The sequence below is a fragment of the Dipodomys merriami genome, unplaced genomic scaffold (genome assembly GCF_024711535.1).
Source record: "Dipodomys merriami isolate MVZ:Mamm:240054 unplaced genomic scaffold, mDipMer1.0.p SCAF_29, whole genome shotgun sequence".
In the NCBI taxonomy this organism is placed as follows: Eukaryota; Metazoa; Chordata; class Mammalia; order Rodentia; family Heteromyidae; genus Dipodomys; species Dipodomys merriami.
In genome coordinates, this window is record NW_027204381.1 from 5,355,472 (window position 1) to 5,499,650 (window position 144,179).

At 41.6% G+C, this 144,179-nt stretch overlaps 1 protein-coding gene across 4 annotated transcripts; it reads right to left on the minus strand.

Annotated features, from left to right (window-relative positions):
- Positions 1-2,360: 2,360 nt before the first annotated feature.
- Positions 2,361-84,267, minus strand: LOC138838870 (cell adhesion molecule-related/down-regulated by oncogenes-like). 4 transcript variants are annotated; one of them, XM_070038284.1, is made up of 20 exons: positions 84,215-84,267; positions 48,589-48,724; positions 46,932-47,204; positions 45,043-45,189; positions 43,837-43,980; positions 43,030-43,317; positions 42,261-42,530; positions 36,548-36,901; positions 31,908-32,203; positions 31,380-31,554; positions 29,735-29,866; positions 27,290-27,493; positions 25,114-25,295; positions 24,417-24,522; positions 19,148-19,270; positions 17,313-17,534; positions 14,681-14,961; positions 11,961-12,040; positions 5,085-5,362; positions 2,361-3,925 (listed from the first exon to the last, which is right to left on the minus strand). In XM_070038284.1, the coding sequence occupies exons 2-20, from the start codon at positions 48,662-48,664 to the stop codon at positions 3,762-3,764; spliced, it is 3,795 nt and encodes a 1,264-aa protein (XP_069894385.1). In that variant the 5' UTR covers positions 48,665-48,724; positions 84,215-84,267; the 3' UTR covers positions 2,361-3,761. The 4 variants fall into 4 exon arrangements, with proteins under 4 accessions (XP_069894385.1, XP_069894384.1, XP_069894386.1 ...); XM_070038283.1 differs by lacking the exon at positions 84,215-84,267 and adding an exon at positions 83,985-84,127; XM_070038285.1 differs by lacking the exon at positions 84,215-84,267 and adding an exon at positions 64,089-64,150.
- Between the last annotated feature and the right edge of the window lie 59,912 nt (positions 84,268-144,179).

Consider the following 144,179-nt stretch of genomic DNA (forward strand, 5'->3'; position numbering starts at 1 on the left):
TGCATGGATGTGTTGCCTTTGTTCAAGTGCGGCTTAGAAGCATCCCTGACCTGCAAGTGGTCAGACTTGCCAGCCGGACACAAAGGTGTTCCAGAAACAGCATCCAGCCACCCAGCCTGGGGGAGCTGGCTGACTAGAGGGGAGAGGCTGTTCCAAAGTCACACTTCGTCAGCTGCCAACATGAGTCACTGGCTCCAAGTGTGTGTGTTATGTGTGTGTGTCTGAAAGCAGAGTGAAACACAAATGAGTGCTTGTTCAGCTGACTTCGAGGAGTCAGGACTCTCAGAGCTGCCTCCACAGGGGACTCAGATGAGAAGAAACAGCCAGCCAGCCAAGGGATGATGTGCCAGCAATAAGGAAAGTGGCGCCTGATGGGAGACAGAAAACGGAGAGGAACTTCAGAAGTGACTTGAGTTCTCACAGACTTAGACTTTATTAGAAGAGAGGTTTCAGCGTCTCCCAAAACTCTCAGGACTGGGGTTAAGATTTAAAGGAGGCTTATTTAAGTATGGGAAATAAAATACAAAAGGGCCACATCTGATACCAAAGATTATGTTGGCTTTCTGATGAAGAGAGGCCTAGAAAATTGCCCCCTGCCCCCTTTTAGGGCAGTAAAAAAAAACTTTTTTTTTTTTTTTTTGGTCAGTCATGGGGTTTGAACTCTGGGCCTAAACGCTGTCCCTCAGCTCTTCAGCTCAAAGCTACTTGAGCCACTGCACCACTTCTGGTTTTCTGAGTGGTTTATTGGAGATAAGAGTCTCATGGACTTTCCTGCCTGGGCTGGCTTTGAACCACAATCCTCAGATCTCAGCCTCCTGAGTAGCTAGGGTTACAGGCATGAGCCACCAGTACCTGGCAACAAAACTTCTCTTGAGGTGACTGTATTTCTACTCTGAAATTCCTGACACTGTGGCCCTGGGTAGGTGGCAAACATAGACAATGTGTGAGGAAGGTCTTCCTCTTTCTCTTACTTCCCTTCTCCTCCCTCCCAAGAAATGCTTGGTGACCCAAGGATCCCTTTACCTCCACACCAGAATTTCTTCAGCATTCCTATTCAACATTTGCCCAAGAGCCTGTTTGTTCCTTCGGGGCCTGGACCTCCAGAGTCAGAGCACACAGATAACTAACCTGGTTCTTGCATCTACATGGGAGAATCTTTTTTGGGGGGGGAGGGGAGAGGAAGATGAAGATGGAGCTCCAAGACATTACACCCACTCCATGCAAATAGTATGGTCACTGGGAACAGACAAGGCATGTCTGAGTCTCCCCGTCTTCACAGGAGACAACATGAAAAGCAGCATTCTCTTTTTAATATAAAATCATGTCAACTAAATAAAACCTGTCGAAAGCTACATCACTTAAAATATGTACAATTTCAAACATCATATTACAACTTTGAGAGGGGAAGAAAAAAAAGTACTTTTCAATATGGTACAAAGCATGCATCTCAGTCACTACGTTAAAGGAGAGTAACACAGGTGCAGTTCAGTCACAAAGGTGGCCTCTTGGCAGTGCTGCAGCTGAATGACATCTGTCATAAGGGATGCCTAAGTCTTCAGAGACTCAGTCATTACACAAAAGTAAACTCTAGCAAGGAATGCTTTTTGAAAAGACCATTTCAAAGGTGAAGAACATTGTAATATAACAGGTACTCTGTATAGCAACGATCACCAGATGATGGTCAGTATGTAATGCAGAGGAAAATCAGAGAGTTGGGGAAATGATCAAGTGGGGGGGTGGGGGGGAGGATTAGATTAGGTACAATAAGGAATCCATGGGACTCTAGGGTAAGAGGCACGTGAAGAAGCTCTAACTGATTTTGCCATCACTGAGCTGGGAAAATCAAATTCTCCAATGTGGGGTGGGGAGAGGAGGGGTTTCAAAGTTTGAACCATAGATTCCTGAAGACTAAATACCAGGCAAAGAGCTCTTCCCTGGTAGGCCAGAAGGTGCCTTTCCCTGGCTGCAGTCAGAGCCTTGGGGAAATTCCACAGCTGGGGCAGCTAGCAGCACACGTAATGGGACTGCTTCTGTCAAAAGAGTAAACCACACGCTTCTGGAAAGTGGTATGGAAAAATGGGAGGCGACTCCAGATAAACCAGGTTTCAAGTTAAGTCTCTGTGGCTCATCGCCTGACCTGGGAATTCCACAATTATTTTGTAGATTTGTTGTGATGATTGCGTGAGATATCAGTAATGAGCACTGACCACAGTAGTTCCTCTGCAAATGTTACCGCTGTTCTCCACATTGTCCTATGGCCTTTCATCTCCTGGGGGAATCGACATTAGGTAGGGCTGTGTCTGGTGACTGTGCAGGGCATGAAAGTTCAGAGCAACTCATACTAAGAGAGAACTCGTAACTCCTAAACATAAAGGCAATTATATATTTATATTTATATTCATATTCATATATCTCAATACATAAAGGCATTTTTATAAATAAAATACAATAAAAGGGATAACACTTAAAACAGCGTTACTAATAATATAAATAAAGCAGTCCACAATGAGATTGCCTAAAAGGTAATTTTTCTCTTCCTGTGGACAGTGTCCCATATACAACCTCATTCTTTAAAAGCAGTTTCTGACCTATGGCTTTCTTTGACCATACTTCTGTTTTGTGAGTCAGAATGACCACCTGAACACGGGACTCCCCCAAATTTTCTAAAAGTATCACTCTAACTTAATTGGCAAGACACACAGGGTAGGTTTTCGTATTCTGTGTGCTAGGCTTTTGTCCTGTGCTAGTCACAGAGCAAAGGGCTGCAGATTACTCCCTCCAAAACAAGGCAAACTGCAGTAAAGCAACATGGAAGATCAATCTTATACACGATAGGTACTAGCATCTACACCAACTTCTATACCAGCCTAACATTCAACTAGGGAATCATCTACTACATTCCCCTGGAAGTTAACCCTTGCATAGTGGCCCAGCTGAGACAATACATTTTCACTAACAGTTCTATATATAAGAGATATAGACATATGTTGGGGAAGATGGATGCAGTTATATAGAAAGTTGATTCATACACTCTCTTGTGATAGGAAACTAATGTTAGTTTCAAGCATGTATTTTGAAAAGCAGTGGGACATTAAGGCACTGATTTTTTTTTCTCTCTGGCCTTGGTTTCCTTTCTGCATAGGGCAATAATCCAACCAGACCTTGCACTCTTCCTGCTTCATAATACCGCTTAGTAATTAGTGCCTTGAGATTGAACATTACTTGTGCTCACGTGCAGACAGAAAGTGAGTCAGCAGGTCTTATTAGCACTGTGGTGAAAGGCACTCATACAATTCATCAGCCAATCCTGCTATTATAAACATTAGGTCACACTTGTGGTTGGTTTCAAAACATTCTTAGAACGTCTGATAACACAATATCAAATGACAGCTTTCTATCTGGAAATATGGCTAGTGGCAAACTTCAAATGGACTGGGCAATTCCCTTCTTACTGAATTGGTCAGCAACACTGGACCCCACGACATGAGTTCTTACTATCACAGAATGACCTCTCATTCTCCAAATGCTTGAAAACTAGGAAAGATGAGGCCATTTCCTATTGAAAGGAAAGGAAGAAATGGAGGAGGAAACTTCTACAGCATAAATAATATAAAAGGGCACACATTTTAAGATACATTCATGACATTACGACTACAAAAAAATAAATAATGCTTTCTCTGATTTGAATGCATGGCCTTCATACTGTCCATCCCCGGGCCGGTGTGTGCAGTTACTAGCTTGCAGTGGGAGCATGATCATCCTCAGGTTTCCTGAGGTTGCTGAAGGACCCCTGATGGGCTGTCTAAAGGAATGCCAGGAGGAGACCATGTTGTCTTCTCAGTACAGTCTTCTGAGACAGGTGACAAAATGAGAGGGTTCCAATTTAAAGTTTTGTTTTCTGTTTCTGAATGGAGATAGTTGTCTCCTGAAAAACAGAAAGGGTTGGGGAACACGATGAAACAACAAAGGATATATATATATATATATATATATATATATATACACACACACACATATACATATATATACATATATAAACACACATATATATATGTATATGTGTGTGTGTGTATATTTTTTTTTATTTATTTATTTATTTTTATTTTTATTTTTTGCCAGTCCTAGGGCTTGAACTCAGGGCCTGGGTACTGTCCCAGAAGCTCAAGACTAGAGCACTACCACTTTGAGTCACAGTTCCACTTCCGGTTTTCTGGTAGTTAATTGGAGATAAGAGTCTCATGGACTTTCCTGCCTGGGCTGGCTTTGAACCTCAATCCTCAGATTTTAGCCTCTAGAGTAGGATTACAGGCATGAACCACTGGCACCTGGCTATAAAGGCTGGTTTTTACCCAGGATTTTAAAAATAGTAATGTTGAGCAATAGAGAAGGAACAATGAGCCAAAGTAGAGTCCAATTATATTTGGTTTAAATTTGTGAGAGACAGTAGGTTTAAAAAGCCTAAAAGTCTTTAGGTTGAATACCTCTAAAAACTCTAAAGTAACTATCTTAAAGAAAGCTTAGTTGGGTATGGTGGCTCATACCTGTAACCATAGCTACTCAAGAGGCAGAGTTCCAGGCCAACTTTAGCAAAAAATTGACCAGATACCATCTCAAGCAATAAAATCTGGATGTGGTATACATGCCAGATATCTAGGAAGCATAAATAGGAGGACCATGGTGTAGGTTAAGGCAGGCATAAATCCAAGGCCCCATTTAAAAAAAAAAAAAAAAAAAACTATAGCCAAAAGGGCTCGAGTTGAGTGTCTGCCTGGTAAGTGCAAGGCCATAAATTCAAACCTCAGTACTTCCAAAATTAAAAAACAAACAAGCAAACTCACCTCATATCATAAAGGTGTCATTCTCTCAGCAGGTACAAAGAAAACCCAAGCCTATTTGGGTCTATTAATTATCTCAAATGTGATTAACAGCATGAGACGTGAGGAGGTCATAACAGGATTTCAAATAATCCTTTATCCAACCTATCTTTTCTTGAAGTTTCTTAAACCTTCACTCTGTCTTGTAGGAAATAGGTGAACCCATCAGAGACCATTGAGAAAGCCATAGTTTAAAACACCCTCCCGTACCTCTGTTAAACTCTGCTGGGTCATCTTCTGTGGACTCAGAGTTGACATCATTTGTGTTGTCCTGACAGCAGGAGTGTTGGGTAGGTGTTAGTACCACACTGTCCTTGAAGCTCTCCTCAGGAAACTGGCCACAGTCAGAGACAGTGGAAGCCAGACACACAGGCATCTTCATGGCTCGGAGGGGCTTCATTTCCAGGCTGTCTTGAGGGTAAGGGGCTCCCACGGGGACCACAGAGAGGGCACTGTTGCTCAATGTGCTGCTGGCCTTGGTAAAACACCTGCAGAGTTTAAACCAAAGAAACAGGAGTGTCTCAGGGGCATCAATAATTAGAATCTGAAATAGCATTTGGTATTGTATATACAGATTTTTTAAATGAACACTGGTACTTAAAAATGACTTTATGATTATTATGCCTTGAAATACCAAGAACTCAAAAATTACAGCTACGGTGGAATACTGCAGGAGAATGTATCAAAAGGCAAATCACAAGAACAGAACCTTGCTGGGTACTGCTTGCTCACACCTGTAATCCTAGCTACTTGGGAGGCTGAGCTAAATTGGAAGCCAGCCTGGGTTAGAAAAGTCCACAGACTCCACCTCTAATTAACCAGAAAACACCAGGTTTATCATACACAAAAGTCTGTGCTACTTTTTAAGAGTTCAGGTTGTCTGGGACCTATCAATTTATTAAGAAAATCTTTTGGCCTGTCTGACTAACCTATAAGATAGGAAAATGGCATCACACAAAAAATAGTAAAATATTATTTAACCATCTGAATAGTACAGATGCAGGATTGTATTTGGAAAACAAAGGTAGTTAGAAGTTGACTAAATATATTTTGGCTATTTCTGAAATATTTTCTAGAGAACTATTCCATTTCTGATTACATGGCTAAATATTTGTTAAACATGATTATGAAGAGTTGCTGCAATTAGGCTAAATCATTATGTAAGTTTTGCAGTGTGTATGTGTGTGTGTGTATTGTGTGTATGCATGTGCGTGTGCATGCACACATGCACGCATGGGAATGGAACCCATGTGATCCCACTAAACCGCAGTCTAGCCCACAGTCTCTCTTTTGATTATCCCTGAGGCAAGGACTAACTATGAATCTCTTGGATGCGTGATGCTTATTTTCATGCAGGTACTTGGGAGACTTCTGAAAGTTATATTTTGGTGATGGTTTAATATTCAGCTCATCTCTGCTGTTTCCTCATGCCATTGTGTCTCATGCAGGGAGCTAGTAGAATCCTGATGACATTCTTCCAAGGTCCCATCCTCCATTCTCACTGTCAAACTGCTAGAAGCTACAATGCCCAGTATCAGACTAGGAGTTTCCTTTGGGGACTTAATTTACCAGTGGCCACTGCATTGGAGGTGACTATAAATGCTGGGAAACAAGACTGGGGTGCATTAGTGAACTGACCCCCAAACAACTGACAAACAACCAAGTAAATAAACGACCCAAAGCACCACTCTCTGACAACAGAACCCTGGCCTTCATATAAGAAACAGAAAACAGATGAGGAAGATATATAACTTCTTCAAAAGGAAGATACTAAGTTTATACAAAACGATCAGCAATAACAAATTGATCTGCTAGAAGGAAGAGTGAAGGTATGCTGAGCAATTAACAAACCAACAAAGTAAATCAAATCCTTGGCCTGAAAGAACCCCTAAAGTACTCTCTGTTCATCTCTGTACCCAGTTTTCATTGGAGCACATGTGGCTTCAGTTGTGAAAGAGCTCCCAAATGTAAGAGCACACAGGCTTTTGAGGGTGTCACTGCAAAAACACTTGGAGATGGTTTGTATGATCTATATATTCCAGAGTGCTATCCCCAAGAGTTTTTGTTCTCTTCTTGACTATCAGCCACGTAGCTTGTACATTTCCCCCCACTAGATGAGTTATATACATTTCTTCAAGCTGAGTTTTGATTGGCTACTTCCTGTCCATTTCCAGTCTCACTAGGCCCCTTAATTTCTTGTTCTTTCCTGATGGGACCTTAGTTTGTTCATCTGTGAATTTCATCAGTGTCCTCTCTACTTTCTCTTAACAAACTATCAAGACGGATGGCAAACAGATCCCATTTAATGTCAATCCCTTCCCATTAAACTAGCCAAGCCAACTGACAAACCACACTGATTACATATCCAGAGCTGCAATACTGCATCTAAATGAGGAGAGAGGCAAACAGCTTTTGACGTATTTGATTAATAATTTTTTAATTTTTGCCAGTCATGGGGCTTGAACTTATTAGGGCCTGGGCACTGTCCTTGAGCTTCTTTGTGCTCAAGGCTCTACCGTTTGAGCCACAGTTCCACTTCCAGCTTTTTCTGAGTAGTTTATTGGAGGTAAGAGTCTCACGAACTTTCTTGCCTGGGCTGGCTTTGAACCATGATCCTCAGATCTCAATGTCTTGAGTAGCTAGGATTACAAGTGTGAGCCACCAGTGCCCAGCTTTGTTTAATTCTTGAAATGCCTGTCCCATAGAAAGATTTCTCAATTGAGAAAGAGGGAAACGTCATCTTGCAAAGTTCCACTAAATATGCTTCTTTCTAGATTCTCACAGTGAACTCTTTCTTACTGGGTTAAAAACCTGAAAAGGTTCCAGCTAAGGAAATCCAGTGAGGCAGGCAGGCAGGCAGGCAGGCATTCATAACATACCACAAAGTCTGTAGAGTAAAATCAAACTTCCCCACAGTGCCACCCTCTCCTCTTGCTCATCTTTCAATTATTATTCCAATCATGCTTCCTCCAGTTTATACATCAACTCAGGCAATGTTTCTCCCCAGACAGCTATTGCTAAGCTATAGTGATTAAAAAAAGGGACTAAAGGTGGGTAATGACTTGCTTCCTAAAAGTCCACTCAAGGAAATACATTCACGTCTAAACCTGAAGAGGTAGAGAGAAAGGAAACTGGAGCAACAGGACCCAGTACAGGTGAGGGTCCGTGTAGGAAGGACCGTAAGGGAGACCTGAAGAGTGTTTGGGCAGCAATGGGACATGAAACATGAGTTTGTTGGGGGCAACGTCACATCTAAGAGGGTGGGCCACACAAGACACTATTGGGTAAATCACTCATCACTGTAGTGTTTCCTAGCTCAGTGATTGCACCCAACTACCTAGATCCATCCTTGACTCTTCCTTCCACTACCCTCCCCTTCTAATTACTCTAATTTTTATTTTTGTTTCAATCTCCCAAACTTATCTACTGCTAAATTCTAAATCTCTCTAATTCTTCATGCTGTCTCCACATGTTCAACTACCCTAATTCACTATTTCTCATCTGGACGATTACAACTGCTATCCTAACTGTCCCCACACTGTTCCCCTCCTAGACTTCAACCCATTTATTCTTCGAATGGTATCCAGAGTGTTCTTAGAAACCAGCCTTCTCATGATGCTATCCTGAGGAAATCCTTCACTTACTCAACATGGTTCTGAGTGATGTGATTTCTCTCCCTTTTGACCTCTGCACCTTTCATTTCCTCAGTCCCTTCTACATCCACCTTCTTTAGATTCTCTGGGGCTTTACGCATTCTGCATTACTAGAGATTGGAATAAATAGAATTCTCTGCTGGGAAAGCTCCAAACCTATCCCTTCCTCTTTTACTTGATTTTACAAATTCTTCGGAGATTAGCAAAAAATGTCGTTGCCTAGAGAGGTCTTTCCTCTCTAACATACCCTCCTTGACTTTTCCTTTAAAGCATCTAACTTTAATTGTATATCCACAGTTCTGATTTATGTCATTTATGAGAAAGGTATGTCTTCTCCTAAACCAAACTCTAAGCGCCATGCAGGCAAGGGCATATCTCTCTGGCTCACTGCTATGTCTGCTGCATCCAGTTTAGCACTGGTAACTGTAGACCTTTGCCAACGTTTGCTGGGTGAATAAATAAATGAATTGTCTTTTTCCTTCTCACTCTCCTTATTTTACAGCTCTCTTTCTCTCCTCTTTTATTTTTTGGTGATATATCAAGGAAGTAAGTAAAAAAAATAGTAAGATATCTTATGAAAATGTATAATCACAGTAAAGATGCAGGAAATAAAAGTAAATTAAGTCTTAGATTAAATATATAAAAATAATCAGCCAGGTTATTGCCTCTAGATGATCTTATTTGTTTTTTAATCTGAACACTTGCATACAAATGTTCCTAAATCTCTATTTTAGTCTCCATCTACACCCTGACCCCAAGACCAGTGTGTATACAAAGGCCTTCCTTACAGTGATATCTACCTGGTCTCTTTCCTTCAATCTAAGCTGTACATGCCTACCATTCATTGAGCAAAAACACGACTTTCTTCTCAGAAAGCTTCACATGAATCAGGATGGATGTTACTAGGCCAGAGTTTCCTTTTGATTAATGTAAAAATCGCATACTCTTCTGCTGTTTATTACAAAAATAAGGTTTTTTCTGTTTTACATATAAAATTGTAAGATTCACCATGATTCTTTGAACTCTATTCATTATATTTCTCGCTCTGAGAACCATTACTAACTGTAGGCTTTCTGAAGGTAAATCCTAGTACATGATCATACTTATACTTCCATACATACAAATGGCCACAAATTCAAGATGACAAAGGTTGCTTAAATGCTTTTAAGGAAATGGAGAGTATTTTTAGTAATAAGATGGTATTTTATCATAAAGACACATCTTTACCAAAGTCTATAATTAGATTATGGTGGGTGCAATTTTATATTACTTGGGACAATCTTTTCATTTTTTTTTTTCTAGAAAGGAAAGAGCCTCAGAGATGCTATATAACTTCCCCAAATATCAGAGGTTTAAGAAGCAGCAAAGCCCAGTACTTCTTATTCTTAGACCAAAGGTCTTCTCATTATGCCATTCTAATATGTAGGGAGAGGCAACATCTGCTGATGGCCATGAGAACAATCTAGTTTAAATCCAGGGAAAACCATCTGTTATAAGGAATCCATCCGATCACTGACCAAGCATAGGAGCAGCTTGTGTTCATTAGCATGTTACCTAACCAAATGTGGTGATCTGTGACAAGCTCAGACATGGCTTCCATGTATGAACATTTTAAAATTGAAAGTCATTTGGAAATTAAATACCTAACAAGTAACTTTTTTTTTTTTTTTTTGTCAGTCATGGGGTCTAATCTCTGGGCGGGGGCGCTATCCCTCAGCTCTTCAGCTCAAGGCTAGAGCTCTACCACTAGAGCCACAGATCCATTTCCAGCTTTTTCTGCTTATGTGGTGCTTAAGAATTGAACCCAGGGCCTCATGCATGCAAGGCAAGCACTCTACCACTAAGCCACCTTCCCAGCCCCAACATGTAAATTTTAATACATAAAACAGGGAGATGGTTCTAAATAATATAGGAATTTTTCAACAGGTTAAGTAAGTGCTAACAAAAAGTCTCTATAATCTCAACTTTTTGTCCAGACTGGCCTCAAACTGTGATCATCTAACATGGGGCCTTAGCACAGTTGGGATTCAGACATATCCCACCAAGCCTGGCCTATTTGTTGGCAAAAAGTCTTGGTAACTTTTTGCTTAAACCTCTATCTTTCTGATCTCTACTTCTCAAGTTGCTGAGATTATGGGTGTGAGCCACAGTACCCAGCCAAAACAATGTACATTTAATTCTACAATTAACCAGATCTTTCTTGAAATTCTGGTGTGAATAACTCTCAGAGACAACTTGGTCTTTAAATTTATTTTTAAAATATAGTTCAAACCCTTTTTCAATCATGAAATATCCAAAGTGCAATCCATACTCTAAATATTTTCTGTACTAATGATGTCTTTTTAGGTATAGAATTAGAATCCAGTGTCATTATTATGCTGAGTAGTGAATCAAGATTTCTGACACAACTTTTAGAAGCTTAATAATCCTTTGGAATTCAAATAACAAGTGGTAGCATAAAAAGCTTTCTATGTGTTGAAGTTTATTTGTTTTTTGTTTTTATTTTGTCTGTTTTTTTAAATTTTTTTTGGGGGGGGTCTGGTCATGGGGCCTGAACTCTGGGCCTGGGTACTGTCCCTCAGCTCTTCAGTTCAAGGCTAGCGCTCTACCACTTGAGCCACAGTGCCACTTCCGGCTTTTTTCTTTTTGCTTATGTGGTGCTGAGGAATCGAACCCAGGGCCTCATGCATGCCAGGCAAGCGCTCTACCACTGAGCCACCTTCCCAGCCCATCTGTTTGTTCTTTTGAGATGGGTTCTCACTATGTAGTCCAGGCTGGCTTTAAACTCACCAAGTAGCCTGGGCTGGCCTCAAACTGGTGATCCTTTTGTGTCAGCCTCCTGGGTGCTAGGATGGTACCACTGTATCTAGTTTCTCCATGTGAAAATTGAAATACATACATTCCTCTATATAATTCTATCCTGTATCAAAGACTGGGTCTATATCACTTTAAAATTTAAAATAAATAATTAAAAATCAGCAAGGTTTTGCTACTTAACCCTAAGCTTTTAGCAATTAAAATGAATAATCTAGTTAAAAAAAATCAGTAATGTTACTATGAAAATATTATGTACACAGGAGTTGTGGAGTTTTTTTCCTTAGAGGTCAAACATAGGCTCATTTATTAATATCCCAACACATAGAGTGGAAAATAATAGGTAAGAAAAGATTATGGCAGTATGTAGAGAATGATTCTTCCTTTGAATATCATTTCCATGAGCAACAAAGCCTTAAATATTGTCAGGCTATGTGTAAAGAAAGCCAGGCAGAGAAAGAACAAAATTATAAAGCAGAAAGTAACAATGGCCCTGAATTTAAGACTGCAAGTATCTTATACCTTAGGCAGCATTTTAAGACTTTCCTTTGCCGCAGGAAAAGAACAGGAAGGAAAACATATGCCTTATGCCACTTTGTTCTGGTACATATTAACATACCTATTGTTGTTTCGACAATTTCGACAGTTAACACATTCCAGAGGGTCAATCTGAGGGACTGCTGTGTACACTCCTCCACCCTAGTCAGGAAGGAAATGTGAGAGAGAGAGAGAGAGAGAACACAAGCTGAATGTCATAGACCACTGGCCAATGAATCACAAATACATGTCCATAATCAATAAGTTCATGGTACATTTTAACCAACTCTCTGAGCAATGCTATACTTCTTATTTATTCTTCACAATATTAAACTGTACTCCAAACACTTTACTACCCTTTTTCATGCATTTCGGTCCTAGAGAAAGGCAAATAAACGAAGGGAGGAGGTTAGTCATTTCCCTTTAGAGGTTCAAATCTACTGGCTCCCAAAATACAGCACAGATCATAACCTCTTATTCATTTTTTTTCTTTCTCAGCAGTCATGGAAAAATGTGATGTGATGCTAGTTGGGAGTGACAGGGCGTGAAGTCTGTTAGTATGATGTCACAAACTCATCTCATCTTCATTTTCCTGTAATTATTTCGATTAGTTCTGTTCACTTGACTACACTAAGGTTTAAGACATGTCATATTTTTCCAGATGGAGTTGATTCTCAGCCAGCAGTGACTTGGAGGGCAGTATTAATATTTTGCTGTTGCTTTTGGCGGAAACTGCCTAGCCATTAAAGAAAATGCCCAGATTAACACATACCTCATTGTAAAGTGCTCACTTGATATACAGAATGGCAAATATGAAGTTAAAACCTGAACTGGCCTCAGAGTCAAAGTTCTGCTTGCTGGTGACAAAGAGCAGAAGTGAATTTGATAAGGGTGTGAGAGTTGTCCCACTGCACCCTGACCAGAGGCAGGCCTTCAAGGTTAGGAAAAGTTCAGGCGATTGTTTTCCCTGGAATACTTTCCATTTCCATTCATCTCCTAACAAGAGCCAGAATCGGAGCAAACCAAAAGACTGAAATTTGCTCTAGCATTTCTGATCCATGGAGAGAAAGAGTATTCCTATACTATATCAATCAGTGAGGGCAGGCTCTAAAGGCTCAGAGAATGAAGAATAAACCCATCTAGCAAGATGGTATATTTATTCCAGCCAGTGAAAGTTAATTCAATGATTTTAATGATCACTGGCACTTGAAAAAAAATGTCCTCATTTTCTCCCACCCAGGAGAGAAGAGTAAGAAAATGAATGGGTTAAAATCACAGATAAGTTCTAAAGTTATATACCTAATAGGGCAACGATTATTGAAATAGCAAGGCATTGTTCAGAAAACACAAAATTCTCTGTTCAAAACAAACATTAGTCTTACTTTGCCTTCTTATGAAACGGCATGTACTATTCAAACCTTAAAGTTTTCTCCCTGACCTTTTCCGATAAATGTTAGTAGTAGAATTGGTGACCAAAAAAAAAGATTAGAAAGTCTTCTCCACAAAATAATGAAACCATCATTCTCCTTTGGTGATGAGATACATTAAAGCAAATTAGATATTTTTTGTATAACATACAAAAACTCAGTCACATAAAAGCCATAGGTTTCTAGCTTTATGATATAAATCCTTGTATTACAGTTTTGTTTTCCTAAGGCAATATTTTCATAAAATTTATTTATTATCATAAATATTTATTATTATAAAATTACAAAATTTATTAAAATTGAGATTAAAAAATCAACTGTAAGCTTCTAATTGTGGGTGAAGGCAAGTTTCTCTGAAGTCAGAACAATGGCAGAAACTAAATGTTTAATTCAACCAACTAAACAAATTATCTATGGTAAAAAAAATAAAAAGAGTATAATTAACTTCCTAGTACAGAAAAACCTTAAACAGGTATAAACCTAAAATATATAGTTATTCTAGTCTCATTTCAAAATAAATAGTGAGTTATCTCTAAAATCAAGGAGTTTTTAAAGGGATTGCCTTTCCTTGTGGCAGCTAAAGAATACTAGCATTCTAAAATTGTACAAAACCACTACAACAAAACACACTGTGAAAAACAAACTCAACACGTCTAGACGTCACAATCTGGTAGTTTACAGGGATGTTTTGCATGGTCTACATAACACTGCCAAAACTCTGGGTTTTAGGGTTGTCGCTCAATGGTGTAACACTTGCCTACCATGTGGCCTGGCCTGGGTTTGACACTCAGTATAGGGAAAAACAAAAACAAAAACTGGGTTAGATCCCAGCATGTATACATCTGGTAATTTCACCTAGAATTATAGATGTTTTGAAGAATCAGAAAACATAATGATACTGGTCTTCTACCCTGCATGGCAACAGTAGGTACTGCATTCTAGCTGCTTCTTTCATAGGGTAACAATATAGCATGCTGCTCTCTTCCAATGCTTTTGTTCCCAGCTTGCTGTAATCAAGTTTCCCCATCAGCTAGACTTCTCAGCATTTGGGTTTTTAGAATGAAATCCACATAAATAAAATGTCAAGCATCTGGTCTGGGCTAGTGGTATTTCTTCTTCATCATGACAAGAACTCTGGACCTGTTTTTCAGTGGGATTCCATTTCGATGTTAAATAATTTAAAAAATAGATACCAGGCTAACAAATGTAACTATTACCTAATGAGAGCAGAATAATCAAGATTGCTCTGTTCAGGTGCTCGTAGTGCTAAATACCATTTGCATCCCTGTGAACCTGTAAGGTTTCTCCATTGAAGAAAGTCAAGTCTGCTGACCCTTAGCAGAGCAAAGCTATTATTTATAATCAAGTCTCTTACATTCACTAGATGATGAGAATGTTCAAACTCCATGTGCGTTCTTGTTAGCGAGTTTGTGTGTGCAGAATAAAGCCCTCCATTTAAATTCCCATTCAGGATTCCATTGACTCCATTAGGGACCTTGTGGTGGAGATGGGAGCAGCCATTACTGAGGTTGCCATTGCCTAGGAAGCCTCCATGGACATTCCCATTGATCCGATTTGTGGGTGAGAGAGTGGTATATTCCACCATCTGTCCATTGATATCTGACCCTTGGTAGAGATATCCTGGTGGGTCATATTCTGTTAAGAGAACAAAAGAAATACAAAGTCAAATACTGAAATAACCTCCTTGCTAAGGAAGTTCTATTAATGAAACCCCTAAGAAATTACAAATAGGATTACTTTTTTTAAAAGCATTCTAGGGCTGGGAAGGTGGCTCAGTGAAAGAGTGCTTGCCTGGTATGCATAAGGCCCTGGGTTCCATTCCTTAGTACCACATAAACAGAAAAAGCTGGAAGTGGTACTGTGGCTCAGGTGGTTAGCTCTTCTTAACTGAAGAGCTGAGGGACAGCGCCCAGGCCCAGAGTTCAAGCCCCATGACCAAAAAAAAAGAGAAGGCATTCTAAAAAATCTTCCAGCAGTTTTAATAAAGTTACTCTGGTGTTTTTTCTTGACAATGGGGAGGAACCTTGAGTCTGTTATGACTGTTAATAGAAGAAAAAATAACCATAGAAAAACAGTCAATAGGGGCTGGGAAAGTGGCTCAGTGGTAGAGCGCTTGCCTTGCATGCGTGAGGCCCTGGGTTCAATTCCTCAGCACCACATAAGCAAAAAGAAAAAAGCCGGAAGTGGTGCTGTGGCTCAAGTGGTAGAGTGCTAGCCTTGAGCTGAAGAGCTGAGGGACAGCGCCTAGGCCCAGAGTTCAGGCCTCACAACTGGACACCCCCCCCAAAAAAAAAAACAGTCAGTAGAGAACGAATAAACTGTAAGTAGACAATATCCAACTACTGGCAATGCTAAGAAAAAGTGCTTCAATTCCTACACACTTCAAAGAACTGACAAAAGACTCTGTTGAACAACTACAAAAGATTAGCTTTAGGTAGCATAGTTTGAGCAGCAATAAATGACACTCTTAAGTAAGAGGAGAGTGCCATGTTCATTCACTAATGATATGTTCAGGGAGCTCTTTAGTCATTACAACCCTCTGGAAGGTGGTGTGCTATCAAAGGCAAAGAACTAGTCTATTTCCTTATATTAAAAGCATTTAAATACATTCTGATTTCCAGAGGTACAACTATCAGATAGATAAGAAATCCTTTGGAAATTACAATATATAAAATGTACAGGATTTGTTGTCAGGGTTCTGATAAATTCTTCAAAGGTATTAGCAACCACCACGCCTGGCCCTTCTCTCTTCCTCCCATGCTTTTCTCAACAGGTGTGTAATTGTCAGAATATCTGCCTATCTTCTCCATTAGCTTATGTCCTTTGAGAGAGCAAGGCGCATTTTTACTTTATTTATCATCAAAGTCCAGCAAAGTGTCTGGACATACAGAAGAAAACCTTCCTGGAATGAGTGAACAATCTTACAGAAATTTTCCATTTAAAATCATATTTTCAGTGGGATTGGAGGTGTGGCTCAGGCAATACAACATCAGCCAATGAGTGAAAATATCAGAGACCAAGTTAGAGTCCCAGTCTCAAAAAACTTTTTAAAATCATTTATCAGATCTCTAAGAAGAACAACTTTAACTAGATTCATCTTGCTCAGGAAACAACATTAATACTTTTAATGATTCTCCTAATGATTCATTAAGCAATTATAAGCCTTTCAGCCTGACACCAACACCTCTCTTTCCATCGACCTTTTGGAAGCATCACCAAAGCACAACACATCACTATTTCTCTTGAACTATTAAACACATGTAGAACTGATAGAAGCCACTTCTGGCATTCTCTTGCATTTCTCTTATTCTTTATTCTGGGGTCAAAGGGAAACCAAATAACCTTCTCATTGAAGTAGGAAAAAAAAATCCCACCTTGATTTGACTATCCTACTATATAATAGTTGTAGTGACAGGAAAGGTAGATTATTAGTGTCAAAACAGTGCTACCATGCCCCCTGCAAGCACACCTGTGTAGATACACTTGTAGAGCATACAGTGGATACAAGGATGGAACTGTTTGTTTTTCTAGCCGTGTCACTCAGGGACAGTAGCTTAGCAACATCTTCATTACTTTACTGTGTTCCTTTCCATCAGGCAATTTCTATCCCCTGTTAACCTTGACCAGATTCCACCAGCATGGAGATGTTCCTAGGTGACTACAGAGCTCACACCTCAAGAACTCATCCACTTTGGTGGTCTGACAAAGCCAGACTGTCCCAGTACCTAGTCAGCTATTTACTTAGAGACCTGTTTAGTTGGGGCGTTTTAGTGTTTGTTTCTACTGGGCAATTTAATTCGATGCTCCACTTCCTTTGGCTGACAGAATTATTTTCAAGTTATTTCCTTGGAATGAAGAGTATCAGACAGGTTTCATACCATGGTCCCTAGTACAAGAAAGTGTTAGGGATCCATATTTATTCTGACAGTAAATTTTTTTTCTACTCCTCATTAGAAAATACAAGGTGATATTTATGAATGGCTCACTCTGTATGGCGTTCTGTTGGCGACTCTTCCACAAGCACATTGCAATGAAGACCATGAGAATGAGAACCATGACGCCCAGCACACAGCCAACAATCAGGTACAACATGTCACTGCTTCTGGCAGGGTTGGTTGCAGGCCCAATATTTCCTCCGCTTCCAGAGGAATTGGGAGGGGTACTCAAGTCCTTCACAGGATACTCAGAAGCTCCAGGAACACGTTTCACTAGTTAAGTATATAAAGAAAACCATGATGTCAGGATGAATAGAGTCTGTGAGACAGTTTCCTCTCAGAAGGAGGTCTGGCTTAGGAATGTGAACCAGTCTGTTTACACTCCTTCCTGAGACGATCTGATCAACAATGACTCACAAAGATGGCTCCAAAGCTTAAAACTGGAGGGTACCTTAGTTTTAGTCCACAGATTTTAGAGCAATAATAAAAGCAAAGAAACAATATACACTTGGTCTAACCCTAGTCTACTGCTTAATTGTATTTATAGAGACTCCCAAGCAGCTGAAATAAAATAAGCAGCGGAATGAAATCTCTCCATCTGATACATTTCGTAGCAAGCCCCAGCATTACATATTCTAGACTCCTACTGTGTATTAAAATAACAACCAATACCAGAAGATATGGCTGTAAACTATCAGTACAACTATATATGATTCCCAAAACTGCATGTATAATATTTGGCATATTCCTCAAAGCCAAGACTTTTGAAGGTCACATATTTGGGCAACTGGGCAATTCAAATTCCAAAATCTACTTAACAAGTGGAACTCAAATCCTATTCTCTCTCTTCCCCAAATACATGTTCCTACTGTTCTTCTACATGTTACTTGAAAGCTGCAGGGTGAGGTTCTAGCCTAGTCCCTGAAACCACACTGCTTAGATTTGAACTCAGCTCCATCTGCAACCAGCCAGCTACTTTTTACCTCCATAAACCCCAGTTTTGACATTTGGGAAATGAGGACAGTAAAAAGAATTCTATCAGCAGTTTGTCTTCTCCCAAACTCATGTTGCAATCTAACTGTTGTTATGAAAGCCTTAAGAAGGAGACCTCAGAGAGGTTGGTTAAGTCATAACCACTCTAGACGATATGTCAGATTATAAAATTCTAAGGTCAAACCTAAGGAAATCAAAAAGTTTCTGAGGCAAATGGGTCTTCTACATCCCACATGATTACTCGTGAGTAAATCCTTCGGAATGATTCACTATTTATTCTTCATTCTTCTTTAATACTCATGTTAAGTTTTGTTAGTATCATAATTCTCAAAATCTCAGCAAGTAGTCAACAAATATTTCTACTCCCTTCATGGAGACAAAGAGAAGGAAGATGATTTACTGAATCACAAAGAAATGAATGAAAAGGATTAGTTCTTTTTTTTTTTTTTGGTCGGTCGTGGGGCTTGAACTCTGGGCCTGGGCGTTGTCCCTCAGCTCTTCAGCTCAAGGCGAGCGCTCTACCACTTGAGCTACAGCGCCACTTCCGGTTTTCTGGTGGTTTATTGGAGATAGGAGTCTCACGGTCTTTCTTGCCCGGGCTGGCTTTGAACCGCGATCCTCAGATCTCAGCCTCCTGAGTAGCTAGGATTACAGGCGTGAGCCACCAGCGCCCGGCTAAGGATTAGTTCTTATGCAGACAATTTTTCAGACATGTTCTAGAGTCCACACATTAAACTTCTGTGGGTATAGTCTGAATGCACAAATCCAGCCAATGGTCCAAAGAAGAAATTTCCTTAGGGAGACACATCAACAGTCTGAAGAAGTAATGCAGAGATTAGAATTCCAGCTCTGGACTAGGAAGAAACCATAGATTCGCAACCTTCTGAAATTACCTTTTGTTTCACAGATCATCACGTTGCTGAACTCACTCTCTCCACCTTCATTAAAGCACTGCATTTTGATGTCATAAGAAGTTTCTGGCTGCAGATGACCAATCATGTGCCACTGCTTTGAACCTAGAAAAGAGAAATAAAACCCAGGCTTCACACATCACACAACGTAAATGACAAAGTCAAGGTAATTACTCCATAGGAACAACATCCATCATCATCTATGTAGTGTTGATGGGATAAAGACGTATTTCCTCTAAGCATTGTGTGTGTGTGTGTGTGTGTGTGTGTGTGTGTGTGTGTGTGTCTGTGTGTGTGTGTCTGTGTGTGTTGCTCAGAATCTACAAAAAAGCAAATTCCACTAGGAGACACTTAGCTTCTGCTCCCAGTGCTACAGAGCTCAGTGGGTCTTTGAGTCAGGGTCTCCCAGTCACATGAGTATATAACAGAACGATTCTGTTATCCGTGGCACACGGCCAACATTTCATTTAGAAACACTCCCAAACCGAGCACTCTCCATTTTCACTTCCATGGACTTGTGACCAACTTTCATAAACAGGGACAGTTTTTTTTTGTTTTTTTTTTGCCAGATTTAATTAACTCTTCAAGCACTCTTAATCCCTCTTCGAAAACAAGTCTTCAAACTGTTTCTACTGTTTCTTAGAAATTCAAGTATACCACCAGCTGATTTAAGAATTAATTAAAGAGGGAGAAAACAAAACAAAACCACACGCCTAAGTCAAATCTACTTGGCTGGCAGGACCAGTATCACAGGCTCCTTTCTAATCCAACACAGACAAAAACATTTCAACCCCCTTTCCACATCACCAGCACAAAACCCCTCACTTACACCAACTCCTATTTTATAAGGGAGAAAAAAAAATCTGCTTGTTTTAGGATCAAGGGTCTCTACAAGGCTCAAGAAGGGAGGAATTCTATGCCTCATTTATAAAATGTTAAAAGATCCTCCTCCCACCACCATTTTTTTTTAAATTAAAAAACTGGTTGAAACCAGTATAGGCCTATTTCTAAAAATCCTTCCCCCAAAGACTTCTATTTTTACTCTAGCCTTAGGTCTTTCCTAACCTGGTCCTACACTCACCTACTATAAACATGCTCTTGAATAATTACTCCACTAGACTTGAAATTTTCCTTTCATAGTACTAATAAAAATGAAATTTAAACTAGGCTTCTGATCTGTTACCAAGAGAAAATAGTTAAATAAATATATATATATGTATATATATATATATTGTCAGATTCATATTCCAGTATTATAACAATTCTTCTAGTGGGTAAAATTGCAGTATATATCAGCCAAGAGAAGACATCGATAAATAAAACAACTAAGTACATTACTAGGCTTAAAAGCAATTAATCCACATATAGCTTCTGCTAAACAAGCAATTATTTCCCCAAAGGACATTCTAGAAAAAGGTCTTACCACAGAAAGAACCAAAAGTACAGATGTAAAACAACATAATAAGCTTTCTTATTTTGACTCATTTGGAACCTTTTAACTTTATATGATAAAAGTATTCAACACAAAAGCATTGGTATGCTGGAAACATTTATTGTTTACCTAAACATAGGACTTAATTTAGAAGATGGAATAACTTAAATAACTGTTCTTTTACTGCATTCTTTTATAACTGTTTCATTTTTTGAAAGTTATAATTTGGAATCAATACATATAAGTATACTAAAAACTTTAAAAAATATTTTAGGTACAAAGAATGAATATTTTTGTTCCTAGGAATAGACCAATAGTTTCAACTGCCACAAAAAGAATTTCAAATGCATAAATGTGAAAATAAGGAATAAGCAAATTATACAGCACAGTGAAGCCCACTTAAACATCTTAACTACTCAGTGTATTGCATTTATAAACACATTCCCTGTGAATCATAGGCAAAATTCACATCTGTAGACACTACTACTAGATACAACAGGACTGTTACATGAATTTTCAAGTCCCAAGCTCAGTATTCAAATCACCGGTGTTAAAAGTTCAAAGATTTTCCTAGACAACATAGTTTAAAGACTGTTTATAAGTGGTAAACCCTAGAGTATAACTAGGAAGGGGTGGGGGGAGAGACAGACAAAGAGACAACAAATGAGACCCGTTATTTGTTTTATTTATATTCACCTCGTTTAGAACCATTTTATGACAAATGTTTAACTACTGTCAAAATTTAAAAAAAAATTCTGACACCTTCACTTCTTTTAAGTCAGGTAAACTAAAATGAAAACTTGCATAGGGCTAAAATGCAGCCCAGTCATAAAAATTACTTTTATATTTCCTTTTAATTTTATTTTTTCTATTTAAAAATATATTATTTATTTTATTATTAGTGTATGGATATTACTTGTACAAAGGGTTTTCATAGTGTTATTTCCATACATGTATATATAATGGGATTTCGCCGTGTTATTTCCATACATGTATATATAATGTACTTTGACCCAATTTACGGTGTTCCCATGTCCCTTTCATGTTCCTTCTAGTCATTTCTCTGGCTCAAGACCTTGATTTTTTTTTTAATTGTAAAAATACTGTACAGAGGGGTTACAATTACATGGGCAAGATAATGAGTACATTTCTTATCAAGAATTGTAGCCTCTTCCTTTGTTTCCCCTTCCCATCCCATTCTCCCCCCCTCCCCGCCCACCCCTCCACACAACCCTCCTCCCCCACCAAAGTTGTAAAGTTCATTTTCGACATAACAACTTGTACGTCTCATTGTTGCAATGGGTCCACCTGTATCCCTATTTAAATGATTTGTTTTTTCCCTTCCCCTCCACAAATTATAGCAACATCAAATACAGTGAAATCAGGGGTTATACCATGGGGGAGGGACATACAAAGCAACAAAGAAATAATCTTATAAATGTGTTAGAAACAATCACCTGAAAGAAAAAAACATTTGAATACATATCTTAGGGTTCATTTCCCTAACATCAACTTACCTGACCTTTTCTGCTTGACTCAGACATATACTAGTTATTGCAAATAAGGGAAACCATGGACCTTGATTTTTAAGAGCACAAAAGAGCTTACTCATTAAAAATTATGGCAGGAGAGAAGCAACCCTTACCCCATTCAAAACTATTTACTGAATACCTACTATGTCCCCAGTATAAAAACTCAGATCATAGACTCGTCACACTACAAAAATTATTCCATTGACTAAACATGAAAAAAATAACCTAAAATAAACAAAAAAACCCATAATACTTAGGAAAATATGGCACAGCATATTTAAGGTAAATTATTTTAACAAAAACCAAATGAGGTATGTGATGTCAACAAGTCATATGGAAACTTATCTTGGCCCACAGCAACTTTTTGACATGATCTATTACATTTTTTTTTCCCCAGCTGGAAATTAACCCAGGGCCTCCCACATGCTGAGCACTGCTCTACCACCGAGCTACACACCCAGCCAAGACATGGAATATTTCAAAGAAGCAGAATCTTGGAGTGAATAAAAGACCTTGGAAGGTATCTTTCTTTCAAAGCAAGAATCTCATCCAAACTATTACTAAGAATTACACATCTAGCTTCTACTGAATACTTCCAAAATTAGAATCTATTGCTCTATGAGGAAACCTAGATATCTATGTTAGAAATTTCTTCTTTCCATTATTTCCTTGTACCTTTCTCCAATGGATTTAGCTCCTCTTCCACATAACTGTCCTTAAATATTTGAAGACAGCTATCTTGTTTCTGTTGTCTTTTTTCCACCCTGATCATTACTAGACATTTACACTGCTCTTTGGGGACTCCAATCAGATTCATTCATTCATCCACTCATTCGTTCATTCAGTGCTGAACACCTCACCATTAAAGAGGATGGGGATGCAGTAATGGAAAAGAAAAAAGTTCCAGGCCCACAGGAAGTGAACACAAGAAGGAGAGACAATAGTTAGGTAAAGAATTTCAAGTATTCACTCTCATACATTTGATTCTACAAAGTAAACATAAAGGGCTCACTTTTGGGTGGAACTTCAGGGAAAATTTGTCTAAGGAAGTGACATTTAAGCCCTCAAAAGAACTAAATGGTCGTACCTACATAAAATGTTAGGACAGGGGTACAGTAAGTGCCAGGAACTACTATGTACCAAGGTCTTGAGGTAGAAAAGCAAAAACAAAAACAAAACAACAATGTAATCTTGGTGCAGGAGGAATCTGAAAGAAAACTGGTATAACCAGTCCCCAATGAGGAAGGTATAGGAGATGCAGCTGGGGGGTGGGGGGTGGGATAATAGGGGCCAGCTAGGATGCAGAGTCATTGGACCATATGCAAAACTCTGGATTATAAATGGGGATCATGTCTGTAATACTAGCAACTCAGGAGACTGAGATCTGAGGATCAAAATTTATAGCCAGCAGGAAATATATAGCCAGGACTTTTCTGGAAAGTCCATAAAACTCTTATCTCCAATTAAACATCAAAAAGCTAGAAGTGGAGCTGTGGGTTCAAATGGTAGAGCACTAGCCTGGAGGAGAAAAGTTCAGGAACAGTGCCCAGACCCCTGAGTTCAAGCCCATGTCCAGCATGAAAAAAAATAAAGAAAACAAAGAATAAATTCTGGATTCTATTTTAAATGCAGTAGAAATCACCTTTTGCTATCTTGAATGCTTTCTTTATTCTCTACAAGAGATTCCAATTTCTACCATAGATGTCAAGGAAAACAGTTTTAATGAGATATTACTGTTAATCATATCTAGAAGTTCAAATTAAGTTTTAAACTTAGTTCATTGGTCATTTAAAGATGACAGAAACCAGGAATGGTCGGTGAATGAAGTCATATAGTCAGTGTACATATGTGAAAATAAAACTAGGGAACCTGAGGAGATGCAAAGGGTTGGGACCGATGGAGAAGAATGATGCATAGGGTGACATTGATCAAAATACATTGCCCTTATACAGTGACAGGTTGAAGTGAAACCCTTTGCACAACTATAAAAATGAAATTGAAAAGAAAAAAGAAATCCAAACATTTTTCAGACGGACTTATGATGAAGCATTACTGACCTTTCTTCCCATACTTTTGTAAATGTCTCTATGACAAAAATGTAGGCTAACACTACAGTTAAACTGGAAACAAAATTAGCTTTCTTTGAGACAAACTCAATAGGGTTAATGCATATAGCATTTCATTCCTCCCCCCTTTATCTTAGCTGTGATGATGTATTTCATAATGCTTACAAACCCTGTTCTCCAGAGCCCCTTTGTGAGGACCCCCGCTTGCTGAGGGGACTCACCTTCAACCACATCCCTCTTGTAGTCACTGTCATTGTCACTGTCCGTTGGTCGGTAGTAGATATAAAATCCTTGAATGGGAGTGTTATTGTTACTTGATGGAATGTACTAAAAAACAGAAGTAAAAACTTGTCAAAACAAAAACTGTACTCACTACCTGACTCATGTAATTGTAATCCCTCTATACATCACCTGTATAAGAATAATAAATTAATTATAAGAAAAAATTTTTTAAAACCCAAAAGTAATAATATTTTTTCTATAGTGACATGGTCTTGGCTTCATTTTGTAAGCATATTTAATGGCCATTTTTAACTTCATTCAAAGATATTTAAGGGTAGTAAGGGCATTTTCTTTTACGGCAGGGTTAAACAAAAATAAAGAAGTATTTTTGTGAATAAATAAAATACTAGAGTATATACTTTACTAGCTTCAAAGATAAACATCTACTTGGTTCATAATGAATAAGCCACAAAATGGCAATTAAGTTAACAGCATTTGGATAAGAGTAGAGGAAACAATAATTGTATTTTTTAACTTGCCCCCTTTTAAACATGTGCTTTTGGATACATTGATACCCTTCTACTTTGGCTCAATGAAAAGTTCAATAATTGGTTGTTCATATCATTTCATGAGAATATGAAGTTGTTGATGTGACCAAGCCAGAAAGAATTCTCATTAGAAAACAAGTTTACGTACCGTCCATTTCAGCATGATCTGGGTATCACTGACAGCCTCTGTGTATGCAATGTGCGGTCCAGTTATGGGACGGTTGGAAAAACGATTGGGGAAACCAGCCACCTGGTAAGGCCGGGATGCTGAACTCCGAAAACTCTCGCCGTAATGGTTGATAGCAATGACCCTAAATTTGTATGTTGAACCTTTAGGAGGAAAACAAACACACACAAAACCCCTCACATTATTATAAAAAGCTATAATCATGACTGGTGATATAGCTCCATGATAGAGCACTTGCCTGGCATGTGCAAGGTCTCAGATTTGATTTTTAGCACAGGAAAAAAGAAAGAAGCTACACTATGATATATGATGGTAGGATATGAAACTATGATAATTATGTTTATATTTCTCTTACATACTCTCCTACAGCCAATGGATTTGAACCTACTTGCTAACTTCAATCAACTGGGAGTGGCTGTTCAATGCTTTGTGTTCAAGACCTTAAAGGAAATAAATGCTATGTAAGATGAATGGTACACATGGAAGGCACAGGGACAGAATAGGAAAGAGAACATTCATTCTTTTTGCTATTCCATTCCAAATCATAATTTGAAGTAGTTTGAAGTATCTGTCTCTAAAACTAGGTTCTTTTCACTTTGAAAGAAACAACTGGAGTGAAGTTTAATGTGTTGACTACATGTATCAAGAGGCACAGCAAGGGTGGTAGCAGTCACCATCCTGATTCCAAAGAGGACTATGAGGAATCAGATTTAAACGATAACACAAGGAATTAATTCGGCTTAGACATTAAGAACTACAGAAAGGCTACAGACAATTCTTGAAAAATCTAAAGAATAGGGCTGGGAAGGTGGCTTAGTGGTAGAGCGCTTGCCTTGCATGCCTGAGGCCCTGGGTTCGATTCCTCAGCACCACATAAGCAAAAAGAAAAAAAAAGTGGTGCAGTAGCTCAAGTGGTAGAGCACTAGCCTTGAGCTGAAGAGCTGAGGGACAGTGCCCAGGCCCAGAGTTCAGGCCCCACGACTGCACCCAAAAACAAAAACAAAAAAAGAAAAGCCTAAAGAATAAATTAAAAATACTAAAGGAAGTTTCCTTGTCACTAGGCTTCTGAAGACATTGTCTGTCGATATCATGTTACTTCATTTCACCTACATTTAAAACTTCTGCCTTCATTCTCCCACCATACCTAGGCTTCCCATATTTCTCTTGTTATCTGGTTACTTGGCTAGAAAAACACAGGCCTTGGCTAGTAGCATACAAACCTAAGTCCAGAAACAAACTTTAGGATCTTCTGCTAAAATAAAACTTATAGAGCCAACAAGTATTAAGTGCATCCTTTCCCTAAGACAAAGCACTGGCTCAACTGCTGAGAATCAAATAGTTATAGCCAAATAACCATTTTTCTCTTAAAATGTTCTAGGAAAACATATTTGCGCGTGCGCGTGTGTGTGCGCACGCGCACACACACACACACACACACACACACACACACACAAAGATGTTCACCATGTAATTGCAAATATGTAGACGTAATTTAAAATCTAGAAATGAAGAACAGTTTAGGATAAGGTTGTAGCTTAATGGTAGAGAGCTTGCCTAGCCTTCACTAAGACTCTGGGATCAAAACCCAGCACCCCTGCAAAAAAACCAAACCAAACCAAAACAAAATCATGGCTAAGGTAGACATGTAACTATTAAAGACTGAGTTTTTGAAGCATTTTAAATGATCTGGATAATACATGTGATATAATGGTGGGGACACAGTCATAGTCAATGTACATTATGTAAAAGTTGAACTATGTAACTTGGGGGAGAATGATAGAAGGGATGGCATTGATCAAGATGCACTGTACTCATAATCTCACTTGTAGAATTACAACCTCTTTGTACAACTACTAGAATAAATAAAAACAATAGTTTTCATGGCATGATTTCCTGGGTATACTAAAGGTTAAAAGAAATATACCAAAATATATAAAGGCTAATTGGTCTAGAAAGGTGAATTTCAGATGACTTATTCTCCTCATCATATTTTAGTTTCAAATTTTTATGTAATAAACATTACTTTCTTTAACAAGTAGGAAAAGAAATAAGGCCATTAAAATATGCAACTAAAGTTAGCACTGACAGTTAACATTTTAAAAAGGAAAAAAGAAAGGAAATGTTTGTGTATCTCTACCTGGTTCTAAACTACGAACTTCCACAGAGAGCTTGGAAGGAGGGATATCTTCAGCTGCCACCAGCCAATCGCTGGTCCTCATCCGTTTATATTCGACCTTGAAGGCAGTGATTGGAGAACCGCCATTTGCCCGGGGAATCCAAGTGACATAGACTGAGGTCTCAGATGCAGTGGAGATTGTGGGTCGATCTGGTGCCTCTGGAACTGAAAACACAAATGCATTGTTTTCACATAACTCACAATGTCGGAGGGAAGAAGAGTGAAATGCACTTTAAGGGATAAATCCCAAAGCTTGTGTTATTAGTGGTTCCTCACCATACATTTTTTCCAGAGGTAATAATATTTGACTCTCTTCCTGTCCTCTGTTGAAAACTAATGGGGAAATGTAAGCAAAACACAGGAAATGCAAGGAAGGAAAAGTCAAATGATTTAGAGACTTGATAATTAGCTCTGAAAGACTGAACGTTAATGACTGTGGTAATTAATGACTATGCTCTTTTGGAGTCAAGATTAAAACAATGTGTCAGTATGATTTGGTGCTTCCAGTCTGATTTTGCTTATAGTTGTAATAAATTCTTGCAGTTATGTGTTATCTTATTTAAATGTTTTTCTTTGTCCCAACTACATAAAACTCATTCCACAATCTGTTGATTATTAACTTAGCCATTACTATTATATACTACTTCAATATACTTCAAGGATATGGGAATTATTAGTCCAAAATATAGACGGCAAGCAATAAGATAACATTTGTCTGATTAAAATTATTATTATTATTATTATTATTATTTTTGGTCAGTCGTGGGGCTTGAACTCTGGGCCTGGGCGCTGTCCCTCAGCTCTTCAGCTCAAGGCTAGCACTCTACCACTTGAGCCACAGTGCCACTTCTGGCTTTTTCTGTTTATGTGGTGTTGAGCAATCAAACCCAGGGCCTCATGCATGCAAGGCAAGCACTCTACTACTGAGCCACCTTCTCAGCCCTAAAATTAATATTGATACTAAAGGGAGGAGAGAATGTGCTCGCGATGAAAGCAAGAAGACAGGAAAGGCAGGAAAGATGATCCACATGACTACATAGGAAAAATTTGAGTTAGGGAACTTGCTTTAGTTAGCAACTTGAAGGGGAAGAGATGCTACAGTGTTCAAATTGGAGTGGCAGGTGGGAACATCAGGAGTAAACTCTCTGAGATCACATATTCAACAACTCTTGCTGATCAAGCAATATGGCTTCCCACTTGGTTGCTGAAAGGAAAAAAGGCTGACCCACAGGACTGTTACATTGCAAGCTAGTAATCTGCCATTCTAGTTTGCCTTACTCCCTAGTGAGTTCTGTAAATGTGAGCTGGTTCTCAAAAGGCTGATGATCCTTTGGTGTGCTGGCAATTGACCTCTAAAGCTGGAACAGGAAGAGCCAACCTAGGCCACAGTGATCTGGCTTTTGTGAAGCCACTAGAAGGAGCTTTGCCTGTATCTAGGCCTTGTTTCTTAAGCAACATGCATTGATCTCAATATCTCTTCAATTCTCATTGTAAACATATTAGAAAGAAGGAAATGATGGTGAACAAAGTACTCAGACGAAGAAAACTGAGGTGCAAACTGCTTAGAGGATGTATTCAAAACAGGTAACTGTGATACTTACTGCATTCCTTTCAATTAGAAAGCAATGGAAACAGAATAAATAGAACTGTTAGTGCATCTCTTTTTAAAACCAAATGAGTTCCTTTGAGCAAGAAAGCCAAGCAAGAGTACAAGGCCCTGAGTTCAAGCCCCAGGACAAGCACACACACACACACACACACACACACACACACACACACACACACACACACACACACACACACACACACACACACACACACACACACACACACACACACACACACACACACACACACACGCACGCACACAAATACTTTTAAATCATACAAAGCATATTAATTCTAGAACTAGTAAATGTGGAATTTAAGTACAAAAAAAGAAGTCCTGAAATTTCGACTGCTCTAGCATTTAAAATCCATACAGCTTACTAGATAGTGTAATATGAGTGGATGGGACATGTAATCTTCAGCAAAGTAATTTATCATTGGTATTAACATATATTCTGATGAAGTCACACACAGGCAAAGTTGGAATTCAAAATATAAACTTAGTTTTCTTGTCAAAGAGGAGACAGAAAAACACTTTTAAAAAATGATTGTGAAAGACTTAGTAGCAGAACATTTTGAATCTGAATTTATTATGTTAAATACTATGACTGAGTTGCCAACATTGAAATCCAGGTCATTAAAAATGGTTGAAAAGGATTACAAGAGGTATCTGACAGGATGCAATTTAAATAGCAAACATCCTCTTCTATCCTATCTCCCTGAAGTCTGAAACCTTGAAACAGGGCCTTCACACTTGTAAAGAAACAAGATGAATAAAATGAAGACTCTTTTCTTTACCTCCACTGTGCCTAGAAGAATCGGTAAGAACCACTCCAAAATTGTTGTTTGCAACCTCTGAAATGACAGGATGTTTAGGGATGCCCATGGGTGGAGAGGAGGCCTGGGTGTTTTTTGCTGATGGTGTTTTTTCTTTAAAAAAAGAAAGAAAGAAAAGTTGAAAACCAAAATGGCAACATAAGCCTAGATATGTAAAGTTAAAATAAAGAGTCATTTATATAGACAGAATTCACCAGTAACAGCATCTAAATCAACTAACTACACTTAAATACTTACCTGATCTTTGGAACTAACAAAAAAAAATTACTTCAGCTTTTTTCTAGTATCTTTAGGGGAAAGGCAAAAATGTGCCTTTCTTCATCATACCAACTTTTGTTCATATGTGGAAAAGGAAAATGACTAGAGTAAAGGTTTCCAATGAGCTCATTTTCCTTTACTGTATAAATTCTAAAACAGCATTCATTACTAAAGTGTTTCTCTTAAGCATTTTCAAAAAATGTCACATTAAGCTTTAATATTTCTATAGGCAAAAAGTGAAATTGGATAATTTTTAAAACAGAAATATACCTATTCAGTATTTATAGGTCAAATTTTATTAATAACTAATGACTGATGGTGGAAAATATCTGAAGATGCATTGGAAATTGCAAGCACTCATTATTTCCTGGCCAGATTTACAGATTTAGCATTGGATGAAAGGGTCTTAAGTCATTAGATAATTTCTTCTCATTCCACAGACCTCTTCTATTAGAGTGTCAAACTAAAATACTCTTCTACCTGGTTCCCATCTCCACCCACCAAAGCGGTTTGGTTTTGTTCATTTCCCACCAAGCTTCAATAGCCTCTTCAATTCAACCTCCCTCACAGGCTTGCCCACAGGAAAATCCTTTTAGAAGTTTCTCAAAGTGCTTATCATATTCCTATATCCACCTGCACCACACTCTCCTATTAGAATACACAGGTGTCCGTGTCACACTTTACTCAGATGCTCCAGCTGTTCTAGCTCACTCAGAGGCTCTGCTAAGGTCTTTACAAGGTCCACAGTGTATGGTGTGATTATCTACCCTCTCACCCCCTCCTTCTAATACTCCTCCTTGACAGCTCCCCACTTACCTTGCTCTCACTCACCACAGTGGCCGCATTCCTAGGTTATACATTAAGAACACACTGCTTTGAAGCCTTGGTATTTGCTGTCTTCTGCTGGGGACATTCTATCCCTGAACAGCCATATGGCTCTCTTCTTCCCCTGCTGTATATCTGCTCAGTTGGACACTGGTCAATTAGGACTTCCCTGCCCACCTGCTCAAAAGGCAGCAATGCCTGAGACATTTCCAATATCCTTCTCCTAATTTATTTCTCTTAACACTGTCTGCTAGTATACATATAACAAAGGCTTACATGTCTCCCGCATAGAATGTGAGCTCCATAACAGTTTTGTCTATTCTGTGTACTTTGTGATAAAACCTGGAAAGTATTCAGTTAATACAAGAACCGTATTAAAGTTTCTCTTGGAGTTGGTTTCCAAGTGTACTTCTTACCTTCCTCATCAAAGTGGGTTTATTACCTAAGAATCTCTACTATCCAAAAGCATTGTTAACCATCTCAACATCAGTACAGGCATCGACTGATGGAAGATGATACTCACCTTTGCTGGTCCGGAAAGTAAGCATGGCGGGCTGTCCTTCACCTGCTGCACTTCTTGCCACCATCAACACTTCATAAAGACTCGATGGCTCCAGTTCTGTTAGATGCAGCTCATTTTCACTACCTGGGACCCGAACTGTGTGCCAGCTTCCCACTGCACCAGCACCATCCTCCAGCTGCTCAAGAGAAACCCCAGAACAGGGGGAGATGGAGGGAAGCTTAGAAGATTCCTTTTCAAAGATGAGCTGGGGGTGGTGGCACCTACCCATCAGCGTAGTTACAATGGGAAGCCTAAAACAGGCAGATTGCAGCCCAGATTATATATGCCTAGACAGGAAGTGTGGCTCAGTTTACCTGCCTGGTAAGCTGAGACCCTGCGTTCCACATTAACACTCCCCCACCCTCCCCAAACTAGAATTCAGTTAATTCTAGAAAAGTTTTAAAATGTGATATATCATTACAAATAAGAGACACAATGGACAAACAGAAGGAACAAGAACCCAATAATGAGTAAAAGAGGAGGCATTACCTTTCGGTACTTTACAAAATAGGCATTGATGGGGAGTCCGCCATCCTTCCCTGCCCTCCACACCAAATTGTATGTGTCTGGTGTGTGGGTCTGTGGGGGGCTCAGTATGATGGGAGCATCAGGAACAGAAACGCCAGTGGCATTTTTCTCTGATGATCCCACTGCACTGGAATGGATGTTTCCTGGAAACGAGCTCAGGAAGGCAGAATCAGAGCCATCTCTTTGGTCTCTTTCATCATTTTGGGATGCTTCAGAAGGTTCAACTGTTGCTGCTTTTGTATTTGTTTCAAAAGGAACTGGAGAGACAGAGGAAAGAAAGAGGGAGAGAAATTGAAGAAACTCTATTTCATATCTTCTACCCAGATGGTTTAGAAAGGAGTGTCCATGCTGGTTTTATAAGCACAACGTGAGCCCTGGAAGTTTAAATAGCTAACACTGAAGTGCATCACTCACAGCAGCATTCAACCTTTTTCACACGGTGCTACTCAGGGAGACAGGAAAAGGACTTAGAAAACCAGTTAGAGCATGCAATGATTGAGTAGCTTAAAGGTTTTTATTCTTTTCTGTGCTTTCTAGAGCAAAAACCATGTCAGGAGAGTGAGGTTTTTTAGTCAATTTTTTATTACCACATATTTATTGTAAAAAGGGGGCTCATTGTTCAGGAGATCTTAAGTTGAGGAACAGCAACCTTAACTTCCAGCTAGTAAGTAAAACACAATGGGTACTACACGCCATGGTGAACCATGTGACAGAGGTAGTAGGAACAGGGTCAAGAATTACCATTCAATGACTACCAATTGGGTAATCAGTCTCCAAAGATACCTCCTAAGAATTCACACTCTTAGAAAACCCAGAATCTAGATTTAGGCCTTAAGAAGACCTAACTCTTGCACTTCTATTTGTGCTCTGGGGATCTGACCACCCCATAGACATGACCCAGCTGGTCATGGGTACAGATTATCAAGAAAGAGAGTTCAGTTGCCACAACGGTGCCACAAGGGACTGAAGCTATTGTGCTATTCTTAGTGCTAAGCAACCTGTGGAATTACTGACCTCAAGCAAGGCCAGAAGAAGGAAGTTGCATCTAGTAAACCTTCAGAATCACAGGAAAAGATAAAGAGGTTGTGGTTTAAGTCACTAATCTTTTGAGTAGTCAGCATTCAGTTCTAGTTACCCTACCTCCAAAGACATCTACACAATGATCTACCTTCAAGGAAAGTGGGGTGGGGGTGGGGGTGCATGGGAATCAAAGCTAACAAGAGTAGCTGAGAAAATGGTGTGGCTTACATGCCAAAGATGACAGGGCCTATTCCCAAGTCCCTCCCCTACCCCCTGCCAGAACTGAAAGATGGTGAAGAAACTGCTGGGGTATAGATGGAAGTCAAGCAGCTTGCTCCAAGAGCTCTAACTTACCTCTGACAGCATACTGCATATGCAGAGCGAGGTAACAATAACTTATTTGCATTGAAAACAGGTTCATATATCCAAAAAAAATTACTGAGCAAATATTTTGTGTCAAGCATGGTGCAAGTTGTTTAATAAGCATAATCTCATTTAATTCCCAAAACAACACTCTTAGGTAGAGAGTAATATGTCTTCCCACTCCACAGATGAGGAAATTAGGGTTCCAGAACATTCAGTGACAACAGCTGTGAGAAGAATGTTAATAGCTCTGCCATGAATAAAAGAAGGAGAACAATTGTGAAAACAAATACAGTGCCAGCATTAATAAAACCCAAGGACTGACAGCTTAGTTTCTCTACCACTATTAGTTCTGGCAATGCAAAGGTCTCCTATTATCCACCCCTCTGCGGAAGAAGTAAAAGGAAGAAACAATGAGGTCAGATTCCTGGTAAAAGGTGGGTGTGATTTTTGGGAGAACTACTGCCCAACAAAAACCAGATGCACAGAGGTCAGTTTTCTGTTAGTTTGAAAGAGAGAAAGTCTCAGAAGCATCCTCTATCAAAGAAAACATGAAGCTAGTGAGAAAAATAATGCGGAAGAGAAGGAATTAAGTTCACTGAGACAACTTGAAAATATTGCTCCTGGAACAGGCGTGTTTACCCAGTGAGTCAGACATGGAGCGAATGCTCAGGGCTGATCTGATGCCTGCTAATGCAGAGCGTGGACTCTCACCACTGGGGAGTCCTAGTCTGGGGCCTGGGGAAGAGGGGAAGGTACTTTGTGTCATTCATAGCTTACAGAATCCTCTGGGCAAAGTGATACCTGGCCACAGAAGGTTCCATGCCACATGCCTCAGGTTACACGGAGGTGTAAGAAAATTTTCATTCAATAGACTGTCTACTGCAAGAGCATTAAAACTTCATCTCAGCTGGGCACCAGTGGCTCACAGCTGTAATCCTAGCTACTCGAAAGGCTGGGATCAAAGGATGCAGGCAGCTCAAACAGGAAAGTCCACAAGACTCAGCAAAAAGCTGGAAGTGGAGGTGAGGCTCAAGAGGTAGAGTGCCAGCCATGAGTGAAAAAGCCAAGCAAGAGTTCAAGGCCCTGGATTGAAGCCCCAGTACCAGCTTGAAAACAACAATCACAATAAATGTACTCCATTTCTATTATTCTAGGTGCAATGCAACCTTTCAATGACAACTTTTTTTGGGGGGTGAGGGGTCCAGTTGTGAGGCCTGAACTCTGGGCCTAGGCACTGTCCCTCAGCTCTTCAGCTCAAAGCTAGTGCTCTACACTTGAGCCACAGCGCCACTTCCGGCTTTTTTTCTTTTTGCTTATGTGGTACCGAGGAATCGAACCCAGGACCTCAGGCATGCAAGGCAAGCGCTCTACCACTAAGTCACCTTCCCAGCCCCTCAATGACAACTTTTTTTAAAAAAAAAGAGAATCAATTAATTGCTACTCTTCCAATCTGAGTCCTCACAAGATAACCAGATACCATTCTAAAGGTTTTACCAACACATGTACTCCTCAATTTATGGTGATGTTACATCCCAATAAATGCATCATAAATTGAAAATGTTGTTGAGAATGCATCTACTAATCCTAAACTACTGAGCATTGTCACGTAGCCACACAGTACACTGCCCCTTCTGGTACAATGGCTGTCTGGGAGCTGGGGGTCACAGCCCCTGCCCAGTATCGCAAGCTCTTCTCATTAGCCCAGGGAAAGATCAAAATTCATGACATGGTATGAGTATCACTTTCCCACCATTGTTTCATGTCACAAATGGAGAAGTCGAAGCACTGTTAAGTTGAACTTTCAAAAGTAGCTTCTTATGTTTCATTTCAACTTATCTACAAAACAACACTGAAATGGACAGAATCCTAGGCTTTTGAATTGGTGAAACTGTGACGGTTCATATTGGTACCTCACACTACTTAAGAAACCCAGATCAACTCCCATTATGCTTCTGAACAGACAACAACTCATTCCACAAATATTTGTACATCTGGGACCTCAAAAACTCAAGGATTCTGGAAAGGAAAACAGAGAAGGAAGAAGTCACCTTTCTCTGGGACCTTGCTCACTCTCTCTTTCACAATAAATAAGTAACCATCACTAGGCTAGAATTTAATAAGGCAAAGAACTCCTGAGTGCAGGACAATGTGTTGCTATATACTGCTTTATGCTTTAGCAAATTCATCTGGATCTTAGCACTTGCCATAGAGCATGTAGAAGTTAACACAGGAACATGTAAGTAGAATGTAGCTGATAGGGTTACTGGGCATAAAAGTGGTATTTATCAAGACAAAATCCAGAAACAGAGGAGAATCTTAAAGACCTAAAGATTTTCTAATCTAAACCAATTAAGAAGCTGGGCACAGGAGGCTCATGCCTGTAATCCTAGCTACTCAGGAGGCTGAGATCTGAGGATGCGGTTCAAAGCCAGCCTGGGCAGGAAAGTCCCTGAGACTCTTATCTCCAATAAACCACTAGAAAACTGGAAGTGGCGCTGTGGCTCAAGTGGTAGAGCACTCGCCTTGAGCTGAAGAGCTAAGGGACTGCACCCAGGCCAACTTTAAGCTCCATGACCAACCAAAAAAACCAAACCAAAACAAAAACCAAATTAGGTAATAATATAAGTTCTAATAAATAATACTTTAATAGCTTTGAGAAATAAAAGCATTCACCCCAACAACAGTTGGGTTGTATTTTGAGCTAGTTCCCAAATCAGAGCTTTCTATTGGACAGACACAACCTTAATAAACCTGTCAGCAATAGAGACCAAGATCCATGACTTATGTACGGCAAAATACCCCAAAGTGCAGTTCTGTATTACCTAGTCACAGGGAAGGATACATTTAATTAGAGATTGCTGCACAGATTAAAATAACTATTTCAGACAAGCACTGGTGGCTCATGCCTGTAATCCTAACTACTCAGGATACTTAGTTCTGAGGATCACAGAAGGAAGCCAGCCAAGGCAGGAAAGTCTGTGAGACTCTTATCTCCCATTAATCAGAAAAAGTAAGAAATGGATTGTAGCTCAAGTAATAGAACATTAGCCTTGGGCCAAAAAGATCAAGGTTAGAGCTCAGGACCTGAGTTCAAGCCTTCGGACTGCACAAAATAATAACAAAATAAAAGCAAATAACTATTTCAAATCATCTTTTCCCCTGAGTATTAAAGGTCATTATTCCATTGAGGGAAAAAAAATACTGGTGCAACTCACCAATGGTGAGAAAGGCTTCTGACTGTGTGGTGCCATGCTTATTTGTGGCTTCACAGATGTATTTCCCAGCATGCTCCTGAGTAACCGCCTGAATAGAGAGGGAACTTGAGCCAGCTCGGGACATGATGAAGTAGACAGGCTCCAGGTCAAGACCTCCAGGTCTTAGTAAGTGGGACTTTCGAGTTTTAGACCTAAGGACTTGAGACGGATGGCTGGTTATCAATCCCCGACTGCCATACCAACGTATGACTGGAACTGGCACTCCAGTGGCATTGCAGGAAAAAGTAACAAGGTCTCCATCTACCACCTTTGCACTTGCTGGCCCTGTGATTATAACTGGCTTGAATCCACTGTCTATTAAAAAAAAAGAATCCATACACCAACAGTTAGGAACATTGTGGTATCTACATTGCAAAGCAATTTCATACTAGTATAGAAATGTGATAATAATTATTAGAACAAAGATATCTCCCTTCCTATTAGTTCCCTTGGTGGTCTTCACCAAGTAAATTCATCAATGAAAAATAGAAAATTTCAAATCTGCACTTTGGTGGCTCATGCTTGTAATCCCAGTTACTTGGAAGGCTAAGAACAGGAAGATCACAGTTCCAGGCCAGCTTGGGAAGAAAAGTCCATGAGACTTCATCTTAAGGAGAAATATGGCAGGTATGGTGTATATACCTGTCATCGCAGATATTACAGGAAGTCGAGAATAGGTGGCTCAAGGTCCCTGGGCACACCTGAGTAGGAAGTAAGACCCTATCTCAAAAGTAACCAATGCAACTGGGAGAGAGAAAGGGAAGGGGGCACATTGTCCAACAAGACAAGTACTCACTACCAGACTTACATAACTGTAACCTTCAGTACATCACTTCTATAATAACAATATAAAATTTTTTTTTTTTTTTTTTTTTTTTTTTGTCGGTTGTGGGGCTTGAACTCTGGGCCTGGGCACTGTCCCTCAGCTCTTCAGCTCAAGGCGAGCGCTCTACCACTTGAGCTACAGCGCCACTTCCGGTTTTCTGGTGGTTTATTGGAGATAGGAGTCTCACGGTCTCCCCTGCCCGGGCTGGCTTTGAACCGCGATCCTCAGATCTCAGCCTCCTGAGTAGCTAGGATTACAGGCGTGAGCCACCAGCGCCTGGCTTTTTAAAAAATTTTTTAGCCGGGCGCTGGTGGCTCACGCCTGTAATCCTAGCTACTCAGGAGGCTGAGATCTGAGGATCGCGGTTCAAAGCCAGCCCAGGCAGGAGAGACCGTGAGACTCCTATCTCCAGTAAACCACCAGAAAATCGGAAGTGGCACTGTAGCTCAAGTGGTAGAGCACTCACCTTGAGCTGAAGAGCTGTGGGACAGCGCCCAGGCCCAGAGTTCAAGCCCCATGACGACAAAAAAAAAAAAAAAATTAAAAAAAAAATGCAAAAAAGGGTTGTAGGCTTGGCTCAGTGGTAGAGAGTCTTACTGGTGAGCAAAATGAGTTCAAACCCCAGTTACCGAAAAAAAAAATTGTAATGGTGAACTACTAGACATGGCCTTCAGAAGATTTCCCATTCTTCAGAAAGAACGTACATTTAAAAAAAAATCTAGGCTGCGGATGTGGCTCAGCAGTAGAGTACTTGCTAACAAGTATAAGGCTGAGTTCAAATCCCAGTCCCACCAAAAGAAAAGAAAATCTAGAATTTTCCAATAAATGTAGATACATATTTGACTACTATAAACGTTTTCTCATATTATTTACTGGCACTACTGGGATTTAAACTCAGGGCCTTTTGTATCCTAAGTAATCATTCTACCACTTGAGCCATACAACTTTGATTGCTATAAATACAAAGCGAGGAAGCCATGATCTCAGACCTTGGCATAAAAAAAAGGCATAAAAGGTATACAAATAGATAATATTCCTTCAATATGGTCAGTTTTGAAGGAATCTGATTATAACATTTGGAGAAAAAATTGTTTTAAAGAAAAGTTGATGAATCATTGTATGAATCATGATTTGCTTCTAAATTAAAATGGCATCAAATCTTGTGGTGCAAATATTCTTTGGAGATATTTTCAAGTGAGCACACAGTGGTATATTGATCAACACAAAAGGCATTTCCTCCAGCATGATCTTTTTCTAGACGAACTTCCCATGTAGGATGAAGCCAACCCACATATGATCTTATCAGACTTCTGAATTTTTGCTAAGTGAATGCGTGTAAAATACTGTCTCACTAGTCACAACATGAATTTCCCTGAGTACAAATCAAGTAGATCATCTTCTCACATGTTTAAGTGCTGTTCATATTTTCTCTTCTTAGTGAAATCAATTTTTCTATGGGAATAATTTAACTTTTTTTGCTTTTGTAAGATACTTCACAGTGTTTTGTACCTACCAGACACTATTCTGTTTAGCTATGCCTGTTACCAGTATATTCTCCTAATTTATTGTTCCTCTTTTCATTTTTAGAAGCTTTTTTTTTACAAGGAGGATGTTTTCATTTCAATACAGTCATAGTTTCAATTAGCCTTTGTTTGGTTAAAAAGTTTTACTTAGCTGAGTGCAGGTGGCCCATGCCAGTCATTCTAGTTACTTGGAAAGCTGAGATGAGTTCAGCTTCGAGGCCAACCTAGGCAAAAAAGATTGCACGAGCATTGCCCAACACAGTAGTTCACACCAGTCATCCCAAACTAATGTGGGAGAGTAAGGCTGGTAGGATTGTGATTCCAGGCAGAAAAGACTCCATCTGTACAGATGGAAGCTGGATGCAATGGCATGTGCCTGTTATACCAGCATTGAAAGGAAGCCTAAAGTGGGCAGATCTGAGTCCAGACACACACCCTGGTGGGAAGCAAGACTCTACCCTTAAAATAACAAATGAAAAACAGGGCTAGAAGTGTGGCTCAACTAAGCTGGAAAGCTTAAAGCCCTGAGTTCCAACCCTAGTATTTCCAGGAAAAAAAACTTAAGTGTTACCACCTACAGCTCATATTCGCCAATATTTTCTTGATTTTGTTTTTGTTTTTGTGTTGATCTATTTAAAATCTCTAAACCACTGGGAACTTATCTTTGTTTACACAGTGATTTAATTTCTTTTCCCTCATTTTGATAACCAATTATCCCACATCAAAACTTGAACTGACATCCTCCCCCTGGCGATCTCCCATGCCAGCTCAGTCAAGTTCTTACATGTAAATATATCTTCGGCAATCTCTATCTTGCTCCAAGAGTCTATTTGTTCCTATACCAATAGAACATGTTTGAAATTACTATTTTCTTTTTTCAACTGCTTAATTCAAATCTCTCATGTTCTTTTACTTCAGCTTTTAGAGTGTCTTATTTATGACTAGTATCTGATTTATCTACATAAAATTTAGAATCAGTTTTTTTGGGGGGAGTTATCAAAATATTCTGCTGAGATTTTGATTAGAATAGCTTGAGTTTAAAGATATTTTTTGAAAAGATTAGATCACTGTATAAAATCAAACTTTCCTCACCATAAACGGAAATATCTTCCCATGTAAATGATTCTGCGTTAATCTTGCTAATATAAAAAGTGATAGTTAAGTGATATTTTCTGTTTATTGTTGGTATTTAAGAAGGCAACTGATGCTTCTTGATCTTTATCTCACCCTTTGATAAACATTATTATATCTGATAATAAGATATATAATAATAATAATAATAATAATGGCCAGACCAACTTTGGATATTCTAGGATGGCAGTCTTATCAGCTGTAAATTAATAATGATTTGGGTTATTTCTTATTTCTCTTTATATTTTTATGCTGGTGATGATCTCCAGGTCAATGATGGCTAGAAGTTTTAAGGGATGTGAATTGTACATTTCTCCACTGAAAGTCATCTTCCATATAAGTTCGTATTAAATGGCCTTTATGAAATAGAAGTTTCCTGAGAGTCTAACTTGCATACTCAATTATGTTCCAAGTTTTACTATCTCTAGTAAGATAAGCATGGTTTTTTTCTCCTTCATTCAATTAATATGGTGAATGATGTATTAACTTTTCTGACAATTTCTGGAATTTCTGATAAAGATGTATCTTCCTATACATTTCAGGCTCATTCATATTTCACTAATGGATTTTTTTAACCTATGTCCATAAAGAAGATAGGCCTCTGATTTTCCTTTCTTGTACTATCCTTTTGTGATTTGGGCATCAAGATGATACTGACTGGAGACATTCATCTTCTTTTCTCTGGAGGCGCTGGATAATATTTGGAACACTCTATTACTTGCAACTTCCATAATCTCCAGAAAACCATGTGGCCTGGTGTTTTTTTGTGGGAAGGTTTTTTTTTTACTCCGAATTCAATTTCTTTCATAGTGATATGAACAGTCAGGCTTTTTATTTATTTTAAGTCAGCCTTACCAAGTTGTGTTTTTTTTTCTCAGAATTTGCCCATATTATAGTTTGGATCTGGCATTTATCCTAAAGGCCCATGTGTGGAAGGCTTGTTATGCCATTGGGTGGGGGATGGGACCTTTCAAGGGAGGTAGGGCCTATTAGAGGAAGTTGAATCCTGATGGGACATGTCCTTGGGGGTGACACTGGAACCCTGGTCCCTTCCTGTCTCTCTCTGCCTCCAAGCCACCATGAGGTGAACAAAACTCCTCTACCACATGCTCCCACCAAGTGCTGTCACGTGGTTCAAAGCATGGGGCCATGTGACCTCTGAAACTATAAGCCAAAATAAGGCTTCCCACTTTTCTAAATTGACTATCTCAGGTGTTTTGTCACTGACTGATACTAGTGATTTACACTTGTGAACTATTGTCATAAAAGAAAAAAACAGGGGCTGGGAAGGTGGCTCAGTGGTAGAGTGCTTGCCTTACATGCATGAGGCCCTGGGTTCGATTGCTCAGTACCCCATAAGCAGAAAAAGATGGAAGTGGTGCTATGGCTCAAGCAGTAGAGTGCTAGCCTTGAGCTGAAGAGCTGAGGGACAGCGCCCAGGCCCAGAGTCCAGGCCCCATGACTGACAAAAAAAAAAAAGAAAGAAAGAAAAAAAGAAAACATTCTTTTATGTGCCATAGGGGAAGATATCCAAAGTACATGCTAGGTGAAGATCTTAAGGGATGGATTCTACCACCATTTATGTAAAAAATAAGGCATTATTATAAAAATGAATATATGCACATACATGTGATGAGTGACTGCTCAAATGTGCATATACACAAATATTCAAGAAACTCATAAAACCAATTCATTTGGTGGCAGACCATCAGCCAGTGAGCAAAAGCATCAGATACCAAATTCAAGTCCAGGCCTTGGACAAAAACTAACAACAACAACAACAAAAGTTCTAAAAAAGGCACCTGACTGGCTGTGGAATAGGAGTAAAATATATGCTTTTAAAAACTATGTGGTATCTGTTGAAATACATTTTTCTAAAATAGTTCTATGTTAACTTTTCACTGGGGGGAGAGGGGTGGTAGGTTCTAGAACCCAAGGCCTCACATATGCTGGGTAAGTGCTCTGGCTGAAATCCAACTCCAGTCTAAAAACTAATCTTGTCACGAGCTCAATTAAGCAAGATGGTTTCCTAAGGGAAAGGCCTATCTGCCACTAGAAAGGAAAGGAACTTGAGACATGAACCCAGTTCTGGTATGGTGATAGGATTAGTTTAGCAAAAATGACTTCATTTGAAACTACTACAAAAACCTATGTGTAGAGTAGAATTTCCCTGATTCCATGACTAAAAGCCTACCTTTTTCTATCTGAAGTCTTCCAGTAGATTGCATAAATCCAATGCCATTGTCTGCTACACACTGATAGAGTCCAGAATCTTCCATGCTGACTCTAGTGATTGTCAATCCATTTCCTGAACTCAGGTGCCGGGGGGAAGGGTGAACAGGCTGTGCGTTGTGAAACCAGGTGCGGTTGGGGGCTGGGTTCCCATGAACATCACAGGTGAAATGCACCGTGGCACCCATAGACACCTTCTGGTCCTGTAGTCCTTTAGAAATGGAAGCATTTTCTGAAAATAAAACACACACATTAAACTCTATCCCTAAAGACACTCTCTTATAATTACACACAAAGCATATGAAATTTCTCTAGCAATAAATAAGTAGCTGAAGCCAAGTTGGATTCTTTATGTATAATCTTCTATCTGCTGTCGCATCCAAGAAAAATATTAGAAATATATTTTAATTTTCACTAATAGAATAAACCATGTTATTAAAAGTTACAAAGACCTTTTTTTAAGATTAATTCATTTACTTATTCCTTAGCTGTCCCAGTACACATGAATACAACTACATATACACAGTTTCCAATTCTCTGCTTCTCTTAATATTTACTTCAAGTGATTAGTTTTATAATAAAGTCACATTCGAAAATGGAACTTTATTCTGACTACTGGTGTAGTCCTGCTCCTTGTTTCATTTTCAATTCACAAATACCCTTTAAATATCAGTTAGAACCTGAAAATGGCCAGATTTTTAAATATTTATATTGAATAAGGAACGTCTTACCGAGAACATTAACCATGTAAGTGACATGTTTTCTGTCTCCAGACTTGTTGCCTACCACACAGGAATAGTTCCCAGAGTCTGCTGGGTCGATGCTAGCTGTGGCAAGATGAGAATGTAACCTTCTCCAGTTACTTCCCAGCATAACATTCTCCCCATCCTTCAGCCAGGACACTTGCGAAGCTGGGACCCCGCTCACCACACACTCCAGAGTTACAGGGCTATGAGAAAGAACAGCTAATGTCTGCGGAAAGGCGGGGTGAAGAATCTGGAAACCGTCTGAGGAAGGGTCTGGAAAAGGAAAGAAATATCAGATATTATTAGTGAGGATTCACTTGCAGTCTCTTCCTTTCCAGATCCGTAAGCATTCTCAAATAACGAAGTTCTATTTGGTAGCCAAACCACTTGTGCTAAGGCTCAAAATTTAAAGATTTTGTGGATCCTTCGGGTTCCTTCTGAATTAGCTCTTTGGATCTGTAGAGTTTCCCATAAGATTAGAAAGCACCCCATAATTGTGCTCTGACTACTGGTACCTTCAAATTAAACAGCCATGATCTAAAGTCAGTCTTGCTTTTTAGTAATATCTAATTCACATCCAACCACCAATATGATTAATATTCCATAACACAGAACATTATATTATAATTGCATATTATACTTATATGTTATTATATTAGATTAGATGCATTTACTTTTTTTGTAAGGCTTTCTGATGACAAAACAATGGGATCTGGAAAAGAAAAAAGTGAACTCCCTGTCCCACTGGAGGACTTTCTTCTGCTAGTCACCACTGCTCTCCCAAATACTTACGACTCACAAGGAGCTTTTGGCCAATGGGTTCAACTTTTAATTCATGAGTGACAGGGTTATAAGCAGCACACTTGTAGGGTCCCTGGTCCTCTGAGGAGACATTCAAAATCTGAAGATTTCCTGATGGAAGGATGATGTAATTTCCTGGGGAAGGTACAAGCAGGCAATCAAGCCTCTCCTTTTCTGATGACCATAACACAACTAAAACTAGCAAAAGCTCATGGTTATACTTCTGATTTGTGCATAAGACCAGCAGCAAATAAGCAATCAAGGAAACTTCACTAATTGGAGGGAAAGGAAAGTCAAGGCAGAGAAGAAAAACTGACATTAAAGCATCATGACTGTAACAAAATCAAAGCCATCTAAAACATTTTAGCAGACAATGACTGTGAAAGCACAAGAAAAATGTCTAAACCTCAGTTATCACTTGGACAAAATTCTACCTATAGAACCGGTCATCTGGCATTTGTTCATTGTCTATTCATTCATGGGTTTTTTCCCACAATAAATACACACTGCCAATCATGGTTTGGATATACACAGCAATGCAGAAAGAAGACAAAAGCTTATAGTTAACATTTATTCCAGTAGGGTCTTATGGGTGGCAAAGATAAAGGTAAAGTATGTGTGTATGCATGTGAGCTCCGGTGAGCTCATGGCCTGGTTACTGTCCCTTAGTTTTTTTGCTTAAGGCTGGCCACTCTGCCAGTTTGGGTTTCTTGGAGATAGGAGTTAATTTTTGGTTAATTTGAGACATGAGTCTCATAGACTTTCCTTCTCAGGCTGGCTTTGAACTGTGATCCTAATATCTCAGCCCCCTGAGCAGCTAGGATTACAGGCAAGAACCACTGGCATCTGGCTAAAAAAAAGGTAAAGTACATATATCAGGTGTGATATATCTATGAAGAGAAACCAAGCTAAATAAAAAGACAGAAGTGACAAGATGTATTATTTCTACGGTGCCCTGTAAGCAGTCTTCTCCGAGGAAGGGAGATGTGAATGTGGGCCTAAATGATTGAGAGAGCAGGTCCTTGGGGTATTGGGAGTATAATCACCTAAATAACCACATGCTTTAGTTTCCTCCCTTGACTTTGGAGAGTACAGACACTATATTTTATGTAGTTCTGTATGCAAGTCCCATAGTATGCATAGAGCCTATTAGCAGGTTTTGCTGGTGAGCTATTGGCTTTTCACAAAAATACTTACCTGTGGAATGTTTCAGCCATTTTCCCCGGATCTTATAGCGTACCTCGGCTTTGGGGTTACTCTCTGGCACCTGGCAGCCAATGAAACCTGTGCTTCTTTCTTCTGCTCTAATAGCAGGCTTTGCTGATGAATCAAAATCACCAAGAACTGAAACAAGTAAGTAAATAGGTAGATGAATGAGAATGAATGAATGCAAAACTGAATTCTCTTTCCCAAAGGCAATTTAAAATTTAGAAACATCTGCAGCATAGCCCTTTAGGGGAGTTAATTAACCCCAGTCCTGTAGGGAGCATTCTTTTTTGTTTGTTTGTTTCCTTTCGTTTTTGGTTATTGACACAAAGCCTCTCTTTGTAGTCCAGGCTGGTCTTGACCCCATGACCCCACCGTCTAACTCCCCCCACCATTACAAGTACTGATATAACAGCTGTGAATTATTGCACCCTTCAATGAGATCTTTTTATTGAGACAGCAGTTGGAGCAGAGGTACATGCCTGAGAAATAACAGTGAAGTTATGGCACCCTACTTTTAGGAGTCACAGCTTTCAAGGGACTACTGAAAAAAAAAAAAAAAGCTGCTCCTAAAACACTCAGGAGAACCATAAAGCATAATTATTCCCATTCTGTCAAGATAAATCCTCTTCCACACAAGCCTTCAACAAAATGCACTTTTCCTCCTTGTAAATACCCATAAGACAATAAAATAACTTATGGAAATGAACCTAGGGCATGAGAAAACAAAGCAGAATGTCACCTGAGTTATCTGCATCTACTAACTCAGTCTTGATTCCTTTCCCTTTAAAGTCACTGCAGATAGAGCATGCCTAGAAGGGCTCTTTCTCATCTCCAATGTCCTAGGAATTCAGCAGCCTGCCACTAGGAATGCAGCCCTCCAGTGTGTGTCTTGGAACTGTGCATGGGTCACAGCTCTACAAAAACATTTACTCTTCTCAGTTATGACAAACTCACTACTCCTGGGGAATCCAGATTTGTTCTGTAAATAGGGGTGCCCCTACAAAGACGTTTTCCATTACTGGAAACCATCACCATTTGAAAGGCAGATGGCTCAGACTTCCTAAGAAAAGCCACACATTCCAGATTTTCTGTAAGTTTAATACTCCGCATTCCTCTCTTTACAGTCAGTTATATTTTCTTTCCTGTTTCTTTAGCGTGGTTTCAATTACATAAATTAAAATCACTCAGTAATCAAGGCAAATAAAACAATTATATGTGGAAGAAAGATAAATGACTGCATGAAATAATCAAGTGTCCAAAAAAAGACAGCAACCTTTTTTGTTATTATTGATATGGAGAATTTTAGACTCACAAAGAAATTGCCCACAATTCACATTAGAAAACTATCTTGTGTAACTTGTTGTTTGGGATTTTTTTTCTTTTATTTTGGAAATAATATACATTCCTAATAGGAGAGCTTTCATTGTTACACACACACACACACACACACACACACACACACACACACACACACACACAGAGTGTTATTTGAAAAATTCACCCCTTTTGCCACCTTCTGATTCTTCCCTACCCTCTTCCTTACTTTTCCCAACTATTTTTGAAAAATTGTATTATTATAAAGGTGAGGCACAGAAGGTTTACAGCTTGATTTGTGTCACTTAAAAATATTCTTGTGATCGATGAAGACATTGGGCTAGAATACAGAGGTTTCAAAGAGGAGAGGATAGAATAAGAACTCAAATTTCGCTTTCAAAGAGGAGAGGCTAGAATAAGAACTCAAATTTCTCTTCACATCTCATACCCTATTTTCTCACACTACATTTTCCCCACCGTTCAAACATGCAAGGACATAGTCATTCAAACACAGTCATTCAAAAAAAAAAAAATCCCACAGAGAAGGACCAAACTAAACTCACCTGCAGTGGACACAGTTGCAGGGCTGCTCACAATTGCCCCCGCGCTAGTGTTGGCGATACACTGGTAGTAGCCCGAGAGGGAGGGGCTAAGAGAAAGAATGGTCAAAGTCCCCCGATGGATATTAATGTATTCCACGTTTCTATCCACTCTTCTCCCATTATGCAGCCATGAGATGTGAGCAGTCACGGGTTTAGCAGAACAGTGTAGTACGACAGGTCTGCCAAGCTTCTGGACAGCAGAGAGTGGCTCAGAAAGGAAATAAGGTGCCAGGTCTATAAAGAAATAATAATCCGTGACCAGAAGAGGAGGGAAGAAGAGAGAGAAAGAAAAGTACACTAAATATATCTCATCTGAATCTTGATAACAAAGGCAATCTCATAGAGGTAGATGTGGTAGTTCTCGATATTTACAAAAATTAATATAAAATTCTTTTTTTTTTTTTTCGGCGATCATGGGGGCTGAACTCTGGGCCTGGGCGCTGTCCCTCTGCTCTTCAGCCCAAGGCTGGCACCCTACCACTTGAGCCGCAGTGCCACTTCCAGCTTTTTTCTGTGTATGTGGTGCTGAGGAATCAAACCCAGGACCTCATGCATGCAAGCACCCTATCACTGAGCCAACTTCCCAGCCCTCATGTCAAGTTCTTGCAAGCTGATCTTTTTGAAGAAAATGTTAGTCTAGGACTTATCAATAAAGGTAGATTAGACAAGAAATAATACCAATTTATTAATGAGGAATAGCAAACTGCTTTTTTGATGAAGTAGTTTATTACAAAAATGAAAGTTAAGCTGGGTACTAGTGGCTCACACCTATAATCATATTCAGGAGGCTATAATCTGAGGATCAAGGTTTGAAGCCAGCCCAGGAAGACAAATCTGAGAGACCCTTATCTCCAATTAACCAGCAAAAAATCCAGAAGTGGCTGTGTCTCAAGTAATAACTCACCAGCCTCGTGTAAAAAACCCTAGTGAGAGCACAAGGCCCTGAGTTCAAGTTCTAATACACATACACACACACACACACACACACACACACACACACACACACACACACACACACACACACACACACAGAAGCTAAAACCCTGAAAAAGGCAAAGCTGACTTCAAAAATAATAAGACTTGGGCTGAGGCTCTGGGTTCAATTCCTCAGCACCACATAAGCAAAAAGAAAAAAGCCAGAAGTGGCACTGTGGCTCAAGTGGTAAAGTGCTAGCCTTGAGCTGAAGAGCTGAGGGACAGCGCCCAGGCCCAGAGTTCAGGCCCCACGATTGGAACCCCCCCAAAAAATAGTAATAATAATAGGACTTCTCTCTTCGTTTACCAGTAGGATTTGGTTCATCACTGATGTAAGTAAGTAAAGTATAAGACTTTTTCACTTCATTATTTTACCATAAAATAATTTTATGAACAATAAATTTTCCTAAACTATATACACACATATATCCATATACATTATGTAGGGATGGAAAGGCCTGCTAAGGCTCAAAGCACTAAGAAAAGATCCTTAATTAATTTAAAAAATCATGTAGCAAATCTTACAAACACCATCAGAAACTGCTATTGTTAGCAAAATATTGAAGTCAAAATTTGTCTTATATAGGGTAAACATGAGGAGAGGCTTCATACAATACCCCCACCATTCAGGTTCTCCTCTTACCTGAACTGACAGAAGAACACAGAATTGCAAGAGTAACATATAGCAGTATTGGTAAGGGTCCAAGATCAGGATGCATAGCGCCCAATTCCAGAAGCAGGTGGGACAGACGTCCAGAGGAAACCCAGGCCTTGGCTCACTAGAATATATTGTAGAAAGGGAAGAAAAAAAAAGAGAGAAAGAAAATCTAAATCATATAAGTTATTGAAATCTTTACTCTGAACTACTACAGAGTTGTAAGCAAGATGGCTGTCCTCTATTTTAATGGCTCTGTATACAGTATGTCAAATCATAGGCATGTGATGATCCATGCTTTCCCACTAAGTTAGAGTTAGCTTTCCTCCTGCTCCTAAGTACTAGAATACCTTTTACTTCAGAGAGATAATCATTCCAAAAGAAAACACTCAAAGGCCTGTAGTGCATTTCTAGTTACATACCTCATCAGCATCTAAACCCAACAAAACTTCCTTCTCTATATCCCCCAAAGAGCAACACGACCAACAAAATCACACCTAGCATTTACAAAGTACCAGAACCCAGTGCAGTGTTTCTCATACACCAAACTTCACAAGAACCTTTTATTCAGTTGGGAAACTCAGGCTCATGGGGGGAGCGGGGGGGGGGGGGGCGGGAAGAAGTGTAGTTGAGGAAGTGGGAGGAACAGGATGGTAGGGGAAAAACAAAGGAGGAGGCAACAATACCTGATAAGAAATGTACTCAGCACCTTGCTCATGTAACTGTAACCCCTCTGTACAGTATTTTCACAATAAAAAAAATTTAAAAAAAGAAAGAATATTAGGTGCAGACCTGTGTTGTGATTAAACTTGGCCCACAATGGTGAGAAGGAGTTGAGGCAGGAAGAGAGTGGAAAGAGATAAAGGCAGACAGGAAAGAGGGGTCAGATCAGCAGATGTGTAGCAAAATAATTTAGTCATACAACAAGTATTTCCTGAATATTTGTTATTTTTACTGCATAGATTAATAAATAAATAATAAATAAAAGCAGCACAGACAAAAGTATATGCCTTATATTCTAGTGGGAGAGATGGACACTAAACAAGATAAATAAATAGAATTAGTAAAATTATATCCATGTATCTTCAAATATGATTAATTTCTTTCTTATCTGTGCTCTTGATGACATCCCATTCAATACTGTAAGTTCTTATGATGAGAAGAGAGGAAGCATCCCATAAAAGTTTCTTCTTCTTTTTTTTTGGGGGGGGTCCGTTGGTGGGGCCTGAACTCTGGGCCTGGGCGCTGTCCCTCAGCTCTTCAGCTCAAGGCTAGCGCTCTACCACTTGAGCCATAGTGCCACTTCCGGCTTTTTTTCTTTTTGCTTATGTGGTGTTGAGGAATCGAACCCAGGGCCTCAGGCATGCAAAGCAAGCGCTCTACCACTGAGCCACCTTCCCAGCCCACACCCAATAAAAGTTTCTTAAAATGAAAGCAATACCTTACCACAGGTAATTCCCAATTGCACTTTGAAAAGTTGAATGCCATCCAACTCATCTAAACTTAGCATATTGTAGCTATCCTTTTTATTCCTGCATTTATTTATTCATATATATAATTTTAAAAACCAACCAAAGTACATTAAGTACCTCCATACATCAAGCACCGTGCTAAATAAGTTTGGTTATTTTATCTGCATAGTCTACCATTGCTCAGCCAGGATGGCTATGGAACGTATCACTATGAAATATAACCAAATCTGATGAGCATACTACATAAATGACATTTTGAAAGGGAGAATTCTACATGCATAGTAATTTGTGCAAAGAAAGTTTAGACTGTGTAGTAATTCAAAGCAAGGTATTTAGTATTTAGTAAGTCAAACACAGTATTTAGTAAGTCAAACCATTTTCTTTCTATTCCAGGTATTCCAATGTTTAGGAGTTGCAAGTTCAAGTTTATATAGGTCATTGATATTCAGCCTATGGACTTTCCATTTTTCCTTGTTCATCTACTTGAAAAAGTGGAGAGGAGAAAGGCCATAGTGGCATGACCCACTCATCAGCAGAAGGGTCCAGCTGAGTGAAAACTCTTCTAGTTTATTTGAATTCTCACTTGGTTCAAGGGTAAGAACCACTAGTAAGCAGTCAAGGCCAAGTAAACATTCACATAACTTGTTAACAGGAGACACTTTCCGGAGACAACAAGGACAAAGTGGATTATATCTTCTCTGTGCCAAATCTTTCTCCAGTTATTTGTTTGTTAAAAAAACAGTGAAACCATTTTCAGAGTAATCTTTAACCCTGCACATGGTCTGTTTTACAGCTGTCTTTTAAAGGTGCACAGTTCATTACTGCTACCTAAAAGCTAGCACACAGGAATGCTCTTTATTATCAAATCTGGCCTTTTGGGTTACTCTTTTTTTTTTTGCCTGTCATGGGGTTTGAACTCAGGGCCTGGGCATTCCCTCTGAGCTTCTTTGGCTCAAGGCTAGTGCTCTAACACTTGAGCCACAACACTACTTCATGCTTTTTTTCTGTTTATGTCGTACTGAGGAATCGAACCCAGGGCTTCATGCATGCTAGGCAAGCACTCTACCACTGAGCCACATTCCCAGCCCCCTTTTGGCTTACTCTTAAACAATCTCCATTGATCTGAGAAACTAGAAAATACCTAAACATTGAGACATTTTACTGAATACTTGTTGAGTTGGCTTATATTTTTCCATGGTACACTTGCTCAGTTTCTTAAAAAATTATGACAAAAAGAACACAGAGTTATATTCTGTTATTTACAGCCACCCACAGAACAATGATTGTCACTGACCACACAGAAAGTGAGGTATGTACAAACCAGAGTAGAGCTACTCCAAAATAATTCAATATTATGTCATTTTCAAAAGTATTACATCTTTCAAACATCAAAAACTTTGATGTTAATATTATTGCTTTAATAGTAAGTTATCAGGAAAAAAAATCACATATACTCCAGCATGTTCACACATGTACACACACACATACACACACACATTCTACTTCATTGCTCAGCCAAATGCATAGTTTGGCCAAGTTTATCATAACTAAACAAGGCTCCTGTCATCCTTAAGACATGTAAGTGGTCATATATGTCATCTTGTTCACCTGCAGAAATTTACCTTGAGGAAACCACACCCCTCACTGCCTCACATACTTGTTAGCCTCCTCCTCTCACCTCCTCTGATTTGTGTGTCACATTCTGCGTAGTCAGTTTATCTGTCCATATCACGTCATATGCTTAACTTATGAGCTTGAACCCGCTCTTCTGATCTGGAAAATGTCCTTAGTAAAAGCACTAAGTAATCAGCCCACTCCACCACAAGTCACTCCAGCACATCACTTGCCAGAATTCATCTGACCTCTGCTCTAGCACGCAAAGCATCTGAATACTTCATTGTAAAAATTAAAAACAGAATCTTGACTTATATCAGATGGAACAGAATTCTGATTGGAATCACATAGCCATTTTTTAGACTGTTGTGTTTATCTTATTCAGAACTTTTTCAAAAACATCCCCTGTTAACATAATAGTGACTATTATTTTAAGCAAACTATTTTTCCCACCTGTTTGACAATGATTATGTTACTTGTATAAATAGGAAACTTAACAGAAAGCAACTATTCATTGATTATTTAAAATTTTCACATATTTATTGTGGAACATGTGGGAAAATACACTAATGCATAAAGTGGAAGTGAACAGAACAATCCCACCACCTGCAAGCAACTGATCACTATTTTGATGCACCTCCTTCTAATCTATTTCACATATGTCTATGTTTATATAACTCCTAGTACAGGTGACTTTTCAGTCTTTTTATATCGTACAATCTAGTGATAATTTTTCCTTTTTAAAATCCTCCATGGACATTATTTGTAACAGCTACATATTAAATGGATGTATTTTAGTCTACCTAACCATTCCCTTTCAGGTAGTTAAGCTACTTTTTAACATGTCTGTATAGACAGAGAGGTAGATAGACAGACAAACAGACAGATAGATATGGTTGTTTGTTCTTTTTTATCTATTACAAATAATGCTGCCATGAATACTACTGTCCATATATCTTTCTTTAGAGGGCTGGTATTGGGGCTTGAACCCAGGGCTTATGTAAGGCTTGGCTTTCTCCCTCAAGGCTGACACTCTACCATTTATATCTTATCTCTGTTTCTGACTTTTTGTTGGTTAAATGATGATGTCTTTCAGATTTGTCTTCCTGTGATTCTCAGATCTCAGCCTCTTGAGTAGCTAGGATTATAGGTGTGGGCCACCAGAACACAACAAAGTATCTTTAAGACTCTTAATACAAATTGTCAAGGCCACCGTCCACAACCCAGCCATCAACCATCACTATCAGTACATGAGGGTAAGTCTCTTGATCAGTACATGGCATAGATCTTTACATTGTGTGAGCAAAGTGTTGACACAAAATATGACAGAATTAATTCACATGCTTAATTAACTCAAATGCTTGACAAGGCCTGATGCAACTGTCACTGTCTAAAGGTATTAGAGATTTTTCTCAACAATATCCTAAACATACAAAAAAAAGCTGCAAAAAGGAAGGAAAGAAGAAAGGAAGGGAGGGAAGAAAGGAATAGGCAATGTTCCTACATTTATCAAACCTTGTCAATCTCTGCCTTCCAATGACAAAAAACAAAAACAAAAACAAAACACAAACACCATGAACATAAAACTCTGTTTTTCACCAAAACTCATAGGATAAGGAATTGTTGTTATGCTGTGTGGTTTTAATTTATAACATGAACTTTTCAAAAAATAAATTTGTATACAAAAATCTGCTGACACTGCATGGGAAAATGCACTGGCATCCAGACAATAAATTCTCACTCATTTCAAGCGTGTATTCTCCCTTCATTACTACTTCTCTTGTACATGCACTTTATATACACATATGCAAAGCAGGTGTGTACAGACATATCTATACATACACATATACCTCTATTCCCCTAACTTCTAAGTAACTTTCTTTTTGGGTCCAGTCATGGGGCCTGAACTCTGGGCCTGGGCACTGTCCCTCAGCTCTTCAGCTCAGGGCTAGCACTCTACCACTTGAGCCACAGCGCCACATCTGGCTTTTTTCTTTTTGCTTATGTGGTGCTGAGGAATCAAACCCAGGGCCTCAGGCATGCAAGGCAAGTGCTCTGCCACTGAGCCACCTTCCCAGCCCTATTCTCCTAACTTCTAAGAGGTATTAATTTCAGCTGTGTTCCTTTCCTCATGTAAAACACATGAAACTGTTTAGATTTATCTCACTTGCTGGAATCAGAAGGAATTGATCTAACCAGGAAGACATAACTCTGCATCCTCCTTCATATCCTCAGATATAGCATGGTCAACACAAATGCAAGTCCATCCTCTCTCTATCATTTTGAGTGACTGACCTAAATGTCTATGAAGATGCTTCACTTTGTTCCCAGGAAAGCCCCAGGTAATGGATTCTCCAGGAAAAAAAGAAAGAAAGAAAGATTGTAGAGTGCCCAAAAGAAAACAACCCCCAACTTAACAATAACAAAAAACAAAAACGAAAAACCAGAGCTGCTTAGTGCAGTACCCCATTCAACTCACAAACCAGGACAACTCTTCTCTCCAGGCAGTAGAAATCTTTGGAAGGCTCCCCAATTTGGGTCTGGCAGTGTTGCTCCTCCTTAAATCCTGAGGTTACAGAAAAGAGCTGGTATTTCCTCAGTTATAGAGCTCTAAGCCTTTGCCTCCTATCTACATAGAAAGTAATTTGTTGCACGAAACAGATGGTGCTTTATATGCCATCCGGGGCTTAGGAGAATTTCTGCAGGCCAAGGAAGCCTGAAGGTATACCTCATCTTAGAATAAGAAAGGAAATACTTCCTTAACGTTTACTTAACTTATTGTTCAGGTTGTGAACTTATTGCTTTTATAACCCCTTTTCAACACACTGCCAGGATAATCCTTAGGGAAAAGTTCTTCCTGAGTCTTTAGATTTGATTACTTTGTTTTTGAAGAATTGCCTTTGCTTTCCTAAAGACAATCAAGGCTGTCTTTTGGAATTATTCTGCTCTCCAGACTCCTATATCGTACTTTCTCATAGATTTTTTTTTTTTTTCCAAGCTTGGGGAATAACTGTGATTAAGTCTGTGGACCAAAACTTGGCTTTAGGATCAGTATAGTTTTTCAAAATAGGAAATTCTTAAGTTAGTTTTCTTTTTAAAAGAAGCTTATTCTACTTGAAATGTAGTGATTTCCCTTTAAAAAAAAAAAAAGATTGATCACTATTTTCAACCTATTTCAACACATGCTATTTATCAATTAGTAAAAAAAAAATGTTTCTTACAGTAACTAAAAAGAACTAAAATGTGCCTGTTTCAAAATTCTTAAGCACAATCAAGATTAATTCTACGTGGTTTTAATTAGAGAAGTACAATCCATTTTATGGAGGGAGACAGGAGCTCTCTATGTAGCCCAGATTAGAACTCTTGATCTCCTTCGTCCACTTTCCAAGTTCCAGAATTACAGAAATGTGTCATCATGCCTGACCCACAAAATATTTTTTTTCTTAACCCATATAACTAGCTTCGTATTCATCCCATGTAATGTTAAATCTCCTGTCAAAATTTTCTTCATGTGGAATATTAAAAGAAATAATTTATTTAAGACCCTGAAATAATTTTCAAATAAACTTCTTAAAGCACCTAACTTTCTAAGGGCAGTATTCTGTCGATCAATTCATTCAATAAATAGGATATGTATTTTGGGTGATGCTGTGAGAGGTACAAAGATAAGGAAGGTGTAATTCCTGAACTAAAGCCCATGAACCAAAAGAAAAAAGTCCAAGTGCAAGGAAAAAGTCAAACATTTAAAAGTTCAACGCAGAGGAGTTCACCCTCTAGTGAACAAACTTCTTTTATTGTTCTTTTTGGGAACAAGTAGAAACAGATAAAACTCAACGCCCCCACCTTTCAGGGCTTATGGTCAGGTAAGAGAAGTTGAGACATACAGGAGAAAGCACAATACAGATTTACCTAACATTGCAACTATTCAGAGAGCAACTTTTTTTTTTCCCATCAAAACCTAAAGAAAGTGGAACTGTAGAAAGTGGAGCTTGGGGGCTGGGAAGGTGCAAAGGCCCTGGGTTCAATTCCTCAGCATCACATAAACAGAAAAAGCCAGAAGCAGCACTGTGGCTCAAGTGGTAGAGCGCTAGCCTTGAGCTGAAGAGCTATGGGACAGCACCCAGGCCCAGAGTTCAGGCCCACAACGGACCAAAAAAAAAAAGAAAAAAGAAAAGAAAGAAAGAAAGAAAGTGGAACTTGTATATGATAGCTTCAGGTAAAGATACACTTAACTGTGTATAGGATACCATGTTTCTTTTTTTTTGTTTATCTGTCTTGGGGAGTATAAAGGGAAGCATAGAAATAGTGGGACAAAGGGTGAACTAAGTCAGCAGTGATATTCACTAGACACTGTGTTGAAAATGAGCTATATAACTTGTGGAGGACAGGAGTCAGGTGAGAAAAAAGTGGGAGAAAATCAGGGAAAAGGTGACACTGTTCAAAAAGAAATGTACTTATTGGGTTGGGAAGGTGACTCAGTGGTAGAGTGCTTGCCTTGCATGCCTGATGCCCTGGGTTCGATTCCTCAGCACCACATAAGCAAAGAGAAAAAAGCCGGAAGTGGCACTTTGGCTCAAGTGGTAGAGCGCTAGCCTTGAGCTGAAGAGCTGAGGGACAGCGCACAGGCCCAGAGTTCAGGCCCCACGACCGGACCCAAAAAAAAAAAAAAAAAAAGAAATGTACTTATTACCTGACCTATGCAACTGTAACCCTTCCGTGTGTGTGTGTGTGTGTGTGTGTGTGTGTGTGTGTGTGTAGAACAAATGTTTTGCTCACTTTTACAACCTTTGTTTTTCACTTCTACAAACTGGTTTCCCTTGCCCAATGGATATATTTTTCCTATCTGTAAGAACTAGCTTGACTGGGTCAGGGTTTTGACGTCAGGGTTTTGTTTTGTTTTCCATTATAATCAATGAGCCTCATTTAACGCAGAGACAGTTTTTAAGAAATAACAGTTTTCTTGAATGAAAGCAACTAAATGAGGGGAGCAGGAGACACAGGTGCCACAGAACAAAGCAAGTGTAGCTGCTCTAGGGAAAATGGAAGGATCACTTCACTTGGATTTAGAGGTTGAAGGTTTCTCAGAGGAAACAAGGACTAGGTGAAATTAGAGGAATAATGTTAGAGATGGAGTGAAAGGGAGGATGAAGAGAAGGGAGGGACAGTACGTGGAAGGGACAGTGCGTTTGCAGAATCAGGAGTGAAGAGAGCAAAGATGAGCTACAGCAGAGAATAAGAACAGAGGGTATGATGTCCTGAGGGAAGGCCATGCGGGTGGACAGAAAGCAAAGCATAATGAAGAAAATAAATCATGTGGAGGTACCTGGCTTTTATCCTGAAAGAACAGAAGATTTTTCTTCAGGCAAGGACAAGCTCAGACCTGTACTTTTGAAGAATCATTTATACTACAACATGGAGAAAGAAGACAAGTTAGACAGCTGTTGTGAGGGGGAATGGGGACCTGTGCTAGGGAAATAACAGGACACATTTAAGCAATTAAAAAACATTCAAGCCTGGGCTGGGAAGGTTGCTCAGTGGTAGAGCGCTTGTCTTGCATGCATGAGGCCCTGGGTTTAATTTCTCAGCACCACATAAGCAGAAAAATCTGGAAGTGGTGCTATGGCTCTAGTGGTAGAGTGCAAGCCTTGAGCTGAAGAGCTGAGGGATAGCGCCCAGGCCAGAGTTCAGGCCCTGCAACCGACCAAAAAACAAACAAACAAACAAACAAAACAGCATTCAGGGCATGGACTTAAGAAGATAGAAGAGGGAGAACTGACTTTAGACTGGGAAAGAACATACTGCTGAAATGCTGTTAGAACCCATTCACCTGTCCATTTGTTGTGTCCTCTGCTTTGACCAAGGCTGTGGTTTGGATTTCTGATGTGCATTTACTAAAATGAGCACCACTGGAGAAGTGCAAGCTCTATTGTCTTGTTATCTAGACGGGGAACGGAGCACCTCTGAATGAAGGTGGAGAGACGGTGAGTTGAGATGCACATAGTGGAGCTCAAAGAAAGCTGGTGTACCAGTAGAAGGAATCTTGAAGTTCTTAGTAGTTATTTTGGAGGGCCAGATGGAAATTTGGTGGGGGGCAACAACAAACAAATGTTAACACAAATGGAGGAAGAAATCTCAGGCTCAATCCTAAAAACAACAACAAAAAATACCACATTTACAGCATGGTGATTCATGCCTGTAATCATAGCTACTCAAGAGGCTAAGGTAGGGGACTGAAAGTTCAAGGCCAGCCAGTGTCTGTAAGACTATTCTCAAAATTAAAAAAAAAAAAAAAAACAAGTGGAGGGAGGACTGTGTTTGGGGTTGTAGATTTTATGAAGCCCTGGGTTCAATTCCCAGTACTAAAGAAGAAAAAGGTATTATATATATATATATATGAGGGACTAGTAACTCCTCATTCAAAACTAGCCATATTATAGCTGGAACAGGTAGCTCACACTTATGCTGCCAGCAATCAGGAGGCAGAGAGCAAGAAAACCATGGTTTGAGGCCAGCCCAGGCATGAAGTTCATCTTAACCAATAAAAGCTGGACAACAGTAGCACAAACCCCATCCCAGACACACGGGAAGCATGAATAGGAGGACGACAGTCCAGACTGGCCAGGTATTAAAAATAGGTAGACCCTATTCTAAAAATAACTTAAGGCAAAAAAAAAGAGCTTTGGAACGTGGCTCAAGTAGAAGAGTGCCTGACTGCCAAGCACAAGGTCCTGAGTTCAAACCCCAGTACTATAAAAAAAAAAAAAAAAAAGGAAAAGCTATACTATCAGTACTATTAATGAAAGAAAATTTTAAAGAAGAGGAAGATAGAAACAAATTCCAAGGATGGATTCAGGACACTCGGACTTTTAAAAAACAAACCCAGAAATATCATTAAGTCTCACACCAACACACGTTTCAGAGGTGTGTCAAAACTAACTATGGCTTTGAACAATCAGGTCCTGATGGTGTTCATCCTCCATTAAGACTTTGATCAGCAACAATCACCATGTGTCTACACGCAGTCTTCCAAAAGGAGAGTAACAGCTGGCACACATCCTTCCGTGATTTTACAAGGCCAGAAGAAGGCAGGGAGAGGCAAAAGTAAGTATTACCATTAGCTGTAACAAATATACTATCTAATAGTGTTATTTTCTGAGAGAGTATAAGGTGTGTGTGTGTGTGTGTGTGTGTGTGTGTATGTGTGTGTGAGCGTGTGCGTGTGTGCGTGTGTGCTGATACTGGGGACTTGAATTTGGCCTGAGCATTGTCATTCAGCTCTTTCACTTGAGCCATACCTCCACTTCTGGCTGTTTGGTGGTTAATTGTATATAAAGAGTCTCACAGACTGCCTGGGCTGACTTCAAATCACAATTCTCAGATCTCAGCCTCTTGAGTAGCTAGGATTGCAGATGTGAGCCATTGGCATCCAGCTTCCATTCAAGATCTTGAAATAAATGTCTTAAAGCTATAGTTACTATGCAATTGACAATGACATTTTCTCTGACCTGCTGCATAGCCCCAAGTCAACAGTAGGAATATGTCAATCTTTGAAAAGGAGCCTTTCAGAACATCAAACTCCTGGTCCACTGTCAGTAACAGGCAAGGATGCTTCAGAATGCCCATTGTATGAGCACATACTAATGGCCATGCCATCATTCAGATCAATTAGAAAGGAAAAAAAAAGGCTGGTGCCCACAGATTTCCCAACTCTCCCCCAACTTCTCCTGGGTCTCAGCAGAGTCAGCCATGCATATGAACAATCCAGCTGCCTGCAAAAGTATTTCTTTTCACAAAGACTGCCAAAAGTAGAGGGAGAAAATGGAAGTGACTTGGAGTTATGGCACCAGAAAGGCCAAGTGAGCAAAGAAATAATCAACTCCACATGAGTCACTGCTGTACCAACACAATGAAAAGGGCCTAGGACTAACCCCAGGAAAGGTCACAGGGATCAAAGGTCACAGTAGAAAAAGGCAATCGTGAAGGGCTGCCAGCTGCAACAGGCCTCAATGTGGTCCTAATTACACACCAAGAGGGGTCTGGGAGCTGACATTGGCTCTATTCACAATATGTATGTGGTTTAAAAAAAAAAAAAAAGACAAGTGTTCTGTTCCATTCTCTCTAATAGAATGTCTTCCTGCCCCGGAGCACAGGACATCAAGTATCGGGGAGATAAGATAATCCTGGCATCCACCATGAATTATACACAAGTGTGAGGAACACTTAAGTGCCTAGTCACGTATGCAAATGAAATATTCAAAAGTAACGGGAGAGATTACTGAGAAGTAAAACACAGCAAATTTCAAGAGGCCATTGTTTTCTAACTACTATGGGAGTCAGCACTTACCACAAACACAATACTCGGTGGATTTTCAGGTTTGTCATTGGCTTTAGCTTCATGGGAAAAAAATAACAGCTATAGTAACCAAATGCTAAACGCACGATTTTTTAAAATTTGCTAAGAACTAGCTAGACCTAAACAGGCCAATGTTGTAAAGATGCTGTCAGACACTTGGCTATCCTTCTTAGATGGAAGAGAAGGAGGACTATGGAAACATTTGAAAAAGAAAAAAAGTTAATATAACTAATATTGTCATTTGAAAGCCCAATGCATTGCTTAGACATTACCAAACGATGCTTTAGTCCAATATAAGTACAAGATGGTGATTACAAAAGACTCACCTTCCTGGGCTTTGATTTAGACTCATTTTAATAGCAAGAGGAGAGAAAAACTGCAAGGATAAATGAATTTCCATTACATATATTGTAATGTATACAGCCAAGCATTTGGAAAGAGCCAATGAGAAAAAAATAGAATTCTTATAAAGTATTTTGCTGCAAATGAACTTGAATCTGTGCTGGTTGAACACTGGATCTGTCATAATGATGTTTATGTTTGCTACCTGCTAAGTTGTATTTCCTAATGATCTGAAACATACAGATGGTAGTTACCAAGTAACCCATTTCATCTTCAACCTTGAAGCAGAGATTTCTTATAAGCCCCTGCTTTGCTCAAACTGGTGATGGGAATTACATCAAACATAGATTCATAAACTCTGTCATCCACCACAAAAGAGTGGCTAAGCATTGATAATGGAACTTTTGGGGCACACTGGAAAGTTGACACACATGTCAATCACGGATTACAGTGTAGTCAGTACATAGCTGGCAGGGGTTGGCTAATAAGTCTAAACATAAATAAAAATACACAGTGGCCTGTAGCAATAAAACATGCACCCCAGAAAACTTGATAAGCAGTTAAAACCAAAGCAATGATCAAGATACAATGCTCTGATGAATAAGGAAACAGAAAAACAAGTCAATTAAGATCACAATGTTGTTGCGAACAGTACAATACAGCTTGAAGCACTGAGGTTCAATGAGAAGAGCCTGAGAAGTCATCTTTAGCAGAGGAAGCAAAGTTTGCTGGAAGAACTTTGTTAGGCTGAGTATACGCCACCCAGCAGCTGCCACACTGTCATTACATTGGGCCACAGTAAATAGGATGGTCAAATGAAGGAAATCAGGATACTGAAACAGAACACAGAACACCCCCACCCCCACACATACACACAAGGGAAATCACAGCAGCAGACACTCAACCTGGAAGAAAGATAAACTTATTCCAAGGATGCATCTCTGTGCCAAACTTCTCTGAAAATTCTTTCTGAATCATGTTTCGTCACATGAGGCATCAAAACCATTCATGTGATGATGTTTAACCCCAAATAGTGTCCAGCATAATATTATGACCCAATTCATTCATTAATGCCTATCCCACCCCAAAAAAGAATATCAACTTTAACCTTTAAAAATGTGTGCCATAATCCATAAATTCTAAAAGAACTCCAAATTTCTTAGCATAGTAACAGCCAATATGATATAGTTTTCCACAGTGATTTTTAAGGACACAATTTCACCACACCCATATTGCACAGTTGTACAATAGTTGTAGGTTATAGTTTTATATGTTGGTACATACACACCATTGTAGGTTTTGACTCTTCATGGAAAAATTTGTCATTGTCAGTTTCCATGCATGACATCATGAATTATTTTTAAGTAGATTGCTTCAAAACTTACAACTTTATTCTTTTTTTTTGGGGGGGGGGGTCTGGTCATGGGCCTGAACTCTGGGCCTGGGCACTGTCCGTCAGCTCTTCAGCTCAGGCTAGCGCTCTACCACTTGAGCCACAGCACCACTTCTAGCTTTTTTTTTTTGCTTATGGGGTGCTGAGGAATCGAACCCAGGGCCTCATGCATGCAAGGCAAGCACTCTGCCACTGAGCCACCTTCCCAGCCCACAACTTTATTCTTTAGCTAACATCATAGATGAGTATAAGTCTGAGAATTACAGAAGGCTGGGGGTTGGATCCTGAGCTTAGTTCCTGAGATCTCTTCATTTAGTCTATTTCCTAAGGATTACAATCGATAGCCTAAATTGCAAGGTGCAGTTTTTCATTCGTTTCTGGAAAAAAAATGCCTAAGTACTATCTTAAGTCTGTTTTGTGCTACTGTAACAAAATAACTTAAGACTGGGTAATTTACAAAGAATAGAGATCTACTTGGCATACAGCAATGGAGTCTACAAAGTCAAGTGATTGTCACCAGTATGTGCCAAGAAAGAGCCTTGTGTTGTATGATTCCATTGAAGAAGGGCAAGAGAGCAGATGAATAACAAATTAAACTCACTTCTATCCTGATACTCCCATGATTAATCCATTCATAAGGAAGAGTTTCCATGATCATTTCGTGATCAATCATTTCCTAACATACTATACATTGAAGATAAAGTTCTCAACACATGAATTCTGGGAAACAAATTCAAGCCATAGCAAGTGCCATATTCAAGACATTTCAGAAAAAAAATCTGGATAAAGGATGGGGGAGATAGAGCAGAAGGCAATATAGATATTGACTGTATTTCTTAAAATGTGAATCTCTACCATTTTTAGCTCTTGTATTATGTAATAATTATAGAATTTAAAACATTTTGCTATAAAAATTTTTTAAAAGAATCTCTAATTTTTAAAAATAACATTTAAAACAAAATGCTTAGTTGGTGATCTATGTTGGTGTATTTTTTCTCTCTCAAGAATGCTACTCAGTACATTTACTAACCATGTGTCATAAATTTTGTCTGCAAGGAGAAAAACACTCCACCATTTTTTTCCATCTTTAGAACTTGACAACAAACATTTTACAACTGCTGTATTTACACTGGGGAAAAAAAGGAAAAAAAGCCACACACATAAAATCATTCACAAGCCTCTTACACTACATGTTTGCCTCATCTCTGCCAGACACCAAAACCTGCGCTAATGAAAGAACAAGGGGCAAGGAGGCAGCCAAGGTATCCAAAACCAACAATAAATTCTAAAAATGAAGCTCAGCCCTTCACTGTGTGAGAAAGAGTGTGTGTATTCACTGGGGGAAAATCCAACAAATAAATAAAAAGCTAAGTTACAAAGAAATGAAGAGGGAGATGTGACATTCACACGTTTCCTTGTAAGAACGCCTAGGTAGTACCTTTACAGTCAAGAAAGGAAACAGGAGAAACTGACCTAGTCAACTTTCTTCCTTTGTAAAAAGTGACACCCATGCTAGGCACTGGTGGCTCACACCTGTAATCCTAGCTACTCAGGAGGCTAAAATCTGAGTACTGAGGTTCAAAGCTAGCCTGAGCAATAGTTATCTCCAATTAATCACCAAAAAGCCACAAGTGGAACTGTGGCTCATCAAGTAAGTGGTACAGTGCTATATAGTGCTAGCCTTGAGCAAAAAGTTCAAGCCTTGAGTTCAAGTACCAGGACCAGCAAAAAAAAAAGGACACCCACTACTTTAAATGAACCATTATCTATTCCTAGACGCTAGAACACTGTCAGAAATATGTATACAATAGAGAATATAGATCTGCTCATGAAGATATATGGTATTTATCTTAACAATGAGTTACTGAAGTGCCAGTAGCTCATGCCTGTAATCCTAGCTATTCAAGAGACTGAGATCTGAAGATCATGGTTCAAAGTCAGCCCAGGCAGAAAAGTCCATGAGACTCTTATCTTCAATAAACTACTCAGAAAAAGCCAAAAGTGGCCTTGTGGCTCAAGTGATAGAGTGCTAGCTTTGAGCAAATGAAGCTCAGAGATACAGCCTGGGGCCAGAGTTCAAGCCCCAGGACTGGGAGTGGGTAGGGGGGCAAGGCAGGGGGAGGAAGAATCACCCAGTATGAGCAAAAGAATATTAACGATTTGAAAACTAGGTGGAAAAAGGAAAGTTGGATCGGATCAATGCATACAGTTTACAAGAAGGAACCCCTTAATATGCATAGTTAATATGCGTTCATAAAAAATTTAAAAACAAATGTTAGTTTTACAAAGTTAAAAAAAAAAAAAAAGAAGCTACCTGGGCATCAAGCTTTCCAAGAATGAATGTTTGCATTGTTTCATCATTCCAGCTAATCTTCTCTCTCTTCCTGGCTTCACTGCTGAGTAAGAGTCCAGGTGGTAGGTGTGGATGTTCTTCAACATCAGATATTACTTTCTTTATCTGAATTACAATCTTCGCTCCAACAGCCTCAGGGTGCAAATAAAACATACTGCTAATTAAAATAACCAGCAGCAGTACTAATAAAACATCTGAAAAGCAGCTTTTATAGAGAGACGCTTTTTAGGGGCTTGCTTCCGACCCTCTGTATATAGAACAACAAATGTGCCCTTAAAACTTAGGTGTGGGATCAGCATGTCTGCTGGAGATGAAATAATCATTTAAATTGGTTGCCAGAGACAGAATTGATATCGAGGTCTCATAAACACTTGGACATAAATCTTACACGTGAAGAAACATCTAGCTTGAGAAACAGCAAAGAAGTCTTATCTCGATACAGACAACTACATGTTGATGATTTACTAAATTTAAACTGCGGCAGTGCTGTCAGTTTGGGATGCTGATAATCAGATTTAAAAACAAAACATCTGGTGAGGGGAAGGTGCTAGTGCTGGGCCGTAGGGGCCTTGTCTCTCATCTGCAAGGGTTTGTATAATTCCTAAAACCCCTATGTCCTATGTAAGGTTGCCAAGATTTTGCCAAGGAAGAGTATTAAAACTTTACAAAGATTAAGAGCTGCCATCTACTATCATTCCTTTATTGAAACAAGGCCAAAAAAAAAGTAAACAAGAAATAATTTCGGAATCAATTTAGCTTTAGGAGGTAATAACTATGTGTCTTTTAGTTGACTGTTGCATTTTACTTCAGAAAGTATAAGACCTTTATAAACTATCAATGCTAAGAAACAACTAGAGACTTGTTTTTCATGGTCTTAAATCCATATTATTGAAGTAGCTCAGCACTATACATTTCACTATGAAATTGGTAAGTTGTGGTGCCCCTTAGATACCTCTCAGTATCCCCAATGTCAGCATTATCAACCACTCACACACAAAGACACACAGACACAGACACACAGACAGCATCACACACACACACACACACACACAGACACAGACACACACACACACACACACACACACACACACACACACACACACACACACACACACACACACACACACACACACACACACACACACACACACACACACACAGAGTCCCATCCCATCAAAATAAACTTTACAGGGAAGCTGGAGTTTCAAAGGCAAGAAAACTTGCCACATCCAATCCTAAATTCTACTCAAAACATCTCCATCACTCCCTTGATCTCTATATACTTAGAGTGGAAACTTTGATTTTCATTTTAAACTCATTTTTCACTGTAGCTAAAGGCAAATTCAAGAAAGGCAAATGCAGAATTGGTTTTAACCTGAATCATATACCATGAAAAAAAGAACAAGGCCAGATTATTTCTAGGTCAGATAAATTATATTTCTTTGGGGAAAGCAGACATATAGAAAATTCCTGCACCTTCTACTTAATTTTGCATAAATCATTCCCATTCTTCTCCCCCCCAAAGAAAGAAACAATACCAAAAAAATCATAGTTTACTATGAAAGAATTTTCTACTGACACACATTAACTACTGTGTTATTCCATGATGCTACATACTGTGTCTGTTTTCCTCATCAGGGCGCATCTGCCACATGGAAAAGTATCTTTCACAAAGTAAGTTCTTTGTAAATTGTAATAAATGAGTAATCTTATATTGCAAGAAACCCAGTAAAGTTTCCTGATAATTATTTAGTTACTTAACAAAGTACTGATTTAATATGTGTGGGGAAAATATCGATTCTGATTAACCAATACAGAAATGCTAAGAATGGCCTAACATTATTAGACAGCTACTTAAGATAATCAGCATTAATGCTTTACAACCTGAACACTGAGTTTATTTGGTCCCCTATGAGGAACCCATATTTTCTCATTTACTTAAACTTTTGTCAATTTTTACTTATCTATTAGTGTGTTAATTTTATATAGAAAACAATTACCCATGTTAATATGATTCATAATTTACAGTGGTACTGAAATCACAAACTGTGATGGAGTCTTACAGAAAAACCATACACCAAGGTAAAACAGGTTAAAAATAGACAGTATCAAATGGGCATTATTTAAACCTATGGGGGGATGAGTCTGCTCACAAATAGAAATGAATCTGTAATCTGCAAAACAATCATGACCTGAAAAGCTTCAAAGTATGAAAATCTTGCCAAATAATCCTGATAATCTACAAATAATTCTGATAATATACTCCACTTCTGCCTCTTGCTTCCACTGACCAGAAAGTAGTTAGCATGGAAATATATATATACATATATATGTGTGTCCATTTATATATATTTATCCTACTAATAGCCATGCCTAATGAGATTAAATTATGCCAAAGAATAATAATAGCAGCTACACAGGTATTATTTCCATTTTTAAAATGAGAAAATGAAAAGCAGAAAGCTCAGATAGCCTCCCTCAGGACTTTATAGGTAATAAATAATGTGTGAGATTTGCATCCAAGAATCCCCCAGGCAAAATCTACCTCCCTTACACACACACACACACACACACACACACACACACACACACACACACACACACACACACACACACACACATACACACACACACACACACACACAGAATTTCTCAAAAGATCCTGAGTGTGTACCTGCCCTAGGGCCACTTATTTAGTATAACTCTACAGCTATTTCTTATCCATAAAGGATTTTCAAATTTACCAGATTTTAGTTCTCTCTCTCTCTCTCTCTCTCTCTCTCTCTCTCTCTCTCTCTCTCTCTCTCTCTCTCTCTCTCTCTCTCTCTCTCTCTCTCTCTCTCTCTCTGTTCTAATCTGCACATGGACTTGGGGGCATATAAAATTCACTGAAAAAAATTTCACTCCATTTCTGCTCCCTGATCAATTCATGTAATCATTTAATCTGGCATAGTCTAGATCATCAGCCAAAGACACACTGTAGATTTCAGTGACTAATTGCATTAGTGTTTTTGGAGCAAATCAATGACACATGCAAGTCAGATGACATTACCAAACATACTAACTTTCAAGCTAAGTTTGAAACAAGTAAAAAGAAAAGTGGGAAAAGTGAATTATCTTTGAGCTTGTGGCAGCACTGGCATGCCAACTGGAGGAGCACATAGCACAACAGACCACAGCACATACCATAAAAAACCTAAGTATTATCCAAACTCCATTTTAGTATGATTCCACAACATCATACATAATAAAAATGCTTCATGAAGCCAAGTGCTGGTGGCTCATGCCTGTAATCTTAGCTACTCAGGAAGCTGGGATCTGAAGATCACAGTTCAAAGCCAGCCTGGGCAGGAACACCATGAGACTCTTATCTCCAATTAATCACCAGAAAACCAGAAGTGACACTGTGGTTCAAGTGGTAGAGCATTGGCCTTGAGCTGAAGAGCTCAGGGACAGCGCCCAGGCCCAGAGTTCAAGACCCACGACCAGAAAATTAAAAAAAAGAAAAGGAAAAAGAAAAACAATAGTAATCATGCTTTAAAAATCTAAAGAATCAAAACGAACAGATCCATGAAATACAAAATAAGCAAAAAAATCTTTCATATCATTCATTTCAATTGGTGCAATCTATTAAAAAAGATGATTACTTAATTTTGAATTCTACTATTTTTATGGTTTTGTCAATATTTACTTTGTAAACTTGTTTTAGTTTTATAGGAAGCTCCTATCTACTTTTTGCACATAATTAAATGATAATATTATATAACCAGCATTAAAATTTTATAAGAAGTTCCCTTTCTGAAAAAGCCAAAGTTATTCAAGTTTGAGTACTCATCATTCTTAAGCAAAACCCAGGACATTCTCATCTCAGTAAAGCATGCTAGTGAAGTGGCATTATAATTATTTAACATAGAGCTAACTCCTTCATGAGACATTTTCACAAATCTGGGCTGAAACTGGAGTTGAGGATAAAACAAGAGCTGCAGTTGCAAACATAAGATCATATACCCCCAAGTCACAAAAAAAAAAAACAGAAAAAAATCTTGTAAATGCTATCCAACTCTACACCCACAAGATCACCACCATAAGAAAACTTCATAAATGCAAGATACCATGTTTTATCTTCTTTTTTACAGGCCCCAGATGAAGCATCTTAAAAATCTATTCTATGTTTTCTCCTGAGTAAATATTCATTACCACTATAAAAATCACTGTGCTCCTCTGTAAACCTGGATTTTGGTATTTTAAAAAAAATCAAGAATTAGACCAGTCTCACGGGAAGAAGAGAAGGATGGGATTTTTCAACATGTACGTACCTCAAAAATATTTCTTAAACATTCTAAGATAAACATCTCCTTTGTGAAGAATTATTATTGTTACCACTGAAGACAGTACAGAATAAAGAGGCAATGAAAGTCACGTTCCAAATTCCACAACTCCTTTGGCTTCTACTATTAAATCTCATCTTTAAGAGACACTTGAGGATAACTGATACTTACCCTGACTAGCTGGGAGAAAACAGGAGAATGGCTTGGGTGAGGTTGACAGTTCCACAACTGGATTGACTCCCACCAAGTACTTGTATTCCACAACCCAATCGTTCTCTATTTCTTCTTTCTGAAACAACCTCAGGGTGGGCATTTTACTGGTGGCCTTTAATGCTCCCTGTACGACTTAAGTGCTTATCTGCTCTGATCACACACAAGCCCAAAGGTAGGAATTCATAAACAACAGACATAAAAACTATACCCCATATTTAAATAAGCATCTAAAAAAATTCTAGGAAGTACTGGAATTTCCCATTGCTGACAACACGTATACTTCTGAGTAGAAAAGTATTACTGCAATTACCTTATCTGTGGTTTTGCTTTTTGCAGGTACAATGATCTACAGTCAATCACAGTTCAAAAATATGAAGTGGAAAATTACCAAATTCTTAAGCTTTTAAATTGCACATCCTTCGGAGTATTGTCCGGCTCCAGCCTACCCCACCACCCACCCAGAACACAGACCTTCCCTCAGCTCAGCTACCTCATTCTGTGGACACTATTCACCCATCAGTAGCTTTCATAGTGCACAGTGCTAATATTAAAGGAACCCTTATTTTATTTAATAATGGCCCCCAAAACGCAATAATAGTGATGCTGGCTATTCAAATGTGCTAAAGAGAAACTATGAAGTTAGTTTCCTTTAACTAAAAAGGTAAGAAATTCTCACGATTCTCCTCCCTCAACATTCTGAGAGTGGGGATTACAAGCATGTGAGTATCCAGTTGTTTTTATTTTTAATTTCTTAGTGTACCTAATTTTAAATTAAATTTTATATGCTATATAGGTACAGGAAAGGCATGCTAGAAAGAGAGTTCAGTTCTAGCCACAGTTTCAGGATCCATGGGCAGGGATAGAGAACAGTCCTTGAATGTGTTCCTGCAGGTAATAGGGTGCCAGTGTATTAAAAATGAACAAAAGATGACCTCCAAAATTACCTCCTACTCTTAAAGAATACATCAACAAAGCTAGATATGAAGTCTTTCTCTTATGAAATAAGTTTTATTTTTCCAGTATTGAGTTGCAGTATGTTTGTATTGAATTTTTGGCAGATGAAAAAAAAACAGAAGAGAGAATAATGAAATTGAAAATTTGGAAAAGGAAAATCAAGATAGTGTTCAATTGTCTGGGGATCTAGAGGTTTGCCCAAAATTTCATCCTTGAGGAATGCAGTGCTCACTTCACCAGTGGCTTTGCTGGGAGTCACAGTCAATTTTACTGTATTCTCACATGCAGATCTCCCCAAATTCTGTTCGCTATTTTGTTCCAACAGTCTTTATTAACCTGTACCCCAAATCATACCATATTCTGTCATTAAGCATCCCCCTTAAACATGACAAAACCAACAAATAGCTACACCACAGTTCACATCCAGTAAGCACCTCGCAGATATCAATACCAAAATGTGATCCCACAGACCTAGAAAGCAGCCTTCCCATTAAACAGAGAGGAAACTAAGGTGCAGAGAGATTGCATTTCTAAAATCTGGCAGAATCTGGCTGTGGCCTCCAACAAAGCACTCTGGGTCCAACGCCTGCCAGAATGAGGCTGGCCAGCTGTGATGTACACTGCCTGAAAACTCCTATGGTAAGGCTTCTATGTCTATAAAACTAATTCATTTTTCAATGCCAGTATTTCATTACCGTAGAAATTCTTTATGGTTAAAGGTTAAATTCTTTTTCCTTTATTTAAAATATAGGAGGTTGTGTTCAAGTTCTATCTTCATTTCTACTATGCAATACACAAATGGTAAGAAGAAATGATCTTTAGTTAGTTGCCAACACTATACGTAGACTAGGGAGTTCAAGTGTTGCCAAGAATGTCTGGCACATTGCAGTCAACATGTTGACACAATCTGTAGGTAATGAGAATGCGATAAGGAACAGATAATCTAGCAAAGAGGTCAGCAGTAACACTTGATGGCCCAGATATGCTTGCACAATGGCCCTAGTCATTTTCTCATCAGAAAGCAAAGGGTTGAAAATGTCTTAATAAAGCCAACTACTTCCAAATAACTTGGTATCATAAGAATAAAGGAGACAATTTCTCATAGGTTAATATTTGCAATATACTAGAGAAGACATACCCCAAAGAAATCTACATTAAAGGCATGCAAGTTAAAAGCTAAGGATGTACTCAGGAGTCTGAGATCTGAGAATCACCAGTTCAAAGCCAGCCTGGGCAGGAAGTCTGTGAGACTCTTATCTCCAATTAAGCACACAAAAAAAGCTGAAAGTAGAGCTGGGGCTCAAGTGGTAAACAGAACACTAGCCTTAAGCACAAAAGCTCAGGGACAGAGCCCAGGCCCAGAGTTCAAACACTAGGACTGGCAAAAAAAAAAAAAAAAAAAAAAATAGCCTAGTGATGGTGGCTCATATCAGTAATACTAGCTACTCAGGAGCCTGAGATCTGAGGATCATGGTTCAAAGACAGATTTGGCAGGAATGTCCGTGACTCTCTTATCTCCAATTAACCACCAGAAAACCAGAAGTGGAGCTGTGGCTCAAAGTGGTAGAGTGTTAGCCTTGAGTATAAGAGCTCCCCAAATTCAAACCCCATGACCAACAAAAAATAAATATTATTTTTTAAAGCTGAGGATGTGCTCAGTGGTAAACCTTACCTAGCACACAGGAGACACTAGTTTCAATTCTAAGCACACATGCATACAAATATGCATGCACACATGCGCACCCACACACACATACACAAAGTATAAAAGTCAGGTTAACCTACAGATACAAAAATATATTATGACTTTCAAGCCGTTAAATTGCAACCAAAGAAATCACATACAAATGAAGGCATAATACTATAGATGAAACCATAATAGACTTAAGTTTATACTTGTCAACTAGAGATCTGAACAAGTGTTCATTCTTGTCCAGTTTTTCTCTTCTCAAATTAAAAAAAAATGTACAGACAAGCCTCATCAATCACTAAGAGGGTCTGGTTCTGATATTATATGAGCTCTGTCAACTTTAATCAAATTGCTTGCCAGATTGTAGATAAGTAATGACTTGCTTAGGTTAAGCCAGGCCAGAGTTTTCCTTCTGTAGTATATACATCTGCGGAGTGAAAATAAACAGCCTCACACCTCTCCCTGGGAGCTACACTCCACTCTGATTACATCTCAGTTCCTCCAACAGAGAAGGAGAAGCAAACTCTAGCCCTACGACTATCCTTTTTTCCTCTTTTTCTCCTCAATCTGGTCACCAAACTCATTTTTAAACCTCTTTCCATTAAACAGTTAATTATTTGAATTGACACTGAAATAACACAAATTAGCCATGGTTAAATGCGTTAGTATTAACATGTCTTAGCCAGCATTACATAGAGATAGAAAATAAAACAAAAATCGCTAACAGCTGACAAAGGCAATACAGAATGGTTCAGTTAAAACTGCAAAGCCCGAATTCATATTCTACCATCCCCAAGAAAGAAAAAAAAAATCTTGTTTCAATAGCATTAGTTATGTGTTGAATACAGGAGAAGGGAAGAACTGGTGAAATTAGAGAAAAAAAAATCAATTTAGATTTTTAGACACTCAAGACACCAAGGTAAAATGAGCTTTAATTCTAAAATGTCCCTTTTGTTGGGCTGGGAAGGTGGCTCAGTGGTAGAGCTCTTGCCTAAAATGTCCCTTTTGCTAATTTCCTTTCTTCAATATGATTGGAAAGTGCTTTCAAACTTCATATTCCACGGGGATATGCTGTTAGAGAATTTATAAGCATCCAAGACTTCCACATACTGTACAGAGGGCTGGAGAGTGAGGGTCGTAGTGGCTAAGGAAAACAAATGCAATATACCACCCATTCAATTCTCGCTAAGGCAAAGTTCATTCCCATGTTTTCTATTAAGACAATAGACTCTGGAATGCAGAATGTGTCTCAGAATTATTAATTTTTTATCTTACAATTTAACAATTTTCAAACTAGGCTTCTACAAATGTGCATTTATAACCTAAAATAAGCCTACAAAGAAAGACTGAGCTGGGTGCCAGTGGCTCACACCTATAATCCTAACTACTCAGGAGGATGACATCTGAGGATCCCGGTTTGAAGCCAGCCTAGGCAAGAAAGTCTGGGAGGCTCTCCAATAAACTACCAAAATTCTGGAAGTGAAGTGGTGGCTCAAGTGGTGGAGAACTAGCCTTGAATAAAAAGAGCTCAGGCACTACATGTAAGTCCCATAATGGCACAAAAATGAAAATTAAAAAGTCTGAACTTCAAGTAACACTCCTTCCAACATTCAACAAAGACATCTTAAAGTAACTTTGAACAAGATTAAAACTCATAGATGATACCAACATTCATTAATTGTCGATTCTCCCCAAAATGTTACATTTCTTGTAAGTAGAAGGGGAGGGGGGGAGCAGCAAGCTTTGAAATCCTCTGCCAACTACAAAGGGCTCTATAAATGTTATTGAAGAAATGATCACCATCAGAAACAGAGAGAAGGGAAAATCATTCTGTATTGGGGAATAAAAAGAGCCACAAAACAAGAGCTTGTAATCATTCAGCAGGGGCTCTGAGGACAGGGCGTCTATGACTCCTTGTAGGCCTGTCTGTGCATGCTTGGCCCAGACTAGGTCAGGACTTTTCTTTCTCAATCCCCCAGAGGCACCATTCTTACAAGTCTGCAGGGCACCCAAGCAGACAAGAGCCCTGCTCTGCAAAAGCAATACTTCACTCCTTTGTCACCATATTATTTATTGTTAAATTCCCCAAGTACACATGCAGCATACATTCACTCTAGGTGAATCACACACAAAAGATGCTAGTATTTCTTGGTGAATTAAAAAGAACCTTTACAAGCAAATGGAGACTTTGTTTGCACACTAAATGTCAAAGGATTTTTTTTTCCCAGAAAACTCACGTTTGTACATGAAGGGGAAAAAAAGCTCTACAAACAAAATATGCAACCTCAGTTTCTCACTCTTGGTTGTAGAAGGACTGTAGTATTTTCTATGTGGGGACTATTGGTCCAATTCATTTACAATGCCAGTTAAATATCTAGAATATATGCTAAGGAATCTGTCCATATGCTACAGTTTTCTGCTCTACAGGGATAATCATTTATTTTTTCCATAATAATCTATCTAGCTGGGATGGAAAATCACAAACGAAAAACTCAAGACACTGACAGTGCTTCTTTAACACAATTTTATTATCATTTTCAAGGAAGGGGGTGGGACTTGTTACTCTGGAGTTTCCAACATTCACATTTACAGACCCACTTTGGGAATTAGCTACGGGATTCCTATTAACATTAGTAATATGTTCATAGCTAAATCCCTTGGCTAAAATTTATCTGATGCCGCAAAACACTGATATCAAATCTCTGCACAAGCTGTATTGTATGATGAAAACCCCCACTGCGGCTGCTGTCATAGTAACAGATGTGAAATTATTCTAAGACCTAACCACTAGGACAATAGTTCTTTTAAAATGCATCCTCAAACACAAAAGAAATAACAAATCATGACAATTGTGTTTGCCAGCCTAATAGGAGACCACAGTTAACAACCACTATTACAATGACTCAAAAATTGGCTTTAGCTAGCTAGGGAATTTAAAATAATAGCAATAATAACTTTTAGCTCAAATGTATAAAGAAAATTACACAAAAGATATATATGGGTCCATAGTAAAAACATGGCTATTGAAATTTCTATGACTGAAATCCAAATAAAGTATAAAATAATTTAAGATATGGTAACTAGAGCTTGGAATGAGGATGTGAGAAAAGTCTGATCTGCTTCTTTGTACTGTAATCTCAAAAGACTTGTACTTCTTATAAAAAAAAGCCTAATTTTCAATAAGCAGGAATCAAATTACACTGATCAGAACAATTCTAACTAGTTTATAATATGATTTGCAATAAGTTAAACCAAGGTATATATTTAGAGTTGAGATTTAAAAATACTTTAAATCTATCAGAACCAATTCAATTGAACCTTGCCATTCATAATTCCTAATGTGGAAGAAAATCTGCCATTTCATTTTGAAAGAACATCCAATATTTAACGAAGAACCAATAAAATGACCTCCTTAAAAATAATGATCATAGCTGGGCATAGTGTGGCTCAAGCCTATAAACCCAGCACTCAGGAGACTGAGGTAGGAAGATCATGAGTTCCAAGCCAGCCTCAATTATAGAGCTAGACTACTGAAAGAAAAGAAAAAGAAAAAGATGATCATATAGTTGGATATACTCATAAATCATGGGCACAACACGGTAGTAAGACTTTAATGTGGTTCTACTCAGGAAATGCATAGTATATAAAGAACTATAAAAATATCTTCTTGGGATGTACTAGTCCTGAGGTCTACTGAACTACTGGTTTGATGCTAGGTCACCAGACCGAAATCCTGGTATGAGTTGGCATTCCATCATGGCAGCATCTCAAATCACACTCAAGATCTTCTTCTGCACATGATCATTCAGGATGTTGCAAGCTCTGTAATGTCATGCCAAGTAATGAGGCTAAATCTTGTTTTCTAACTGAGGATCCTCACGCCAGGTCTCATGTCCTCAAGTCACCATTGTGAGAGGAACAGTTGAAATGATCAAAGTAGAGGTGAGCCAGAAGCCATATGCCCGTCCAAGCTAAAACCATTTTCACCCCTCATTCTTTCTGCCTGCTATGCACTATGTTGTTATTTTGTAATACACATGCCTTGAGGCCAAAACTAGGAAAAGAAGCCAAAATAAATGGGCAGGGAAAATGTTTTAGCCCCAGCTTGTGATGCTATTTTTCTCTTTATTCGAATAAAAAGGTCTGCCAAGTTCTGATGTCACCATAGTAATTTTATGGCCTGATAGAAATAGTATTTTATCCATAAACATTCTTTCTTCTTGCCAAGTTTACCTCCAACCAGGCAATGTGCAGAAATGCTTACTGAGTAAAGTTATAGTAACACAGAATATCCTATTTAAAGAAAGTATCAGAAGGAAAGCCTTCTGATACTAGAAGAAACTAAAAACTTCCCTGGGAAGAAGCAGAAGCCAGCATGTATACCTTAGTACCCATAAACCCAAGAGGACCCCTACAATACCAGGTATTGAGAACCCAAACAGTTAAAACATGACATCTGCTTTCTAGGTACTAAGTGACATTGCACAGAATAAAAGTATACATTTAAAATATACAAAACTGTCAAGATATTCAAAATATACGGTATGTGACCGTTAATGTTCAAGGATCTTTATTTAATTTTTGTTGTTTCCATTTAATTTTCCTTAATTAGAGTTTTCTAACGCTTTAACTGTCATTTAAAGCTCTAGTGTTTTTCTTGGCATAAAAAGTCACAGATTTGATTGGATTTGTGTGTGTGTGGGTGTGTGTGTGTGTTTGTGTGTGTGTGTGGTGGTAGTACTAGGGTTTGAACTCAGAGCCTTGAGCTTGGTAGCCAAGTGTTCTAGCATTTGAGCCATGCCTCAGACCACCTTGTTTTTAAATGAAAACGATGTGTTGAAACCATTCTTGGATCTAAAGAAAATGGCTTACCCTCCTGCTATTCTGTGTGTTATACCTGCCTCATCAACATTGTATTGTGGGCTACTTTTTGTCTCTGTGACTAAATGCTTGGGGAAACAAAACAAAACAAGAAAAACTACTTATAAGGGAAGGACGCATGGCTTCAGAGGTTTCAGTTCTAGGGCTGGCTAGTTCCATTGCTGTGGGCCTGTGCTGAGGCAGGGGTAGAGGAAGCAGGTGACCTGAGGCTGCCCACCCACCCCATGGCAGCTAGCATGCAGAAAAGAAACAAGAAGGGGCCAAGGACAATAAATGCCATTCAGAGATGTCCCTAGAAAGCTATTATCTTCAACCAGATCCTACCTCCTAATTCCCCACCCAACTATGAACTCAAGAGATTAACTCTGTTGTTTAAATTAGCACCCTCACCATCCAATCATCTCTCCACAGCGCCACCAACTGGAGACCATGCCTTCAACACAAGTGTTTGGGAAGGACTCTTCCTACCCAAATCATACCAAGTATCATTTGGAAACTTGTTAGAAAAGGAATCTTGGGCTTTACCCCAGACCTACTGAATGAGAATCCATACTTTAACATTCCCTTCTCAAATGTACATCAATGTTATTCAAGATATCAGAAGGTTAGGTAATTGAGGGACCATGATAGAGGAAACCACACCATCCTCAAAGGGTGTAGTGAACATATACACAATTATGGCATTACATAAGGACCATGAGAGTCATGTTCTCAGCTTGAAATAACAAAGGTTGGTAAATTCAAGGAATTTAAAAATACCTGGGGAAGGCAGAAGTATATCCTCTCAAGACCTCAGCTTCAAAAGTAAGTGAATATCTCCAGAACTTGGAAGGACTTTTAAAGGCAACAGACATATGATAACATTTGTGTTTGTGGATGATCATTACTTTTGTAAAATTAGAAAGTGGGGGGCTGCGAAGGTGGCTCATGTACACCGCTTGCCTTGCATGTATGAGGCCCTGGGTTCGATTCCTCAGCACCACATAAGCAGAAAAAAAAAAAAGCCAGAAGTGGCGCTGTGGCTCAAATGGTAGAGCAATAGCTTTGAGCTGAAGAGCTGAGGGACAGCGCCCAGGCCCAGAGTTCAGGCCCCACGACCGACCAAAAAAAAAAAAAAAAAAAAAAAAGAAAGAAAATGCATGGTTGTGGGGGTTACAAAACTGGAGACAGAGTAAGAGTGAGTAGCAGTTTAAGCAGGGATCACAAAGGCGTTACATATTCTGAATCTCCCAGTGTTTTAGAAGGAAGGAAGGAAGGATAGAAGGAAGGCAGGCTCTATTTCTGACATTTCACTATTAATGATAAACTAAAGATTACACTTCAAGTGAAAAGAGCCAGCAAGTTGAGGCACTTCCAACTTTAAATTGGGACTGGTCTCTTTATCCAAGGGCTCTTCAGAACCTGGATGTATTTTCTCCCCCCAAAGTGGTAGAGTAGCCTGGCCACCTTAAAAGTCTATATCATGGAATCTTAGCAGTTTTACAAAGTACTAAGGCTCTTAAAAGTCATTTGGTCTCTCATCCACAGAAGAGAGTCTTTCCACATGCTCCTCTCTCTGAAAGTGCCACCAGGAGCCGTCTAATAATGGGGAGTTCATACCCTTCCAAATGGCATGTCCTCTCATGCGGCCACTCTATTCACTAGATAGCTATTCTTACCTTTGAGATATAATCTGTATCTATGAATGCCCCTTATAGAACAAAAGATGAGTCCTGTATTACTATTCAACTCTCCCCACCCCTGATGACCTCCTGGCTACTGGTGATCTGATTGAAGAAAGGGGACAGGATGTCCTTCAAGTTCAGGGGAACTCTTCCTTGCCCATGGCTGTCTGTGAAAAATGACCTTGTTTCAAGGAGCAATGAATAGTATGAGTTAATAAATTTACAACTGCTGAAAAAATACAATGCGGGGGAAAATGGCTAGATCACCCAGAAAATCTTTAATCAACATTTCCAAAAAAAAACCCCAAAATCCCAGAACTATGGCCTATTCATCACAATCACAATCCCTCCAAAATTGGAATAAGAATAGGGCAGGGTGGGGAAGACTCATGTAAGTCTGACTTAGCGTATAAGGGAACCCCAACAACACGAACAGAAGTTCTACATGTACAAGACGTACCCTGACAGGAATTAGTAATAAGGTTAATGACCAAAACTCTTTTCTCTGATAAGTGTGTGATTCTAATCTTCAAAATCTTCCTGCAGTACAATATCCTTGCCATTTCTTCACATTTTCAGAGGCTTTAAAAAATGATGCTGTTTTGTTTTAAACTCAGTATCACATGCAAATGGGGCTGGCAGTTATTAGTGCCCAATTTTAAGTTATTGATATTCCCATTGCCCTATTTTGAGGTTTCCTCTCCTCCCTCCTAAAAACAAACAAAAACACAGCTATCAGTGGATCTGATTTATGGATTTGACTGAAGGTCATTATAATATTATAATACCATCAACTCAATTTTACATATAAAAATGAAGTCATGGTTATTTTTCTAAGATAGCCATCAGGATCTGATTTTCTAATAACTTAAGAAAAAAAATGTCTTTTTCTTTCTCTGCCAATGATGGAATATCCAATGTGCCAATAAAACTGAACTAGCACAAATTTCAAAACACACACAAACTTTATAGCAATTTTAAAAAGCATGACAGCACTGTGTGCTGTAACATAAATGAATCACACAGACTCAATGATTTGGGCAGGAAAGCAGGCATGAGCAAGCACTGCATAAGTCTATCCCATCAAAATCAAGAATGAGGGAAAACTGATCTTCAGGAAGACTGGTCTGAGTGGTCACCACTTACAAGGGGAAAACGGCAGAGGAAGGGCACCACAGAGTCTTCCTAGGTGAAGAAAATGATTGGGTTTTCTTCTTCTTGACCAGATAATGGTCAAGATGTGAACATAACTAACAATTCTGGCTGTTGCCTCTGTCTGTTGCTATATATTTGTGCCCAGTGTTATAGCTGGAAAAAGTGTTATAGTTGGAAAAAGTGCCAAAAACACAATTTCTCAGTGCCTTCCAAGTTCAAATTTAAGAAAACTTTAACATACTAAGTCTACAACAGTTACATGGGCCACATTGTTACAAACGTCTGAGAATTCTTCATTAGTCAGTACTTCAAAGTAATCATGGCTTGATCAAAGTCATACACAAGCTGGCCCAGGAGGAGTTAATAAAAACAACAACATTCATTGAGGTTTTACTATCTGCCAAATGCTTTCCTTTCATTATCTCATCTAATCCCCACCACAGCAGTGAGAGATATATTGGTTTTATCCCCATTTTACAGATTACTGCTTTGACAACTCACCAAGACTAGGTCAAGTTCATTGCCCAAGCTCATAAAAAAATACCAAGAAGAACAGCTGAAAAGCCAGCCCTATGTCAACTTCTTAATTCTGTCTGTATTAGGATAATATAAAAATAAAATCAACTAAACAGTTCCAGGCAATGAAACATGGGCAGAATGTGTAATCTAAATTCAGTAACATGAGCAGCACATATATTTCTATTCCTCTATTAAAAGGCACATCACTAGCTCCTAAGAAATGATGTACAACAGAACAAAATGATCTATAGGGTAACTTTCTGATCACCTCTGGCCATGAAAAGATATCATGCAGCAAAGCAACTCAACACTGAACCAAGACAGGCAACGACTTTATTTAGGGTTGATTCCAATTCATCTGTAAGAACTTTCTTTGGTCATTCTTATAGGAGAAATGCCTAGGGTTGTGGTGGCAGCAGAATTAAAACATCTTCTCAAAAAGGCATCTTTGGGTTCCCATGTGGGAACAAGAACTGGGCTCTGGATGCATGACTTAGTCAGCAACAAAATATATTAACCATCAAATATGCCAATGCATCCTGTGTTTGTTCAAAACTATTGGTACTGGGATTCACATTCCCAGGAGATAAAAATCAAAATTAACTATACTACCCACAATTCCAAACCTGTCCTCCTTGAAGTGTAATTACACCAGAAATGGACTTGGCTAATACGATGAAAAATGTGTGTTTACAAAAATTATTTGGAGAAAGGGAAGAGGGACTGGAAAAGGAAAATTGAGTGTTTGTTCCAAAGATTTCACAGCAAGGTTTTGGGAGATATATTTTCCTTTCCTTAGAACTGCTGGTGAGTTGTCAAAACAGTGCCTCAAAAATTACTAGAAACCCAATAGAATTGTTTAAAAGTCAGCCAAAAGGCGAGACATACCCTAAGTGAACGCAAATTCTATAACAATACAGCAAAAACACAGTGAAATAGCATAATACCAAAAGTATAAACTAAAATATGCCTATTGGAACAAGCATTTCATCTCTGCAAAAGTAATTTGCATCCCATAAAAGACTGACTTTGCTCTCCGTTTTTAAGTTATTACATAATATACGTCAACCCTTACAGGCAAGACCAAACTGTAACAATTTTATATATTTATCAAAAGATCATTCAAAAGAGAACTTACCAACTCGGCAACGTGTGTACACTTGTGCTTCAGAAGGAAAGCAAGGAAGTGCCTTTCTGTACTTACACTGCTAAAAGCACTTCACCACAGTCCTGCTTGTAATGAAGTCCCACTCACAGTCTGCCTTTGGGTTGGGCTTTTCTCTTACAAGATAAGCTGTTAAGGCATGCCTTGATTTTAGATCTGCTACCATATGGAGCCTTCTAATGCAGCCTTCTCTCCACCCCTCCATCTCTCCTCTCCCCCCCCCAGCCCGCCCCCCAAATCAGACTGGCTCCACTCCCTCTCAACACACACATACATACACACATACAAAAAAGGCACTGCAGGGCAGAAATTCCTCAGGTGCTCGCTAATGGAATTCCCAGGGTCTTGGAGCCGCTTCGGGGATCAAGAGATCTCATAGCCCCTGCTGGGGGAAGGAGCTGCGAGTCTGTTCCATTTAATCAAATACAGAATGAATTTTCAGCTCTATTCACTAGCTTGTCTCCAGGGCTCTCAAAAGGCACCAGGCAGCTAGAATCACACACATGTGGCTCTTTTAGGCAAGTATAATTAGTTTGATTTTAAAAAGCCACATTAATAATATCACCTCAGGACCATTATTCAGGAGACAGACGACAATGATACTGTATGTTTTAAGCCTGACAATGGGGAGAAAGTGCACAAACAATGGGAGAAAACTTGAAGGATTAAAAAAAAAAAACAGTTTTTCATTTCATTGTAATCCAATATCTTAAAAGTGATGTTAAGTATATTCCATATACCATCCTCTAATTTTAACAGGAAACAATCAAATAAAGCCACCATGTCTATGCTCCTGAGAATCAATGAGTTCATGCATGCCAAATATACAACTATATATATATAATATATATAAAATCACACGGAGTGTTTAAAGGCAAGATTAAATATGTAAATAAACAATGTAACATTTCCACTCAATCCAAACTAATGAAATTCTGTGAAAATAACACCGAACAAATACGGCTCACAGCAAGTCCTAAAACCAATTTCGCCACCAGACTCCAAATTCCATTTCTAATCTAATTAGTTTGTATAAAATAATAAGACCATCTGGGAGACTACCTGGCAGGCAATCTACCTACACCCCCTTCCTAATCCATTGTCTTATCTCTCCTTCCACAGAGTACCAATGCTGATCACATGGTGTTAGCTAATGCAATTACACATTAAAGCAACACATTTCCCAATGCATTATTTTTATGTGTCCTATGCCTCCCGATTTCACCAAGGTAGTGTTTACTTCCAGACATCATTTTTTCTGGCACTTGACTCAGAAACAATCACCAGGTTTTAGATCACAACACATTCCCCAAAAGAAACATTTCTCAATGTCTCAATTGAATTTTCACAAAACCGTAAGTGAGCTCATCCAGGAAGCCTTGAAAACATTCACAAAGGTGGAGAAATAAGAGGAAAGTGCAAGAACTAGTTATTAAATTTTACCTGATCTTCTCAGAGCAATGCCTATCACAGAAGTCATTATCCCTACACCCTGCCTGAGTCTATATATGCCTTCCTGATGGGGGAGGGTCCTATCTTAAAGTGAACTTAATTCCTTCTATTAAAAAAAAAAAAAAAAAAGCCAAACCACCTGCAGAACAAGCAAGGCAACCTACACAAGCTGGATCATTCTGCTCCAAGTCCTAAGGGTTCTTTGTACTTCCCCGCTTGAGAGCCAGAGCTGTTTAAGTACTTTGCACAGAAGAGAAGGTTGACTAGAACCCCAGCAATCAATCAAGGTATCCCAAGTGACTTACTACACAAACAACAGCAAGGCACCTCCGGTAACTGATTTCCCTGGTTGACTAAACTATTCAAACAAAGTCAGATTCCTCAAAAGACTATAACCAAGTTTTTGCAATGAAAGTTAAACAATATACATTTGTGTGTGTTATAGAAATATAAATGTTTCTGCTCTAGACACTGCCAAACACACACCCAGGGCACTTCTTTCCAAAATGAAACAGGTTTTCTCCATCTTTCCCCTATAACTTCAAGTACGTGCCAGTTTATTTCAACATGTGCACAACAGAGACTACAGTATTTGCTGCCTTTCTCTGGGTTGCTAAGAATTCTCAGGCACTAATTTTGTATTTCCAGAAATTTCCTGAGGATTATTCTTTCATTTTATTCTAAACGTTAAACTATTCCTAAGTCGCCCCCCCCCCACTTTTTCAGCCAAAAATAGACTAGCAGGAGGGGGGGGGATGTGTCATACAATTCTAGAATTATATTGAGTAAACCTATTTCATTCTTGAGCCTTACCCACCTTCCCCTTGCCCTGTCCCTTAGTTATGCCAAATGTCACTTGGGACCCCAGAGTTAGGGTATCAGGGAGACACAGACTGCGAATGAACGAACTTGGCTTCTTTCATCTTTCCTGGCACTGGCCTGTGAATAAATCTCATGTTACCTCCTGTTTTCCAAGGTGTCTGAGGTAGGACACAAAGGCTGGGCTTTGCGTTCGTGAAGTTTCCTCAATTCCAGACCCCAACTAGGGAACAGCCCTTCAAAGCACCTGCCACCCTCTTTCGTCTCCACTAGGAAAAAGCAGGCATTTCAAGAGCTTTCCACCTGACTTGGTGGGGTTGGAGAAGAGTAAAGGGAGTCTATCCTCCTCGGTGATTTATGAGGGGAATTCTTAGATGCCACAAAGGTCTTGGAAGCCGCAGACTGAAACAAACAGCGATGTATCCTTTAATGTATTTAGCAAATGATAATGCAATCCACAGAAAGCTTTACAGAGAACGGGGGAAAACACACTCCCTGGGGCTGGGAAGTCACTTGAGTCTGGGAAGGCAGAGAAAGATACATTGTGCAGGAAATGTCTCTTGCGTCTCTCCTGCACATAAATCACTGTCTCTCGCGGGCGCGCGGCGGGGATGGGGAGGGGGCCGGGGACCCCCAGCCCCGCTCCCTTGGGAAAGCGCGCGGGCGCCCCCCGCGCCCCGCTACACCCCGCGCATCCCACCTGCCCGGGCGATCGTCCCCAAAGCCCAGACTTCATCGTGTCGCTGTCACCTCACCCCGCCTCCTCCCACGAGGGGGGTGCGAATACCCGAGGACGCGCGGCACGTCGGGGCTCCCCTGCTGGGTTACCCACAAACATGCCCTTGGCCCCACCCCGGACCCCCTCGCCATCTCGGGGTACACCCACCCACCCTTCCCCAGCACTTCCCGCTCCGGAGCCGCGTGGACCCCTCCCCACCCCGTCCCCCACCCCGGGCCACCCCCCTCTCCCATCCCGCTGAGGGGACCCTCCACACCCCCCGCCCCCGGGCCCCGCACCTCTCGGCAGGGCTGGCTAAGCCCCCACACCTCCTGCACGGCAGCCGGCTCCGCGAGCCAACCCCCAGGTCATCCCCCCGCGCGCGCTGGCGGCGGCTACGACGGCTGCGATCCGAGCGGGCCCCTCCATGCACGGGGCAGGGCAGCGGGAGGGCGCGGCGCCTCTCACGCCGGGGTGGGGGGCGCTGGGGCGTGCGCGCGGGTTCGGGGTCCCCCCCCCAGTCTCGTACCGAGCCGCGCGAGCCGGGCACCCGGGCTCCGGGGAGGGGAGCTGGGGGGTGGGTAGGTGGGCGGAGTCCCGGGGCGCGCCCCCGCCAGGCGCTCCTCCCCCGCCCAGCGCGCGGACGCGCGAGCCCGGCCGGCTGGTGAACAGCAGCAGCCCCAGCGAGCCGGGAGGCGGGGATCCCGGCCGACGCGAAGGCGGGCGGAGGAAGCCTCAGCTCCTCGCTGGCCCGCGCCCCGCCGTAGGGTGCGCGCGCAGCCTGCCAGATCAGCGGCGGGGTCTGGACCATACCAATCTACTAACCGGGGGACGCCGTGCACCAGAGCCCTTCTCCCCGTTACCTGCCTGCTCTCTCCACAGCCACGTCACCCCAGCACAGCATAAAAAGTTAATCACAAATGATCATGAATAGGTGAAGCTGATCGACGCCCTCAAGTCACCGAGATGCCCATGGTGTCTGCACCCACTTCCCCCTCACCCGTCACTTTCCCAAGGCGGCATTTCTGGCCTGTACACAAATGGTCTGCACGTTCCCGAGGGCCCCGCCCAGGCCCCGCCCCCTGCTCCACTTCCTCCCGCCCTTCCCGAGACGCCTACCTCTACCTGGCGATTCTCCTGGACTCCGACTAGCCCGCTGCGTGGAGCCCCCCGCCTTTTCTCCACTTGCAGACTTTAGTTTCTCGGGCACTTCATCTGCTTCCTTAACTCACCTGCCACGCCTTCAGATGCGTGCTGGCAGGTCAAGCAGGGTTGGAAAGTGGCCTGGCGGTTCCTTAGACCTGCCCCCAGTTATTTGATCTCACTCAACCTTCGTTGTTCAAGCAGAAAAGACGAAACTTAATTTCTATTTAAAAGGTTGTTGCGAAACCTAAGTCATGATACTTTCTCAATAGCACCTGCCACTCAGTTGGCATCTGGAGATTGTAACATAATTATAATAATAACCATCATTATTAGCAATTAGTTTTCTTTTTTAAAAAAATCATTATTATTAGTTTAAGTACAAAAGGAGCCCTAATAGTACCTAGTGGTCATAAAAATTCAGTACATTTCAGGAGAAATACAGATTCTTCTTTAACTTTAGCTACATCAGGGTCTTCACGAAAACCTCTGGAAAGAAAATCAGTGTAGGGGAGGTAAAAAGAACTCAATTCTAACTTGTTCCCCGTTGTTCCTTTTCCCACCCCTTTACTTATTTAAACATAGAACCTGTATGTATGTTATTATCTTAAAACACTGTAGAAAATGGAAAACACACAAAGTTTAAGTGAAATCAGAGTGCTTTGAAAATGGAATGGAAGTCCTGCACGGTTTGGTGTGGCACTGGAAAGAATCTTAGCATCCTCTAGCCAGCAGCCCGAATACAGAGACTCCCACTACAGACTTCTCCTGGGACTTCACTGGCTCAGACCACCCCGGTATTGCATAGCACCATTTAGCCTTCATTTACAATCAAACCTAAGAAATAGCCGTGTTTGTTGACATCGATTACTCTGCTTGGGCCTTATTTGTAAAGTTGAGAAGTCATTTCAGATTCAAAATTGTTGTTCATTAGCAAGTCATTCATTCATTCATTTGTTCAATATTCAAGTCAAAAGTATTTTACTGAGCACCCACTCTATGTCACTGCTAGGCACAGGGGTACATAGAGACATAATGCAATCGCAGGCTTTAGAGAAATCACAATCTATTTGTAATATGGACACATAGAGAAGTACACTGAGGCATTAGGCAACAGGGAGCCGTGGGTATACATGGGCAGGGTAGTCAACCCTGTCTAGCCAAGGCAGAAAAATCCCTGAGACTCTTATCTCTAATCAACCAGCAAAAAAGCTAGAAATGTGGCTGAAGTGGCAAAGCATTTAGTCTTGAGGGGAAAAAAAAAGGCTGAGATTTTCTGCTCTTAGCCTCCTGAGCAACTATGATTATGGGTATGAGCCCCTGGAACCCTGGTATGGACTAATATACTTCTGAAGCAATCCAGGCAGTCAAATTCAGTCAAAAAACTAATTAGTAATAAGGGCATAGAAGAAGAGATACATTCAAGAAACTAGGATAGCAGGACTTGACAACTGATTGCATGTAGAAGATAAAGAGAAAAACTCAAGGATCACTCTAACACTGTGTTAGCTATCCATCAGAATAAGAAATACCTGAGATGATTGCTTTATAAAGAGAAAAATGTTGCTTTGCCTCACTTTTCTGGAGACAAACATTGGTCTGTGACTGATTGACAACATTGCTTTGAATATGTGGTGAAGTATCATGGGGGAAGCATGTGATGGAAGAAAACTGCTCAACTCACAAACCAAGAAGAAAAGAAAGATCCCGGGGGGCTGGGAAGGTGGCTCAGTGGTAGAGCACTTGCCTTGCATGCCTGAAGCCCTGGATTCGATTCCTCAGCACCACATAAGCAAAAAGAAAAAAACCGGAAGTGTTGCTATGGCTCAAGTGGTAGAGCTCTAGCCTTGAGCTGAAGAGCTGAGGGACAGCACCCAGGCCCAGAGTTCAGACCCTACGACCGGACCCCCCCCCAAAAAAAGAAAGATCCCAGGGTGCCAGAGTCCCCTTTGTCCTCAGTTACCTAAACTTCCACCTCTTAGAGCCTCCACTACCTCTTTATAGCACTACCCTGGAGACCACGTCTTTGGGCCACATTCAACATCTAAACGATAGCAAGCGTAGAACAATATTTAGATTACAAATGTGGAAAGAATCCTATTAGGAATAATATGGAATAATAGCAAGCTATAGCCAAAGATGGATCTCTAAGTCCCCAATAATGAAAGCACCAATTATCCTGATAGAATTTAAAGGAAAGTTTGTCAGCTGAGCTCAAAGTATGCAACGTGGAAAGGAGGCTCAAGGAGGGTAGCAGAATTTGTGGATAAGACATTAGGAAATACAAGAATTGAAAAATAAAATTTAAAAACCAGTTACAACATTACGGAAGCTCTTGTCAAGGTTGGAGGTCATGAATTGATAGTGATGGAGTCTATTTGGTTATATGATTCTTCTCCATCAAAATTTAAGCACTTGGTGGAAATATCACAATGAAATCCCTCCTCTCCATATAACTAATGTATGCTAATAAATTCAACCATTCAGACATACATTTAAAAAAAATACCAATCCAAAACACCAATCCAAATTTAGAGTTTTTTAATGGAGGATATACAGAAGGAGACTAACAAATGGGATCAGTAAGAGAATAATTAACTCATCATAGATTCCAGACAGTGAGCTGGAAAAGGTTAGGAAAGAATGAAAGACTAAAAGAAAATGACTGATTAAAGAAAAGGAGATGTCTTTGAGGTTAAAAGAGTTGTAATGAGATTGAGTGTGGAAAAAAAAAAACACAACAACAAACCAAGCAGTTTTTTGTTATGATGAGAGTTGAGCTGTTTCAGAAATGAAACAGTTTGCTGGCTGATGACATTGTATCAGGACTTAATATTATTTGTATTAATGAAAGCAAGAGACATTGCACTTGAGATATGGACAGATACTAAAGGGACCAAGAGAAATGTAACAGAAGTACCAGGAGCCAAGTGGCTGTGGCTTCAGCAATTAGGTGGGAAGATTTTTTAGGTGCTAAATAACAAGATTGTACATCCTCTGAATCTTGGTCAGAATCAAGTCTTCTATCATACTAATGTGGTAGCTCATGCTTATAATCCTAGCTACTCAGGAGACTGAGATCTGATAATCATGGTTCAAAGCCAGCCCAAGCAGACAAATCAGAGTTCCTCTTATCTTCAGTTAACCAGGAAAATGTCTGAAATGGTGATGTAGCTCAAGTGGTACAGCTTCAGCCTTCAGCAAAAGAGCTAAGCATAAATGCATGGCCCTGTGTTCAAGTTCCGGTACCAGCATCAATAATAACAACAACAACAACAACAATTGTTACAACTTGATCTCCAAGAACTACATAATAGAGTGACTAGAGTCAAACAGACCAGTATTAGATTCTGACTCTACCTCATTTGACCTTGGTAAAGGTACTAGAATTTCTGAGTTGATTTCATCATTTTGTAAAATAGGGAGGTAATAATAATACTTCCTATACAGATGTTAATATGACCTACATCAGATAAGAAACTATTTAATGTGCCAGTGGCTCAAAGGCCAATGAGCCCAGGCAGGAAAGTCCATGTGATTCTTATCTCCAATTAGCCAGCAAAAAGTCAGAAGTGATGGTGTGGTTTAAATGGTTGTGCACCAGTCTTGAGTGGAAAAAGTTAATGGACAGCACCCAGATCCTGAGTTCAAGTCCCAGTACCAGCACAAAAATGAAAAAGAAAAGAAATGACTTGTGTCCACTGTAGAAAACTACATTAGCACAAGGTTTGGTGCATGGTCCTTGCCTGTAACACTAGATAGTCAAGAGGTTGAGACTAGAGGATTATGGTTTCAGGACATCCCATGGGAAGAAAGTTCAAAATACCCTATCTAATCACACACACACATACACACACACACACACACACACACACACACACACACACACACACACACACACACACACACAAAATGGGGCATGGTGGCCCACACTTGTCATCCAAGCTACACAGAAAGCATAAATAGACCTTCAGTCTAGGAAAAAGTCAAAACCCTATTTGAAAAACCATACATGAAAAAAAGGCTGAGTAGATGGCTCACATGGTACAGTATCTTCCTAGCAAGCACAAGGCCATGAGTTTAAGCTCTAGAATCATGGGAGGAAAAACGAAAGAACTTACATCCACAGTAATGCCAGGCAAGGGAATATCTTTAGAATGCCTAGTATCAAGCAGGCAGTTGAACGTGATGGTGCTGGCCTGTGTTCCAAGCACTTGGGAGACAGAGCCAGGAGAATCATGAGTTTGAGGCTAGCCTGGACTACATGATGAGACCTTGTCTCAAAAAAAGGAACAGAGGGCTGGGAAGGTGGCTCAGTGGTAGAGCGCTTGCCTTGCATGCATGAGGCCCTGGGTTCGATTTCTCCAGCACCACATAAGCAAAAAGGAAAAAAGCCGGAAGTGGCACTGTGGCTCAAGTGGTAGAGCGCTAGCCTTGAGCTGAAGAGCTGGGGGACAGCGCCCAGGCCCAGAGTTCAGGCCCATGACCAGACCCCCCCCAAGCCCCCCCCCAAAAAGGAACAGAGACAACAATGTTGACAAAGATATGGCCAAAAGGAAACCTTGCTACAATGTTGGTGAAATTGTAAATTACTACTTCCATTATAAAGCAGGAAGGAAAATAGAATTATCCTATACAACCAGTAATTCCACTTCTGGAGATACACACACACACACACACACACACACACACACACACACACACACACACACACACACACACACACACACACACACACACACTGAAAGCAATACGCGAGAAATTTGTACTCCTTGCTCATTTCAGCATCATTCACAATAGGCCAGATATGGGAGCAGCATAAATGACCATCAGTAGATGAATAGACAAGAAAAATGCAGTGCATATGCACAATGGAATACAATTGAGCCTTTAAAAAAGAAGGAAATCCTGTCATTCACGATGTGGATGGACCTGGAGGACATTATGCTAAGTGAAATAAACCAGGCACAGAAAGACAAGTACTGCATGACCTCATTTATATGTGGAACCTAAAAATCTTAATCAGATAGAAAATGGAGAATAGGAAGGTGGTCACCGGAGACTAGAATTGGGCTAGTGAGGGAGGGAGTAAGGAAAGCAAAAGTGTGCATAACTGCGTATAAAGTTCCAGTCAGAAAGTGTAAATTTTAGTGATCTGTGGCACTGCATGCTAACCACAGTTAATAATAATGTACTGTATATTTCAGAATTCCTAAAATAATAGATTTTTATGAGCCAGGCACAGAAAGCCAAACACCACATGACCTCATTCGGATGATAGAATCTAAACACAGCTGAGCTCATAGCGGCTCATGGTTACTCAAGACTGGGGAAGGGCAAGGAAAAGGAGGGTGGAGAGAGAAGTGGTCAATGGGTATAAATATCAAATTGCACATCATAAATATGTATAACTGTAAAGTATTAATTTTAAGAGAATAGATTCTGCTGGGTGCATATGGCTAACATCTGTAATTCTAGCTATTCAAGAGGCTAGGATTTGAGGATCTCAGTTCAAAGCCAGCCCAAATAGAAAACTCCAGGAGACTCTGCTTTCCAATTAACCACCAAAAAGCCAGAAATGGAGGTGTGGCTTAAGTGGTAGAGTGTCAGCCTGAAGTGGAAAAGCTAAGGGACAGCACCCAGGCCCTAAGTTCAAGCCTTAGTATTGCCTCCATCCCCCCCAAACCCCCCCCCAGAAAAAAACAACTACTAAAGAACTTGGTACTTTATTCTTTGTGGGTGATAATCACCATCATTAATCTTTACATTTGCATTGTACTTTATGGTTTATGGAACTTTAGTTATATATTCCCCTCATCTAGTAGAAATTCAGATCTTGTTGTGTAGAATTTAATACCAACTCAAATTAATACTCTGAGCCGTTAGAGTCCTCGAGGGTTAGAAATGATGGGGAAAGAGTGACAGGTGACAGGTGTCAAGAGTTCCCTTCAGCCTCAGCAAGCGTAGTCAGCACTGGTCATCAGCGCACTGCTTCTGTTCCACTAAAGATTTACAAACTGGCTGGCAGTCTTGCAAGCTTCACAATTGACTTTGGATCTTAGCTGATCTTCTATAAGAAAAAAAAAATCAATCGAAAACTGAAAAAGAGTGAAAGGAAAATGACCATAAGTCAATTGCACTTGGTTTACAGCCCCCCCCAAAAAAAACTTTGCTGAAAAGTACCAAAGTTCAAAATAACAGCTCCCCTCCACCCCCCCCCCCCACACACATACAGTAAGTTGAGCCCAGAGGGTTAAACAATAACAGAAGTCACTTGTCTCCACTTGGGTGATTTCCAAATTTATACAACAAAGTTCCCATTAACTATGCAGGAAGTTCTGATTATTTATGATGTAACTTAATATTGACATGTTATTAAATGATCTGGTCCTCCCCTCCCCCTACCAAGCTTTAGGAATTTTTCCTCTAATGACTAACTGCAAGATAGCCCTCTTAAACAACGCTAGGGATTAACAATCAACAATTTTTCCTCTGCAACCTATTTTTTTTCCTTCAGAAAGAAATTCCAATAGGTCAACTGTATTCTCACTGTCTTGTACATTTCCTGAATTGTGTGCAGAGGATTTCACGGACAGAGGGATTTCTGTGGCCTTTTTTCATGCGGAACAGACCAAACTCCGGAGACGCACTGCCTAAACCTATTACACACAGATCAACTAACTGTTTGGGGTTTGTAATGCTAGATTAATTTACCCATACACCGGTTCAGGAGAATATGACTTCCCAGATCTTGCACTAACAAAGAATGTGCATGCAGATCAATTTACAGGAAAGAAAAGGACAGGTCCCTAACCAAGTCCCCAGACAGAACAGACATGAATGCCATCTTCCCTGTCACTCAGTATAGCTCAGCAAAGGAGCCCTTGTCTAAAATATGAAAGAAAGCAAAAGGGCCTAAAAGAGAATGGCAAGGAGTTGGGGGATATTTACAAAGGAGAGGCAGCTAACGAATGAGTTATTTGAGGCTGGATGGTCTCATAGAAAAAAGCGCTGAGCTGAGAATTGGGAAACCTGTCTGGTATAATTTATTCCTAGCTCCCTCATTATCTTCTTGTCTGCTCTGTGGAGTGGGGCCAATCCCTTAGTCTCTATGATGGAATTTCCCTTCTTCCTCCCCAAGAGGAAAAAATAAGCTATAGTATGTCAAGATCGCTAAAGGACTGGCATTGTGGGAGCAAATTCTGGCAACTTTAATTGCTTGGGTGTAAGTTGGACTGACTAGATTTTGATAAAATGTTTTATGTGCTGCTCGAAAGATTTGATTTTAAGTCCCTACAGGATACCTGTCTTCTAAAAGCAGCTCTGACCACATGAGCCCCTGAAAATACCAGAGATCTTCCCATGGTGAGTCCCTTGGTTCCCTAGAAAAACGGGTACATTTTCGCATCACTAAAATATGGATCAATACCCAGTAGCCTGTCAGGATGCTTTGAGGATTTAGGGTGTATTGTATAGTTTGTAAAGTGTTTGATTCATCATTAAGAGAGCTCTTAATTATCCATGTTTGGATTGGACAACTGCAGCTCTTTATCCATTGGCATTATGTCTTAGGTCAAAAGCAAAAACAAACAAAAAAAGTTATTAAAACTACCATCTCGCCAAGGGCTGGTGGCTCATGCCTGTGATCCTAGCTACTCAGGAGGCTGAGATCTGAGGATTGCAGTTCAAAGCCAGCCAGGGCAGGAACATCTGTGAGACTCTGATTTCCAATTAACTACCAGAAAACCAGAAGTGGCACTGTGGCTCAAGTGGTAGAGCATTTGCCTTGAGCTGAAGAGCTCAGGGATAGCACCCAGGCACAGAGTTCAAGACCCATGACTGACAAAAAACAAAATCAAACATCTTGGACATTTTCTCATTTTTGAAACAGTAAGCTATTTTCTGGAACTATTCTGAGGAGTACATGAAATAGTTCATATGCTGCATTTGGATCAGAGATATCAATTAATAAAGGTATATATATGTGTGTGTGTGCATATATATAAACAAGAACATGCTAATAAAAATTAATGACTATTATAATTCGTGTAGTTATCATCATCACTGGGGTAAAAACAATTGTAGTGTCCATTAACAATATGGATAATATTTGTTTTACATAGTGACACTTTACCCATAAATAATGGAACTTATGATGTCTGTGATGCAGATTAGATGTGATTAGTACACTGTACGCATTATTAAAGTGCTTGTAAACAAAGTAAATACATATGTGAAAAGAACTCATGAATCTCTATCATTGGTTTCCCTCTTACATTCTACTTATTTGCATTCTACGTATTTCCTTCTCTCTCTCTCTCTCTCTCTCTCTCTCTCTCTCTCTCTCTCTCTCTCTCTCTCTCTCACTCTCACTCTCTCTCATATGAATATGTGTCTGTGCACGCGTGCACACACAGATGTATGCATTAGTGTACTGGTACTGGAGCTTGCTCTCCTACTCAGCTTTTTCACTCATGACTGGCCTTACTTGAGCTACACTTCCACTTCTGTTGTTGTCGTTGTTTTTCTGGTTAATTGGGGATAAAGTCTAGTGGATTTGTCTGCCTGGACTGGCTTTGAACCTGATCTTCAGATCTCAGGCCTGAGCCACTAGCACATGGCTTTTGGTAGGCATTCTTAAAGTCATGCCCACAGCCTATAACAACCCTTAAAAGACAGTAGTTTCACTAAGATTCCTGTGTCTTCTCCATGCCTCTCTGGTCTCTCTCTAGTTTGCCCCATTCTCTCCTTAACTAAATTCTTCACCAACCTTCTCACCACCTGCCTGTTCCCTGGTGACTGTCAGATCCATTCCTGGGAGTTCAGGAAGCCCCATTTTCTGGAGGAAATGGAAATTGCATACTAATTCTGGCCTTCTATCTCTCTCTACTGCTGAAAGAGAGCACCTGGCCCAGTGCCTGGGCAGTGAGCAATCACTGTGAGAAGAGACCCTGGAACTCAGGCATGTCAGACAGGGGTGGGAAACTTGATAAGCTCATGAGGCAAATAACTCCTGGCTGCCTTCTTCTTATACTCTTCTGCTTGGTCTGAGTGTTGATGTCCCCAGAATTCTTCTGTTGGGACCTAATAACATCCAATGTGATAGTATCAGAGAGGAGGCCTCTCGTTGGGAAGTAAATCTCATGGTCTGCACCCTGGTGAATCGCATTGGTGCCCTTGTAAGAGGCTTCATGAGCACCGTGAAAAGAGGCAGCAAAAAGTGCCATCTTCGAGGCACAGTGAGCCTGCACACCAGGCCGCTGCCTTGTCAGCCTTGGACTGTGAACAATTAATTCATGTTGTTTGGTGGTGGTGATTTGGATACAGAGTCTCCCTATGTAGTCCAGGCTGACCTTGAATTCAAATCCCCATCTCCACTGCCCAAGTGATGGACTACGGTTGTGAACCACCATGACTGACATTAGTCTAAGGGATTTGTTGTAGCAACTCACACAGACTAAGACCTCTTCTCACAGCCATTAGGAAATATAGTGTTTGTATTCCAATTATGACAGAAAAGGAAGGGAAGCAAGTAGGGAGAATTCACTCATGTGCACGTATCTGTTTGTATGTGTGCATACATGCATATACATATGCATGTGTTAGCTAGCTACCTGAATAAGAGAAGTTACACAGGGTAGCAGACAAACAATGGTTTATATTCAGGGCCTGATATCAGCCCTGTACTTCCAGTCTACTCCTCAGAAACAGCCAGGTACCAGTGGCTCACGCCTATAATCCTAGCTAGTCAGGAGGCTGAGATCTGAGGATGGCAGTTCAAAACCAGCCTGGGCAGGAAAGTTCATGAGACTCTTATCTTCAATTAACCACCAGAAAATGGGAAGTGGCACAAAGTGGTAGAGCACTAACCTTAAACAGAAAGCTCAGAAACAGTGCCCAAGCCCCTGAGTTCAAGCCCCATGACCACCACTACCAACAACCACAACAATAAAAGACAGTAGCAATATCTCAGGTTGAGGCTCCCTAATCCAGAACTCTGAAATCCAAAACAATCCTAAACCTGCAAGATTTTGAGTGCCAATGTGTTACCATGAGTAGAAAATTCCATACCTGACCACATGTGATAGGTCATGGTAGAAACACAAGCACACTGAAGTATTGTATAATGTTACCTTCAGGCTACATGAATGATCTTTGAGTTTGTACTTGAGTCTCATCCCCAGTATATAACTCATCATGTGTATGTAAATACACCCAAATCCAAAACAGGCATTTCAGATAAAGGAGCTTCAACCTGTACATACCCCTTAGTTGTTAGGAGATGTAGAACAGTGTTTTGCACATAGTAATTTCATTGCTCTGACTATTGTTGTTCTTGGATGACTTGCTTTAATTTCAGGACTGGCTAGAGAAGGAGAGAGGGAAGACTGGCTTATATTATGATGTCTTAGGTTAGTGACTGAAACACACTGAAAATCTTTGTTCCTGGCAAAGCAACACTATGCTCTCATTTCAGTCCCACTTATAAATTCTGCAATGGAAAAAGAAGGGAAAAATTGGTGTTAGCCCTTAGGGACTTCATCATACAGACCTAAGACTTACTTGGTGGAAGGTGTTCAGGCCACCCAGCCCCCTCCTCCCCAGAGGTGGAAGGAGATTAAATTGATGATCTCACCAGCTCCCTTTGGACCAAGAAGAGGTCTTAAGTCTGTGATCCTGTAAACAGACTTCTATGCATTGCAAACCATGGGCGGTTTTGTGGATTGTTCTTTGTGTAGAAAAAGCCAGAGCAGTTTCCAGAAGTCTGCAGAATGTTAGAGCTGTCACTTTGTAAAGTAATGTAACTCTGTCTGTTACCCACACGGATCAGCAAAGCAAAGCAAGGTATATGTCTCCATGAGTCAGAGTTTATTTAATATTCACAAGCCTGGCAGGTTTTTTTTCTTTTTGACTGATGAAAATCCTCTGAAAACAGAGGCTGGTCCTGTTTTTCTCCACACTTTCTTCCCCTTGCCAAATGCAGAGTGAGTGGTTGGCAGAGGCAGTGCTAACCTGGTGGGGCTGATGAGATACTATCTCAGTCTTCTTGTAACACAAAACATTTATTTTGCAGCAAGTGAACACAAAATTGAATGGGGTCCAAGATTTGGGGGAGCACGAGGCTTGGTTTCCCCCAAACCCCAAGCATGACCTGCTGGGTTTGTTGACTTTTTGCTTTCGTCACTTCGTTGAATGGAACACCAACTCCATCAGAAACACACGCCATTAGAAAGGTAAAAGTAATTTTCAGAAGCAGCATACCTCCTCCACCTCTGCTCTGTAAGTAGGAAAGCTGCAGGGCTGTGGAAAGGATGAGCCAATGTTCAATGAATGAGCTCAACAGGCAAAACCCAGCTTGGTTACTCCCTTCCCTGATCCTGGCCTTTGCTCTCTAGTTGTCTCTCTGTGTGCTAGGCCTCAACACAAAGCCCAGAGATGTCTGCCTCCACAGATCCAGGGCTGTGGTGGGGTGGAGTGGCACTTTGTTGAGGCCTGGCTCCCATAAATGGTAGGTGACCACCCATCACAAGATGAGGCTCAAGGAGGTATCAGTTGTCCAGACTTCACTGTTTCCATTACCACCTCAGAGGAAATCCTAGAGCTTATTAGGTACTTGGGCAAATTATGTAATCCATGCTTCCATATCTTGATTTCCTTATCTGCAAAGTGGTGATAATAATAGTTCCCCATTGAATTGAAACAGTGAGCTCAATAAAAGCATTAGGTAGATGAGTACTGTCTGCTATTGTTGAAGTATAGCTTCCTCATATGCACCTGGCCTGCTTTCCACCACTTTGCTGTGCCTACAGGCTGGGCTGGACGCTGCAGCCCTGTCTATGGCTCTCTTCTGATCAGCTGCCTTTTCTTATATCAGAGATGGTTTTCTGTTGCCCTGAAAGCTCCCTGGATTTATGACCAACTTATATTTTTCTAACATGCTGTGTGTGTGTGTGTGTGTGTGTGTGTGTGTGTGTGTGTGTGTGTGTGTGTGTGTGTGTGTGTGTGTGTGTGTGTGTGTGTGTGTGTGTTGCTCCTGAGGCTTGAACTCAGCACCTGGGGACTGTCCCTGAGCTTTTGTGCTTTAGGCTAGTGCTCTACCGTTTGAGCCACAGCTCTACTTCTAGCTTCTCACTGGTTAATTGGAGATAAGAGTCTTACAGACTTTCCTGCCCAGGCTGGTTTCAAATTGTGATCCCAGATCTCAGCCTTCTGAGTAGCTAGGATTGTTACAGGTATGAGCTGCCAACACAGGCAAATGCTTTTTAATCTTGCTTCTTACATGGGAATCCCAGCACCAGCCTGTACTCCTGAGCTCCTGTCTGTTACTGTCTAAGCTTTTCTTTGTGTGAACACAGAATGATCTTAAAGCCGATCCAAGAGGGGATTTAGAACCATAGTCTTATGATCTCTCTCTCTGTGTCTCTGTCTGTCTCTGTCTCTGTCTCTCTCTCTTTCTGTATTTTAACAAAACTCAAGCTTTATTGAGCAGTAAGCAAGTCAACCAGTTGTCCAACCTTGACACTATTGATATTTTAAAGCAGATGAGTCTTTGTTGGATGGGACTGTCTCCTTGTGCTCTGTGGACTGTTTAGTTACTGCATACCTGGCCTCCATCCACTCAAGGCAGTTGTACCCACTCCACCAACTTGTAACAATATCCCCAACACATTGTCTCCTGGGAGTAAGGCTGTAAAATTCAGCAAACAAAAATATAAAAATCCATTCCATCTGACAGCACTTCTCTGGAGGCAACTAATCTCCACGGGTCAAGAACCCTGGGTTTAGATGCACACTCTGTTCATACATTTTTACCCACACATGAACAGCATCTTGTACTTATTCTGACTCATTCTAAAGATGAAAATGCAGAATTTGGGATGAAAATGCAGAATTTGGGAGAGGAACCATGGCTTGCCCACAGGCAGATGCCTAATGCCTGTGCTGTTTCTCTATTTTATCATAGCAGCACACATTTTATCATATCAGAGCACATCCTCGTGCAATATCTTCCATATTTATGAACATCTTAGCTCTCATCTCACCCCATTTTGACCCTTCCAAGCTGATGATTCCTAGTTGGAACATCAGTTGTGTGAAGCTAGACATTGTCCTGCAATCCTCTTTGCTCTGAAAGTGTCTCTTGGAGAGAAGGCAAAGGAAGGAAACAGGGGACAGGAGTGGCACCGGGTGCTGGGTGCCTGCCTCCCACATATCTTCAGCCAAAGCCTGAGGAGACAAAGGGCAGTACATTTTCTTGGTTCTATCACCCAGCTCAATGGGGCTTTCTGGATATCTGCCCTCCAATGCTCAGGGGCCTTATTAACAGACCTCAGCTGTTGCCCAAAGCCCTTACCTCACCCAAGAGGGCTCTATTTGCATGATAATTCCCTCTTTGGGGGGAATTATTGCTTAATTAAAGAACAGCAATCACTTTAATTAGCATGTCTCCTTGCTCCCTGGTACTTTGCATGGATTCAAATGAGCTCCTCATTAGGCATTGGCACTTGGACAAATCTGGGGCCTCTGGCTGGGAAGGGACAGCCGCCCAGCCAGGCCCTCAGTAGTGGGGAGGCCCAGCCCTGCCAAGAGCACAACCCAGGCTTTGTGAAGGGGAGCAGCAGACAGGACCTGGGCCAGCACACTTTGGGGCCCAGGACCCTGTACACCGAGGAAGGCCAGGCTCTGGAGGGTGGCCAAGGGCTTTCTCTTGCCTCTGTCTATCCCATCTGAGCTAGCCCTTCCCTCTCCAGCTCTTTTGCCCTTCTTGTTTTACTGCCATTCACCATTTTCCTCCCCCGGCAGGAAATGATGTCTTTGGGCTTCTTTCTATGGCTCTGACCCTCACCCCCTTTCCTCCGTCTCTCATCCCCTTTTTCTTACAAATATCCCAATCTGGTTTCATCTCACTGTTTCTAGTGGAAGAGTGTTATTTTCCTTCCAATTGGTCATAAACAGGAAAGTTGTAAAAACAAGACCACATTAACCAAACAACAACAACAAAAAAAACCCACCACAACAAAAACAAAACACCTGTATTGATTCCAAAATGGGGCTTGCGACAAGTTATCCCAAGAGCTATCCTGAGGGGACAGGCACAGCAGATTTCCAGAAGCAGGCCACTGTAGCTACACGATGGCCCATAACTCTCACATTAGCTTGTAGAGTTCTGGACAACCATGTTCTAGACAATGGGCATAATGTCAGCCTAGTTACACGTCGATATTTTTCTAGCTCTTTCCTAGAATAACGCAATGGTCTCCTCTCCAGGATGAAGCCTGTCTCTTCTGTTTGGGTGTCAATATACCTCATTTTCCACCTTTCTACACCACACACACACACACACACACACACACACACACACACACACACACACACACACACACACACACACACACACACACACACACACACACACACACACACACACACACACACACACACACACACACACACACACACACACACACACACACACACCTCTCCCCCTGGGCAGTGGCTTTCATTCTGTCATTCTGTTATTATCCATAAAGGTAAAAATACAGCTTTAAAAAGTGATCAAATGATCCTTAGACCTGGGAAATCTTGCTTAGTACCTCAGGCAGAAATACCTAGGACAGAATGAAGTGACACTCATTCCATGACCCCAGAGAGAGACATATCTAACCCTTCTCTTCATTTAAGACCCTAGTTAGCCAGTCTTGGCAAAGGCATTAATGGTGTTTGTCTGGGCCTCCTGTAACCCCATCCTCCTCAGCCCCATCTCCGTCAGAATAAGTGGGACCCCTATCTTTGGAGTCCCCATTTTGTTTTTTGCTTGAATGAGATGAGAATTCAGCAGATGGAGATAGAGCTGGGAGCGATTTCAGGGAGTCTGGTTGGAGAGGTGGAGGGAGGGGGTGGTGAGGTCTGGGGAGAATGGGACTGGCATCATCCCGCGGAGAGAGTAACAACAAATCAGAGGTAAATCCACTTCCTGGCAGGAAGCTGAGCCTGTAACCAGATGAAGCCACAGCAGTTCAAAGGCAGAGTGACACCCAAACAAGAGAGCAGCCCTTAATCCCCCCTCGGAAAGATGAGAACAGAGCGCTCCGGCCCAGGAGGGAGACGCTGGGCTTTGTTTAACTGGGATTGAAAACACAGCCCTATTGAGAGGCTGGGACTTTGACACATAGACCCTGAGGGGCAGTTGCCAAGTTGAAGGCAGCCTCAGGCTGCCAGCTTTCACCTCTTTAGTTCTGGGCTTGGCAGTAATGAGACGAAGGGCCTGGACTTTTCACTGGCTAGGTCAAAAAGGTTTCCTTATTAGACAAACAGCACAGGGCTGGGGGTGGGGTAGGGTGTCGAAGCCTGGAATAGGAGTTTTCAGAAAAGGGGCAAAGCCAGAGGTCTTGTTCAGTACCCCCACTTACTCCTCCTTGTCCCCCTCCCTGCCACTGCTGAGGCGTTGGGTGAGATCTCCTCCGTCTCAACCCCCTGTCTGGTCCATCTTCATCACAGCTTGTAGGGAGAAATATGAAGGCTAGGGAATGCCCAAACAGACATGGAGAATCAACCAGGTGGCTGGGGCATGAGCCTGCCCCAGGCTGCTTCTTGATCCATAGATCAGTGCCTGGATAAGGTAAACAAGAGGGCAGCCCTCAGCCAGTGGGCAGACAGCCTGCCTGGCAGGCTTTAGAATAGTTCCATTTACAGCACTGTGGCTCCACACTGCCCTGCAGGTGTTTCTGCAGGTGCTCTTCAGAGAGCTCAAGGGTTTGTTTTTTGTTGTCTTTTGCTTTGTTTTTGGTTTTGTTTTTGTGCCAGTCCTGGGGCTTGAACTCAGGGCCCTGAGCTTTTTTACTCAAGGCTAGAGTTCTACCTAACTTGAGCCACAGGTCTACTTCTGGCTTTTGGGTGATTAATTGGAGATAAGAGTCTTGGATACTAAGATAAGAGTGATAGACTATTTTCGAGATCTCAGCTTCCTGAGTAGCTAGGGTTAGGTTTGGTCCACCAGCACCCCTAGAGAGCTCACGTTTTAGAGATGGGGCCCCAAACCCTAGGTCTCCTACTCTCCTTCTCATTCATCTCAGACAGAACAACTTCTTTCTTATGTGCTTGCTATCTCTTCCCTGTAAGGTTTTTTTGGGTGTGTGTGGGCGGGGGGTCAGTCGTGGGGCTTGAACTCAGGCTCTGGACGCTATCCCTGAGCAATTTTTCTCAAGGCTAGCACTCTACCACTTTGAGTCACAGTGCCACTTTGGGTTTTCTGGTAGTTAATTGAAGATTAGAGTATCATGGACTTTCCTGTGAGGGCTGGCTTTGAACCACAATCCTTAGATCTCTGCCTCCTGAGTAGGTAGGATTGCAGACATAGTCCACCAGTGCCTGGCCCATGTAAGATTTTATTTGAAGAAACAATTGCAGAACCTAGAAAGTTGCAAAGGCATTGCCCTATGACTAAGGGAAAATCCAGGCGTCTCCATTTTGATCATACTGTCTGCCAAGTTAGCATCCAAATCTTATTCACTTAAGGAGCACTTATCAAGCACCCTGTTTCTATCACTGCAGATTCCCCAGCATACAGTAAAACAGGAATGGATAGAAATGGAGACCAAGTGGGCTGGGAAGGTGGCTCAGTGGTAGAGCACTTGCCTTGCATGCTCGAGGCCCTGGGTTCGATTCCTCAGCACCACATAAACAAAAAAGAAAAAAGCCGGAAGTGGCGCTGTGGCTCAAGTGGTAGAGCGCTAGCCTTGAGCTGAAGAGCTGAGGGACAGCACCCAGACCCAGAGTTCAGGCCCCACGACCGGACCCAAAAAAAAAAAAAAAAAAAAAAAAAAAAAAGAAATGGAGACCAATAACTAGGAGTAAACAGAAATGATTACTATGAAGCATAAATGGTTACTAGGACTAACCAGAGTAAACATAAATGAAATGAAAGCAAGAGTAGGGAAGAGAAGCACACAGAGGCAGGGAATAAACTTATTCACTGGTCTCAGACTGTAAATTGGCTTCAGAACTTCCTGAAAGGCAAATATGGGAAGGTGAAAAAGAGTGTGAGTGAGAGAGAGAAAGAGAGAAAAATAGAGAAAGTGAGAAAGAAAAAGAGAAAGATGGAGACAGAGAGACAGGGAAAAGGAGAGACACCAAGTAAGAGCCACTAAGAAGCAGACACTCAGAGAGAAAAAGACGAGACCAAGAGAAAGAGGAATAATGAGAGAGAAAGATGGAGAGAGAGAGTGATAGACAGATATCATGCATCTAATTCTTTTTCTGTTTACCTGAATGGAAGGAAATGTGTTAACTTCTTGGCTTAAGCCAAATATTTTCCAATTATAAGTTGGAGAAGAGATTTCTCACAATATTTCTTCCATATACAAGGTGCAGAATAACAAAGCCGTCCAAACTATTATCCTGTGGCACTAGTCACAGCCACCCCTGCTGAGAATAGCTTGTCCTGACTTCATGTCAGCAGTCTCCTCTGCTTGATGGCAGCAGCATCCCAGGGCAACATCAGCATCCCAAGGTATCAGCATCCCAGTTCAGTAGCAGCATCCTGGGGCAATGTCAGCAGCCCAAAGTAACATCAGTATCCCAAGTCAGCAGCAATATCTCAGGGTATCAGCATCCCAGGATATCAGCATCTCAGAGCATCTGTAGCATCCCAGGGTAGCAGAACTGCTCAACCTCATGTACCATGCCATACATAGTCATGCTTTCCTCCTGCTCCAAGTCACTGTGAGTTCAGGCACATCCACTGCACCTGGCTAATTGCAAGATGATACCTCAGTATTTGATATGAAATGTCCCTCTTTATCAGGTGACAAACTCAAATAATGCTGTACACAAAATTATCCATCCTGTCCAACAAATAAGATTCAGAAATACTCTTTCCTATACTTCACCACACTTTGTTACCAAATCAAACATGTCTTCCTCGCTCCTATATTGGGATTCTTTAGAAAGAAAGTTGGTCTTTCATAAAAAGAGAGAGGGGGCTGGGAAGGTGGCTCAGTGGCAGAGTGCTTGCCTTGCATGCATGAGGCCCTGGGTTCGATTCCCCAGCACCACATAAGCAGAAAAAAGCCGGAAGTGGTGCTGTGGCTCAAGTGGTAGAGTGCTAGCCTTGAGCTGAAGAGCTGAGGGACAGCGCCCAGGCCCAGAGTTCAGGCCCCATGACCGACAAAAAAGAAAAAAGAGAGAGAGAGGAGAGAGAGAGAGAGACACACAGAGAGAGACAGAGAGAGAGAGAGCTTGTGCTTATACCTTGCCAAATTTACTTTGGTATATTGCAAATTATGCTGGTAGGTACAGCTTAGACCAAAATAGAAGGCATGTTTCAAAAAAATATTTTTAAAAACTCTAAAATTAGCCAGGTACCAGTGGCTCACAACTGTAATCCTAGCTACTCAGGAGGCTGAGATCTGAGGATCATGGTTCAAACTAACCCAGGGGAGGAAAAGCTATGAAACCAATCTCCAATAAACCACTAGAAAACTGAAAGTGGTGCTGTGGCTCAAGTGGTAGAGTGCTAGCTTTGAGCTGATAGAGCTGAGGGACAGCACTCAGGCTGAGTTCAAGCCCCATGACCGACAAAAACAAAACAAAAAACTCTAAAATTTTGGTGAAATGGATAGGTTCCATATTCTTCATTTAACCTTCCATAAATGTCACTTTTGATAGATGCTGAATGGTGGATAGTTCAATATTATGTTCCATAAAGAGATCCTAAAATGCTGATCTTATTGATAAAAGAGAAAAGATCCGTATGTTTGGGCATTGGTTGAGCAGGTGATAACTCGATATTGTTTTAAAGGTGTCTCACTAGGACCCTGGCCTGCCCAGGGGGTCATTCTACTTCAGTATAGGAAAGCTAGAGAAACACTCAGAGAGAAAGTCAGAATTTTTCTTAAAAAAAAAAAAAAAAAAAAAAAACCACAATCTTTTTTTTCTTTGGTACTGAAGACCAAACTCTGACCCTCATGTTTCTAGGCAGGTGCTTTACCAGTTAGACCACTCTACCAGTCCCTTTTTGTATTGGTTATTTTCAAAGCCTGGACTCATTTTATGTGCTGGGCAGCCTGGACTGAACTCATCCTATCTATGTTTCTCTTTGCTGCTGGAGATGACAGGTGCCATACCCACAATGCCAAGCCATTGGTGGAGGTGGAGTGTCATGAAATTTTATTCCCAGACCAGCCTCAAACCATGTCTCCCAGTCTCTGCCTCCCAAGTAGCTAGGATTATATGCTTGAGCCACTGTGCCTGGCTTTCTCCCCGCCCTACCTCCCTAACATTAAGAATCTCCACTTGGGGGCTGGGAAGGTGGCTCAGTGGTAGAGCGCTTGCCTTGCATGCTCAAGGCCCTGGGTTCGATTCCTCAGCACCACATAAGCAAAAAGAAAAAAGCCGGAAGTGGCGCTGTGGCTCAAGTGGTAGAGCACTAGCCTTGAGCTGAAGAGCTGAGGGACAGTGCCCAGGCCCAGAGTTCAGGCCCCACGACCGGACCCAAAAAAAAAAAAAAAAAAGAATCTCCACTTGTAGCTAACCATTGATCAGATTGCTAGGATATACTTTTTTATTTAAAATTTTAAAAATATGGGTAGGGAGGACAAAAGTTTTTTTAAGAGGGTAAGGTGGGGAAAGGGACCAGAATAGTGTTATGGTTTAGGATGTTCTAAATGTTACATTTGTGAGGTATCTGTAATAAAACTTTTTTCAATATGTATACTGATTCCTCAGTCACTGAAGAACTTAGATTCTCACAATGGCATCAAAATCTAGATTGTCAGATGCTACTGGTGGCTCATGCCTGTAATCTTAGCTACTCAGGGTGTTGAACTCTCTCTCTATTTCTCTCTCTCTCTCTCTCTCTCTCTCTCTCTCTCACACACACACACACACACACACACACACACACACACACACACACACCCTAATACACACACAGAGTTGCAAGTGTAGCTGTAGCTCAAGTAGCAGAACATCAGCCTTGAGAAAAAAACAAAACAGAATAAAACGAATAGCCAGGCCCTGAGCTAAAACCTCAGTACACACACACACACACACACACACACACACACACACACACACACACACACACACACACACACACACACACACGTTGATTTTATGTGCATTCATCAGTAACTAGGGATCTATACCCTTTCATGTGGTCTGTTTTCTAGCCATTGAGTCAAAGCCTCAAATAGGCTAAGAAAACCTCAAACATTCTTATATTGGCTCCAACAGATTCCTTCCCAACCATAGAGAATAAACTCAGGATCATAATGAAATGTCTGTGTGTTTGAAAACCCTAATTGCTCCCCAGGTAAAACTACTGGTCTGGGAACACAGAAAACTAGGATGTGTTACAAGGAAGTGCTCACTTTTATTCAATACCATTATTTTGTTTTATTTCTATAACCAAAAGTTTGGTCTGCATTATTGAACGCTGCCAAAGCAAGCTGATAAAATGAGAGCTAGAAAAAAATGTTGAGTCTTCCTTCAATTAGAGGAGAATTTCTGCATCCTAGACACTCACCTGGGAGTGGACCTTGAACTACTCGTCCAGTTCTTCAGTGCCTAGCTTCACTACTGGCATTTGAAGAAATCCAGGATAAGAGGTGGACTTGCAGGACACTCAAAGCCTAAACCAAACCCACAAATGAAGACTCAGACAGATTGGTTTAGAGGGAAAATAGGAGAATTATGATGGCTTTCACTTCCTCTGGCTATGTGGCCCTGGCCAAATCACTTACCCTTTCTGTTCTCTCATTTGTAAAGAGGATAATAACACCCACTTTTCAGTCTCATGTGGCTTAGCGATAATGTGTATAAAATGTGACCCTCTTCTTGATAGTTAGAATATACCAGATATTCTTATCACCAGATAAGAATTGCTTTAAATGGAAATGTGTCTCCTCTTTTGTCTGTCTCGGCTGGTCCAAGGGGGCTCTCAGGAGACACTGGATCCTGTTATCAATCTAACTCTGCCCAGAAAGATTTAAAAAGTTCTTCATCAATTTAGCACCTAGGAGGACATTCAGAATTCATTTTCTTATAGCCACCATAGCATTGCTCCAAGCTCTAAGGAAGCATTTTTGAGATTTTTCTGTGGCTGTGTAAGGTTGCTGACTTGAAGTATTCCCCTCTAGACATTGTCAAGGCCCCAATAAATCTGATCATTCTTTATGGCCAAACTGGGCAAATGGAGTTCATGTGTCTTGAGAAAAAGTTTTAACCTGCCAGAGGGGGTATACAAAGCTCTAGGATAAAAAATGGCTCATTCTTTAAGAGGATCCTTCCTCCCCAACTCCCACCCCTGTGGCCAGGGGAAAGTGCGGTCATTTTGGAGACAAGGAAGTTATCAGAGGTTGATTTATCACAAACTTTGAAGATAAAATGTGAGACTCTGGAGGAATGTCGTGTTAATGGCAAGCTACATTGAATGAACCCAACTTCTCAAGCTATAGAAAGTTTCTATTGCTGAGGGTAATTGATCCTAGAAAATGGTACCTAAAATGGTGACTAAACATTTCATATTTATGTAGTGGCAGGGGTCTGAAGTGATAGAGGAGCTGTTTCACAATCACAGGGACAATTTTTTTTTTTGGGGGGGGGATCCGGTCGTGGGGCCTGAACTCTGGGCCTGGGCGCTGTCCTTCAGCTCTTCAGCTCAAGGCTAGCACTCTACCACTTGAGCCACAGCGCCACTTCCGGCTTTTTTCTTTTTGCTTATGTAGTGCTGAGGAATCAAACCCAGGGCCTCATGCATGCAAGGCAAGCACTCTACCACTGAGCCACCTTCCCAGCCCCCAACAAGGACATTTTTTATGTATGAAGGCAAGAAGTTGCTTGCTCAGTAAGTGAAGTCAGGATCAGAAGCAACATTTTCCATCATTTAATCTTTAAATCCTGTGCCACTCTCACAATACCTTAAGTGATTTTTTGTTGTTGTTGGTGGTGGTGGTTATGGGGCTTGAACTGAGGGACTGGGCCCTGTCCCTGAGCTCTTTTGCTCAAGGCAAATGTTCTACCACTGTAAACCACAGCTCAACTTCCAGATTTTTTGTTTGTTTGTTGTTTTGTTTGTTTGTTTTGGTCGGTAGTGGGGTTTGAACTCTGGGCCTGGGCACTGTCTGTCAGCTCTAGGCAACACTCTACCACTTGAGTTACAGCTCCACTTCCAGTTTTCTGAGAGGTATATTGGAGATAAGAGCCACAGGACTTCCCTGCCCAGGCTGGCTTTGAACGGCAATCCTCAGGTTTCAGCCTCCTGAGTAGCCAGGATTACAGATGTGAGACACTGGCACCCGGCAACTTCCAGTTTTTGAGTAGTTAACTGGAGATAAGAATCTCATTGGGACTTTTCTGCCCAGGCTGGCTTCAAATTGCAATCCTCAGATCTCAGCCTCCTGAGTAGCTGGGATTACAGGCAAGAGCCACCGGGGCTCAGTTTAGTAGTCTCTTTTGATTTTTTTTTTTTGGAGTGGAGCCCAAGTCCTGGGGCTTGAACTCAGGGCCTAAGCACTATCCCTGAGCTTTTTGCTCAAGGCTTGAGCCACACATCCACTTCCTATTTGGTGAAGATAAGAGTCTAAAAGACTTCTATCCTGGCTGGCTTCAAACTTCAATCCTCAGATCTCAGCCTCTGAGTAGCTAAGATTATATGTGTGAGACAGTAGTATGTGACTAAATTATAATCTCTTTGAACAAAGTACAAATAGCAAATGCTTTGAATCACATAAGAATGTTCTCTCCTGGTCTTTCGGTTTCTCATAGTCTGGCCAGATGTGATCATTCCCATTAAATGTGCTAACTGCTTTTATGTATTTGTTTCTCTGGTCCACACAACTGTTCTAGTCATTGTGAACACTGATGGTTAAGATGGAGGACCCTCACACATGAAGCATTTAGAGACCTGTGTCCAGTGACTTTGCTGAGTATTATCACTAAGACACATGTTGGATGTCACTGAGGTCATACATCATCTACTTCCAAGTGAGTCAGAGGTTTAGCTTATTTTATCAAATCTCCTCATAGTTTAAATGAAGCAGCTGTTTTTTTTCATTGTCTAGATGAGACAAGTGGTCCTGATAGATGGTCTGTGGTTCTAATAACTAGAAATCATACACAGTTAGTATGTATCAGAGACAAAAAAAATCCCCTGTGAGTTATATAATTAGTTTTTGAAGGAAGAAATCAAAGAACTTCTTCTTATGCTACTTTGCATCAGTCAGTTTTCCCTTACTGTGACAAAATACCTAAGGTAATCAACTTGAAAAGAAGAAAGGGTTATTTTGACTCACAGTTTTGTCAATAGGCCCCATTGGTTCTATGATGAAGCAAAGCATTATGGAGAGAGCACATGGCAAAGGAAATCCACTCATTTCATGATCAAAATGAAAAAAGAGAAAGAGGAAGAGTCAGGGACCCAGCAGTTCCTTCAAAGACTCTCAATAGACCCCACCTCTAAAATGTCCCAGAACCCCACAGCAGTGTCATAGGCCTTTGAGGACACCTATGCAAACCAGCACACTTTTTCTTAGAAACTTTCAATAACAAATTTGAAGAGCTCTGCAAGTCTCAATAAGGGACAAAGAAACTCCCCTTGATCCAGCCTCAATACTCAACTTTCACAAGTGAAGTTCTTAAGTCCTTTAAATGGATTTCTTTTTTAAGATAGGGTCTCACTATGTCATTCATGATGGCCTTAAACTGGAGATTCTTTTCCTTCTGCTTCCTGCATGCTAGAATTACAAATGTGTGCCAAGTGTGGCTCTAATGGATTATTTTTACCTTTGTTGCTAACTAGTTGACTTTTACTATTTCTTTTTCTCTTTTTTTTTCTTGGTCTCTGTTGCTATTTCTCTCTCTCTCTCTCTCTCTCTCTCTCTCTCTCTCTCTCTTCTCTCTCTCTCTCTCTCTCTCTCTCTCTCTCTCTCTCTCTCTCTCTCTCTCTCTCTCTCTCTCTTTCTTCTAGTACTGGTCCAGTTGTGGGGCCTGAACTCTGGGCCTGGGCACTGTCCCTCAGCAATTCAGCTCAAGGCTAGCTCTCTACCACTTGAGCCACAGCACCACTTCAGCTTTTTTCTTTTTGCTTATGTGGTGCTGAGGAGTCGAACCCAGAGCCTCAGGCATGCAAGGCAAGCACTCTACCACTGAGCCACCTTCCCAGCCCTAGTACTGGTCTTGAACTCAGGATCTCATGCTATCATTTGTTTTTGTTTTTGTTGTTGTTGTTGTTGTTGTTGTTGTTGTTGTTGTTCAAGGCTGATACTCTTAACACTTGAGCCAGACCTCCACTTCCAGCAATCCTTGGATATCAGACTCCTGAGTAGCTTGGATCATAAACCCAAGCCACCAGCTCCTAATTTACAATTTAATTTTCAGGTGCTTGAGCTTTCTTCTGTGTCCTTATCTTTTGTTTTTCCCATTATGGAAGAGGAGTATTTGTCTTTTAAAAATTATTTTTATTTTTTATGCTTATCTTTAAGCAGTTGTACAAAGGAGTTGCTATTCAACAAAGTAGTATATGAATACAATGAATCTTGACCAATCTCAGTCACCCTTTTTATCATTCTTCCTATCCCTTGAAAACCCCTTCCCTCTAGAGAATTTATCTCCTTTCCCCACAAACCACCATCCTAGCCACATACCTACACACACATCTCCTGCCTCTGCTCAGCCTACAGTTTTTCTATATAATTAGATCATAATTTTCATTAGCTCAACATTCAATATTTACTTTAACGTGAATATATAAACACTCTTCATAGCTAAGTCATGAGTGTATAATGATTATTTTTCTTCTCCTGCTAATTTTCCTCCTGGAGTGGAAAATAATTTTGGTGGGTTTTTTTCTATTTGTTTAAATTTCTATATATTTGACACTAACCTATTCCCAAACTCTCCCCAGGCTGAGGAAAGTTGTTACTGAATCTTGAGGGGGCGGGGCAGTCTGGATTGATGACTCATAGGCCTGATACAAAGCTGTTGGCTTGGGATCTCTTTGACCATTTTATTAGAGACTCCTTTCTCTCCTGTATGAAGTCTTATCTTCCCTGAGAACTATGTCTTTTTTCTTTTTTCTTTTCCTTTCCTTTTCTTTCCCTTCTTCCTTCCTTCCTCCCTCCCTCCCTCCCTCCCTCCCTCCCTCCCTCCCTCCCTCCCTCCCTTCCTCCCTTCCTTCCTTCCTTCCTTCCTTCCTTCCTTCCTTCCTTCCTTCCTTCCTTCCTTCCTTCCTTTTCCCCCTCCCTCTTTCTTTTTTGGTGGAACTTACCCTACATAGTAGCTTGCTGAGGCAAAGTTCAGGGAAATTTGGATGCTTTTCACACCAGGAGATGACTCTCCATTCTATCCTCACACTTGACTGAGAGTTTAGGTGAGCAGAAGATTCTCAATTGGAAGCAGATGGCATTTCGCTATTGCCTTCTATCGTCTAGCATTGGCAGAAGTTCTGCTGCTATTCCGGTTCTTTCCTATGAAACCTGCCTATTTTCTCTGGAACTCTGTAAAATTCTCTCTTAGCTTATCAGCTGATAATATTTCAATGTCATGGGCATGTATCTTTGTCATTTTTCCCCCTTTATTGACTGTTTTGGAGTATTCAATGACCTCTTTCATGATGGAAACCAAGTCTTGAAGATAGGGGAAATTTTCTTGAATTATAGTTTTGATTATTTTTAATATCTGTTTTCTCTAGTCTGTTTTTGAATTACAACAATTTCAGTTCGTATGTTGGTGTGTGTATGCTGGTACTTGGGCTTGAATGCATGGCCAGGGTTCTGTCCCTGAGCTTTTTCACTCAAGGCCAACATTCTACCACTTGAGCCACAGCTCCACTTTCAGCTTTCTGGTGGTTAATTGGAGATAACAGTCTCACAGGCCTTCCTGCCCAGACTGGCTTCAAATCCCAATCCTCAGATCTCAGCCTCCTGAGTAGCTACAATTATAGATGAGCACCAGTGCTTGACTTGTCTTTAACTTCTGAATAATGTTCTTAGGTTATTTTTTACTTGTGTATTGATTTTGAATAATTTCTTCTATTTAATTTCCAAAAACTATCTTCTTCTTGTTATTTCCTGAGAACTTAGAGCTTTCTTCAAATGGCTGGTACTTTGTAGCTCAGCAATTATGAATAGAATATTAAAAGTCTGACAAATGTAGTATGTAGTAATGGATTCAATATATACTATGTAAAAAATTAACTGTGAAACTGTGGGTGTGGACAGGAGGGGAAAACTGGAGAAAAACAAAGGAAGGGGTGACGTTATCCAAGAGGAATTGTACTCCGTACCTGACTTATAGAATTATAATCTCTCTGTACAACTCCTTAATAATCACAATAAAATTTATTTTTTAAAAAAAGTCCATGTGGTAGGATTTATTGTGGATTGGCTTGGCCAATTGTAAATTTTACTGTAGAGTGATCTAGCCAGGCCATTCTCTTGGGAAACTCTTAAATTCATTTTGAAAAAAAACCATTAAAAAAAATCAAATTTAGGGCTGGGAAGGTGGCTCAAGTGGTAGCACGCTAGCCTTGAGCTGAAGAGCTGAGGGACGCCCAGGCCCAGAGTTCAGGCCCCACAACTTGACCCAAAAAAAGAAAAACTCAAATTTAGTCTTTATCAAAACTTTGTCACCTGATTATAGAATATGAGCATTGACTTTACTAGTCAGAAAAAGAAGGCAGGTGGTCTCAACATAGGGTATATGAATGTACCCTTAAGATCCCTATTTTCACTTGCCAACTGTGGCCTACAAATAATATGTCTTCTCTCTAGAGAATAGAGGTCCTATTTTAGGGAGGAAAGCACAGAATAGAGGAAAGGATCTAAGGTCCATCTGCTTTTGGAGCAAACTTTCCATAAATCTTATTTTCCAATGCTACTTTCCCCCTTCCCCATTCAGAAGTATCTTGTATCAGTAATTCTGGAGTCTTTGGCATGTCTGAGATAATCCTCTGAGCTATTTGTTTCTAACATTTAACTTTCTCAGGCTTGCTTTAGATAATTTCCACTTAATATGGTATCTATTAAATGTGCTTTCTAGCTTCCAGACTTTTGTTACTATTGTCTTCTTTCCCATATCTTTGTGGGTTTGTCAAAAAAAAATTAAGTTCCTTTCTGTTTTGTTTTTAATGAGGTTTCAGGGAGTTAACAAGTATGTGTAATTGGTGATCTTTAACCAGAAATTCAGGCAAGTGCTTGAACTTGAACTCCACTGTTGTATACTGCTGCGCAAGAATCAAGCCCGTATAATAATAATATAAACAGTGATTAAGTTTTTACGAGCTGTCAGAACTATTTTAAGCACATGGACATTCACCATACACTAGGGGGTGGACACTGAAAAGCTTGCTGGCCCCTTGTAGATCCTTCTCCTGTCCCAGGGACCCCTGAGAGAGAATTTGTAGAAGTGTTTAGTGATAATTATATTGAAAATTTTGTCTTCAGACCTGGGGGTTGAATTTAGGACTCTGCCCATGGTAGGCAGGTGCTCTTCCACTAAGCAGAATCTATCTGTGGGAGGGACTGACATAGACCTCACCCCCAAACCGGGGTTCACATTTTTATTTCACCTCTACTAGCTGTATAACTAACTTCTTTCTGCTCCATTGCATCTACAAAACACACTCACCAAATCAAATCAATCTGCCTTTTGGGGTTATACAGAACGCATGATAGAATGCATGGGAAGTTCTCAGTATGGAATTAAGAAATGGTAAGTACTCAGCTAAAAAAAGAACAGAAAGACTCTCCCCACAAGAAGTCATCTGTGCTGGGAAGGGAGGTGAAGGGTAAACAAAGGAGGAGGCTGCAATGCTTGGTAGGAAATGTATGCATTATCCTGCCCATGTAATTGTAACCCCTCTGTATAGTATGTTCTCAAATAAAATAAAATAAAATTAAAAAAAAAAAAGAAGTCATCTGTGTGTCTTGGAGTGAGTGTAAATGGAAACACTATCCTGAGAACAGACCTGAGATAGAAGGAGGAAGCTCAAGTTTTGAGGCCCCAGGATTCCCCTGAGATACCCACAGTTGTATGTGGGACCCCTGCCTGGTGAGCTGGTATTCTCCCTCTCTCCTCCCTACTCCCTCCCTCTCCCTACTCCCTCCCTCTCCCTCTCCCTTCCTCCCTCCCTCTCTCTCTCTCTCTCTCTCTCTCTCTCTCCCTCCCTCCCTCCCTCCCTCTCTCTCTCTCTCTCTCTCTCTCTCTCTCTCTCTCTCTCTCTCTCTCTCTCTCGTTCTGCCTTCCTTCTTGCCTATATCTTTCTGAATTCAGGCTCCTCTACCTCCATCTCTGAATGTATCTCCATTCACAGGGAGGCCTGTAAGGATTTTTTTTTATTGTATTACGCTTAGAGAATCCCTAAAAGCATTTTACTTCCCTTTGCAAATAAGGAAACTGAGCCATCACTAAGTCATGTTGTAAGCAGGATTAGGAACCAGGACCTGATCTAGAAAGAGCATGCACTCTCCCTCCCCTTCTCCCAGCCACCTGGCCTTCTTTCCCTCAGCATCTCATCATCAGTCTATGGGCCATGCCCCTTCTATCACTAATGCTGTAACTATCTTGTTTTCATTCTTGCTAGATTCTTATTCTCCTCCATGAGCCCCTTTCCTATTGAAATCTCCTGTCTTCATCACTCGGTCTTGTTCCTGGCTTCTTCCAAAGGGATTTCAAACAGATTTTGGGTTCCATGGAAACAGCCCTGATTAGGTTGCAGGAAGCCCTCCTCCGGGTCCACTTCCAAGCCCCTGTCCTGGATCCTACGTTGTATGCTGCCTTCTGGAGGATAAAAAAAAAAATCAAGATGCTCTTGTTGCAGGTCACACAATGAGTACATAGCACAGTGGTCTCTCACCGCCTTGCCTATCCTATTTTCACCACAAGCCAAGACCTCTAAGCCTTCCCTTCACAAACCGGAACTTGGATGGTCAAACTGTGCAGCACCATCCCTGTCATATCAGCCTACAGTCATGTTCAGTGTAGGCTCCAGCCTTGTTCTCATATCTCAGATAACTCCCAGAAGCCTCTTCTCCCTGTGACTTGTAACGTGTCGCCTGGAAACTGTGGAAATGGATCCCACCTGTTGGGGAGTCTGGCACAGATTCTGGCAGCTGCCTCATCTGCTGGGGTAACCTGCCTTTGGGTTCTCCTAAGCCAGAAGGCCTGTTTTCTCTGGTAGTAAATGCCTCCTCTTGATTTCAGCCTTCCCCGCCCTCCCCTTCTTCCTTATCCTCCACCAACTTTGTGATTTCCCTTCATGGACGGTGGGAAGAAGGCACAGAGGAACAAGGGAGACAAAGCCCCGACCATTGCACTCCACTGGCTGAGCCCTATAAACATTCCTTCGGTCTTCCTTTGAAACCCCATCTTATAAGAAACTGAAGTCTAGAATGGTTTCTTAAGAGATCTGCCATTAATGTTGTAAGATCACACAGCCAGAAAATGCTGGAACTGGGGACATCTTTCACGTTGGCTTTCAAAGCAAGTGAGAGTAGATAGAATCCTAGGGTGTGCTCAGCAAGGAAGTTCATGGTAAGAGGAAAGGGGTCCAGAGGTATCTCGAAAAGGTAGCTTCAAAATGATATTGGGCTGGATGGGCAATTGTTAATCCCAGTATTCTGAGTTGCAGAAACGTAGAGGGAGCCGGGCACCCATGGCTCGAGCCTGTAATCCTAGCTACTCAGGAGGCAGAGCTCTGAGGACCGTGGTTCAAAGCCAGCCCAGGTAAGGAAAGACTATCTCCAATTAACCACCAGAAAACTGGAGGTGGTGCTGTGGCTCAAGTGGTAGAGTGTTTGCCTTGAGCTGAAGAGCTGAGGGACAGTGCCCAGGCCCAGAGTTCAAACCCCACAACCGACCAAAACCACCACCACCCCCCACCACCACCAACAACAAAAAAAACCTTGAGGGCTGGGGGGGGGGGCAGTGAGGGAGTAGGGTGGGAATCAGGCTGGATACTTTGATGCATAATTTCCAGAGCATCTGATCCCAATCAGAGCCACCAGCTCTCCCTACCTATCCTCAAGAGATCTAGCAGAGGCCCTGAGCTAGGAGTAAGCAAGGTGACCCTGGCTGCCAAGTTAGTGAAACCAAGAGCAAGGAGGACAGACTAAGCCACCAGCACCCCCAATGAGGGCATACCCCCTCCCCCCCAGGAGGGTATACCCTGGAACATATGGTTGCAGCCTCCAAAGGTTGAATTGTTCTCTATTTCTTCCTCTGGGACTCTAGGACCACTGAGGAGGGGAAGGGGGTCATTGGGTTAGGAACTGGTTTACATTTCAGATGGAGATTCTAATTGGCTTGGACCAGAGCCTCTTCACTTCTCATTACCACCAGGAGCCACTGAGTCCCTTTCATGTTTCTAGAGACCAGCAACCTCTTGCTCTCCAGCCAAGGCTCCAGTTTAACCCATTCTTGACCCTGCAACGTCTATGTGCCCAGGCCAGGCCAGGCTTGCAGTGTAGGAGTGATGGATGAGTCCACTGCAGCAGCAAGATGCAGAACAAACACCTGACGTCTCCTCTAACCCCAGGCTTTGCTCCTTCTGTGTGGATATGTCCCTGTTGCCATGTGGCGTGTCTTCACCCTACAGTCTCACCATGTGCAAGTCATTCAACCTGGGCAGACATGCTTCAAGAAAGCCTGTCTCCCAGGCTGGTAGAAGATGGGTTCTAAATGCCACTTAGATTCCTATATCTGATCTTGTGTGGATTGCTACATTTCTTCATGTACTTTTAATTTTGTTCCAGTCTTGGGGCTTGAATATGGGGCCTGGGTGCTGTTCCATAGCTTTCCCCCCCCCCCCCCCCGGCAAAGACTAGCACTCTACCACTTGAACCAGAGCACCACTCGGGCGCTCTAGGAAAGTCCTATCTTCCTTCCATCTTATGTGACTTTTCTATTGTAGAGATGGCCCTGCATCTCTTCACCGAGATTGCACTTATGGCATAAAAGCTATAAGAAGCATCACTTCTAAGCCACTGTTGTCATTTATATTTTAGTTAATTTTTTATATGTGTGTATGGTACAGGGCTTAGGTGCCGTCCCTTAGCTTTGTTGGTGGTGGTAGTCATAGGATTTGAACTCAGGGCCTGGGCACGGTCCCTGAGCTCTTTCCCTCAAGCTAGCTAGTGCTTTACCACTTCCCTTCACTTTGTACTCCCGGCTGGCACTCTACCTCTTGAGCCACAGCTCCACTTCTGTGCCATTTATAGTTGAGCATGGCTATCTGGTGTTTGGGGGAGAGCAAACTTCCATAAGGGAAGGGAGATAAAACAGAGGAACAATGTACATATTCAAGTCATCCCCAGAGAGTTCTCAACGTATCTCTACTTCTCCAGGCTCTGTGAAAAAAAAAAAAAAAAAGAGCAGAATGTCTCCTAAACTCCAGGCCACCCCTTTATGAGCTACTTTCATCCTCCTGGTTCCTATTTCCATACTTAGAGCATCCCTGTGAGCCTTCCAATGCCTCCACCTGCTCCCCTGCCTTCTTCCTTCCCGCATCAGCTGAGGAGAAGGGTCCTCACTTCCTACAACTCCAATCTAATGAGGCAGAGAGTGACCCTGGGCTTTGTAAACTGTAAAGCACTGCCATTGTTAATGCCCAAGAGGAGAGGAAGTGCAGCGAGCACAGTGGAGGCGGGAAGGAAGGAAAGGTGGATAATTGAGAAGGCAGATGAAGGCAGGCCTGGAGGGACCCCACACTGAGTGAATTGCCAGTAGGAAAAGCTGCTGAGATTGAGGCCTGAAAGCCAGGAGCTTTGGAATGCAGAGAGCATTCAGATAGCCAAGCACTGTCATTATTCATCTCGCTGGAGGGGGTGCCCTCAAAGGTTTCTATGACCTTCTCAGAGCAGTGGCTGCCTGAGGTCTGGCACCTTCTCCTAAGGTGCATCTGTCTGTCTGTCTGTCGGTCAGTCTGTCTGTCTATCCACTCACCTCTCCCTGTCATTAAGAGCTGGGAAGATGCTCAGGGAAAACAGCTTTCTTTTTCCCCTGCTTATTCTTCAGACTGCTTGAGATGGAGACAGACAGACAGAAGATTCTGGCTCTCAGGAATATTGGTGGGATTGTGGCAGGGAGAGGGGGCATGGATTTAAGCTCTCCACAGGCCCCCCCACCCCCCCACCCCCCACACCACCACCTAAAGGGCCACAGCAGGGCAGTAAGGCCCAGACAGCTTGGAGATGCTCGGCTCCCCCAAGGCGGGGCCAGGATATCAAAGTTGGAAGTGCGGGGACATGTCAGCCTGGCTTTGTGAGCTGGGTTCCCCATCAATGCATGAAAGCCTTGCTCTACAAACCTGCATTCCTGATTGGTCACGGCCTGGCCCCCAGCTGCATTCCTGGGCTAGAGAAGGCACAGGGGCCTGGCCTCTTTGTTCTTCTCAAATCAAGGCTCAGAACCATGACAGGCTGATCACATTACCCAGCTGAGGTCAGCCCTGCAGGAATGACCCTCTCCTGTTCCTCCCCCTACCTCATGGAGTCAGAGCCTCTACCCACCCCACTCTACTGTCCTCACCTGTGCTGAGCCTTTGGTATCAGCTAGTGCTGGAAGCTTGTCTTTGTTGAGGAAGGAAGGCTCACAAAACACAGCTCATCCAGTGTCATCCAATGCTGGGAACAGTGTCTCAACCTTTACTGGAGGGCTTGGCCAATTTCAGGCCATCTATAGCTACTTTGGGGTAGGCCCAGCTGCTCAGCCTGGACCCTCAGAACTCATATCCTGGATGACATCTCAGACCTGAGCTCAGTACCAGGCCAGCTTTCAGTGTAACCGTGGTTAAGAAGCCTTTTGGTCCTAAGCCTCTGTTTAAACAGAGGCTTGACCCAGGAATGACATCTTACCATCCATCTTCCTTTCCTAGGCCTAGTGACAGGAACACAAATTTGACATTGTGTCTGTCTGGTTTGACTCTTCACACTGCCACTCACTTGCTGTGTAACCTTGGATGACTTGGTCTCGCTCTCTGGGCCTCAGTTTCCTCAAGGGGTAAATAAGTATAAATCATGAGGCTCTAAAGGATACTGCATGATAGACTCCTGGACTGTCAACAGTACAAGACCAAAGTTATCTTTCTGTTCTCTTACCTGCCCCCCTTTCCCTTCCCACCCCCCACCCCTGGCCCAGAACAAATGGCTTCAAGCAGATTTGTTACAAAATTAATTAACATCTTTCCTTCTTTTTATGAATTCCTAAAGCTCAAGATCAAGGACCAAACTGCTTGGAGCCAGCTCTGCACAAATCATGCCATATTGTGCGGAATCATTTGTTTAATTAATTAATTTGTTTATCTTCGTGCCAGTTCTGGAGCTTACACTCAAAGGGTAGGTACCGTGCTTTTTAACTCAAGGCTGATGTTCTACCACTTGAGTTACAGCTCTACTTCTGGATTTTTGATAATTACTTGAAGATAAGAGTCTCACAGACTTTCCTGACCAGACTGGCTTTGAACTACTATTCTCAGATCTCAGCCTCCTGAGTAGCTAGGATTACAGACATGATCCATAATCACCCAGCTCCTAAATAGTTTTTTGTGCCATTCTTTGTCTCCCCAGCCAGCTGGCCTTCCAAGCAAGATCTCTAATTTTGTCATTGGTTTGACAAATAGCTATCAAAGACAACTATGTAGGTCATCCGTAGAAAAACATCCCAGGCACTGGCTATGGCAGTGGGTGTCAGTGGATAAGCTTGATTTGTAGGGACAATGGTGACAGAGTCACAGATAGACATGTTGGGGCTACCCCGCAAAAGATGTATGGGTAGCAGGGGACTTAGTTGGTCTGAGGACTGTGCATTGGCCTGCTTCCATTGGCAATGGAAACCCTAGGAAAGGTCCACCCCTCACTGCTGATTCGGTGTCTCAGAGACTTTCAACATCAAGAACTCCTCTATATTGTTCTCATTTTCATCCCCACGAGTTGTGTTGAAGGATTTTTGTCTACTAAACAAATTGAAATCATTAGATCACTAATTAACTCACTTGCCTCTTGTTTTACTACTCAGGCCTACAGAGTCGGTAATCTGAGCTGCTGATTTGCAGGAGATAATTGCTGTTTCCACAGGGAGATGATTTAATTCCAGCCGGAACAAAGACAGGTGATGTTTCCGATTGTTTAAGCAATCTGGTGAGAAGCTGGATAATATAGGAATGAACCTCACCCTTGAGGAGATTTCACACAAAGAGATACATGCAAAGAAACAGCTGGTTATGATGCCCTATGACAATACTATGTCCTGAGTAAATCAAAAGTTATACATGCATGCCAAGAGGTTCTAACACAGCTGTGGGGGTATGCTGGGTGCTCCCTTCTGTCCCTCCAGATACCCAGCCACATCTCCCTATTACCATTCAAGATTCAGTAATGTGCCTCTCCCTCCCACTTCTGCTTGGGTTTTGCCAAAGGGATTCCTTGGTTGGAGAAAGATGAGGTCAATGCCTTCTCTGGCTACCAGGTGACTGGTAGCCTTCTTATAGCTATAGGACTTTCAGGATTCTAGTAACTACTTTTTGCTTACTCTGTCAGGACTGGAGCTATATTGCTAGCTATTCTCATCCTGGCCCTCTCCTATACTTTTCTCTGTGGTCCTGTTTGAAGGAGCCATCTGTTGGCATCCTGTTGGGATATCTCTATACAACAGATCAAGGAAGGCTTCCCAGAAGGCTGGAAATGATGTTGAAAGGATGAATAGGAGTTAGTCTTGTTGCAGAAAAATTGTGTGTGTGTGTGTGTGTGTGTGTGTGTGTGTGTGTGTGTGTGTGTGTGTGTGTGTGTGTGTATACACTAGGGCTTGAACTCAGGACTTTATCTCTATATTTTAGCGTTTTCTGCTCAAGGCTGGTAACCTTGATCTACACCTTGACTCCTGGCTTTTTGGTACCTAATAGGAAATAAGAGTCTCATGATTTTCCTGCCCAGGCCGGATTCAAACCGTGATCCAAAGATCTCAGCCTCCTGAGTAGCTAGGATTACAGGCATGAGCCACTAGTGCCCAGCTCCTATGAGGTTGTTTTATTTTTTTTTTTAATTAATAAACATGAAAGTAACTTCCAATCTCTATTACTACCTTTAGGGACACTTAAGGACTGGGTATGTCTAAGTTAACAATCATTGGCCTAGAGCTAAAAGAGACTACACAGATGCCAGTGAAAGGGTCTGGGCTTTCCCTTCCCGGCCACATCCCAGGTCGGAAGAAGGTTGGGGGCTGTCCCCACTGGAGGCTGTACCTTGTTACAGACTCTCTCTGGACATGAGTAGAGTCCTTGCTATCTCCACCCCTTCTTCAATTCAGCTTCTGTCCTCTAACAGAGCTTGGCTGGCCAATGGCTGGTGGGAATGATGTTTTGGGAAAGAATGTCCCACGGTCCATCAGGCTGAGGGAGACAGCTGCCTGAAATATCACGTTTCAGAAAAAACATGCCTACCTCCTCTTGCCTGCAATCTTGGGCTCCCAGACGCCTGTGGACACCTGCTGGGGTCACCCAGCCCACTCGCTCTTAGCCTGGGATGGGAAAGGACTGAGCCAGGCTGTGGGACTGTCACGCTCCTCCCCTCCCATCCGCCCAGTCTTGTCCCTCTCCTGCTCCCTGTCACCTCCAATTAGACAATTCACATTCATGCTTTTCAGAATCTGGCCTTCCCACCAGCTGAATTCGGCACCTGCCGATGCCCTCCCCCTCCCTCCAGCTTCCAGGACAGGGCTTCCTTTTGAGATTTCTGGCTGACCTCACCCTGGCATTTCTTTGTCTAGAACACATTACTGTCTATGCTAAGTCCCTCCCTCTTCCCCATCTACCCACTGACTGACACCTCCCTCTCCAAAACCCATCTGCACCCATCATGACTAACGAGGAGCCCAATGCTACCTCTATTATTATTTAAACCCACCTACTATGTGCTTGGCACTCTGCAGTAAAACAGGCCCCAGGTTAACCCTATCAGGTAGGTATAGCTATCACCAAGTTACTTTGGAAGTAACTGAGGCCTTAAGTCACTTTCTAGGCTAGGGAATAGTAGCTATGAAGACTGCTCCTGATTCTTTTGTCTTGAACATCCTGACTCTTATGCACTCTTCCACACTGTCTCATCTCCCCAGAACACTGAAAGCTCTTGGCAGACAGACCTAGCCATGTAGTTCTCTACTATTCCACAGGTTAGAAGCCTCAGTCTCTTTACAGAGTAGTTCCATTGAGCTACTTAGTACCTAACTCACCTTCTGTCTATGCTCTGCTCTGGAGATAGTTTTTTTTTTGCTTTCCTTTTCAAGGGAGAAGCCCAACTCCTCTCAGTAGCCTGCAAAATCCTGGGCAATCAGCTACACAGTGTATTTTGCCCCTTATCCTCTCTGCTCAAATCCTGCCAGCCCCTGGCGTCTTCTCCTCACATGTTCCAGGGATGGCCCAGAGTCCCACCAGGAGCCACTGGCAAAGGCAACCTGTCCATCACATGAAGCTACTCCCAAGCCGCTGGCTTTAGTCTTATTTCCTGACAGTGCCAAGGGCGCGGTGTCATTTCCATAGCAGCTTTGTTGGCCTATGAGCAGGGTGAGACCTGTGATCCTCCCTCTCTCTCACTAATGGGGCAGTTAAGGATTCCAGGCTGACCCTTCCATCCCTCTCCTGCTATGTCCACCATTTCCATTCCTTCCCAGAACTGAAAATACCAGACATTCTGTTCTCCAGCTGCACGAGCTACTTCCAAGGTGACCCTTCCCCACCAGGCCTTTCCTGTTGCGATCCTCGCTGCCCCAGATCTCGTTCTCCTATTCCATTACACTGATCCATGGGCTTTTCCGGTCTCCCCTCTATCCTTTCTAGTCTGTCTCCCACCCCCCACAGCTGCCATTTGATAGTGTTCTTAGCCTTTGACACGTATGTATTTCATTCTCCACATATAGACTCTGATACCTTGCAAAGCAAACAAACGTTTTCGTCCATGCTGTGCATCTTCGGGTTAAAGGGTACTCAGTTCCTACATATGGGTTTTAACACATTTAGTTGAGTTCTATCAGGGGGAAACTGAGGTTGAGAAGAAAGAAGAGTTGGCCTGGCCAAGATTAAAAGTCTACAGCCGGTAGAATCCCAGGCAATTTTTATTCTGGAGAAACAACATATAATTTTTCAGCATGCATAGTAGGTAGACTGACAAAAATCAGGATGTCTGCCTTCTGATATTGCTCATGTGATAATATTATACTATGGCTCAAAAGGGAGATGACCTAGAGGAGTTGGATCCCAGGAACCCTTCTGAAGCAAGGAGCATTCTCTACCTAGAAGCCAAGACCTTGGAGGTAGGATTTCTTGATATACATTTACTGGTTTGAATTGGAAAGACAGTTAGTGAGGAAAATGGATGGTAGCCTGGGGTTCCAAGGCACAGGAAATAGAAATCTCAGTCCTATAACCACTAGGAACTGAATTTCACCAAGAACCTGATGCTACCTCCCCAGATCTTCCAAGAAGGAATACAGTCCTGCTTGCCAACACCTCTATTCTAGCCTGAGAAACGCTTAAGCCATGGATCTGGCTAGTTCTTCCGCACCCCACTCCCCTCCCTGCTCCACTTTGACTTAGAGGATTGTGGCCTAATGCGTTTGTGTTGATTAAACTGTTGTTATTATGGCAATTTGTTATTACTACAATAGAAAAATAATATTATAAGTATGTGTCAAATATTGCATTAAAAAACTATTCATGGAAAATCTGCAACTCAAATTCAACTGGTTCTTTGGCGGTTGGGTTGTTTGGTGTTTTGTTTTTTCTCTAAATCTGACAGCCCTAAATGCCAGAGACATCATGAGGCAGACTATCTCAGAGGTAGGACTTGTCCCCATCTGGTACAGAGTTCCACATCCTGGGAGAAGTTTGCACACCCTCTACCAGCAGAATACAATGGTTTCTAAAGAACCCACCCGACACCACCCCACCCCACAAGTTTTAACAACTTCCTTCAGACATTTTAGTGGCGGGAAAAATTCCACCTTGTTTATACTACTCTAGGTGAAACATTGCCTTTAGTTATATACCTGTCACCAACTGAAATTCACACATCACCATCTTTATTGACATTATGAAACATTCTCTATATTCATCACTATTTTTAAACTATAATAGTTAAAATTGGCTTCTTTTATAAGTCCAGTATTGGTTTCTTTCTCATGGGGTGTGTGTGTATATATGTCTGTGTGTGTGTGTGTGTGTGTGTGTGTGTGTGTGTGTGTGTGTGTGTGTGTGTGTGCTAACATTGACCCCAGGGTCTCTCATGAAGCTTTGTGTTAGTATATTTTTTACGAAACAGTAGTAGTATCTGGAGAAAGGGAAAAATAAAGGATGGTGGGTGAATAATTTTGCAATACATCAGAACTGTATATCAATGTAACATCAGAAATCTCAGAAAAGAATACATGTATTGTTCTGTTATGATCTGGATCTGAAGCAGTCCCTCAATATTTGGTGTTTTGAAGGTTTAGTCCCCAGGGAAATTGTGTTCCGAAAGAGGACTTTAGGAGGTGGTGGTCAGAGGACTCTGACTAATCAATGGATTCATCCAATGATGGATTCATGTTTTATTGGCCTATTGGGAAGTAATGGAAACTTTAGAAGGTGAAGATTCATCAGAGGAATTAGGTTGCCAAAGGGACTCTTGAAGATTTTGTACCCTGTTTCTCTCTCTCCACCCTCCACCCCTGTTTCTCCAGCCACGATGAGATTAGCAGCTTTGCGTCACTGCGCATCTTCACCAATGTGTTCTAACTCATCACAGGCCCCCGAAACAAGAGATCCAAGTGATCACGGGCTAAAACCTCTGGAACTATAAACCAGATTAAACCTTTCCTCCTTTTAAGTTAGTTTTCTCAGGTATCTTGTCACAGTGCTGGAAAGCGGATTAACACAGTTCCCATAAATGTCATCAGATTGCCCATAGCACCAAAAAGGATATGAACAGACTAGAGGCATCGTACATATTGGAGAAGTCATAAACATCAGATATCCAAATCTTGGCTTCCATGCCTAATGACTATGAAAATGAGATCAGTTCACCTTTCTGAGTCTATGCTTCAGAAAGCCTCATTGGCAAAATATTTCTTGTAAGAAATAGTGTGTGGTTGGGGACCAGTGGCTTGTACCTATAACCCTAGCTACTCAGGAGGCTGAGATCTAAGAATCACAGGTCAAAGCCATCCTGGAAAGGAAAGTCTATGAGACTCTTATTGCCAATTAACCAACAAAAAGCCAGATGTGTACCTAACCTTGAGCAAATAAAACTCAGGGACAGTGCTTGGGCCCTGAGTTCAAGCTTCCCCCTCTACCCCATGTCCCCAAACTGGCACCAAAAAGGAAGGAAGGAAGGAAGGAAGGAAGGAAGGAAGGAAGGAAGGAAGGAAGGAAGGAAGGAAGGAAGGAAGGAAGGAAGGAAAATAAAGAGGGAGGGAGGGAAGGAGGAAGGGAAAAGGAAAGAGCATATGGGAAACAGCTAGCACAAGTTGATTTTTAATAAATGAATGCTAATTATCATTATTAATAAACACAATTATAACCATAATTGCTTTATTCCATTTTTGCATTTCCCTTGTATTTCAGAGGGACAGTGGATCCTAGGATCCTAAGGATCTTAGGCCTCCAAAGAGCCACATAGCCACCCATCTACCCACTGTCCAGCAAAGAGGACAAAAATACAGACCCACCCTATGGTGGTGATTTTCTGGAATCTGCTAGTGAGACACAAGTGGTCTACCATGCTCAGAGCAGAGGGAGGAGGACAGAAAGCGGCCATAGCTCAAAGCCACATTCCTGAGGTAGCCTGGGGTGACACAGCCAGGAGGGGACAAGGAACTTCTCCACTAAGACTGTTCCTTGGCCACCGAGGGCCCAGCAGAGCAGCCCTCCTTCCTGCTCACTCACACTCAGCTCTTCCTGTCCTGGGGCACTGGACATGCTGGGGTGTGGGCAGGAGAATAGCCAAAACCTGAGTCACTGGGAGGGGACAGTTGAGCCTTGAGTTGTGGTCTCTGTGGAGAGGACGAGGAGGGGCGGAAAGCTCTCTTTCTCCACTCCAGAATGGGAAGGCTGTGTCCTTGGCTCTAGAGCCCTCTGCCCTGTCTCCAGTCTTAATGCCCTCCCCAACCCCAATCCTCCACCTTCTCCACAACTCATTCCTCCTCCCATAGCCTCCTTAGTCAAAGAGGGGAGCAGGTTCACATGGGGAGAAGGGGGCGGGGGCTGACTCATCTAGGCAAACAGACCAGGCTGAAGTCCATGGCTTAGACTCTGGATGAGTAGATGCTTCTAGTTGGACCCTGAGCCCTGGGAGAGAGAAATTTCCCTCCAGCTGGGTCTACACTCTACACTCTAGCTCTCAATCCTTGAGTACAGCATCTATTCACTACTACATATTGGATCTGTGTATCCATGTACCTCCTCCTTAATGCTGACCTCTGGTCTTCTCTCTGCCTAGGCTTAGCAGGGGGAACTGTCTCCCTTTCATTGTTGCTGTTGCTTTGTTGGCCATAGGGCTTGAACTCAAGGCCTGGGTTCTGTCCCTGAGCTTTTGTGCTCAAGGCTGGTGCTTTGCTACTTAGAGCCACAGCACCACTTCCAATTTTCTGGTGGTTACTGAGATCACAGTTTCATGGACTTTTCTACCCAGGATGGCTTCAAACTGCGATCCTCAGATCTCAGCCTCTTGAGTAGCTAGGATTACAGGTGTGAGCCATTGGCACCAGGCTCCTTTCCTTTTGTTGGCTTAACAGAGCCTCAGTCAGGTTGGGCAGCCCCTAGGAAGGAGAGAGGAGCTGGATGGTATGCCTTAGTTTCCAGCACCCTGGCTAGGATCCCATCAAACTCCTCCCATTTGCAATTGCCCTTGGACCCTGCCAGGCAGGGCCAACCATCCCACCATCGGCCCCTGCTTTAGAGTGTTCCTGATCCTGTGGTCTCCACTCAACTATCTATATCTTCCTTCCCCTCGTTCCAGACAGGACCTAGACCCAGGATCCTGAGAAGCACAAGGAACATGTCAGTTTGAGAGGAAGGGTCTGGAAACCTCCCTTTTCTCACCAAGGAAGAAGTATATTCATTATACAAACTGTTACAGGAACTTCCCATAGACTATCTTAGTCACTTCTTATGAGAACCTCCTGGAATCTGACTGTCAAAGTGAAATACCAACATGCAGAGATGTTGTTTAGCAGGTAGCTGCTAAACAATGGCTCACACCCACTTCTAGGCACATTCTCACTGTGGCCTCACAGGGTCAGGCTAGGCAGCTCTCTGGGTTTCTTTCATAAGGACACTAATCTTATTCATGGGAAAGGGGGATGGTCTACCTCATGACCTAGTCACCTCTTTTCTAAAGCCCGCCTCCCTCCCAGGAGCCCTAACATGTGAATTGGGGGGAGACGCAAGCATTCAGACTATCTATGGCACCCTCCAATCTGACTGGAGCCCCACCATACCACCTAACTCTTTGTAGTCTCCTCTCAGGCTCCTATGTCCCCTAGAACCCACAGGGGCCCAAACCTGATTGGCTGATCCCACAGTCAGGCTGCTGATGCCTCCCTTGACTTTTCCTGCTGTGGTGTGACATTTGTAGGGTCAGAACTTTCAGGAAGGATCTTAGCCCCAAAGAGGGCTGCTTTGCTGTTCTCTTTGGGATGTGGGCCAAAGGGCCATAGAAGACTATGTTCAAGGTCCTGCCCAATGCTTGCCCAGCCCAGCCTCTCCCTTCTCACCCCAGACCCCATTATACCTTGAGCTGAGCTCATAGAAGCCATGGAAAGGGCAGTTTCTGACTCAGTGACTTTCCAGCCACATGCCACCCTTCTCCAAGGCACTCCATAAAAGGTGGCAGTTCAGAGGCAGATTGGATCTGTCACAATTCCTAGGTCTACTTGGGTCAGGGAGTGGGGATCACATGCGATAAGAACCAGCCAAGGATAACTCTGGAGACTGGAAAGATGGACTGGCAAAGTGAGAAGATGCCAGAAACTCAGTAGAGTGTGGGGCTGGCTAGAGTCATCCAGTCCTGGCTTCCTCAGGCAGGAAAGGAAGCAAGATCTGGGATAGTGGTGGATAGAGAGCCAACCAGCTCCCTCCCATGCTGTTGTTGCCAACACTGCCCTCCTTGCCCCATGCCCCATGAAGGGGACATCTACTGCCTGCCGCAGTGTTGCCACACCCGAAGGAGGAAGGACTCACTCCTGGGAAAACCCAGAGTATCAAGTGATCGCCCAGTCCTTCAGTGGCCCAGCCTCGCCCTCTTTGTTTCTCATTGAGAATTTGAACCCTTTCCTTGCTTTCCTGCCGATATCCTCTCTCCAAGTCTTCGGGCCTTGGGGTTCTAACAGATGGGCCCTCGTCCCACACACACCGGCAAAGTCAGCATGAGTAGTCCACAGGCCCAGAGCAGTATATCCCAGAGCCCAAACCACCCTTCTTGTAAGGCCTGCAGCTTCCAATCTAGCAGATAACATGGGCCTACTCCAAGCATGAACCCTGAGCTCCGATGAGACCTTCCTATGCAGAGACCCACCTGTGTTTTCTCGGTCATGCAGCTTTCCTGTCCATTTTGGGACATCCCCAGGTCAAAGCCTGCCAGTGCTGGCTGCAGACGCAGCAGCAGGCCTTATCTCCTCTTTGTCCCTATGATCACTCAAGAGCAGCTATTTCCAGGACTAGGAAAGTGAAGAAGCACTGAGACAGGCTAGGGAGAAACAGAAGACACAAGCAGAGTGGGAGTTGGGGGTGGAGGGGAGGTAGGGAGGACAGAGAGAAGGAAAAAGCACTGAGAGGCCCAAATTGACACCACATGGCCTCCATACCGGACCCCAGGGCCCAGCAAACGAGGTTTCGTGCTGAGTCAGTTACCATGGTGACAAACATGCAGGAAATATCCAAGATAACTAGCATAGTGGCAATAACATGTGTTTTGGATAAAAACCTCCTCACCCCACCCCATCCAATGGATCCATCGAATTATTGGGACAAACTTGGCCCTTGAACAATCTTCTCTGAGAGATGGGGACAGGAGGTTCTAAAGGTCATAAGGTGAAACGCACATAGCCTTAGGGGATTCGTGGGCCTGAGACAGGGTCTTGTTCAGGAAGCAAAGGTGTATTGCATGTTTCTCCCCTCACTCTGCATCCCCTGCATTAAGATTTGGGGGCTACAGAACACAGAGGTCAGGAAGAATCTGAATTTCCATTCAAAGTCATATGGCAGATCTAAGGGCAGGGGAAGAGACAAGGGGATCTTTGAGAGCCCCCAAACCCTGTCGTGGTAATTCAAGATCCATAGCAACTAAACCACAGATATAATGAGGATACACAGAGGTTGTAGGAGCCAAACACCTTAAGAAAGTGGCATGCCACAGGCATGCCCACTGTCCCCCACATCCAAGGCAAAGGCAAGGCTATAAGCAGGAAAGTCTGGGCTTGGTAGCTCATACCTATAATCCCAGTTACTCATCAGGTGAAAATCAGAATTGCAGTGGAAGGCCAGTTCAGGTAAATAAGTTAGTGAGACCCTCATCTCAACAAATCAGTGGGTCATGGTAATTCATAGCTGTAATCCTAGCCAGTTAGTAAGTGCAGATAAGAAGATTGTGGTCCAAGATCAGCCCCAGGCAAAAATATAAGATCCATGTTAGAAACACACACACACACACACACACACACACACACACACACACATACACACTTAAAACTGGCTGGAGGTGGAACTTAAGTGCTAGATACTTGCCTAGCAAATGCAAGTTCAAACCTCAGTGCCAAAATGAAAGAAAAGCATCAGGAAGAAATGGGGAAAGGAGAGGGGAGCCAGGATCTCTGGATAGGTGACCCTCAGGAAAAGAAGAACGGGAGAAGCTTTGGCCTGGCATACACAGGAAGGTAAGCCCCATATCTTGGAGTGGAAGGAGGGATAGGAAAGCCTCAGAGGCAAACAATGCCTCTTAGAAAGCCCAAAGGATCTGGGAGAGCTGAGCTACATGAAAGCCCTAGCTGGAAGCTAATCCAGTAGATTTCTTCCTGCCCTCATCATATGGGATACCCAGGTTCTCTGTATTTCCATAGAAGGAACATGATGGGCTTTCAAATCAGAGGTCCTGCTTCCTCCTGCTTATACAATCCAGGTCAGACTCCAAGGCTTCCTGGGGCCTCTGTTTTGGCCTCAGCTGGGCGGAGCTCACAACTTCTCTGGCAGGCCCATTGGAGGAGTATTGCCATAGTGCACGTGGGAGTACTTGGCATGTCATAAAGCTCTCTGATTGCTGTTCTGACTCAGACAGCAAAGGAGTGGACAGGCCAAGGAGGCAGGGAGAGGTTTCAGGCTAAGGTTCACGCAAGGAGACGGGTGTCTCTAATGCCATTACATCCAGATTTCCTGATCTAAACAAGCCTCTTTGGTTGTGATTTCCCATCTTGGAAAGTTTCTGGGGGGAAATAATCCATGATTAAAAAAAAAAAAAAAAAAAAAAAAAAGAGCTGGGCGCCAGTGGCTCACGCCTGTAATCCTAGCTACTCAGGAGGCTGAGATCTGAGGATCTTGGTTCAAAGACAATCCAGGCAGGAAAGTCCCTGAAACTCTTATCTCCAATAAACCACTAGAAAACCGGAAGTGACACTGTGGCTCAAGTGGTAGAGCGCTCACCTTGAGCTGAAGAGCTGAGGGACAGCACCCAAGCCCAGAGTTCAAGCCCCACAACCAACAGAAAGAAAAAAAAAAAAAAGGCTTGGGAATGATCCACCTGGTTATGGAGGACTTGATTTGGTTTGGAGTGTTCCCCTAGGGAATGGCAGAGCCAAATTCTGGCCTGCGGGGAACATAACAGGGTAATTCTCTCACCAATCCTCACTCCAGAGAACTGAGTACCATCAGCAGCTGCATCAGAACTGGGCCTGGAAGTGGTTTGACACCCGAATGAAGTTGTACCTTAGCTCCTTTGGAAATATAGGAGTTGTCACCAGTCCAGATTTATTTTCTCTTTGGTTGTTGGCAACAGTAAAATCCACCCACTCTGGTCTCCAGTTCAAAAGCCTTGCTTTGCCCACCATGCTGGGAAGGATGTAGATGGAGGAGTGTCCGTTTCAGGCACAGAAAAACAAAAAACAAAAATAGAAAAACAAGGAATGGTCAACCCTTCATACCTAACTCACCCAGCCTCAAACAAGCAAGGTTAAAGGGTAGGAATTCTATTTGTCAGAACTGGTCCTAAAGCAAGACCTCTGGCGAAATGGGAACTGGCAGCCCCTGGCAGGTGGCATGCCAGTTAGACTACATGCAGGGAATCCTGCAGACCAAGGCTGAGCCTGCCGAGCCCTGGCTCCAAGGGAGGCCAGCAGGAGGTCTGTGAGACCGGAACACCACCTCCCCAGCTGGCCGCCTTCTCTAGATCTGCTTTCACTCTCCTCCCCGAATTTTCCACACTGATTCTCTTTGGCCCTGGGCTGAATTTTCCAGCTCTTCATCTGGTTTTATATGGCATCAACAGAGGCAGGCTCTCTGACAGAAAACTGACTGTGGATGTGGGTACGTGTGCACGGACATGTGTGTGCACACAACAGGTATAGGTGAAACAGAGATGATTGGGGGTGGGGGGAAGAAACTGGTAGCTCTGAACCAAGCAATTCTGGTTGTTTCTCTGAACATTGCTGGAAAAGTTGAAGAGCTGAGGAACTAGAGATGGCTGAAGCCCGGAGGGATGGGAGGGGGGAGGGGGCAAAGTGCCCATCTACCCTCTCGCTTCATAATTTCCTGGCTTTGAAAGAAACAGGAGTAGACTATAGATTACAGAATACTGGGTAATCTGAGAAGAAGGAAGCCAGACTCTTTGTCTCACTTATAGACTCAACTGGAACCCTAGCCCATCCAACCCTAAGGAGTGAGGGTAGACTATGGAGGCACAAAGTCTGGCTGAAAGACTTTGGGGTATGGTGTTCCACAGCCCCAGGGTAAAGGCACAGTGCCGGCAGCCACTTTTTTCTGTGTGCCAACAAGCTTTCTCCCGGGAGATTAATGGGGCCTTCCTGCCACCCCATCTGGCTGGTACAGGAGCCAGAACACCACCCTTGGCTGCCAGCCAGCCTGTATCTGGGAGTCAGTACTCTCTCAGAGACTTGCAGACATGTTGCTTGGAAGTTAGGGTGGGAAGAGAGAAGTAGAGGCCTCTGGGGGAGGGGTCCTGGGCCACCAAGTTGGGATGTACTGAGCTTGAAACACAACCTGTCCTGGAATCTGGCCTGTTGCTAAGGCTGGATGGTGAGTAAGGAGTCTTGAGTTCGTTTGTCTTCCCTTCTCTGCCTCTCCTGAAGACAGGGAAATAATGCCCCATCTTTAGCCTGGGAAATACAAGACACTTGTCTCAGAAGCAGTGGACTTCAGGTTTGTAAAGATGAACCCAAATCACATTTAGCCTAAGACAAGGGGTGGAAGCATTTTTGGGCAGGGGTGGGAAGAGGACTGAGAGTATAGAACAGGATCTGATAGGCTGACAGTCTCCATGGATGGGAAGACACAGTATAGATCTTTGAGTCTTCTAGAAAGAGGAAATTGTATACCTACACCAGAATGATGAAGCCAACCTTGTCCTTCAGATCAGGCCGGGGGGAGGCTAAGTGATTTTCCAGACACCAAATACTTATTGGTGAGTACAGCCTAGATTAGAACCCAATTGCTCTGTCACCTTGCCCCTGCCCCTGCCTCTGCCTCTCTTTTTGTCCCTTCTACTTCCTCTCAAAGCCTCAAAACTCAGAAGTGAGAAAGTACACCCAGAATGAAGGAAAGATAGACCAGCCACCATGATGGGATCTAAGTAATTTTTGCTTAGGAAAGGTATCAGGATTAGAGCAGTAAAGCTGAATCTGGGTCCACTCTAGAACTACAGTGCCCATAAGACAGACCATTCAAGATGGCACCCAAGACAACTCTCACCCAGGTGGTCCTGCAGACAGCCATAGTCTGCACTTGTCTCTCTTGTCCTTCCCTGCACTCTGCTGGGTAAACAAACAGAGCACTCAGGGAACGCTCTACTGGCAAACACCTCCAACTTAGCAACCTCTCCCAGAATAAATAAACATACACTACACACTTACACACACACACACACACTCAAGCATACTCACTTATGTTCTTTCCTAGAACCAAGAGCTGCTCTCTTGCTCTTTACACAGTTTCTACCAGCCCAAATCTCAGACAAACAGGCTACATTCCCAAACTGTGACTGAAACCCCACCCCACCCCACTTCTACCAGAGTGCTAGACAGCCTGGCATCTCAGGTGTAAACCCAGCTTCAGGGTCTTGCCCATAGCCCTAAAGGAGGATTTTTCTCTTCTAAGAAATAATCAGCCTGGGACCACCAGAATGACACGCTAGGCACTTGGAACACTGAAGAAATAAGGGAACTTTTGAGACGATCCAGTAACTAGTTCTGCCAGGAGAAACCCTGGAAGAGCAAAAGGACTTGCCAAAAATAAATGAAATCTGTCCACCTTCCCACAAAAAGCCATTTCTCACCTCTACTAATTTACAGTACTGTCTCTACTTGGTTGGTTTTCAGGTGGCTGTTTTTGTTTTTGTTTTTGTTTTCCTTTTTTTATGCTTTGAATAGCTTAAAAAGGCAAACCCTTGATTTGCTAGGGATGACAATCAGATAGCAAGGTATCCTACTTAGTTCTGGTGGCATGTTTAACAAGGTCCCAATGTCCTTGGTTTCCTTTGTCTTCTTCTTAGGAAGGGTGGCTTCTGGTGACGTGTTAGCTACCTCCCCTCAAGTCAGTTGGGAGTGTTGGCTGCTGAGAACCTCCATTGAAATGGGCATAAGAAAGGCAAAATCTGTAGGCCTAAAGGACTAGAGGTTGAGCCCAGGACTACAATGTGGTATATATACTAAGAAGGGGGCAGGGAGAGAGCTTGGCAATTGAAGCCCATAGCACAGAGGGAGACACTAGAGATGTCTGCAGAACCAGACAACTTGGCACAGAGCAGAGTAACACATAGCTTTAGCATAATTAATTTCTGATTTCAGATCTCTATTTTTCTGTAATTAGCTTGTAATTTACCTAACTTCATTGATCTCCAAAATATGGAGGGAATTTACCATCTTCTGGGCTTGCTATAATGATTAATAAAGTACCTTTTCTGGGCTGGGATGTAGCTCAGTGGCAAAGCGTTTGCCTCGCAAGTGCAACGTCCTGGGTTCGATCCCCAGTACCAAAAAAAAAAAAGAAAAGAAAAGACAAAAAAAAATACAATTAAAGTACCTTTTCTTACAGTCTCTATCTCTGGCACTGTTGATCTCACAGTGGCTGATCGATATAGTGTGATTTACCAGCCTTATTTATTATAGAAGGGGAAAACATATTTTCTGAGTCCTAAAAAAAGTAATGTGAAAAATTAAGGCATTTTCATTTAAAATAGTTTTATTGACAAAAACCACATGAACATCTCCGTAGACACAGAAGAAGCATTTAACAAGATCCAACACCCCTTTATGATGAAAGCTCTGGAGAAACTAGGAATCCATGGAATATTCCTCAATATAATAAAGGCTGTATATGACAAGCCTACAGCCAACATTATACTTAATGGTGAAAAGCTAAAGCCATTTCCTCCAAAATCAGGAATGAGACAAGGATGTCTGTTTTCTCTACTCTTCTTCAATATAGTATTAGAATTCCTAGCTAGAGCAATAAAGCAAGAGGCAAACATGAAGAGGATACAAATAGGGAAAGAAGTAAAATTCTCCCTCTTTGCAGAAGATATGATCCTGTATTTAGAGAACCCCATAAACTCCATTGCCAAATTACTTGAGCTGATCCAAAACTTTTGCAAAAAAGCAGGATATAAAATTAATCCACAAAAATCAATAGATTTTCTATATAATAGATAACAACAAGAAGGGTGAGGCTTAAATTACGAAAGCAACTTCTTTTGTAATAGTGTAAAAAAAAATAGGAAATAACTTAACCAAAGGAGTGAAGGACTTCTAATAAAAACTTCAAAAATCTGAAAAAGGGGGCTGGAAAGGTGGCTTAGTGGTAGAGCGCTTGCCTTGCATGCATGAAGCCCTGAGTTTGATTCCCCAGCACCACATAAGCCAAAAGAAATAAAGCCAGAAGTGGTGCTGTGGCTCAAGTGGTAGAGTGCTAGCCTTGAGCTGAAAAGCTGAGGGACAGCGCCCATGCCCAGAGTTCAGGCCCCACGACCGGACGCCTCCCCCCAAAAAAAATCTGAAAAAGGAAATTAAAGCAGATGTAAGGTAGTAGAAAAACCTTCCAGGCTCCTAGATTGGGAAGATTAGGATCATGAAAATGGCAATATTGCCAAAGGCTATTTACAAATTCAATGCAATACTCATCAATATCCCAACTTCATTCTTTAATAAAACAGAAGAAGCAATCCACAAATTCATATAGAACAATAAAAGATCCTGAACAGTTAAAACAATCCTTAGCAGGAAGAACAGTGATAGAAGAATAGCAACAACAAACTTCAAACTCTACTACAAAGCCCTAGTAGTAAAAACAGCTTGGTACTGGCACAAGAACAGGCCTGAGGACCAATAGAATAGAACCAAAGACCCAGAAAGGAACCCACAGACTTATGGCCACCTAAACTTTCATAAGGGAGCCAACACAAACAAACAGGAAGAAAGATGGCCTCTTCAACAAATGATGCTGGCAGAACTGGCTATACACATGTAGAAAACTGAAGTTAGATATGTATATATCACCCTGCACCAGAAGCAATTCCAAATGGACCAAAGACCTTGAGGTAAAAGCATCTACCCTGAAAATATTTCTGGAAGGAATAGGAGAAACACTAGGGCTCCTTAGCCCAGGTTGAAAACTCCTTAATAAAGACCCAAAACACAACAAATCAAAGAAATGCTCGATAAATGGGACTGCATTAAACTACAGAGCTTCTGCATGGCAAAGAACATAGTTAACAAGATAAATTGAAAGCCCACAGACTGGGAGATCTTCACTAGCCATATAACAGACAAGGGCCTCATACCTAAAATATACTTACAGCTCAAAAAATTAAATCCTAGGCTGGGAAGATGGCTCAGTGGTAGAGCGCTTGCCTTGCATGCCTGAGGCCCTGGGTTCAATTCCTCAACACCACATAAGCAAAAAGAAAAAAGCCAGAAGTGGCGCTGTGGCTCAAGTGGTAAAGCGCTAACCTTGAGCGGAAGAGCTGAGGGACAGTGCCCAGGCCCAGAATTCAGGCCCCACGACCGGATCAAAAAAAAAAAAAAAATTAAATCCTAGCTGGGCACCGGTGGCTCACGCCTGTAATTCTAGCTACTGAGAAGGTTGAGATCTGAGGATTGCAGTTCAAAGCCAGCCTGGGCAGGAAAGTCCGTGAAATTCTTATCTCCAATAAACCACCAGAAAACTGGAAGTGTCACTGTAGCTCAAGTGCTAGAACGCTAGCCTTGAGCTGAAGAGCTGAGGGACAGCGCTCAGGCCCAGAGTTCAAGGCCCATGACCGACAAAAAAAAAAAAAAATTAAATCCTAGCTGGTCATTGGTGGCTCATGCCTGTAATCCTAGCTACTCAGGAGGCTGAGATCTGAGGATCATGGTTCAAAGACAGCCTGGGCAGAAAAATCCGTGAGACTCTTATCTCCAATAAACCACTAGAAAACCAGAAGTGGTGCTATGGCTCAAGTAGTTAGAGCACTGGCCTGGAGCTGAAGAGCTGAGGGACAGAGCCCAGGCCCAGAGTTCAGGCCCCACGACCAATAAAAAAAAAAAATAAAAAATTAAATCCTCCCCCAAAAAAACAAATCCCCAAAGAAACAACCACCCTATTAATAAGTGGGCTAAAGACTTAAAAAGAAACTTTTTTGAAGAGGAAATAAGACTGGTCAATAGATATGTGAAGAAATCCTCAACATCTCTGACCATAAGAGAAATGCACAAAAACACATTTAAATTCCACCTTACCCCAGTTAGAATTGCCATTATCAAGAAATCTAGGAAGTGGCACTGTAGCTGAAGCAGTAGAGTGCTTGCCTTGAGCTGAAGAGCTGAGGGACAGCGCCTAAGCCAAGAGTTCAAGCCCTATGACCGACAAAAAAAAAAAAAAGAAAAAAAAAGAAATCTAATAACAACAGATGCTGGTGGGGATGTGGCCAAAAGGGAACACTACAACATTGTTGGTGGGAATGCAAACTTGTTCAGCCACTCTGGAAAGCAGTATGGAGGTTCCTCAAAAGACTAAAAGTAGAGCTCCCCTATGACCCAACAATACTACTCCTGGACATTTACCCAAGTGACCATAAACAAGTCCATACTAAAGCTACCAGCACAACCATATTCATTGCAGAATTATTTACCATAGCTAAGATATGGAACCAACCCAGATGCCCCTCAGTAGATGAATGGATCAAGAAAATGTGATATATACACACACACAATATATATATATATACACACACACACACACAACCGAGTTCTATACTTCCATCAGAAAGAATGGTATTACCCTATTCATAAGGAAATGGAAAGATTTGGAAAAAATTATATTAAGTGAAGTAAACCAGGCCCAAAGAAAAGTAGGCATGGTTTCTCTCATTTGTAATAACTACAATAGGTCTATGATATTCTTAACAGGCTATCCCAATTGCTAAGTGCATAGGCCCATATATAATGAAGCGTGTCTACAGGTTCTTACTATGTCCTGTATGTAGTTATTTCTTTTTTTCCTGTTTTAGTGTTCTGTACCTTTTGTTTTGTATATAAGTTTATTGGAACTGTGGAAGGGAAAGGGAATCACAGCTATAGCAAGACAAAGGATGAACTAATGCAACATTGATACTCACTTGACACTAAGCTGGAAATGAACTTTACAACTTGGGGGTAGGGGTAGAGAGGGGTAAGCAAGAGAAAAGGATGGATGGGGTAATATTGTTTAAAAACAAATGTACTTGCCAGGCAGAGGTGGCTCAAACCTGTAATCCTAGCTACTCAGGAGGCTGAGATCTGAGGATCATGGCTCAAAACCAGCCCAGGCAGGAAAGTCCATGAGACTCTTATCTACAATAAGCCACAAGAAAACAGGGAGTGGCACTGTGGCTCAAGTGGTAGAATGCTAGCCTTGAGCTGAAGAGCTGAGGGATACATCCAGGCCCAGAGTTCAAGCCCCACCACTGACCAAAAAAACAACCAACCAAACAAAAAACAAATGTACTCGTTATCTTATTCATGTAACTGTAACCTTCCTGCTCATGACCTTCTCAATAAAGATAAAAAATAGTTTTATTGGGCTGGGAAGGTGGCTCTGTGGTAGAGCGCTTGCCTTGCATGCCTGAGGCCCTGGGTTCTATTCCTCAGCACCACATAAGCAAAAAGAAAAAAGCCAGAAGTGGCGCTGTGGCTCAAGTGGTAACCTGGGTTCGATTCCTCAGCACCACATAAGCAAAAAGAAAAAAGCCAGAAGTGGCGCTGTGGCTCAAGTGGTAAAGCGCTAGCCTTGAGCTGAAAAGCTGAGGGACAGCACCCAGGCCCAGAGTTCAGGCCCCACAACTGGACCCCCCCCCCAAAAAATAGTTTTATTGTCCAGATTAATCTGGCCTTTATATATTTTTTTGAAATTTGAGTCTTGTTCATTGATGAGTACAAGCTGTTGATAGAATATAATTATTCCTCAATAGTGACAGGACACTGGTTCAAGGACCTCCCAGCTTTTCTACAGATACCAAAATTGTACAGATGCTTAAATCCTCAACTCATCCCTAGATTCTACAGAATACCTAACAAATTATATACATATATACATACATACTGCATTGCTCAGGGAATCATGACAAGAAAAATGTCTATGCCTTTTCAGTATGGATACATCTTTTTCCTGAGTATTTCCCGTCTAAGCCTGGTTGAATCTGTGGACCTGGCACTTGTGAATAAGGGACTGTATTTTCTAATTAGGCACAAGTGATCACTAATACAGCAATAAAAGCTAAATGTAGAGTTGGGTGTGATTGCGCACACCCGTCATCCCAGTACTTGGGAGGTGCAGATGAGAGAACTGTAAGTTCGAAGCAGGCTTGAGCTACATAGTGGGAGAAAGAGAGGAAAGGGGAAAGGGAGGGAAAGCGAGAGGGAAGGGAAAGGACAGAGGGAGGCAAGGGAAGGGAGGGAGGAATGGAGAAAAGCAGGGAGGGAGGGAGGGAGGGAAGAAAGGAGCTGCATACAAAATCCTCATCCTGCCAGTGAAGAATTACCACTTTTATTTATGTGCTAACTTTGCCATGAGGAGATAGCAGTGCCAAGCAGAGAGGCAGAAGCCGTGGTATGTCTCTCATAGTACAGATATGAGGGGTGAGGCCCCTGGGCAGGTAGAGCTGCCTGAACTCTCAGCTCTGTCTTGTCCCTCCTGATAGACACCGTGGGTAAGCATCTCTCACTTTTCTGACTGTCTAGTCCCCAAACTGTTGTCAGTGTGAGCAGACAGCAGAGATTACATTCAGGGCGAGGAAACTCAGAACAAGGCCAGGAGGGCTCAGAGTTAGGAGACCAGAATTCTAAGAACACTGGAATGGCAGGGGAAGCAATCAGCTCAGAGCTCAGGGTGTGGACCAGGCCTGCTGCTCCCCAGGGCTAAAGGCTCAAAACCAACTGCTGCCGGCCAAGCAAGAGAAATCAAGCGCTCTGGAATGTTGTTGATTGGCAGGCTGCATGGTCAGGAAACAGTCAAGCAGAATTCACAGCCAGGAGGCCAGGAGACCAGGCTTCAGATCTAGGGAAGATCTAGGCAGCCATGGTGGGACCCCAGCAGCAAGAAAAAGGTTTTGATACAGGATTAAAGACGGACTGAACTAGAATGCCTGTGCTTTGCCAAATTTAGCCTTAATGGATCAAGCCCCATGTAGGGCTCTGCCCAGAACCCACTATGCGGAATGCTTAGGAATGGGAATGGCTGCAAGTAGCACTCACATCTAAGAGCATGCTGACTCCTATGCCACCTGCTAGCTTGAGACAGTTTACCAAAGCTTCAAAACATCTTAGTTTTCTCATGTTTTAAACAGGAATAATAGCACTTACCTCACAGAGTAATTGTGGTTGGATATAAATGGCATCTAGGTGAATGGCCTGGTTTTATGCAACGTGTGTGATAATAGCTGGGCATTATTACCTATTAAACATTAATTGGGTGTCTATTCTAGGCCACACCCTGTATTTTATGTCTATAATACAAAGATGAAAGATATGGGCACTGTCATCAAGGAGTTTAGACCTCAGGGGGTGGGCAAAGAGTCCTCCTTCAAATGAGCAGTCTCAGTAAATTATGATCATTGTTGTGGAAGCAGATATTAAATGTGGCAAGGTGAGGAGGAAAGAGCACTTTCAGGGAAAAAGAAGTCAGGGAAGGCCTCCAGGAGGAGACAGAGTATGGGCTGAGCCTACAAGGATGAATAGGATTTTGTTGTTGTTGTTTTCTGGTAGGCATAGCACAAAAAGGGCAGTATGGGCAGAGGAAGTAGCAAGGGCAATGACATGGAGCCATGAGAAATCCATCATGTTCTGAGAGTTAGAGCCGCGAATTAGTGTTGGAACCAAGGCTTGCCTGACAGATGGCTTGATGGCTAAGCTTAACTGTCAACTTGATTGGATCGAGAGACCCCTAGGAAATTAGTAAAGCACATTTCTGGGTGTGTCTGTGAGGGTGTTTCCAAAAATGATTGGCATGTGGCAGAGAGCAAGCAGAAGAGAAAGACCCATGGGAATCTGGGGGCGAAGGGAGCACATCATCATTATGCTAAGGGCCTGTATGGAACAAAACAGCAGAAGGAAGTCCACCATAGCATACATTTCACTTCTTCTTGGGCAGGCATCCCTGTTGCTGCTGCCATCAATCATGATCATGATCATGAGCATCATCATCATCATCATCATCATCATCACCACCACTACCACACCATCACATCAGACTCCAGCTTCTTCAGTCTTTCAATGTGGATTCACATCAGCCACTCTCCAGAGAGCTTTCAGTCTTGTCCTGGGACTAGTATTGGTCCCTCTTGTTGTAAGGCTTCTACCTTTTTGGTTTGAGAAGTTTCTGGATTCTTTCTGCCTGTCAAGTGTGAAGGCAGTCAGGGTGGACTATCCAGCCTCTGATTGTGTGAGACAACCTTAATAAATCCCCTCATAATTGTATATACTTAGTCTCAAGAACCTTGACTCATACAGAAGGGGATCAGGCTATAAAGGCTGTGGAGATGCTGTGTTAGACCATTTCTAAAGCATCGTGAGCGTGACAAGAAGCCACTGAAGGAGTGTAAGGAAGGAAGTGATGGACAAGATTGATGATAGAGAAGTATTACTCTTAATTAGTAGTCTGATGTGAAGTCTGTGCTAGAATGCTAGCATGGTCAAGGTTGGCTGAAGGGAAGTCCGTCAAGAGACTGTAGCAAAGGCAAGATATGACATCCCAAAGGAAGGAAAAAGGAATGGGAGCAGGACTGGAGCAGAACAGATGGATGCTTAGGAACTGAAATAGGCAAGACTTAGTGATTGAAAGTAGAGGCCCTGGAGAAGATGACAAGCTTATTCAAAATGAAGTTTTCATAAATGGATGAAGTATATAAAACTACATATGCTAATATTAGGGCCATTCAAAGGGTAAATGGGATCTTGCTCCTGAGTCCCATTTTGATCTCCTGAAGAGAACTTGAGGTACAGTTGAGAAAAGAGATGTTGGCTGAAGTGCAGATCTGGGATTGTGGGCATGAGAATGTCGCTGAGATAGAGATGACAGTGTGTAGATTGAGACTGGAAAATAATATTGGATAGACATAGACAGCCATGAAATTCTAGCCAATCACATGGGCCTCTAGAGGTAGGCCACAGGAGAGACTGAAGAATAATCTCCTGAAGCATGAAGAGGTGATTCAGGAGAGAGCAGCATCGCATAGATGGAAGGCTCAAAGCATGTGTAGATAGAGGGGGAAGCCGATGAGTTCAAAAGCCACTGACAAATCAAGGAACAAACTGAAAAGTGACTGCAGATGGTCCCTGGTAATTCCATGAAGTGACACTTTGCTGTTGATGGTGCCTGCCGGACCATGATAGTTGAGGAATGCCAGATGAAGGAAGAAAACATGGGTTCTTCTTTTGAGAAGCTTGACCCACAGGGAACTTGTATGGGGCTGTAGCTAGAGAGGGACTTTAGAGGGGAGGAAGGTTTTTATGTTTGCTTTTTAGTATGGAGAAGACTTGAACAGTGCTATGGAATGGAAGCAGATAGAAAAGAAGAATAACACAAGGGTATGGCCGGCTGGGCATTGGCAATCAAGGAAAATCAATCTTGGATTCTTTAAGAGAGAAGGTTTGGCCAGGCACTGGAGGCTGAGATCTGAGGGTCACAGTTCAAAGCCAGCCTGGGCAGAAAAGTCTGTGAGACTCTTTTTTTTTTTTTCCTGTCGGTCATGGGGCTTGAACTCTGGGCCTGAGCGCTGTCCCTCAGCTCTTCAGCTCAAGGCCAGCGTGCTCTACTGCTTGAGCTACAGCACCACTTCCGGTTTTCTAATGGTTTATTGGAGATAAGAGCCTCATGAACTTTCCTGCCGGGGCTGGCTTTGAACCGCAATCCTCAGATCTCAGCCTCCTGAGTAGCTACGATTACAGGCGTGAGCCACCAGTGCCCGGCGTCTGTGAGACTCTTATCTCCAATTAACCACCAGAAAACCAGAAGTGGGCTGTGACTCAAGTAGTAGAGCACTAGGCTTGAGCTGAAAAGCACAGGGATAGAGAGTGTCCAGGCCCAGAGTTCAAGCCCCACCACACACACACAAAAAGAAAGGAAGGAAGGAAGGAAGGAAGGAAGGAAAGAAAGAAGGTTTGTGGTCACAAAGAAGGTAATAAAGGCCTAGACTAGCCTTGGAGGACAGGTAGAAATCACATGCTAGGATCACTGTATCTTCTTCAAGGGGCAACAAAGATCAGATGCCCTAAGTATGTGAAGTCACTAATTTCTGGGTGAGGTAATTTTCCTCAGCAGGGCTCTGTATCTCAGAAATACAATTAGAAGTGGCTGGGGGTGGAGGTAGGTCAATGTGAGCTACATTTCTGAGTGTTTGGCATGCTTCCTGCCCCACTGTACTGCTGTCCTAAGCTAGGCCTAGGGAGGAACCTGTAGGTCATATCACTACTTGAAGCTCTTTTTTCCTCTCTACCCTCTCCCCCCCCTCTCTCTCTCTCTTTCTTTCTTGTTTTTCCTTGTATCTTAGCCAACTTGCCCATCTTTTAAAAAAAAAAAGTTTTTCTTTAAAGCAGAGTATGTATCACATCATTCCCAGAATCAAACTTTAAAATGATTTAGAGATCAGTGACTCAGATACATGTGGATTACATTTTCCTCTAACTATGTACTCGGTTACAAAATACTAGACTGGGAATTGGGATTGGTGGGTCGCATGTGGGACACCCAAGTTGTTATGAAGGGGTCTGATGTGTGTTCATGTTCCAATCCCTGGATCATCATACTTGTCCTGAAAACCTCTCTCTTGGGCTGTGTACTTCCCCAAGGCTGCAGATCATTGGACCACATTCCTAGAAGGCAGGACTTCAGCACCAGGATAAGCCAAGCTAAACCTTTCACAGGGCAGAGTTTGCTCTGCTATCTTTATCCACCCTTTCTGTTTAAATGAGGGGCAGCCTGAGGTCATGAGGAGAATGTCAAAAACAAACTCAAGATTGTGAGTTTCTTCACTCTTAGGAAGCCCACCAAAAGAGGATCCACAGATTAGGTAACTGGCGCTGCTCCGGAATGAATACCTCAGTCTAAGGTGAATGTGAAGAACTTTCTGTGAAGGTAAAACTAATCAAGAGCCCTAGCACGTCATTCTATCTCTATAATGGTAAGGAGGTCTCTATCTTCTCACAGATCTGATTCTTCTACTGAAATATGAAAAGGTCTAGATTAGATGATGGTGAATCTTGTATTATTCTGGTCTTATTTATCTAGTTCTAGTTCTTTCATACCTCGGTTTAAACTCATCCGTCTTGTCTCTGCCATATTAATTCATCTTTCTTTTCACGGGACACAAGAACACTGCTGAGCTAAAAGTAGTTGACTTTCTTCTTGTGTCTTCTTCAAACTTTGGGCAATTCTTTAAGGTATCATTCATTCATTCAGCAAACATCTGTTGACATCGATTTCTGTCTACTCTTTCATGAGCTTGGCAATTAAGCAGCTGAAGAAGAAAAAGAAAAGGCTACCAAAAGACCAAAGAATTGGGCAAAAATTAGGTTACAGGAGGACCCATTGGGACCTCCTAGTCATCATCTAATGGTCTCTTCTCCAGCCCATATTCCCATGCTCTTACCTTGGATAAAAGGGGAAACAACAACCCACATCTTGATCCCATAGTGAGAATAGAAAAGGGAGGGAGAAATAGGCAAGGGCAATGAGGTTTCATGTCAGGTGGCAGTAAGCTGGCAGCCCTCCAGTGCCTTGATCTCAAGGCCACATTTTCTCAGAGGAATGGTGGTGGGAGAGGAGCCAGCAAAGAGAGCCTTGAAATGGAATGCTGGAGCTTTCGGATGGACAGGGGCCCCATGCCGGTAACAGCTGCCCGGCAGATGGGGAAGAACATCTGAATGTTGAGTTTATATTTCTAGAAAAACTCCTGCCCACTCCCCTCCCCTCTTCTCCCCCCCACTCTCTGCTCAGTCTTGCTGTATTATAGTGTGTGTGTGTGTGTGTGTGTGTGTGTGTGTGTGTGTGTGTGTGTATTGGTGAGGTTTAGCAAAATAAACAGAACCTAACCATAACTGTCTGAAAGTACTAAACTACCAAGAAAGACATAACAGATTAGCAGTGCAAATAAAACTTGATGGCCAAGACACTGAGGTGCTGCGAAGAGCCTACAAGAGGGGTGGTTTTTCTGCTCTGGTCTCTTTCTATAGACTTGAATGCTGAGCCTGTCTCAAAAAACTCAGCTTTAGAAATGGAAGGCTATGTCCATTTTAGACTCAGCCAGTCTCCTGGGCTAGAAAAGATCTTAGTCCACGCCATCTCTTTATCCCATCCCTGGGCTTTTAACTCATCTTAGTGGGAGCTGAAATTTACATCCTTTTTAAAAAGACACCACCTTTTTTTCTTTTCCTTGGATGAGCTAGACAACATTATATTAAATGAAATAGTCCAGGCACAGAAAGATAAATACTGCATGATCTCCCTTATATGTGGATTTTTTTTTTAAAGGCAAACTCATTGGAACAGAGATTTACCACAGGCTGGAAACTGAAGGGACTCACAGTATTAGCTAGACAGAAGAAATAGGTTCAACAGCTCTGTTGTGTATAGTATGTAGAGGATATAGTGCATAGTGTGTATA

Coding starts and splice junctions, on each gene's coding strand:
- LOC138838870 (XM_070038284.1), bottom strand. CDS start 48,664: ATGCATCCTGATCTTGGACCCTTACCAATACTGCTATATGTTACTCTT. Junction 36,902..42,260: donor AAGACTTCAGATAGAAAAAG/GTAGGCTTTTAG, acceptor TTTTTTTAATAG/ACAGTGGATTCAAGCCAGTT. Junction 27,494..29,734: donor TTCTTCTAGGCACAGTGGAG/GTAAAGAAAAGA, acceptor TTGTGTTTTCAG/TTCCAGAGGCACCAGATCGA.